Consider the following 144,179-nt stretch of genomic DNA (forward strand, 5'->3'; position numbering starts at 1 on the left):
TTCCAACGCGCAGTATAAACAAGCTCAAACACACTATAAATATTTCACATTGATATTAAATGCTGTCTCTATTTCATTGAATTAGAGCCCAAACGGGGACTATAAAATACTGCTTCATCAAATAATCATGATATCATCAAAGTAGCATAATAAATACTGTTTGAAGCAAACAAAAGCATGGAAACAAGGACGTTCTTGAAGCTAGCCAGTACCACCTAAAATGCTTTTTGTTGGCATCCTTTGACTTTTGGAAAAAGCGTTTTCCCTTCTGAAGTGGTAAACGGCCAGATAAACAAGTTGAATATTTCAGTAATGGAGGGAGGAAGCTCCTTTCTTTCTACCCCGCAAGTTTGATCAAAGTGCTCCACAGGGAGAACAAGCGCATACAGCTTTTGCACGGGTGGCACGCTCAGTCGAACGCTTTCACAACACAAACAAAATAAACGCCGTTCAGAAGGAAAAACAGCTCGGACAGGGTTCTGCCACAGCGGATTGATGAAACGCTGTCGGAGCGGTGACAAAGTGATGTTAATCTTCTGTTCAGGAAAGACGGGGAACCATGCGGGATGCTGCAAGAGGACCTCCGGGAACAAACTGAAGTTCCAAAGTGTTTGTCTTCAAAGTTTTGGCAAGCTTTGTGGTGTTTTCCCACCCACATGTGTTCGGTATGGCTTGGCAGAAAAAAGAATGGCTCGAACACCAGCTTTGACTGGCACTCTGCTTGCACTCGCATCACTAGCCAGGGTTCGAACTTTTTTCTTGAGAGTTTCGGGGTAGAATAATAATAAGTGTTCTACTTGTGATCTCAACAGTAAAACCCAACTGGGGGTTTCACATCTCGGGGGATATGATGCTGGGATGAGCAACAACTAAAATCCAGTGTCGATAAAAGTGCAAATGAACAACTTATAACTGCACTCGACAAAAGAAAAGACAACTTTGTAATCTATCTCCATGTTTTAAGAGCTCTGAGCTGTCAGGTGACTCAACAAAAAGCTTTACACAACTACAAGGGTGTATGAACAACTGTCTAGTTTGAAATGTAATGGGTTGCTGAACCAGGAAATGGGTGATAGAACGGGAATAAGAGAAATAAAAGTCGCAACCGCAATCTGCTGTGCGCTGTATGTACGGACTGTCGACTGTAAAATGTTCAGTATCTGTCGCATTGAGCTGATTAATATTAACATGTTGGTATGAACATAATCAGAAAATGTGTTTACAGTTGTAAGTCGTTGCACACACTGATTGCACACATGATCTTGATTTATGTGGGGAACGAAGTTGGATCACGTAAAGGTCACAGCAGGCTGGAACCCATTTGACTCAAACGCTTTCCCGTCTTGATCAGCGTCCTTTGGGAGGAATGAGCTGAGATGTGAAGAAGAATAGTTCATGGTATGAACCGGCGTCCATTCAGCAAAGCAGTCGTGCCACGTGTGCACGGACATTGTAACTTTTGGCACAGTTCTGCCGTGCGTACGCTCCTGACTTCCAATGGCACAACAGCGAAAAATGACGACAAGCTCCCAGAGATTTGCTGCTGACGGGCTGCTCAGCGAAGCTTTTGATTCAAGCCAGTGATGCTGAAAATGAAACGTTTTCTACTTGACAGCAGTCATACGATTAACATAAGTTTAGTTTGAGGTCAGAGCAGTGCTTGAATTTATGGGTGGTTAGCAGCGCTACACAAAATTTTCAGCTGTTGACCCCTGTCATCGCCGACTTTCAACGCTTCCCACCCCTGTGGGGCCAAAACTGGTTTTCTAACATACGCGTGCGCGCACAAGTACACATGTTTTCTGTGCTCTGCTGGTGCTGTCTGGATCATTCCTTGAGGTCTTCATTAGGCAGCTTGTATGGCGGCTTTCCCTCCCCTTTCTGTGTATTTCTCCTTTTTTTTGCCCTCTTTGCTCTCTCACTTGCCCTCTTGATAATCACCATTTTGAACTCGGCTGCTTTCAGGATGGTCTCATCACACCATTCAGCCGATCTTGTAATTTACCCAAACTACCCTCCAACTATTGTGGCGAGACACTCTTCACTCATCTGATTTGGGAGCAACCAGTGTATAAAAATCCATCTCTTCAGCACTGCAACCAGTGTATAGAAAAATGTTGAAAGTGTGTGTGTGTGTGGGTTTTTTTTTTTTTCCCCTTATACCCTTTGGCTTGGAAGAAGCTGCTTTTGATCAGATTTTCCAAGTAGACAGCAGTCAAGCGAAAAACAACGAAAACAGCAGTCACCCTGTTCGTTCTTGGGCAAGTTAAAAGTCCATGGTTGAACTACAAATGTGAAAGGAGAGATCACTGTAGTTTTGGCCGTCACAGTATCACAGTTACAGTAGAAAGATGAGATGAGCTTCACAAATTGGATGGAAAATTCAAGAACGTACAGTATAATCCTATAGGCAAAAAGACTGAACGTGATTTATCAGCTTTCGTTGCTCCGTCTTTCACCTTTCTGCCGGGTCTCCAGACTAAATCTTTCCATATTTTTTTCCCCTCCGTGTGTGTTTCTGCTTTGCCTCATTCTACAAGGTCATTCACAAAACCAGACATCTTGACATTTAACTGAGTGTATTTGTTCGGTGTGTTTGCTTATTTCAGAAACCCTTAGCAGAGTATTGCTTGTCCTCAGATCTTTACCCTTGGGAAACAGAAAAATAATAGAAGTTTGTATTCCTCCAGTGAATCTGACACCGCAGTGCTTGGAAGTGAGTTCGAGTCCCAAGTTGAAGCATTTTCATTTGACGAGCCAGGACAGCACAACACGTGCAAGTCCGCTGCTTTGGGGGACGGTCACGTGTCCGGTGCTCGCCGACAACTACCGTAAAATTCACATTCCCGGAGCGCAGTCTCTATCTACAGAATAGAAATGGACTGGATTGGATAAAGAGAAGGTGATTGAGAGTAGGTTGGGTTTGCTTGGCTCGTTTTGGTCCACCTCCTTATCGCTACAGTCTACAACAGATGGCACGCTATTTGAAAAGAGTTTAGGGACAGGGGCGGGGGGCAGCTTGGTTGCGTTCACGCCCACCCCCTTGTGTGGGACAGTGGAACCTGGGGTTGGATGTCAGGGTTGTTGGAGGCAAGAGTCAGAGTGAGGAACGTTTGTTAAGTGGAGCCATCTAGACCACAGTGTTCCGCTGTCGGTAAGGTGGAGGCGGCAAGGCAGTGCCAGATTTCAGGGAGAACTCCGACATGTATTCGGGGTTTTCAGCCACTGCTGGCCGTATGTGTCCGTTCTGCTTATAGAAGAATTTGGCGTTGGTGGAACCACCTTGGGCGCCATCAGGGACCATCTGGTTCGATGATTTTGGGGGCAAGCTGTGCTGCCAGTATTCTGGATTGTCAAAGGTCACCTTGAGCTTCTTCCCACTGGCTTTCCCTGACATCTGTCCTCCATGCTTCAGCATGCTGGCGGGGTGCACGGTCCCGTGGATCTGGTAGGCTGGCAGGCTGCCGTGCCCGATCGTGGCTGAAGGGGGAAGGCCGCCTCCTGACTGGCACACCTGGGATTGGGTTTTAGCTCCTGTTTGGCTCTGCGTGGCGGAGCCGCCACCTGGATGGCCAGGTTGTCCTGGAGCTTTGATCGTATGCTGGCCATGGAGGATGTGGGTGGGTGGGCCATGGTGGCAAGGCATGCCAGATGGAGAGGGCTGGGCAGTGGGGAGTGGGTAGTGGGGCAGGCTGGTCTGGATTATAAGAGGGAGGTGGGAGCCTGAGGTTGTGGCTGAGATGGATGAAGGAGGCTGGGTGGGAAGGGGCAGACCATTTCTCCTCAGGGCTTCCAGGCCCAGCTCAGCAGGGCTGTGGAAGGTGTTGAGGTAGAGGGGCTCGTTGATGTACTCGTCCTCTCCTTTGGGTTGACTGTTGGGTGTGCTGTGGTAGCCCGGGTTGTCCAAGGCATGGATCTCGCCGTTTTTACGCCGCGAGACGAATGGGTTCTCCTCAATCGGATTCAGGTATTCTGTAGCACACATCACAACAAGGAAGGAAGAGAGGGAAGGACAGAAGAGAAAATAAGATGAGGAGTTAAAGACAACAGGCTGGAACAACAACAAGTTTACAGAAACGAGCGGAGAAAACAAAAGAAATTGAAGGAAGAAAGAACAGAAACCGCTGTCTAATGAGGAAAAAGATGGAAATGATAATGGTAATAATGGCAGCCACTCAGGACCACAAAGGCAGCTTGCCAGCAGTTCTTTGGCACTGGAAGCTCCATCTGCCGGGGGTGAAAATGCCAGCAAATGACCCCTCTTCACTGCTTCCAAGTGCTATAATAGTGGGGTGCTAAACCTATTGATTTTGCCCACTCTTTCGCTCCTTGACATTGCATCAGATGCATTTTGCTGCAGGCTTTGTTATATTTTGAGCTTCTCAAAAAAAAAAAAAAAAAAAAAAATCAAAGACGGTGGTGTGAAAGACGAGTGGACGGACTGAATTATGATCAAAGGCAACACACAACTGTAGTAGGAGCAGACGTGCACCGCTGTAGACGAAAACCCAGCAGGAATTTCAATCAATGAAATTGATGTGAAATAAGATGACAGGAGAAGTAAAGCACAATGAAACATATTTATTCTGTGAATGAGCGGAGGAAAAGTACGCTTGGCGGGTATTCACGGCACGTTGTTTTACATTTAAATTGTGTTTCTGTTTGTGCACCAGCAGGAGAGATTATGGTGCAGATTATCGCCAACTCTTTTTTCTGCTGCACCCTGCGACTTGCTGTTTTTTAGTTTTTATTAGCGAAAAATGAATATAATGGGGTGAGGTTAAAATTTAATACTGCGGTGAAGCCAACATTATCTCGAAAATGTAGGTGTGTATCTTCATCACACAACATCCTGCAAAGCTGCAGAATTTCTAACTGGGGTTATTTTAGCCTCTCGAAAGCAATTTTGCTTGTTCAAAAGGCTCTTGAAAATTACTTGACTTGACTCTCACGCCCACTAAGTGATTTCATTGGCTACAGCTTTCAGTTCTCAGTGTGTTTTGTTTTAGTGTGTTACCTGAGGAGCTCTTGTCCTTCATTGGGGTCATGTATCCATCCTCATCTGTGTCCCCTCTCGATGTTCTGTCCCCGAGGAAGATGGTTGGGTCAGCGCTGTACCTCTGGCCCCCGCCGTCCTCGCCGCCGGTCTGGCTCAGGTTCTTTTTATGCAGGCTCCCGTTACAGCGCTGGTCCTCCAGGGCTGGTCCCGAGCCGCCTGCCGCTTCCTGGTTCATGCAGGCTTGGGCGCCAGCCATGGAGGCCTCCGCAGGGTTGGGACCACCATCTCGATAGCCGAACTGGTTCTGAGGAAAAGGGTGAGTCAGGTGGTGCAGATATGGATATATGATATAGACATATGGAGACTGAAACGCATTTTCTATGACACTGTGTGTCTGTAGTTCAATTGCAGTTCAACAAACAATCGCATTGAGGTGCGTCAATCCCTAAAATAATAAAAGGTTGAGTCAGTTTGTGCCACCTGCAGCAAAGAAAAAGCTGCTTGTTGAAGGTTAAAAGTTCTGCTGGTGTAGTCATCAGCCTTGAGGGACTGTGAGGAGCAGACAGGCAACGCTACAATTCAAAAACCTGAAAATAAAAAGAAATAATAAAAATCCCCGAAAGAAAATACAAAACATGACATGTGAAGCAAAGGGCTTCTTGCGGTGCTGCTTTCAGTTGCCGTGGGCTATTTAACCCAGGCCTGCTCCTCAGCAACGCTGCCAACTGCTCACACTGCAGCGGCAATTACAGGAAGCGGAGCAACAAAACACAGAAAAAAGACATGTCCTGGAGTTATATCTGTCCACCTACTCCCACTGTCTTCCTCCAATCAGCTCCTCACTACTCCTTTTCTGTTTATCCCTTCTTCAAAGCCATTAATTATCTGTTGTCTGTATTGGACTGTGTCTGCAATGTTGAGAGCAGAATAACCAACTTTCCTTTGCAGAGTCAGCCTTCAGAAGGATCTGAGTGAATTCCTCTTCTTGATTTTGGACATGTGGTGTTTTATTAGTTGTTTTGGCTGCTTAAGTTCCAATTTTTTGACAAAGGGCACAAGCACTGAGGACCACCCGGGCGAATGGCTGCGTTTCTTCGAGTGCACGTATTTGTTGGTTCGCAAAGAGCCGTCAGCAAATGGTTAGGTCACGAGGGTAAAGGTGTGTGAGATGCAGAGCCTTGGATTGGAGGCACGTGGTGCATACTGCAGAGCAAACACAGCCAAGCCGGCACTCATCTTCTATTAGTAAACGGCTCCGGCATTTTAAGAGAGCGTCTGTTGTTTGCTTCTGGAGCTCTGAGTAATGAAACCTGGGGCCTGGGGACTAAGAGCATAAAGAGTCCAGGTTTAAGCCACACATGCCAGGAAGCAAATGATGGAGGTGGGCCATTAGCGGAGGCAAATCATCAGTGTATTGTGTATAAGTTCTTATCCACCTTGAGAACTTGTAGAGGACAGTGAGTTGGACAGTTATTGCCTTAAGAGATGAGTAAATATTATTTTTAGAGGTTAAAGAGAAAATAGTTAAAAAGAAAGTTTTTTACAAGGAGCTGTAGCGTGTTGTTATGGCAGAACATTCACTTCCAAATATGTATGATGGCATTTTAATGTATTTTAGAGAAACACTCCAAACACTAAACACACTAAAAATGTAATTGTATACGTTACTCAGTGAAAGCCCTGTTTGCTGTCATTGTGGTTCACAAAAAACATGGATTTCGAAATGTTCCTTATTTCTGAGCTAAAACCTTTGCAAACCATAATAACCTAAGAGAAGTACATATGTTTGGGTTTTTGGAGAGCTGATTTGAAGTTTCTATCTTTATCTGATCAAGAGTTCTGCTCAATCTTTTGAGCGATAATAAAGCCTCTAATGCTCTAAATATTTTATCGTCCATGTCTCTCTGTCACTACAATAAACTCAGACTAACTTTTCCTCATGCTGAGATTTTGAAAAATAAAGGATGGACACAGCAATGCTCCGGTGAAGGGGGTCAGACTGATAGAACGATTGTATAGACAGAGGTTGGAAAGTGTCGTGTGCCTGCACCTCCGGCTTGATGAGGTTCAAAGACATCAACAATCTCAAGGCTGCGGCGTACACAGACAGCGTCCTTACCCTGTTGGAGTCGACCCGAGGCCTGGTGGGGTGTGACTGAGCGGTCATGTTGAAACCTTGAGGCACCAGATACTCCTCAGCGTCCATCAAGTCATCAAGGTCCTCTTCGTCCAGAAGGCTTTGGAAGAACTTGCTGTCGTTGGGGCTGGGAAGCTTCATGCGGTCGTCCCCCTGAGGAGCACAACCATCATCAATATCAGCGCAAAAAAAGTGCTAAACAATATTTTCTTCTGCAGCAACATTAAGTCATCCACTGGCGAACGCACCTGGATGACCAGGTATCGCTGGGGGTCACGGGCCATTCGGCAAAACTCAGCGGCCAGCTCCTTGAACTTCGGCCTGCTGTCTGCGTCGATCATCCAGCCTGGGAAAAGAAAGAAAGAAAAAGAAGTTAGAGATGGAAATATATGGATGGTTTATGGATGGAAGGAAGCCTCAGGACCAAAATGGCCGAGTGTGTCCCATGTTTTCAACTCCCACAGCAAACAAGGACACTTAAGTAAAGTAAGTAGCTGCTTAATGAAAGACCTCATGAATCAATCAGTAACAGCACCACACCAGTGACACAGTAAATGACCTTTATTTCTCTTTTATAGATGAATAAAATCCCCTGAAAAGTAAAATTGGGACTTTAATAAGATCTAATCTTAATTTACCTAAAGAGCGCAAAATAAGCAAGAGTTATTTTCACTTTTATTACCTCCTATTCATCCAAGGGCGAAGTGCCTCGCTCCAGGAGTTTTAAGGGAAGAGAAAAGCGTTTTTCATTTTGGTCTAACATTTCTCTCCCCGAGGCCATGGCTGTTGTGAACACACAAAGCCCCGGTAGGTGAAGTCAAACGCCAGGTGGTGTCTTGGCTTGGATTATACAGGAAGCAACGTGTGCCGCCGAACTCAGAGTCTGCATCCTGATTACATATTCTCCAACTGTGGTAACTAAAGTGGGGTCTCTAACAGCCCTGAAGGGGAGGAGGAGGTGGAGGGGGGGCAGCAGAGACGATCTGTAGATGTCCAGTCAGCGGTAATTGATCCATTTTACTTTATTCAAGATTTAGCACTTCAATTCAAAACTAACACATTGCACTGAAAGTGCTTCTAAGCCGTCTTTGTTGTGTTCGCTCACTTCGTCTAATATCTTCTCCTGCCACCCCACGCAGGCACATTACCAAAATGAGCTGCAATTAACCCAGCAATCAAACTCCATTTCAAATTTATTGGGGTGGCGGCGAGGCGAGGAGGAGGGGTTGGTGCGGCGTGAAAGCACGGCGCATTGCAAACAGCGGCTCTCAGTCAACGTGTAATTAGAATGATTGTGGACGATTGCTGAGCCTCCTCCCAGGCAGCTGATGGGGTGACGTACCGTGACCCGTTTCGGCCATCTCTCATCACCACCGTTCTGAAATCTACCTGACATCACCTGAGCCTGATTGCAGCGCACTGTGGGTAAAAACGAGCAGCATTAAGAAGCTTTGATGTAAATTGAGAGTGCATAGTATTTCAGCTGCTTCCGAAGATACGGGAATCCCTTTGAACTCACCATTTCTAATTTTTTTTTTTTTTTACATAGCACACAGAAGTTATCTGCTTCAATGCAACAAAAAGAATGAGCCGGCATTGTTATTACGCTAAATGGCTGCGGGGCTTTCACCAACTGCTTATGCGCTGTCAAAAGCCATTGGCAATAGTTTTTCATTTGGAAAAAAACAAAAACAAAAACAACAAAAAACAAAAAACAGTTAGATATGACATTTTGCTTGGATTAAATTTTTTGTCACGGGAATATGTTTTGATATCGGGCTCCAAGTTGGATCCCATCAGTCTCTTTGAGCACATTTGCCATTTTGAGCCCTCTGCTGTTATCCTCGTACAGAGCGAATCACAATCAGTGCACAAGCGGTAAAAGTTTTAAATTGACAGATATACAGCCTGCCAATTATAGGGAGTATATTGATGGTGCTGATTCGTGTAAAGAAAGAAAGAAAGAAAAAAAAGAAGAAGAATACTGAAAGTGATAACTGAAAAAAAAAACCAAAGAACTGAAATGGGGAAAAGTCGTTGGGGAGAAGTTGATGTGGGGCTATTTTGACGAGGTGCTCAGCCAACGGCAGAAGACGGGGAGTGGCACAAAGTCACTCTGTCACAGTTCAGTTCAGATGGGGAGGAGCGCTGACCAGACCGGCGTGGGCAAACGGACAGCCAAGCAGCCGTTAGCTGGCAGGCCTCGGAGCATGGACTGGCGCATGTACCTGGACCGTGTCCTGGAAATCTGGGAGGGTGGTTCCCTCAGCAGCCGTGTAGCCGACACCAGAACCAGGACTGGGATCCATGGGAGGATGAAGAGAAGGGGAGTTTTTTGGACCAGCTGTACGGAGCTGGAGGGAGAGTTGGGGGGGTTGTGGCTGTCCAGATGGAAGACGGCATGAACGAGGAAGTGGGTAAAGTGAGGACGTGTCCGCATGTTGCAGAACAAGAACCAGCACAGAGCCACGGTTTTTGTGTAATCGCCGATTCATTTATTTGTCTCTTTTTTTTTTTTTTCCCCTATTCTTTCCTCTCTCTGCTCCAGCCTGGAATCAAAGCCCCACCACTCAAATAACACCTCACCGGATGAATATTAAAAACATGAACTGCTTTATTAAACTGCAACTCATCTGTGACAGTTGCAGCACTGCACAAGCAGGATTTCGAAATGAAAAATAATAAAAATAAATAAGATTATGCTTGTGTGTATTACGTATGCTGATCTCCAACATTGTATTTAACATAGGTACAACTCTAAACTAAGTAGTCCAACATCTTTATATATAGCTATTGCTATTATTTTTCACTAATTGGATATAACCATAGACTTTGACGCCACTGGAGCAGTTTTGAGACTCAAATTGAGCTGCTGTGCTGTTGTCATCATGGCAGAACTTGACTCCCAGTTTGTGGGAATTAAAGTGGACCGAGAAGGTGCACTTTAATTCTTCATCAAGCACAAAGCAAGCAAGTTATAAAGTCACCTGCTGTACAGCTGCCATAAAGGACAGACTAAGCCGATGATATCAAATATCCTTTTTTTGTACTGGGCTGACATTTTACGGCTCACGTTTTGACATTGGGAGACTCAGTTCTAAGTAAGAAAGGGAAAACATTTTTTCCCTGAAGGCATCAAACTACTTCTCTAATTTATTTTACTTGAATACAGTTTTTGTGTAAATCAGCAGATAAATTGTGATGTACGTTATCATTACGGATGAAGGAAGGGCTTGATTAATCCCTCGGGAATCTTCACAGCAGTAATGATTGTGAAATGGACCGTTTTGTACGGCGGCATTACAGCATTTATTAAAATCTTATTAAAACCTTCTTCAGCGCTTCTTGGCTCCTGTGAATCATATTTTCCCCCCACATTCCTCTTTGTGAGTGTATTTATATGGCTAACTGTTTTTGTGAGCACGTTGTTTTTTTTATTATTTTTGCTGTTGTTTGTTTTCTTACATTTGACCATGACCATGTAGACGTCGATGGTGCAAATGGGCGGCTGGGGCAGACGCTCCCCCTTCTCCAGGATGTCCGGGATTTCGCGCGTGGGGATGCCGTCGTATGGCTTGCCTCCGAATGTCATCAGCTCCCAGATGGTCACTCCTTTGAGTCGAGGATGTTGGAAGGGAAGAAAACCAGAGAAGAGGGAGAGAGAGAGAGAGGAAGAAAAAAAAAAAAAAAGCACAAGAGACTGACAGGTGAGCGCAACTCAAACAACTAGAAATGCAGGAAAACAGGATTTTGGGTCTCTTGCTTCCTCCCACGGGTATGAGCACCCACCGTAACTCCACACGTCACTCTGATGGGTGAACTTCCTGTAGTGAATGCACTCCAGGGCCATCCATTTAATGGGCATCTGCGGAGAGACAGATGAGGGATGATGAAGAAAAATGCAAAAGGCAAAAAAAATAAACAAAAAAACCTTCCTGTTTCGTCTTGTTATTTGAATCACAGACAATTTTATATGGCGCCTCTTTGAAGAACAGGTAGCCCCGTCTTTCAATCTTGTGTTTGTGAACTATTGAGATTGCTTTCAAGCACAGTTTCGCGCTGCTCATTATTACTCAAGTACTGTGATTGATTAGCTTCATTCTAACCAAGGCATCATCAATAGTGGGCACCAAACTCATTTTTAAGATACTAAATTAGATTGTGTTGGCTATTTGTCTCACATTATCTCAGTAGCTATAGCAGCTATAGGTGTAGGCGAGGCTGTTTGTGAAATAGCAATAAAAACAAGTCCTTAGATACCTCTGACAAGGACACTGGCACATATTGCCGTTTGATTTCCACATTGACGTCAGCAAGGAACGCTCAGCCGCTGAAGCCACTGAGCAAAGCAATTACTCGGCCTATTGCATGTGAACGCACATATGCACAAACGCATACATGTGCCGGTCATTTCAATTGCAGCCCGTCCCCTCAGTTGCAGGAGCCTCACACGTGTGTGTTCTCTTCAGGGAAATGAAAAAGGAAATGCTTCAGGTTGGAAATGTGATACGGTGCCTCTGTTTTCATCTTCTGTTGATTCATCTCCCGTGGCATAACTGTGTTAATGGCAACACATGAAGATGTGCTGACAACGGCTCTCATTTATCGAGGCATCAATGAACACCGACATGGAGTCAATCACTCAGATGGTTGCATCAGGCTTGCAAGGTTTATGGAAATCCTTCTTTTCCTGGATGCAGTGGCTACCTGCACGCAGCCAGCTAAGCGGATGCCGCAATGAAATTTAATAAAGAGAGCTGATCGGGACAATTTGCATAGTAAGTCTTCAGCGAGGGAAAAAGACGGGCTTCTGATAAATGCGGTTTGGATTCCCAAACAAAATAAACCAACTTGAAGTGTGGCTGCACTATTTTTTTTGGATGAAGCGCTTCCAAACTGCATATTGCTGAAACAAGGTTCACCAGAGGTTGCTTGATCAAAACAAGCTTGCGGATTTGAATGAATCACTCTGTGGCTCCCAAAAATAGAAGTATGTGTGGCTTTTCTCTGCTGAAATAATCGTGACAGATTAGATGATTCAAGAAAATAAAATGATGTGGTCATTTGTCACAGTGAACATGCGCACGCCTGCACTTACACCAACCTTGCCGCCGTCCGCGTTGTACTCCTTCTCATCGGCATCCAGCAGCCGCGCCAGGCCGAAGTCGGTGATCTTGATGTGATTGGGAGACTTCACCAGCACATTCCTGGCTGCCAGGTCCCTGTGAACCAGCCTCCTCTCCTCTAGGTACATCATCCCCTAAGAGCGAGAGAGCAATAAAAGAGAATTTAAAAAAAAAAAGGCAGGAAAGCGAGGACTGTGATTGTTGATGCGGTAAATGACAGCACGATCATAGAATGATTGTCATAACTCATCAACATTAACGGCACAGCCTTGCAGACGTGTGGATGGAATCTTTCATTGTTGTCGTACTTCATGTAGATGACTGTGAAAGACAAAAAGAATCGTCGGCAGTTTTAACGGCATTGAGATGTCAGGAACTTGGACTTGTCGATCAGGAACACAGCGGAGAGGCTTTTTGAAATCGAAATACCAAAACCTTTCTCGACCCCAAGGTTGTTTTTTTTTTTTTTTTTTTTTTTTGTTTATTTATTTTTGCAGCTCAGAGAATTCAGCAAACATGTCAGATATTTGTGTGTTATAACTGCTGCAAATATTTGAAGCGTGGCAGATAGCTCAGGCATTAGCTGTCTAACTCGTGTCATCTTTATCTCCATCTACTTCTTGGAAACTGTCCAACTCAAGGGTGATGTTGTTTGGTCCAAAACTGACATGTTACCTCCACATTCTCAACGACTGGGGCCATTTTCAAGATGGCGTGGCACTGAGAGGATTTGGTGTCCTACTTGTTCACAATGGCTGTGAAATGGGCAAATCAAAGTGAAGGAGGGGGGGGCAAAAAAAACAAAAACAAAACAGCAACAACAAAGCCTCGAATGGAGTGAATGGCAACTTCGCTTTGCAGCCTTGATTTTGTTGCTCAATGGCCTGGAAGGAGCGTGGACTTTTGACAGCTACACAACCCCCCCTCCCCCCCCGCCCGTCGCCACTGCGCTCATACATGAAGCCTTACTTCATCGCACAAGTAGGGGGGGAGAAAAAAAAAAAAAAAAAAAAAAAAAGCCTCACAAGATCACAGGCAGACAAATGGAAAACGCAAACACACACACTTGTCCTGTTTTCTTCACGATTTGACAGATGCACGAGGTGAGGACCCACCCACCCACATACGCGCACACGCATGCCTTCTGTGCTTGTCGTCAAAACAAAAGAGGCGAGTGGAAAGATGAGGCTGGGCCAATTGAAGTGCATTAGACTGGATATTAAACAAGTGGATGCCACTTTGCAGGTGGATCAATAAAAACACCTTCGCGAGGAGGGACGTGGTCATTGCACTCAGCAGACGATGAAAAACATCAAACTCAGCCCACGCCTCTGCTGAAGTGAGAGAATCATTGAAATACCTGAGGTAAAAACACTTCATATACGTGCATCCGTATGTGTGTGTGTGTGCGCAAGAAACATATCGAGTCACGATGTGTTGAGATGCCCCCCCCACCCCTCCACCGCCTTTCAGACAAATGTGAGGATAAATCGATAGCGCCGATGTCTGGCTCGCTTCTGGCTGAGCCCTCATCCATCATCCTCTGGCCGCGTGGAGACAGACGGGTTGTCGCACTCATAGACGCACAGCGTGGTGACAGAGATCACCTCCAGACCACCTATTCGGTAAAGCAAGATTATATTTCACCAAACACACTTGATCACTTTTGTGATATTTCTATCTGTCATCCTGCTTCCATGCATTAGAGGATCCTTCTCCTCCAGGACACTTCCCTCCTCCTTGTTCTGTGTCCCTCTATCTGTTAACACCTCAACAATATGAGACGAAATGCTGGGACAAGGCCGAAATTATCCCCCTCCTCCACCCTTTTCCTGAAGTGTATTTAAAATAGATTACTTCTCTGGGATTCGGGCAGGCGATCAATAACAATGCTGATTACAATAAGCCCAAAGACGACCGGACCACGCAATATTTATCCCCGATGTCGACGTTGTGAGGAATTAAGAATCAATGGCCCACACGGTCCATTAATACACTTCGACTTAAAGTGACGGGGCAATGAGGGGAGGCCATCGCAATGACAGGGGGGAATGTACAGCCGCTCAAGGAGCCAATTAATTTTCAGCCACTCCAGGCGGTAAACACCAGCATCCAACCGGATGATGTGGGGGCAGGCTCAGTTCCAGGTCGAGAAGGTTCCGCTGATTGTGCTGCCTTAATGCTGCTAAGGTGTTACAATCCCCAGAGACCTGACACCTTTAAGAATGGAAGTGGAACAGGATAATTTGTGATTAAATAACCTGTAGATCACACAACAATCTGTGGAGGAAGTAATTAGACCTGCCAGGTTTGGTAAACAACATTGTAATTCTGTTTGGACACGCTGACAGAGCACATAATTCTTCCTTTTATAGATCTGGATGCGTCAGCCACTTAACAGCCACATACAAAACGACAATATACATTTGACAGGTCGAGATGGTTCCTGTCACCTTTTACAGGGGCTTTGGCGTTGTGCTCTGTGCATGTCGGGCCATAGATAAAAGAATGGAAACTTAAAGTGGGAACAGCATGACATGGTGAAGTAATACCGCCTGCAATTTGCAGTTTTTAAACCAGAAGAAGCCACATTTAGAGGGGAAGGTGGAGCTGAAAGGGACCTGCTCTGTACACTATTCTGATTAGGACAGTCTGTCAATCAAACTGTAGCCACGCCCCTGACAAACACCCTACTTTATGGTCTATTTTCCTCTGAATGGGAGCACCATTTGAAGCAAGAAAAAAAAGTTTACTACTTACTAAAAATCAAGTGAGAAGGAGAAAACATTTCCCATAGATTTCAAAACAATTAAAAAAATGATCTTTGAACATTTGCATTGAATCAGCATTTGCATAGACTGTAAAATGAGAATCTGCATAATCGTCTCTCATTTTTGCGAGAAGAAATTGTAAAGGAGCCAAACAAAATAAAGCTGTAGCCCGTCTTCCTGCCACTTCCTGCTCTCTCTTTCTCTCAACCATGACTTTTATGCTCAAAAGCAAAGCTTCCTGCCTCAGAGGAGAGGCTATATTCAGCACAGTGTACCACTCAAAGACTTCAAAAGTACATTTTCTGACCTTCAGAGGGGAGGCTACATACGCGGCGTTGATGGACGAAATGCGCGAGCAAAATGCATCTTGTCTGTTTCATTTCCCAACAAACTACAATGAAAACCTAAACTTCTTGTGCCACATTTGCGTGTGAAAAGAAACCCGACCATGCTGAAGGTAAAGCGTCTCCTTTTGAAGAATAAGCAAGCTTCCAGACCAACAATCCACATGAAGGTCTCACAGGTTCATGTCAAAGGACTAAAGCACTGGCTGAATTTCCAGTCCCTGCGAAGTGCATCTGACAGCCTGTGACACCATGAGCTGGAACGATTAGATTGCAACACCGAACCTGAAAGTGACTTGGGGAAAAAAAAAAAAAAAAAAAGGGAAGGCAGTGAGCATGAAGAGCTTTCAAGGGCATCTGGACACATTCACTCACAACTTGTACCTTTTAAAAGTCCTAATTTTTTAAGTTACCGAAGCAAAACCTTTGCTTTTTGTTTGACAGGAAAATAAAACAGAGCTTGACAGGTTGTGGGAAAGGAGCTGAACTATGACATCGAGGCTTGGAGTGCAGGTTTCCCCTTCCACTGCCCCTTTGTTTAAGCTGCAAGATAAAAACCCGGAATGTTACTGTATTGTGAGTCTTTTTTTGCTTTGTGTGATAGTTAATGAGTGAATCCCATCAACAAGCAACAGTGACACATTTGTCCAGTTTTGTGAGGTCCTTGAACCCTTTGTGAGATGCCCCCCCCCCCCTCCCACCAGTCACAGCAAGTGGAGCTTTGCGAGACGGTGCATTTAAGGTTAAGGGCCCATCAGCACTGTTGGACATCCCAAATGACACTGTTTTCAGCCCTTAGAAGGTGAAGTGCTGTTGTAGTAGTTAGATTTATTAATTTATTTATTTTTGTGCCAAAAATAATGTACTTTGCTGAACCTTTCAAGAGCAGGTGAGAAAAGACCTTTTGTAAGAGTCAGCTTTAGGCGCCGAGTTAGCTCCTCTGATTTTTCTCTGAATATTCTTCTGACACATATCACACAAATCGCCACTCGCGTGTTTTTGTGCCATTCATGAAGTAGTTCATTCTCCTCTAATTCAAACTGCATGCATTTCAGGGTTGTGAAGTATCTACAGGTGCTAAAAGTTTTCTAAAGCGAACACACCAGACAAGGCCATGGCTGTGCCACAACCCATTAGCAGCTCTTCTAAGAAGACTAAAGATCTGAGTCTTCGGTAATGGATGAGAAGAAGAGCAGGAAAAGAGGAAGCAGGGTAGTGTAGAACTGCAGGGTGCGAAGACCTCAGTGGGGGTAGGAATAAAATGCTGAATATAAAGGAAAGCTGAGGGATGGTAAGTGGCGGAAGGAGAAGGACAGAGTACAGCAGGTAATGAAGATCACTCAGGTTTTCAGCAGGTATGGTGTCAGACAAACAATGACATGATGTGGTTTTACGTGATTTTTTTTCACGTTTGTTGCCAGGCAACATCCTCTTTTGAGGAAGTCCATCAGTGGGCAATGAGTCTTAATGATGAAAGTAGAAGTTGCTTCGGGAATTCATGTCAGGGAAAGCAAAAAACAAACAAACAAACAAAAAAAAAACAAAAAACAAAAAGAAAGAAAGAAAGAAACATGCTCAGTTTCTTACAGCAAGCAGAAGATGGCGGCGGCGGTGGTGGTGGGGGGTGATAACAGCCCCACCACCCATCTCCTTCTGAAGGCTCTGCTGCAAAGCACACAGAGCGAGTAAAGATGTGGCAACAATGTGAGCAATATGGGGCTGTCCGCTGGCTGGGAACCGGGAGCGGCGCGATAAGAAACGCGTACAATAGGCCCGCTCAGGTGGCGCAGGTGGTCATCTGTCATGTGCTAGGAGCTGCGAGGGAGATAGAATGGAAAGCATTCCCACAGAGCTGGCAGCCTCCAAATCATGAGTGTGGAAAAAAAAAACAAACAAACAAAACCCCTGTGTGTGTTCGCATTGTGTGCGTGGGAAAGAAAAAAAAAAAAAAAAACATTGAAGGGGAGTGAGATGGTCCAAGTGCATCCATTCACATGAATCCATAACACTCAGGAATTTTACTCTGAAATACTGTTATTAAAGCCAGGTAAAATTTATTATAACCATTCACAAGCTGGTTCAGGGCAATTTGGAAAGATGGGGGGCAAAGAGACGTTTTCGATGATGTTCGAATTGTCTCAACCTGAATTCAATGCAGCTTCAAACTGCACCAGCAGATGGTTAATGAACGATTCAGGTGCATGCGACATATAGAATGACAGCTCAGCGGTGGCGTGGAAATCAGCGTAAATGCCCATTTACTGTGCATTCAGCCGTCCTGGAACCACAGTGCGAGAACAAAACAAAAACAAATGGCACCTATCTATCATCCTCAGCCGACGTGAGCGCGTTTACGATGTGTATGTCGGATGAAGCGCGCGGGCGAAATTCTCTGAGGCGGGAGCGGATTTGAAAACTGGTGTCGGAACTTAGTGGCGCTTGATATGTTCCTGCTTCCACCTTTAGTTGTATCCACCTCGAGAGAGAGAACCAAATGTAAAACTATCTGAGCTCTGTCACCATGATCTCAGCTGCCCTGTGGGACGGAGAGATCCCTCCAAAATGTCACTGTGCAGGCAATAAAAGACCGCTGCTGGCAAATTTGCATGAGCAAATGTCAATAATTTTTTGGCTGCTGCAGTGGAATTAGAAAGGAGAGAAGCGTTGGGCAGGAACTTTTTTGATCAGTGAGATACATTCCCGCTTTTCTGCATCACATTGCAATTCAAAGAAGAAGAAGAAGGAGGTTAAATTGATGCAGCCTCCCAGCCAAATGTCCTTCGCCTGGCGACAATGGGAGCCATGCGTCAATTAGCATCGCTCAAGCGCCACCCTGTGAAGTTTGAAATCTCCTGTGGGCAACCACGGGGAGGGTAATGATGGGTTTCATCAACAGCTCAGCAGCGCCTGAGCGCGACAGGTGGACCAAACAGAGAGGAGAACGGAAAGCAAAAAGGAATGAGATCCTTCCTTGAATGGAGTCAGCACCGGGGCTGTACCCTACACGCAGCATTCAGCCTACACAGCGGTGCGTATAATTGGCCTCCTCGGCTGGCTGTGACATCGCGAAGTTGTAATTTTTAATCACGCCCGATAATTATCAAGCTGGGAAGCCGTTGGGCTTCTTTTGATTCCACCTGCTCACCGCCTGATCCCGCTCTGCCGGTGAGCGGGTCCTTGCTTTGAACATATATGTACGTGATAACAGAGAAAAGATAACTATTTAGACACAAACAAGCGACAAAAATCATCATTTCCCTGCCTTGCTGCCTCCTGTTTGTTTATAATAAGGCACGTAGGGCAGAGAAAATGAAAAATTGATTTCACTAAATTGATTTGTATCAGGACCTAGCAGGCTTATTTTGTGTTACTTTATTAAAATGGTATTTGTGGGACTTGGCAATCGAATATTTCTCTCCCTCAACATATATATATATATATATGTGTAGTTTAAAGCAGGGAGCCCATTTCCAGTGTTGCAGGTAGGAGAATCCCCGTGTCGTCGCTCATCTGCATGGCTGCATATGCCTGTGTCTAATGAGCCGATGCTCCAGGCGTCATGAGCAGTGAGTGTGTATGTAGAGAGGTGACCAATCCAATCAGGCCTTCCTACCTACTGGATCTGGGAAACCAAATCCCTCCTCTTATGCATCCTTGAGCGCTACTGATCCTTACAGATAATTAGAAAGACCCAGAGGGGCGGGTGGGGATGTGGTGGTGGTGGCGGTGGTGGTGGGGGCTTATCCCTCAGCCACCCGCTCCATTCCTCCACCCTGTTTCCTCATTTGGTTGCGTCAGCAGGGATAGGCAGGTACTGCTGGGGACCTTTCCTGTGTGTGTATGTGGTCAAAATGTTTAAATGTGCTCGTGCTGAAGGAAGCAGATAAATCTGCTCAAGGTGCACACCAGTTGGTTTTGTTTTTTTTTTTTTTAAATGATGTTGATAATTTTACAGGTGGCTCTGTTTGGTAATCACGGCGCGATGTGCTTCCTGACAAGCCTGGAGATGCAAAGATTTGTGGGGCTGCATTATTAATAAAGGCTTGTGTGAGCGAAGTGCTGAAGGCGGATCCAGGTAGCCTGCCAAGAGAATTTATTTCACTATAACTTACTTACAGTGTGCTTTAATAGAAAATACAGAGTGGAATAAAAGAAAAGCTTGTTTCAGACAGTTCATATGAAGCAGAAAAATATGAAAAATTGAAAGAACTTTTGGATTTTCTACCCACATAAACTAAAAAAGGTTTGTCATAAAGTTGCGCAATAAAAGTTCACTTACTGGCTTTTCCTCCAAGTTTTTCTTTGGATTTGTTGGTATCTCAGCTATAGCCACTTTAAAGGACCTAGCTGGAAATTTTGCCATCGCTATGTAGCCTCAAATTGGATGCTCAAGCTTCCAATTCGACCAAAAGCAGTATGAAGCTGTCACTGCCCCATCAGCTTTTATCAATCCAGTCATGGCTGCTATTATTGTGCTGTCCTCTGACGCACATCAGATGTTTCCATCTTCTCCACATGTGCGACATGTTGGTGACAAATATGCTGAGGTGAAAAAAAGCACGCTTCACCGCCAAGCTTCATTGTGTCTGCTTGTCAACTGCTAACTGGATTTTAAATGGATGTTGTTGATTGGAGTCATGTTACTCGCCAATTCCTAATCATAATTGCCTTTTAGCACATTAGCTGACTGTTTTTAATCATCCAGAAGTTAATTGCTGCCGTACTTTTTATTCAAAGCAACAGGAAAATTATTTATGTACTCGGCTTACCTACGAATTTCCTCTGTAAATGTTTTTCATTTGTCAAACTTGCACAAGTGGCGCCGCGCGGAGAGACAAATCAAATCCCAATACTCTCGTTTGAATTCATAAAAACGTGTTTTACTGATATGCATGACACAGAAACAGCATAAGAACATTAGAGACTGCAGAGTAGCGACTTGCAGCCTTAATGTTGCTTAAGCACCAAGTGGTCTTTTTATACCCTCTTGTGTTTGGCCTGGTTTCACTCAAAGAAGGCTCAGATTTTCGTTTGTGGTCACAGAGTCCATAATGCCGTGACGATTAAATTCACGTTCGTTGCAACAGTCACACATTTTGTGCAGAGAGTTGCAGCATGATGAAGACAAAGCCTTTTCTTCATTTGCCTCAGAGAGACACGATGGAAATATATCAGTTATTTTTTGTCGAGGGGAACTTTCTTCATCCTTGAATAAAAAAAAATAAAAAAAAATCCTGTCTTTGTCATTGGAGCTGAATACACATGTCCTGGGGGGTGGGTGGTAAGGCTATGTGCAGCGGAGGGGGTGGGTACGTGCAGGCAGTGTGGAGAAGGTGCTAAACTTTGGCTAATGAGTGCCGGTGAGATGTGTCTGCTCAGCAGAGAGCAGCATTTGCAGAGACGTGAATGACACAGAGGGCTCAACACTAAGCTCGACCAGATTGGATCTCCTGCCATCAGGTGGCATCCCCCGGGGGGAGCCGCTGCAGGATGTAAATCTAAACAAACACACACACACACTGAGGGAGGGAAAGTCCGCGTCCACTTAAGAATATTACCACAAACGTGAGCACACCAGGAACCAAGTCGAAAAAAGGCCCCAGAGTTAGCTTTCCCTTTACCTGACCAAGCAAACTTGTGTGTGTCTGTTTACACAAGCGTGTAAAGGCACTGGAGTAATTTTCCTTGACTTTGTACATGCTCAGTTTTCCACATTTATAGGGCCTGTGCTAGAAATCTAAATGATCATATCATTTCTTCTGCATGCCTGCGTCTGTGCATATTGGACCAGGATGTAGTCCAGCGTGGCGCTCACCTTGGAGGAATTATTTAAACTTAATGGTTTGCGCCATCATTAGCACTGTCAATCTGTAAAATGCTGCCTAGTGGCAGCCAAGCGCTGCTCCAGCCCTGCGGGGTTTTCCCCCGCCGGCCTTGCTGCACGCGCGTGTCCACCAGTTTGCCGTCGGGTATGTTTACATGGATCGCTCTAACCCTCACCAACCCAAGGCCTGAGTGTGACCTACATAAAAAAGGAAAAAACAAAACATAAAACCAAAACCATGCAACAGCGATCCCACTTCTTACAAACCTCCACAACCAATCCAGACCAGGCTTCAGTGCCAAACCCAATCATTTCACTGGCAGGACAGCTACTTGCTGAATCTATTCTACCTTCATTATACTGGGCCCGAGGAGGGAGACTGTGAAGGGGAAGACGGAGAGAGGGAAAGAGAGAGGAAAGGACAGGAAAGGAGAGCAGAGGGAGCCAAATTAAAAGACTCGCATAGCCCCACGTACACTTAGTTCCGATCCCATATTTAATTCAATGATTGATTTGTTCATTAAAATACATCCCAAACCTAATTATTCCATTAATAATCCAAAATCTAATGAAAAAAATACTCTTTATACATGTGATAGTGAGAGAAAGCAAGAGAGAGAGAGCGAGAGATTCAGTTCGGGAGCGATAAAGAGAAAGAGATGAGAGAGATGTAGAAAAAGCCTGAGACGGGGAAAGGAGGTCATTTATGCGCCTGTTTTCCATCCACTACACACACAACAACATGCACAAACTCACATACATGCAGGGTTGTCTGTGGATGTGTGACCTGGAGTGTGAGGAGGCGCAAGAGGAACAGAGCACAGAGCAGGAAGGAAAGGAAAGGAAAGGGAAAGGAAGGGAAGGGGAAATTAAGGAAAAAATAAAAACGATACCAAGAGAAGCAAAAAGAGGGAAAGCGGCAAGGAGCAGATAAAGAGCAGTGGTGGACAAAATACACAGCCCCAGTACTTGAGTTAAAGCACGGATCCTCCTGGTCAAACGTAAAAGTAGCTCAGTTAAACTATGACTTCAGGAAAAGTACAGGAGTACTTGCTTTTATAAATACTTCCATATTCAAAGTGCTTTTCATCGCAATGTCCAGAAACGGTATACTGAAAGAATCTGACTCTAAAGTGATGCGGTGAATGAACTGATCTGTACTGGACTGAAGTACTGTATGAGAAGCAAACCCTGAACTTTAACTGGCAAAAGGAGCAACGCCGTCTTTTTATCCAAAGAAGGCCACCCCTGCTCAAAATCACAACGCTAAATAAAATAAGTTACAATCAACTTCTTGGCTCAGTGAAAGCAAAAGACACAAAGTTTAATTTTGAGGGAACAGTCCAAAAAGTGCATTTTTTTTTTTCTCCTCTGCATTTCTCTCCTTGCTCTCCTCCCTGCTCCTTTTTCTTCTAGTCTACTGCTCAAACGGGAAGAGATTGTTGCTGTGCTTTAGCAGAAGCTGGTTTTCAAACATCTGTGAAGTAATTCCTCCCCTTTTTTGGAGTGAAGCGGCACCCAGCAGCACTAAACAGCCTTTCACAGGTGGGGCTGTGTTTAGCTTAGAGACAAGTTGGACACAGCTGGGAAAGAAGCCAACATGCCAAATCCAAATCCACCAGATAGCAAATATAAAACGACAAGAATCATTCTTGAGCTCCGTGAGTTCGAACACGGAGTTCAGCAACGGCCACAGTTGATCAGAGAGAGCAGGAGCAGCTCTGCCTCCGTTGCCTGCTGAAGCCATGTCTCGTAGTGCACGGCTGCAGCGGCTCACCTTTCCCCTCCTGCATAAATGTTACCTGCGAGCTCACCACCCAATGTGCAAGGGACAGCTACAGCAACTCCAGGTGATGGAGGTGAAAGTAGAATGAAATACAGGTAAGGAAATAAAGGAAAGGCAAAAGAATGGAACCGCATTCACACAAAAACTGTGTCCATGCATGTGTTGTTACGCAAGGTGCCAGTCTGTGTGTGTGTGTCAGTGGGTGTGCAGCTACCCTGAGTGTGGCTGTAGATTAATGGGGGCCATTAGCTCAATGCCCAAAACACTCAGTGATGAAGAGTCACTGCCTGGCGACAGGGCTCGGCCAATCAATTTGCAGCGCAGCGGTCAGCTGTCCGGGTCAGAGCCCACATACGGCTGGCGTTTGTGCGGTTGTTGTGACGCCGGTTGGGGGGGATTGGCAAATTGCCCCGGCATTGTGGTGGAATCGCAAACCAGAGCAGATATTTCTGTCTGGCTCAACAAGACGTATTGACCGACGTCTTTCATTTGTTTTAACAGCAAACCACCATGACGGATCACACATATCAAATTTCAGAAAAAAAAAAGCATGAGTCAGGTTTATCTGAAAAAAACAAAAAAAAACAAACAAAAAAAACGTCCTTTCAGTCCCTTTTTTCTTGCCCTGAGACAGTTTTGGGGCAAATTCACTGATGTATTTTGATTTTATTTCACTGGTAAATCTTTTATTTACCAGAGTTTGTGGTGGCAGCTTTAATTATATTTCCCTAAGTAATTGTGTTTACATTTAGTTTTGTGTCCCCCCCCTCACATATAAAGAGTGATGGGAAGGTTTCCTATATCTCGCTAATGAATAAGAAACTCAGTAATGATGTTTACATTCTGCGTTTCGCGTCGTGATGGAGAGCACAGAGTTTACTGTCTGCTGAGACTGCAAATGCTCACATCAGCGAGCTGTGCTTCCTTTTGCGTGATCGTGTCTTCATTTCCAACAATATGGGAACTTGTTGCAAGCAGACTGGGCTCCACCTGGTATCTAAGCAGCTGCACATCAGTAAGCGTAGCCATCCTTGCTATTTGCATGGACTCTCCAGCTTCACTCCATTACAGTTATGGCTGATAGATGAGCTAACGAGTCAAGATCATCCTGGCTGAGGGCAAAGAGCTTTCCTCAGCCGCTAGATCCCCGCCTGGGTGGCCTGGATGTTTCCCAAAACAAAAGGAAAAAAAAAAAATTAAAAATCTACAAGATTCTTATGATGCGACTATATGATATGAATATTGCTATCATTGCTATATAATGTTACATCATTATTGTTATTATCAGCTACAACATATGCCTAAATTATGTGTTATGGTCACAATGCATTCTTTTGTATTTTCTGTGATGTCTATTTCACCAATTTTAAAAATATACAGCATTTCTTATTAAATTCGACCTCAAACTGACAATAATTCACTTCATACTAATTCAACCAAATGTAATATAATGATCTAGTAAACTGATATCCTGACACGCTGCAGACTGAATACTTTTGACATATATATATATATATATATGTCCATTCAGTGTTCAATTAGCTGAGCTGAGCACAAAGACAAAGGAAGCAAACTTGGCTCTTTGTGTTCTCGCCTGATAGCACCCAGTCAGAACTTGGTTTTGTTTCATACGTCGTACGAACTGACCTTTTGTATTTCCTCTGCACTTTTTTTTTTTTTTTTTTTTTTTTTTTTTATAACTTATTACCTTCCTTTCTCCTTTTCAAAGCTAACTGGAGATGGAGGGAAAATTATTCTCCCCTTGGAGGGAAAATTGCATGTCCTTCTTGTAGGCGAAAGGTTCACTATCATTACCTTGGGAGAGGAAAGATCACTCAGAGGAGAGAGCTCTGTGCTATCTTCTGGCCTCATATGTCCAAACACACACCACGGCTATGGACATACCACTGAATTTGTCTAGTTTTTTTTTTCTTTCTTTCTTTTCTGGATAGACAAACAGGAAGAACACAAAACAATTTAGGAACCCTGACCTGATTTAAAGGCCGTTTATGCAGAGAAACATATAGGTAATATTGTTAGTATTATTATATTAGGAAAGGATTTTAAATAACTTTGACCCCAAATTGCATCAAATTTGATGATAATTATTAAATTTCACACAAGAGAAAGTTCAAACAAATAATTATGTGTTTCTGCGTTTTTCTAATAATTAGCCTCTCCTGGACTAAACAACTAAACAAAATATATTTTGTTGTTACTGACTTTAAAGATAAATTAGACTGGAGACATTAAAGATATGAACCCTTTTCTTTGAAGGTTAATAATGTTTTAATTTTTTTTAGGGAATTCAAGAAAAAGAAAAAAACAGAAGTCACAAATCTTTTTAGATTGGATTTTACCTTATGAAGGGAAAGAAGAACTTTACCAGTAAACTGAGATGTTGACATGGCATTTTTAATCCTAAATGAAGCGTCATTTGAATTTACAACGATTCAGCCCCAGGGGGTGAGAGCCCATCTAGTATGCAGCAAGATGTTACTTTTTAAAATGGTGAGATAAATGGAAATGACAGTTCTTTCTCATGCTCAGAGCAACATAGGGAACCCAATTGATTCAATTCACAAAATCACTCGATAAAAACAAATGAGCCATCAATCAATCAATCGGCTTCTGAAAAGAGATCACAAGAATGAATAGCTGTTCTTGATATCAATCACCATCCAGTTACTGACTTGAAAGAGTCGGTTAGAGGAGAGCGGTGAATAATAGTCTTCCCTGCTCTTCCTCACTTACACAACCACTAAGATCCTGACACTTTCCGTTCTGACGCTACAGGTGAAATCGAATCCAATTATGGCAATAAGTACCTGCCTGAGTATACTGTTCGTCAAGCTCTGGGAAACCATCCATCACAAGGGGTGGTGCGGGGTGTGGGTGAAGGGTTAAGCCCTCCCCGTGAAACCAACTCAGACAGACGAAATGAAAGAATATATCATCTTTAAGGAGGAAAGAAAATGATTTGGGTGACAGAAAAAGGAATGCGTCAGGAACCGGACATTATCTGAAAGTCCTCTGGATCCTTTCTGAGGTTTGGAGTCCCAGCTACATGTGCTGCCTGCTGACAGCTGTTGAGTCCCGATTTGGCCGCCAGTTGTGATGACTTGGAGCAGCCACTTCAAAGATGTTGTGTTTGTCACACAAGCGCAATTAAATGCAACAGCGGTCACATCATGACGTCACAATTACACCAAAACCTCTGATGACAAGTTGGATAAAATCTGGGCCAGAAGATGAATGCATGTCAAAGTCCCACAAACAAACGCAACTGATGAAAGCTGTCCCCTCTCACCCTCACCTTATAACAGACTGATCAATGCGCTCTCATCCATCATCTGGGATCAAATGACCACGAGAGCTGCTTTTAAGCTGAGTTTGGCAAATTTTTGTGTAATCATGTGTTCAATTATGTCATTTCTCCTCACTTCCACTGTCAGCCTCAAAGGAGAATCCCGCCTTTGTTGCTGTTAAACTTATACTGAATGGCTTTGTTCAAGATGCAGGAAAAGGCGAGGTGTGAATGGAATACGGGTGAAGCTACATCACTGCTGATAGCCAGAAATGGCTAAATACGTTTGAAGCTTTTGCGATAAAGCATTAAAGTTTTAATCGAAATACTTTATGTACTCATACTAATTGTGTTGACAACGGAGAACTCATTTGGCAATATCTGAGAGCGTCACGCTTTGCAGAAAAACTGTAAAACCTTAATCTATCAAACCAAACATACTAGCTAATTTTGTCAGCTTTTTTTGTCAGATCTTTTTTCTTTTTTGCATCACACTACGTCTGCCTGCACAGCATGCGAAATCCGCCTCACACCGTACTACTGCCATCCCGCAGTTAAATTCAAAGAAATTCATTTACCAGGCAGTTACACTATCAAGAAGTCTGGCTGCACTGCTTTAATTTGCAAACAAAACACAAATGTTCTTTGGGTAAGCAAAAGCACACACAATATTTCAATCCTTGCGGCTGTTCCAACGACTCAGGGCACAGATTTTGTTTGAGCAGCAAAGAATGGTCTTTAATTTTTTGATTTCTGGTGCCATCATCCATTTCCTGGAAGAATAATTTGCACGTTCAAGGCAAACTTGGCCCGTCTGCCGCTCAAGATCAATGTCAGCGGCCTATCATGCTGCTGTGGAGGGTTGTGAAAATGATCAGTGTGTCAAGCAGTGAGGATAATTAGGATCAACAGGGGCCAATGGGGAGTTATTTATTCTCCAGCGTCAACACCGAGAGCCGCAAGAACTCTATTTGTTCTCAAACTGACTAGGTTTCAAACATGCAGCTGCTGTTTGCTGATTTTTAATGATTGCGCAGAGTTTGCAGCAAATGTTTTGTAGACTTGAAATACTGGTTCCATACCACCAAACCTAGACAGCCACAATAGAATGAAGCTGAAAGGTCAGACGGACCACGGACACCGGTGAAGGAAGTTCAGATGTGTTTTGAGAGAAAAAAGGCAACCCAAACACACTGCCGCCACCAGCTGCCGTTCTCATTTGACACAGTTGTGCTGCGCAGTCCCTTACCTTGGCGATTTGGACACACCAGTTGAGCAGCAGCTGCGATCCGATGTTGTCCTGGTGCTCGTGCACGTAGTCGAGGAGGCAGCCATGCGGCATGAGCTGGGTGACCAGCTGGATGGTGGGGCTCAGGCACACGCCCAGCAGACGCACCAGGTGGGGGTGCTCCATGCTGGCCATGATCAGGGCCTCCTGGGTGAGGGGGTGGGGAGGGGGAACAAAAGAGAGACTACTGGGACTGTTGCAATCAATCATCATACACTTCCTCTACTACATTCAATCCTACTTAATTCATAAATCCATGAAAAAGAAACAGTTCATCACAATTTGTCCATTTTGCTATAATAAACTCATCCAATATGGAGAGAGGCTTTATTGGGAAAATAAATGTGACTCAACAAGGGTAAAATAAAAATGAGATTTGTCCGATGCAAACTCAAAGGCCGATTTAGGTGAATGAAAATTGGTTATTTCCAGTTGTTTTTCATGTAGAAAAGGTCAGAAAACATTAAGGCGTGTTCAAGTTTGTTTGCTTCCTCAAAGCAGTGTTCTGAAACTCAAGAAAATCGGTCTCAGTGGAGTTGGAAGCAGTGAATTCTGGGCATTTGTGCTTCAAAAACGGGCCCAACAAATGTCCATTAACTAAACTGCTGATCAATATCCAGTCAGTCAAGAAAAACTGTCAAAGCAGGAAAAGAGAGGGAACTTGGCGTTTAATGATGGGAACAAGAGTGAAAATACGGGGGAGTCGGAGGAAGATTTAAAAAGGTTAATGTCTGATTGATGTATTTCAATTCTTCCCTGTGTCATTGCTCAATCCACCCCATTAAAAAAATGAAGTCAGGAGATGAGTTGGTTGCTGATTTTGCTGCCATTAATGTGGCTAAAATTAATCAAACGAAGGGACATTAATCCTTAAAGACACAAATGTTTGGAGTCGTGTTTGCTAAGTGGACTCAGCGTGACAGTTTCCACCTACACAGTCCCATTTGGCTTTGGTAAGATCGACTGCTTTTGCCTGAGAAGCTGTCACAGGACTGGAAACTGAATTAAAGGCTTAAAAAAAAAAAAAAATCCTTTTCCTTTACATTTTGGCATTTGGGCTCATGACCGCTTGAAATAAATGAATGTCTCCTTGTCACCTCTCCTTCTCAGTTACAAGCACAAAGAGACTGCAGTGTGAAGCTATATCAGAGCAGATTTGACTATCTGTTATCCACGGATAATACTGCACTGTATTCCAAAGGCTTCCAGGTGGAGGTGGAGCCAGACGCACAAATTAAGACTTGTGGGTTGACGACTATATCTGCATGCACAGCATCTGGCTGCTGAGTATTCTCACTGTGAGAGCAAATCTGCACAACCGCTGCTTTTCTTTTTTTTTTTATCTGTATTTTAACACATCAAGGTTCTGAAATGTTGCACCAACACAATCAAAACAGTGAGTCATTCACACTTGTCATTTTTTTCTCATTTGGTCAGCCACTTTCTTCCAGTTTTCCGTCCTGATTGATCCGGTCTCTGGCGTTCATCTCGTCCTTCGCCGCAGCAGATGGACGTTGAGGTTCCAACTGTTGGGACTCGGCATTGGGTAATTGTTAGTGCGGAGCTATGTGAGCAGAAGGATTTGCGCTCGTGATGAAGTGTTGAGATGGCGAGTGCTGATACTCGTGTATTAGGGGCAGAGCAGAAGCTGCACTCGGAGCCGCTGCTGAAAAACACTCACCTCAGTCGTTGGCCTCGACTCCTATCGCCTCTCTAACGCGCTCTCTTATTCACACGCTCTCACATGCGACCCTACTCTCTTGGCAGCTCTCTAAAACACTCACGCTAAAGGACACACACACACACTCTCGCACTCACGCTCCCCTGCTGTCTCTGCATACGGCGAATGGTTGAAGAGGTGTATATCCAGGCCTGGCCCTGGGGCAGCTGATAGATAGATGAGGTGCCTTTTTAAATTTAGATGCTGAAGAATGAGCTCAGAGGGAGAGTGGAGTGGAAGTGGGGCGGGTGAGTAGATTAATTCTAAACAGGAGGGGGGACATAGGCCACGGAGGGGCTTTTGGCACCATCAGTGCCCTGATTTAAACAGAGCCTCACGCCCTAAAGTAGTGCCACTACTTGGCCACTTCATAAAGCCACCTGCTTCCCCCCTCCGATGGCTCTGTGTTGGACTGCTCCAGACACAACCCAGACGTACCTCGCACCATGGGATGAAGAGAAGAAGAAAGAAAGAAAAAAAAAAAGAAAGGGGGGTGGGGACATTTGTGAGTGTAACAAAAGGAAGGAGAGAGCGCTTTCATTCTCACTCTGTAAGTCCTCAAAGACCCCAGAGTCGGAAAGTATCTCAGGCTAAATTCTTGCTCTCGCTCTCCTGAGTGCTGACCTCCATTACTGCCAGCTGACCCTTTCCCCTCATCGAGCTCACTTGCTCTCTTTCCCTCACAAAAACACACACACACACACAGGATGATGGACTGGCAGAGTCCTGTATCACCTGTGTGTGTGTGTGTGTGGGCGCGCATGTATGAAAACATATTGAATTAGTGTATTATTAGCTCTTTGTATTTCGCATATCGCACAGTCTCATGTTTGCCCACACAAGCAAATCAGCCTGTGTCACTCACCATCGAGGGAGCCTTTCGTTGTCAAGTGTGTGCTCTGCTTGGTTGTGCGTGTGTGTGTGTTTGTGTGTGCGTGTGTGTCCATTTGAATGTGGATTTTCTGAGTCTGTTTAGAGCTGGCACTCTAGTGGCTAGTATCCTGGTTGCAAGGCGTGAGCCTGCCTTTAGATTGCTGTTTAACAAGCCGGCAGACAGAGCATATTGGCTCTGGATGGACATAGACCCCCGCTGGGAGAAACGATGGCGGAGGAGATGGGGGGGGGTGGAAGATGCAGGCATGGGAGAAAAGAGGAAAAATTGGGCAGAAAGGCAAAAAGAAGATGGAATCACAGCCGTGTTGCCACATTATCAAGTCCAGGACACAGAGAGTAGTAAATGCTGTCATGTTTGCAGCTTCACACATTTATGTCCTATAACGTCGACTCTTTATTGTGGAAAACCGAAGGAAGCTGGCAATTCTCGAAGCTTAGTGAACAAAAAAAAAAAAAAAAAAAAAAGAAAGAAAAAGAGGAAGGCTCATAAAATCTCAGAGTTTCATTACGAATTGACCAATCATTAACTTTAGCTTTCTACTCATCTTCAAAATATTCAAAAATATCCAGTCTCTAACTCCTACAGCGCTAAATATCGTTCCAGTTTGCTTGTTTCGTCCAACAAATATTGTAAAACCCAAGATAATCGGTCTCGGAGGAGTTGGAAGCTGTGAATTCTGGGCATTTCTGCACGGATAAATGACCCGAACAACTGTTCCATTAACAAAACCCTCGGTTCATCTCCAGTCAGTAAACTAATACTGTATGAGCCGGAGAAGAACCAATGGGAATAAAAGTGAAAACACGGGACGCGCCTTGGGAAGTTGCATGATGCCTTAAAACAGGAAAATGTGTGATGTGCAAAATAATAATAAAAAATAATAATAATAATAATTAAATAAATAAATAAATAAAATAAAATCAAGGATGGACGGGAGGAACACCTGAGTTTATTCCCTCGCTCTTCTTCTCACCTCTACCACTCCTGGATTCCAATAAAGCCATATCTCATAAACAAGTGCCGCTTTTTTTTTTTTTTTAATAGAGTCTTGTTCAATACGTGGCTGTCTGCACAGTGCAGCGGAGTTCACTTTCTTTCCGGCTCTGACTAAGATGGTATTCTCATAAGAATTTACCGCTGAACGTGCAATCCTACAAAGTGACAGAACCGGCTTTACGGCTCAGACACACAAACATGAACACGCGCGCGCAAACACACACACACACACACACACACGCGCGATTTTGTTGTGATATCAACACTCACGTCCATGAACTCCACGTTGGCTTTTGGACCGGTGGCCTCATTGAGGATTTTAATAGCCACGGGGATCTTCACCGTTTCACCTTCTGGGACCCAGATGCCCTGAAATGTACAAGCAATCACCATAAATGCGCTGCTCAATAAACGCGATGAATTTGATGGGTGCTGCCTGTGTTTAATGTCTCCCTGCTAACCTTCCTCCCCGGGTCTAGTTCACCTAAACTAGCATGAGGCTTTACACAGACTTGAATGTTTGCTGGTGGGAGGGAAATGAGGGAAGAGGGAAACATTAAAGTCGTATTTACTTTATGGGGCCTAAATTCAACCACCTGCTGCAAGCAAGAAGCCGCGGATCATAATGATGGTTAAAAATTGATGGTGGACAGATTATAGCAGAAAAAATAAAGGCCCCTCAGTGATGTAATGTAGAGCTACTCAGAGAAAATGCAACATTTATTCAATAGGTTTGCTGAGTTTCGGGGCAACATGAATAATTTTGCCAAGGGCAGTGAAACAAACAAACAAACAGTTTCAGTTCCAGGTCCTTGAGCCACCCCTGGCTCGTGTCTGTCAGGAAAAAAACTGTTACAAACAGAAATATTTATGCGTATCGTTAAGGTTGCCAAGCAGAGGTCGTTCTACTGGTTTCTATGGAAAGAAATTTGAGCGTCTCCTTTTCCATTTCGCCAATATGCTGATGTTGAATTGATGATCTGGATGCTTTACATTTGATTGAGGGGCATGAACCGGCACTCACATACGCACACACACACACACACACAGACGCACACACGCACACACAGACATACCCACCTTGTAAACAGTTCCAAAAGCTCCTGAACCCAGAATCTTGACCCTCTTCAGCTCCGTCTCTTTGAGAATCCGCAGCTGAGCCTGGTTCGGGGCTGTTCCACTGGGGGTCAGGGGCTCCACCAGCTGACAACACACACACACATATAAGCACACACATTTTAAGAGTTGTTTTTTTTATAGCTACTGGAGGGAAAACATGAGAAGTATTCCTCACAGCTACTGCTTTTATTGTGAAATCACTAAAAGCCTGAAGCTTGCCTTTCGTTTGCTCCGAGTCTAAATATTTCCAACCTCTTGCTCCTGGCATCCCAAATGATATAAACACTTAAAGGCCGTTAAGAGAGCGCAGCAAGGTGAGACTGCTCCATTTAAAATAATAAGTAAAAGGCTAGCAGTGGGAAGAAAACTGCAAGGTAACCCACAGCTTTTAATGTTGGGTTTTTTTTTCTTTTCTTTTTTTTTTTGGGGGGGGGGGCGGTGAATGAAAAGGCAGCCAAGAGCGGACGCAGACAAATAAATCAGGGGTGTGCACATACATGTGAAGCTTGCAGCCTGTCCACCGCTGAACAAATCACAGGCTGGCGTCAGCTGCTATCGCGGCCGACAAAGAGGAGCAGCTCACCAGCTGTGCACATACAAAACAATTCCGATCCAAGGTTATCCAAGACTTCCCCCGTGCTGCCTTGGCTGCCAGGAACAGCTGACGGCGAACAGTGTCCAGGCACCTGGCATGCCACCCGCCTCACCGCGAGCCGCTCAGCAAAGCATCGGCTACTAAATATAAAGAGCAGGAGCTGGCACCTGTAGCTGAGCCGTGCAAAGATCTTAGCCAGAGGGAAGCAAGAGCCACACAAACGCATGCGCGCGCACACACATATGTTTGTGTATATATATTTGTAGTACCTATACTCAACTTGAAAGCACATACTGTATATCTTATTACACAGATGAAGAACATAAACACACACAGAGCACATATCAGACCACAAAACACACATCCAAACACACCCAGAAGTCAATGCCTCTGATCAATACACGTCTTAATGAGCCTATCAGCCTATCGGGCCCCTCGTTTGCTGTGGTTTATCAGTGGCATAATCACCCGGCTCAACCACGGCCATCAAACAATATAATGAGACCATATATCAGTCGGTCAGCCATACAAGCACTTACTCAATGTAATATAAACCCATCAGCACAATAGGCCAGGCCAGCTCGCAGAATGAATGACATTGCCCGCAGCATGGCAATGACATGTCGTTTAATGGCTGTTGATATGGCCTGGCCGCGGCTCTGGGGGCTGCAGTGTAAGCCCGCTGAGATATCACTGCAGGAAGTGAGTTAGCAGACAGGGGGGTTGGGAGTAAATACCGGGAGGTGTTGGTAAAGTGACAGGAGGAGGAGCCGCCGAGGGGCCGTGCCACTGTCTCACGCGCTCGTTTCGTCCAATTCGCCCCCAAAACTTCGACATTTTGGCAAATTATCTGCTGAGGAGGACCGCGTGATGAGATCAGGAGTTACTAAATGGACCTCGACGTCTCCGATATTCAGAGAAATAAGTCATAAAGACAGAATATCAGACCCTTTTTTCCAAGTGCTAATGGCTTTAGCACACTGAACCATTTGCCAAGAAGAGCTGCGCAGCAAAGCGATTTTCAAGACATTAATTTGACAATAATTGAGCCAAAAATAACAGCGACTCAGCCTTGCCATCACCTCCAAAAAAAGGGTCTCGTCAGTAACTCCTGCTATCATTAATGGCTAATTGATAGAGGATTAGTATTTTGTTTTGCCATTAGCTGTTGGGCATTTTAATTCAGAGCACGATGATGATGTTTTTCCAGTCTCATTTGAACACAGAAGCAGTACACAACACTTACTATAATTACGATTATCCAGTGTCTTACTGCTGTATAGTTCACCAATTATTAAAAACTACCAACTGGCATGCACGGGATATTTTCATATATTGTTATTTATGATTTGTTTGTGCTTTTATTATTATAGTTTCTCCTCTTTTTTATGTTTGTGTGACTTGTTGGTGTTGCAGCCAGCCATTTTGCAGAATACCTCTTCATTTTGATCATCCTGCGACACAAAAAATCCCCAACTGTATCCAGTGAGGGGGAATGTACAGACTCTTTAGGGCAGAGAGGTATCCAGGCTCGGGTAGGAGGGAGAGGTGCAGCAAATGGACTATTAAATTACAACAGAAACGCTGGCTGACTTTGTCACCGTGGATAGGAAGGACAAGCTTCGGTCGCATCCATCATATCAGCCTGGTATTTGGGCAAAGAGCACTATTTGCGTGGGATAAAACTAAAACAAGCAACACTATAGCTAGAGATAAATGGAGCGAGTAGCAAGGACGAGGCGCAGGGAAGTGGCGACTGAGCAGTGATAAGAGCAGATGGTAACAGGTTGCAGTTGTTATTGTTTCATTAGGACAAAACTGGACTGGACTGATGAGGAAGGGGGGAAGGGGGAGGGAACAGGAGACGAGCGGTCTATTAAATGAGATGCAGACCCATGGCCTACCAAATTCACTTGAGCCGGTCCAGGCTCACACACACACACTCTCCACGACACTTTATTTACCAGCTAATAATGTGCTGTGCTTTTGCCAAATGAGCTTCACTGGTGGCACAGCGGAGAGGATTCAGATGCTTCATTGGACAAATAAGCAGTACGCTCAAGCCTTGGGCTAGAATACATTCAGAGAATTATTGTGTCTTGAATAAGTAAACAGTGTCCTCAAACATAAATGTGTTCTGTGGACCTGTGGGTATATACTTTAATGTTCACATTACCCATATAAAGCGCTGCATTTGTTGTGCTGTGTAATTGAAATCAGGTGGAGCAACAACTCCCTTCCCAAAAAGCATGTGGGGAACCAACTCTGGCATCTTTAAGTCGCTCCACTTTCATCCTACTCTGCACACTATCCACATCTGATTAGCTCTTAGTCAGGAGCAAGAAAAGGTGGAACCCATATTGTGCTAAGTATCGGCAGGACCTTCAGCGGTTTATACATTCAGGTAGAATTGCCAGCTGTTATATAAAGCACTTCATTTTGAGGCACAAACAATTTTTTAAGCAATGCTCTAAACCCACAAAAATAAGATCCAAATTGGAAAATATAAAATGCATGTACATTTCAAGATGATATATTCAAGATCAATAAGACAATTTCAACCACTTTGCTTCAGCGGTGAGCTCCTAAATATGAAATAACCAACTATCAGAGGATTATTTTCCTCTAATCATATTTACTTTCTTACCCCACTGGCCGATTCTGTAAAAGTTATACTTTTTTTACATCCTATCTAACATTAAAGTGAATCGAAGGGATGTTAGCTTGAATGTAACACAAGGTTCAGCTTGTTTAAACGATGTCTGGCCGGACTACTTTCATTTGTTCCCTCGGTCAGCCGGCCCTGGGGTAAACGTTTGGAGCTGTCCAGCTTCTCCCGGTTCTGAAATCCTCAGCGGAGAACAGAGGACGGCATGAGAGCAGAATGAGAGCTATCCACAGCCCACGGTGCTGAAACGCACACAAGGCACGTCTGTGCAAAAGGGCTTGAAGAGGACCTCGGGGGGGGGGGGGGGGGGGGGGGGGATAGAGGGCATTTCCAAGCGCATTAGTCCTGCTTCAGTGGAGCAGGGTCAAAGTTCAAGGCCCGGGGTCGCACTGCAACAGTGAGGGGACGATGCTGTTGACGCCTATGAAGGCCTCTTCAAAAGGTGTCACAGTATGAACCAAGCTTTTCTTATATTAGGGTCTCTATATTTTTCTCAAGGTGAAAGAAGGAGAGACCAAAGAAAAACAAGAAAGAGAGAGTTAACAAAAAAAAAAAAAAAATAGAGGAATAAATGGCCTGCCTGCAAGGGAGACAGATAAATAGAGATAGGGATCAAAAATGAGGAACAAAAGAGAGAGGAAAAAAGGTGAAGATAGAAGAAAAAGCACTGACGGAATGGTAAAACAAAGAAAACAAAAAAGAATTGAAACAGCGGTACGTTTTGCAAGTCAACATAGTGCAACAGTGATATGGAAATATCGGCTGAGTGCTCAGATCACGTTTTGACAGCGGGTACAGGAAGCATCTTTTCCCTGTCTGATACAAGAGGTGAGCTCTCTATTTAAAAAGCTGAGGCAGATGGAGGGGGAAGAGAGCGAGAGCGCGAGAGGGGAGTCCCTGCGCCTTTGCTGTCCCCAAATCCCTCACCCAGACAAGCCTGATCTCCATTCACAGACACACTCAGCTATGTTATTCGTTTGAATGGAGAATCCAAATATACCAGCCGCCCTAAGCCCATCTCACCATTTCATCAGCCAAGAAAGAGTCTCTGGAAGGTGTGATACAGACTGCAAGGGGTGCGTTTTTTTTTTTTTTTTTTGGTTTTTTTTCAGGCATGCTGGGTAGGTGAGAATAGAGAACAAGTTTCAGAGTGAAAGTGAACATTGATCCTGATATATGCATGTAGGATAACGGAGTGATTTAAATTCAAGTGTGCTACAGAAACTGGCTGTGGCAACAAGAATCTCATTCTTCACTGGACAGACATATGGAAGTATTTTGGTTTGAAACCTCTTTCATAAACTCAAATTACGCCACAGATTACATATTACTGATTCCCTGTGGGCACAAAGTCATAACAGACAGGTCAGGGCTGTAATCTTTAATCTGCAGTTGTCTTTCAGGTCATGCTGACCTACAGAGTCTGAGCAGGTTCAGTGTCATGATTAGGAGCGGCTCATGTGTGTGCATATGGGTTGCTGTGAACCTACGGGTCATAGGTTTGAACCTATGAACCGAACTTATTGAGTGGTTTGTCTAACCTTGTAGGCCAACCTGCCACAGGCGATAAAGATTTTATTTCGTCTAATTACTTTAAGACCCTATTAAGTATCCTTGGAGGATGGAAAAATTGACTCGGCTGGCTATATTTCACGTTTTTTCCCGCAGAGTATCGAGCCAAGCTTGGCGGGAGAAAAATCAGTCTCGGGACAACTATATAAAAAGGAGATGCAAAAGGGGGTGCAGAGGATCCCCTCCGGCCTCATCCTCTACAGCCCCCCTCCTCCTCGGCAGTGACAGTACATTAGCGTATCTGCTTGGACTGAACCCTCCCCTCCCGGTCAAGAGGCTGTCGGAACAGGGCTCCGCTGATTAAGATGGATGTGCGCGGCCGAGATGAGGCAGAAAGTGCCCGTGGCTGCCCTCCTCCAATTCCCGTCTCCGGCCTGACAGCTGTCTATAACAGTGCAGCCTCTACCTGTAAATTATACTAATGTAAACTGACAAGCAGCCCGGCCCATTCCTACAGGCAAGGCCACTCAGCGGACCTGCAGTGGTGACATAACCGCCGGGGCCACATACAGGAAGCAGGAGGGGAAGGATGTGTTGTGGCAAAGGTGAACAACCACAGCAGGAACGTACATACATCGACATCAACCCTTGACTCACGTACACCTCAGTATCTGACTTTCTCTCTTGAATATAAAGTCCGCTCCTCTTTCTGATGCTTCCCAGAAATGAACCCTTCCCAAGGCCAGATCAATGTGTGATGGCGGTCATGCATAATTTTAAAAACCTGCATGCAGCATGGTTTGGCTAAGTACCATATCCAAGGTTTTAATATTTCAAGGTTTACTTAGGAGTCTAGGTGGATTGGCAGCTATCTATAAAACTGTAGTGCACCTCCTGAGTAAATGATCTTGAACAAACTAAAAGAAAGTGGACTAAAAGTCCTTCAAAAGAGCAGAGAGCTGCATATGAACAACCAGCTGTCTTTGTCTATTTTAACACAGGTAACTTCTCAGTAAAATTTTTGTTTTTGCCACCGTAATAATAAAGCAGCCGTCTTTTCGAAAGCATTTCCCGATTTCCTGAAGCAAATCAATAAAATTCATTACACAATTTGTCCATGGTCATTGGACAAATCTACAACTGATTTATTGTATGCATCAATTAATTCTCGAATTTTAATCTCAGTAGCTCAACTCGGGCTCCTCTTTTCAGATTTCTCTTTTATTTATGACCGCTAAACTCTCACCTCGGTCTCCAGGAAACGCCTCAAGGCCCTCTTCTTTTTGATGCTTTTGCGTCGCACGTACACAGCCACGCTGAGCGCCAGGATGACGATGATGAACAGACCTCCGATAATGCCAGCTGCTATTAGGGGGGTCCTGGAGAAGACGACGGGAAGAGAAGGAACATTAGTGTTGCTGAGATATTAAGAAACTAAAAGGCACTTTGAAGGAAAGTGCAAACCTCAGCCACTGCTGCTACACTCTCCTGACTTGATGTTCCACTCAAAAATAGTCTCACCACTTGATATTGAACCTGTAAATCTTGAGTCAAGACTTTGGCTTGATTGGCTTGAGCTAAGAAATGCAATGCCAGACCCCAAAGCTCGAATCAATGTGCCCGTTCCTATTGATCCGAGAGATCCTTTGATTACCAACGCACCCACTAGAAAAGCAAACGGTGAGCAGCAGAATGAAAGGGGCTTGGTTTTGACTGTGCCATTAGAAGGCTGGTTCTTGAGACTATCAATAACTGCACTCCACTGGAAAACTGGAAGAGCTGTATGTCACCTCTTCCCCTTTCTCCTGTAATTTATTTATTTATTTATTTTTACAATCAAAGAGAAGCAAGCCCCCAAGCATACAGCTATTCTTGGTAAAAAAAAAAAAAAAAAGTATGGTTCCATTTCCACTGCAAGGATTATCAAATTAACAAATGTGCTTGTTCCTTTCACATATCCACAGTTCAGAAGAAAAAGACTTTGATGGCTTGAGTTGGTGGAGAAACCACAGCTTGAGCTAAACTGGACCAGATTACTAAAGTTATTGCATCCTGAACGTGGATGCAGCAAGTGAATCCTCCAATAAATGAAAAAGAAAAGAAAAGTGCCAATCCCTTGCAAATTGCCCGACCTTCTGGGGCTAAATCTGCTTAAGAAAAACGTAAAGGTTGGAAGACAAAAGCTCCTACACTTCACTAATGATTGCACTAATGCATTTGCCATTTACGCACCTCTTAAGACTATTCTCCACAGCTATGCTAGTACTCAATCTTAGCCTTCTATTGCTCTTTATCTTTCCTTATTCCCTTCAACTGTATTCATTTCATCAGCATCAACCTTTTTTTTTTTAAGCATAAAACAGCACCCACTTCTAGCAGATACTTCAAGTTCAAAACTATTTTAGCTGTAAAGGCCAAGGCCTGAAGCTAATGGGAGAGTCATGCACCATGGAGACATGCTAGGGCAAGGTGCCGCAGCATTTGCTCTATCGATTGTGATGAACTTAAAGAAGGGAGGGGGATCTTGAAATTTACAAAGAGGCTGTGGGCTTCAACATAATCAGATATACAGCCATGTGGTGAATAGCAATGCAGCAGTTTGGAATGATTAGGTCAGGAAAGAAGGTAGAGAGACAAGGAGAAACAACGACAAACTTATGGGGGTAGACATAAAAAGACATAGATGAAGGGAATCGAAAAAGTATTGGCAAAGGGAAAGAAGGGAGACAGTAGACCAGGACAAAGTCAAAGAAAAGAGAAAAACAAAAGAAAGAGGTGAAAAAATGGCGGTGAGATAAATAAGAGAGAGAGAAAGCACCCAAGGTGAGAGACGAGGGAAAGGACTCCTCTAATTAGGAGGAAATGGTTTACGGCAGAACCAGCAACACAGGGTCACCAGATGAGACGGGGGTATAATGCCAGTGTAAGAGCAGAAGAACAACTCTGGGAGTAGAGATAGAGCAGAAACCTCCCAGAGGAAAGATAAAAAGGTCTTCTCTCTTTTAAAAGCAGCTCAGGACCTCATCTTTATGGATTTGGCTGTTCGATTCAGTTTGAACTCTTTTGAAATTGCTCTATTTGCAAAGATCACATGTGTGCATGATATGCTCGTTGGTGTTGTTGCCCTTCTTCTATTTAGGGCTGAGAATTATCAGTATCAGTGGCCTCAGCTGTAGAAACAGGAGAGGAATGGGGTGTTTCAGCTTCTTCAGGACATTTTCTTTTCAAAGCTGCATTAAAAAAGACAAAGTTGACACAAATTAGGCCCCAAGAAGGCTAGCGGATACACAAAAACCCCTCAACTGCCTTGGTATTCAGTGTGAAGACGCAGTTTTAATAGATCTGACGGTCCTGGACTAAAAGTGGATCCTGAAATCCCTTACCTGTCCATCATTCCGACGCAATCTTGAAGTCGTGGCCCGAGACACCTGCAGGGCAGACAAACCACAGAGATCATCCATTAAATCAGCACCAGGCTATGAGTAAACCCCACGTTGTCTTCGTCCCGCGTGAATCAGCTGTCACCGGGCAGGGCACCGATGGAAAACTGAATCCTGAGCTCCAGCTCACCACTTGTCAATAACATAGGGAGAGGCAGTTTTGGTGGGAAATCGTTGCTCTTGTTTGTTTTGCGTGGCATTTAAATTGATTTGGATACTGAGAAAACATTGCTGACTCGTTTGGATCTCAGACCAGCGTTCTGTGTTTGACCTGTGGGAAGATGAACAGACAGGAGTCAAATTCCAGGCAACAAACCCAAGGAAACCTCTTGCAATCTATCGAAAATCAATATTTAGAGAGAAGGTATAGTCTCTTTTTTTGTGTGCTTCTCCTCGCTTTCAAAGCTGAAACACAGGAATGAGGTTGACAAATATTGAGTGTGAGGTAGTGAACTGGTGGGGGATGGATAAATTCTAGGATGACAGGGTTTGCCGGTGAGCCTTCGAGGGATGTTATTGACCTATTGCAGCCCATTACAGCAGCTTTACTACCATCCAGCCTTTTTACGTAAATACATCTACTTCTGCTTAAGTGTAATGGATTACCAACTGAAACCCGACTCTGCAATACCCCCTTCATTTTTTTTTCCTGAGTTGTAGCTTTATCACCTCACATCCGCAGTGAATAACCTAACCCGGCTAGTAACATACTGCACCGCCGAGCAATAGCTTCTCGCTGCCTTAAAATTGCAGCGCACTTTTCAACACAGCCGTGGCTGCAGGAATTGTTTGTGCTGTTTAAACAAAGTGAGTGGCGTCTGTCTGAAATTGGCAATCCGCACAGCAGTGCGACCGGTTCAGATTCAACACAGTGGTGATGTGTCCAGAGTTCATTTCAGCTGCCTGTGAGCGGCCAAAAATGGATTTTGTTGCATGTGAATAAAAAAATATATTAATTCAAATGACTCTTTATGCTATTAAACTGATGGAGAAGTCCCTCAGCGTCTTTAATAGAATCACATTCACCTCGTCTTTCGTCTTTCCCATCTCAATAATCAAAGCCTCTTGAACTCGTGTTGTTAAGTTGTTGTTTTTTTGTTTTTTTTTTTTATATTAGGTGAGCAGGAAGTGATTAGTGTAGACTCTTAGCTGCTCATTAATTCTTCCTCCTTGAGTAGAGTTCTTTGAACAGCAGGACAGGCACAGGAGAGTACTTTTTGAATGCCCCCCTTGTGTGTGTGTGTGTACCGTGTGTTTGCGGAAAAGTGCGGTGTGTGTGCCTGCGAACAAGACACAACAAATTATATAGCAAATTAGGAGAGCAGGCTAACTTTGTAATTACATCTGTGACAACTGTGGCTCCTCCAAAGTCGCTTTGTTGTCAATTAAATGGTGCACCAAATTGCTAATTAGCAAGCAATCAACGTCCGTATCGCACAATGTTGTGTGTGCCGACGTGTGTTTGAGAGTCTGTGAGCCGACAGCAGAACAAATAAGTGGACTGTCAATAAACAGCATTTTTATTTCTTTGAGCAGGATTCTGTCTCTTTTCAAGCTCTACAGGTGCTGTTTTCTTCCCAACGCTGACCTCTGACCTCTGAAGCAGAACTCACTTTGGCTTATACCCTTTCAAATACCTGGCCTCGGCTTCTATCTCAATGTTAATCCAGAGCAACCCGAAGCTACAGGGCAGGCCAAAATGACAGGGCTTGATTGGTTCTCATGCCAGCGACAGATCTGTCAGGTTCATGGCTTCAGAAACGTGTGTGTGCGTGTATCTGCGTGAGTGACAGCTGCCACGCCAATTGCAACCTCACGCGTAACCTTGTCTTTTTTTTCCCCCCGCCCCCTGCTACTTTTGCATCCAATGTCCTCACGTTCTCTTTACCCACATTATGCTTCATTGCTTCATCTACTTCACTTTGATCGACAGTAACGTAACGCTGACGAATGCAAGAGTGAGCGCACGCACTCCTTTCCCGCCTCATTTCATCTCTCCAGCCATCTCTCTGTTGCCAGGTTTTGCCGTTCCAACTTTGCCCACCACCCGTCACGTTCCCCTTCCGCCCCTTGACGCCACAGCTCAAACTCACAGCCACACTGACTTCATAAGATAAGCCAGGGTGTGAAGATGGAAACGTAAACCCAGCGTGCTGGCCCAAACAGAAGCAAAGCTATCTTTTATATCTGCGCTTGTGAAGACGTGGCGTTTTGGTCTCGGCAGTAAACAGCTGGGTCTTGGCTAAGGTTTCTTTGGTGGCCTGTGTGGCCCAGAATTTTGACATTTAGTACTCAGATATCTAGTGGTTAAACTCTGTAACTTTGTATAAAAGAATGTCTCTAAATCTATAACAGCCTTTAAAATATAAAAGCCAGGGAAACAGTGCTTTCTTGCCAGGATCTAGATGAGAAGACTGCTATCACTCTATTGAAACAACAGCTTGCGGATGACTATCTTAGCTTAGCATTGACAGTTCATCCAAATATGATTAAAATGCGCCTCTGGGCTGTCGGATAGAATGAGGCCAGCTGTTCCCCCTGTTTCCAGTCTTTGTGCTAAGCTAGGTGACTGCTAGTTAAAGATTCAGTTGGCATAGACAGATGAGTCTAACTGTGAGCAAAAAAGAACAGGAAGTGGATTTCCTTAGATTCTTAGAATTGATATTTAAAGCCCAGACTTTGAACTCAGTGATTTACTCAGCGCCGACAAGAGATTATTAAGTAATCTGATGATGATGAAGAAAAACTATTATTAGGTTTTGTCGAAGAATACAGCAAATACAGATTCTGAAAAAAATGACTAAGTGCCAGGAATTATGTCTCCTGATGGCTTGTTTTGTCAGATCACAGCTGAAAACCAAATCACATTATGAAACAGAATAAAAGAAATTAATCCTCACATTTGAGAGGCTGGAACTGAAGAATGGAAGTAAGAAATGTTTGGGCATTTTGCTCTAACAAATTAAATTAACATTGTTGTAGATTCATTGTCTGCTGAGGCTCATTCAGAGCTTCTAACAGCGACCTTTTTGCATCACTTTTGATTTCTGACTTCCTGCGATCATGTTTTTTTTTTTTCTTTTCTGTTCTTGTAGAAATCTTCCACCTACTCAAACGTTTGCGGCCTTTGCAATCTTACATTTTCCATCTGCCCCCCCGTCCACGCCACCGTCCCTGCACTGTACTGCACATGGCCTTAGGGTCAGTGTATTCAGCGGCCGGCTAGTTCGGCCCGAGGAGCAATCTACAGGTCAGGCAATCTCGGGGGCCGTGGTATTAAGTCATTATTTCACCCACTCCTTGGGAGGGAGCTGTTGCATATCTGCTAGGCCACCTGGATACAATGCAAGTCTGCCTTCATGATGCTTTTAACAGCATAAAAGCAACTAAACCAAAGGGCACTCAGGAAAGTATGAAGGCCAGCAAACGCTTTAAAGGAGTTCATGAATTTTTGTACACAGAGAGATCTTTATGTATCACTGTGTTCTTACCCCTGGGTGCAGTTGGCATGGCAAGGATGACACTCATTGTTGGCCTTGGCGTATTTGAAGATGAAACTGTTGGCTCCTTGCAGCCCGTCGGGGCACTTCTCCACGCAATTGGGTCCATCTTTGAAGTGGAGACATTTTACACATTGATCTGGGCCCTGAGAGAAGAGTACAAGAAGAAACAAGGAGGAGGGAGATAAGAGGGTGTGTTCGGAGGGTTGGTGGACAAGGGGAGAATAGAGAATGGAGGGTGGGAGGAGGGTGCAGTAAAGGGATTATGAAGCAGGAGAGGGGGAATGAACAAAATGATGGACGAGGTGAAGGAGATCAGCAGTAAAAAAATACAGTTCGGGGAAATGGACTAAGCAAGAGGGAGATTTAGAAAAACATGTGCAAAGAGAGAGAAGAAAAACGTCCTATTCAGACCTGGGTAATCATGTAAGTTTGCTCAATTCTTACCACAGCAAATGTAGCAAGAAGGACCCACATAGTGAAACTGCCTAGCTTGTATTATGCCGCAAACCTTGTGATGATGGGGAAAAGGCATGTGGAATCAGGTCATTTCAATGAATGACACATCTAATATGATGGAGGAGATGACAAGTGGTAACTGAGCATGAGCTGCAGCCGAATCATGAATAAGTAAGATGGATAGTGGTGTGTGTGTGTGTGTCTGAAAGAAGTACAAGAGAAACTGGCTATACTCAGTTTTTGTATTCATGCTCATGGAATGATAACAGCGCTGACTAAAGTGGAACTGCAGAGATTGGCCTGTTCATTTGCCTCTGAGTGTACGTGTGTGCGCGCGTGTGTGTGTGTGTGTGCACGCATCCTGAAGTGCCATTGTATTCTGGGAGCCCGGGTATTGTTGCTAATGATGACCACAGCTGACCTGATGGACAGCTTCTCATGCGGCTTGACACATTCAGACACACGCAATCAATAAAAATCATTCTCACTTTGCATCTTTGTGCATGTGCACGCGTGTGCATGTGCCAGTGCGGCTGCATACAGATATCCGAGGGCATTCAAGTATGGCGGTGTATGCAGTATGCATGTGTATTTGTGTGTGAGGGCGCCCGTGGATGATTGACTCTGGTGTTATTTACTACTCAGCTGTGACCAGCATCTCAAAGTCTGCAGCCTCCGTGTATCTTTGAGGAGACTCTCTCTCTCTTGGGGCAGACAGAAAAGGTTACACACACACACACAACTACTAAATTCCACTGAATAAGTTGTGCAACAAGCATCAGACACACTTCCTGTTGTGGAGCACAATAAATATAAAATTAACCTGTTTGCACTGTGTAAAGAAGCAATCTAAGACTTCCCCTGGCACTTAGAGGATAAAGGAAGGATTATCTTAACACAACCAACAATACGTTTATCTTAACATTGCTTTTCCAGCTGTGCTGCAGAATTATTAAAGATATAGATCGATGTAAAAGTTCGCTGATTTCCCAAGATGGCTGGGCACTGTAGTTTTTATCAAAGCCTCCACAAACATGAGTAAGTAAGGATTCTTTTACAGACTATTTTTAGGTGCGGATGAATACATGGATGGCGAAGAATTATCTGACTCCCTCTGGTGTTTTTTTTTTTTTTTGCTGCCGTATAATTTTCATTAACAATACACAAATTAAACATGATCGGTTGATCCTTTGTTTCCCGGGAAAAGGAGGACACATCTGTCGAGCACATGTGACGGAGTCATCGAAATGGGACACATTTGGTCTTCAAATGCAACCTTCAAAGGATGCAGCCCCCCGAATGGGGACGCAGCTATTGTACAATTCCAGTTTTCCAAGATCTAGTCTCTTTGTATTTTATTAATTGGCCTCACTTTTGTTTTTGTAAGTCACCCACTGTAGTTACTACGTCCTGGACAACTATGGTTTTGCTTATTTTATGGAATTAATTACTGATATTACAATGACGTCCGCAGCCTTGCATGGGCAGATTTGTTTGCATAAATGCTGCTCAAGGGTGCTTGTTTTCTTTTTGTGTGTGTGTGTGTGTGTGTGTGTGTGTCTTTTTTTTTTTTTTTTTACTGACATCCTAAACGGGAAATTCTAATATTTCTGAGAGTTGTAGCACAATAACACCCAAGATGAACAGTGATTCCTCAGGAAGGTCAAAAACTAATCTCATTTCGCTGTTTTGAAAGTGTGTACGTGAGCTTGCCAAAAGCTTGCCTCCTAAAGTACCCACAGTAGTTCATCATTCCTCCCATTAACCTACTATTCACCTCTGCATACACGGCACTTATATCTTCCAAAGTCCTGCAAAACAGATGGACTCCCACAGAAGAAGTTGGATATCCTCTTTTGCACGGAGAAAACGTGAGATTATCTTGCTCAGAAAAAATGAGAGGGGTGCTTTTAATCTGAGAGAAAGTGGAAAGCCTCCCCCCAGAGAAAGCTGGCTTTGAGGGTGCCTCAAATATTCAGGAGTGTCTTACCTGCCCGAGACATGTCATGGTGTTCCCATCCCTCTTCTCACATTGGCTATCACACTCCAGACACACAGATCCATTGGCAAATTCCCGCACTTCCCTAAGAGAAATAGGGAAATGGAGATAGAGATGCATGTATTATAGATTTGAGACTGTACCCACATTAAAATATTGATTAAGAGGCTAGCTTGGGGAAGATTTTGAAGTATGCTGTGTGCATAGTTGTACATGGGAGGCCTTTGATTTTGAACCAATACGAGAAAGAAAGGTTAAAGTTTCATTTACTCATGCCCGTTCTCCAAGATTCCTGCTTGCACTGACTGCGAGAACGCCCTCCGGTAACAGGGCACGCAGGGCACCAGGCTGCCTGGGACTATTTTGTCAAGTTAAAGGCTTAGGATGGTCGATATGCAAACAGAGAAGGTCCATGAATAATGAACAGCGTTTCAAGCCATGGGCAAACATGTGGAGGGAGTGGTGGTGGGAGGAAATCAGTGAAAAAGGAGGGTCGCATCGGGGGCATGGGACCAGGCAGGGACTGAGGCTTTTCCACCTGGGAAGGGTTGGATGAGTGGAAAAGGGTAAGGAAGGCAAACAAAAAGAGGAAAGTTTTTATTTTGTTCGTAAATCATTTCATCTTGTACAACAGATAGAAAACTTTATTTGACAGTGAAGGAGGTACATGTAGCTCATGATGGGTTACGAGACGAAAGGATAAACACTGCAGCTCACTATCGGCTTTCACACTCCAATTACATCAAAATAAGCTGGACAGAGCCCGCGGCCACACTGTTGAATCACGCCTGCAGCCGATCTATACATGCCCCACTTTGTTTGTGTCCAAATCAGCAATTATCTTGTGTTTTTTTTTTTTTTAATGTGTGGAGAGCAGATGCCGGCTGCCGTCAATAACAACCGCTGCCCATCACAAACACTTTCAACAACAGAAGGAATCGATCCGCTGATCCGGAGGACAGACGGCCTGGGAGGATGATTCAACCAGATACAACCAAGCCCACACTGGTGGGATAATGAATGTAACCCTGTGAATGTGTTTGTGTGTGAGTTTTTCTGCATTTGCATGTGATTCTACTGCGGTAAAATAAAGATCCAAAACCTTTTTTGCGAGCTGGAAAGTTTGGAGATTGGCAAAATGGAAATCAAACTGAAGATTTCATTTGTTTTTTTTTCTGAGCTTGAATGCAAGGGTTTTTTTGTTTGTTGTTGTTTTTTTTTTTTTTTTTTATTGCCATGATGGTTTGTGGTGTTCATATAAGCAATATGAAAAAATTAATAGTCCTATTAATAGTATTAATAGTCTTCAGTGGACTCTTTCTACATTTTTAAATTCTCTTTCTCTCCCTTGTTCCAAAATAAATTAGATTTCTCTCCTGGAAGCTCAGTCCGGGGGAATCCTTTATAAAAAAAGAGTGGAAAGTTATCTCTCTTGATGCAAGGGGGGAAAAAAAATGGATGAGAGACAAAGACCTCGGCAGCGGTGCTCTCTTGAGTCATTTCCATTCTGCCAAAGCGGTTACTCCTGATTGGCCCCCTTCACGGCTGGAAGTGTAAACCAGGGCCCCATCGAGGGAATAGCCTGACGGGGGATTAGCCCTTTTTTAGCAGGAATTTAAGCGCGACTAAGGCCACCATTCAGACCTCTAGGAAACCAGAGCGTGGCCGGTCCACCAGAGCAACTTTTTTAATTAAACACCTTCAACGCATCCCTAATCTGCTTCCTCTCCTGACCCCAGTAGACATCATCTCATACGTTTTTTACCCCCCTGCACTCCTTTGCTCATCCTTTGTTTTATTCAACAGCCGTCTAAACTGAAGGGAATTAGTGCATTTGCTCATTAAGGATGGAGACATAACGAGGAGCAAGCCGAGGAATCTTAAGGTTTAGAAGCACCAACCTGAAAATATTTAATGAGCTAAAGCCTTATTCTTCAGAGATATACAGTCCAACCCAAAAGAGCCACAACAAAGGCAGATATTAAATCAATGTCTGGCGGCTACAGGAGCAAATCATATACAGTACACTTAAGATAGTACCGATGAGGGTTGGTTGTTTTTTTTTTTAACTTTGCCATGTTACTCCTATCTTAAGGCTTTCATTCCCACGATGCCTCCAATCTCCCAATGCCTTTAAAGTCAATTAATTTGCATGGCATGAAAAAACAAACAAATATGCGGTAAACTCTACTCACAGCTCGGTTTAAATGCTAATACGAACATGCTAAATGCTAATACTCATCCCACTCAAAAGTGATGGGGAAATCAACCGAAACTAGGACTCTGAACTGCAAAGTAGAACTGCAGTGAAGAGAGAATTACAACAAAGTTTATGCCGACAAAAGAGCCCCCGTGAAACCTGGCTGTTTGAGTTGAAGCACAGTGTTATTTTGCTGTCTTAAATAAGAAACTGCTGAAACAGTCTCCCTTGCTCTTTATCTGCACTGGATTAGAGTGATGTTATATTTAGACAAACATGCAGCAGCCTCCACTTCTAAACCCTGAGATAAAGTTTACCATTTTATCACCGGTGACAGTTAATGCACCAAGCACTGTATCCTGGGTGAGAGAACAGATGTGTCCTCCAAAATGTATATTTTCAAAGTTATTATGCTACTAAATCTATGTGAATTTAGTAATTTGCATTGAGCACTTCAATAATTCTTTTTTGTGCATCTTTATGCTAAAGGTCCCATAATTTTCATTCATCTGTGTTTTATGTGAAGAGCTGATATCCATAAGAAAATATATTTGTGGACTTAAGAACCCAAACCCAGTTTTTAGATTTCCTCTCTCTCATCCAGCTCTGCGAACAACATCTTGATGAGCCGATCAAAAGAAAGGATCCGAGTCTCTCTTTACATTGGCTGAATGTTTTCAGAGCAGACAGAAAAAACATGGCAGATTTCAAGTGAAGACTCACACCAAAAATTCTGTAAGGTTGAGGTGGGTGGATTTGTGCTGGGGGCCTTGCTGAGGGTGCTAACTGCCTTGGTGTGACATCAAAAAGTAACAAAGGTCCTGATGGGCGGTTATATGAGCAATTAGATACTTTCACAGTACAAATATAAAACTGCTCTGCTTTACAACAGACTTCTACTTTTAGACTATATGGGCCTTTGTTCTCCTGTATAGTGTCAACAAAATGCTGTTTCAATTCGATTAATAACGACACCGTTTTGTGATCGTTTCAATGAGACAGACATTTCAATGAGAGAGAGCGCATATTGTGTTAGTTCCCAGGAGAGAGAAATACAGGTTTTCTGACGTTTCTGTTAAAAATAAGAAGGGGAAAAAAAAAAGAAGCAATTTTTCATCCGTCAGAGATACAGTTTTACAGCACTTGTGCTTGACAGGTGACAGGGAGACTTAAAGCACCACACAAACATTCCCATTATAGACGTTTTGACTCCATGGACAGGTCTGTAACCAAGAGCAGGAAGTGGGCCGGTCCAGCGTCACTTATAATGCCTCAGAGTGATTCTCTGTATTTACACAAGAGCGCTCCGGAAGTTTCCTGCCACAGCACCGTTCCCTCGCTTATCGCCTTCAAAGCTTTCGCTGTGAACTATTTTTCCCTGGCAACTTCAAAGCTGCTGTTCCACAAACAGCACTGGGAGAGGACCGGCAACAAGTCAACATGACCGAGGGGTTGCTCTCTCTCTCTCTCTCTCTCTCTCTCACACACACACACGCACGCACGCACACCTGGGGAAAACACTTGCTTGACATCAGTGCTCGCAGGAGAAGGCGCATTCATCTCGTTGGAAGATGCTGCCGATGCAGTCTTATTTTAGATGGATGCTTTCAAGTGTTGCGATTGACAACATCTCCTCATTCATTCAAGAGTAGCACAAAAGGCTGGAAACTGCATCTACAAAGAAGTGTTTCTCCCCAGGTGAGTGTGCAGTGAGCTTTTTGATTTGCCTCTTGGCAGCAGTAAGGAATGTCCTGAATGCAATTATTCACACTGAAAATGGTACATCAGAGGATTGTAAGGGCCTTTGTCATGCATGTCAGTCATTTCCCGGCTTGGAGCAGTAAACACTCATGTCTGTCAGAACAAAAAACGGGCAACTTGTAATTAAATATAATATTTCAACAATCTATTCAAATTGATTTTGGACAATGGATGTTAACACGCAGCCAAATCTTCCTTTAACTGTTCGCTGTTAAGTGTTCATAGTTTAAAATCCCCTCTTGGTTCATCTCATTATATTCACGCCAATTGGCAATTAGACTATCCTCCTCCACAGCCCTTGAGGATTTTTTGACTTCATTGTAATGCATCAAAGCTGTTTAAATTGATTTTATATCCTCTGCTTGTCATGTATGGCTGCTTGCAAGGGTATAAATGTGGCCTCCTGAAACTGTAATAATGTAATATAGAGCAAAATTTTTAGGTGTCAAAAAGGTACGACAACAAGACTTCTTCTTTGTCCAAAATGCAGGAAGTGACGGACTGCTCACCCATCATAGAGGTTGCAAGATTCGACGCAGGTGCGGCCGCGTCGGAAAAACCGACAGGAAAGACACTGGTCTGGCCCCGGGCCCCAGCAGCCATCGTCTGAACACATGCGGTCGCACACCATCCGGTGCTGAGCTGTGGCGAGAAAAGGGGGGAAATAAATCAAAAAAGGAGAATAAATGAGAAAATGCACTCACACGTGTGCATATATGCCAATACATTCAGACTCTGTGTGGGTGTGTGTAGCCTGCGGACACAAATTCACACACATGATTCAGTCCAATCACGAAACATTTCTAGCTGTGGCTTATTTTGAGCACAATGGATTATAGATTGGCAGGGAATGTGTCTGTCTTTAGTACATTTCTGCCAAAGAGACAAGTTAGTGTGTATGTTTATGTTTCTCAGCATGTTTCTGTACATGTGTGTGTGTGTGACCAGCTGTGTGAGCCAACATTGGTATGCATGCAGAACCCTAAGCCCCCTCTCCACCTGGTAAAACCAAAAATAATCGATGTTGGTCACTAGACTTGGCGTGTCCTCCATCCGGTAAGTCACACCTGCGTCCCTGGGAGTGTTACACGGTGGGTTACAAACGTTTTGTCGACAGCTAAACAATCAGTGGTAGACGGGGTGGGGCGGTGGCGCTAATGAAGAGACCTGTGTAAGACCCCGTTGATCGACCCATAACGCACAGTGTACTCCTTAACTTGCTAATGATATCAACCGCAGCCTGGCAGGGCAGAAAAACAACATTGGCCCATGCGTGCGTTCCCTGCTTGTCTCTGTCATATTACTGGTAAGCGCGAACGTGTAATTCCTCAAAGCGTAGCAAATTTATATAAATTACAAAAAACAAAAAAAACAAAACAAAACATGCAGACTGACAGATGAAACCACATGGAGACTACACTCAGTTCATCAGGTGGCTGCTTCCCTGTGAGTTTTATCCACCACTGTGTGTGACACATTAAGCACCTCTGGGGGAGCTGAATAAGGGCTTTCATGGCCAAGGCTGGGGAGATAGAGACGCCTGTGATACTGTCGCCTTGGAAACAGCCATGTGAGTGTGCAAGGATGTGGCGGAGCTGGATTTAGACAAACATGCAGGGAAACTATGCTCAGAATTAATTAGAGAGCTAAAGAGGGAAAATAAGAAGATATGAAGACTTAATGGCGGTGTTTCAATACAAGGTCACACACTAGTGAGTGTGGAAGTGTCCTTGGGTTTAAATTGCATGATTTCAATGTGCATTAACATGTAAATATGCATACCTTTCTCAGAAATGAACTTTATATCCTAAATCCGATTCTTAAACTGAAATGACTGTGTGAGTTCTTCCTGACTTTAATGCAAGAAATCTGCAACGCATGTCTTCTGATCAGTGTGTTTGAATTTAATACATTTTGGCGAATATGGCAAATATTTCTTATTTAAATTAGGGGGAGATTATTATTATTTTTTGTCTGCATTTGCCCTCATAGTTGAACACCACAGGGTGTCAACGTTATATGAGATTGATGCAGTTATAGTCTTGCAGCTAAATATTTTATTATTTCAGTGCGTGCGTGTGACCATCACCAGCCCTCCCTGGAAGCGAGTTCATTGAGTTGAGTGGAATGACCTTTGTGAAGCAGGGAGGGCAGTGCTACATCTCAGTGAATATGGGGGGAAATAAAAGCAAGAGAAGATGTGGAAGGATGGACAGTGGAAGGGGAGGTGGTGGTGCTGGTGGGAAATGGTGGGGTGAAGGATCCTGTGCTTTTCCTGTCACCTCGCTCAGGATTATGAGAGTCCAGAGGGGTTTCTGTGTAGATCTTTGGAGAGCTGGGAGTCCAGGTAGGTGAAGGTGTCCCAGAAGAGGAGCTGAGTCCAATATGCGGTACAGAGTGATGGAATAAAAGAACAGCTTAGCCCATTCTGAGCAGGATTCAACAATTCTTCCCTAAATATGAGTGAGACCATCATCAGGACCCAGAGTTGGGTCAGGGGCCCTGGCTCCCCATGCCTACCTCTCTGTGTGTGGGCGCACATGAGGTACCAAGCCCAGAGAGCCACCGCAGCCCCCAGTGCTCCAGGCGGGCGATGGCGAGCACCACCGGACCACCCAAGCAAGCGGTGAATGGGAATGGGAGATTATACTGTTGTACTGCAGATCTGCTTTTGTGGATTTTGTATTTTAATCTTTTCTCGTTTCACCTAAACAGCATGGTTGCCTGTAGGAAGTGCAGATTTCTCCAAATGATGGGAAATGTCAACCACTCACTGCATTCCTTTGGATCTCGGTTGTTGCGAATGAGGACTTTCTGGCTTGACATCCTGAAGAGTGACGTCCAGTTGACGGTGTTGTAGAAGCACAGGCGGGTGTTGTTCAAGATGTAGACATTGCCGGCGCTAATCTCGTCCAACGCCTGGAACTGGAGGGACGAGATCCAGCGCTGCTTCAGGATCAACAGGGAGATGCCGCTTCCACTGCGGTATGAGAGTGAGGTGGAAAGTTGAGACACAAAAAAATAAATAAATAAAAGCGGAGAGAAGGGAGGAATTAAGGATTTAGACGGTGCGGTTGGAAAGAAATTTTAGCAAGAGAGAAAAGAGAAGAAGGGAATAATTACAGCCAATAACACCATAGAAGAAGAACCTAATCCTGGAGAATTGCCAGTTTAAACTCACACCACTGATGACTGAATGATGCATCAGGAGCCGTTAAATTAAAAAACTCCTCTCTGTGTTTATTAGCACACATACCTGTAAAGAGATCGGCCTCCGATGGTTGCCAGGCTGGAAAAAACACCCAGATCTGTCATGTTTTCAGGCCAAGACTGGATGTTGAGGTAACCTATAGACACATTGGATAAATCAGTTGAAGAATGTGCTTCTTACCAAATCTTATTTTGAGTTATTGTATTTTTTTCTTTAAAAGGTGCATGGATAATTAGCAAAAGTGACGTCATGTTGAGCTTTCTTTTTCAGTCTGAAATGGTTCTAAAGAGCTAGAGGAAAGGGCCAAAGCTGAATCCAGGGAGTATTTCATGAAAGAAGAATCATGAGCCATGAAATAAAAAAAGCCTTTTCTTGCTGACATCAAAATGGGAGAGAAAGAAAAAAATTCTATGCACAAAAAAAAAAAAGAAAAAAAAGAAAGAACTGCAATTTTTGGTCATGGAGTTGCACTGCATGTGAGAAGTTCAAGCAAGAACAAATTCACATTGCTCGGAGAAAAGACATATCCACTTATTAAAAGCATTGGATTTAATATTCAGCACAGTTTGTCCATTCGCACTTGCTTTTAATGACAGATTATATAAAATCAGCCTCAGTGGAAATTACATTAAAGGGGTAGAGCAGGAAATGGTCGGGATTGGATGGCCATTGCTCTCTGTTATTGCTCGAGTTTTCATTATGAAAATGCAGTTTCACTCCATTAGATGTTTGGCTCAACTGCAACTTGCAGTTTAATATGACAAAAGGGTTTGTATATGAGGTACTGCTCATCCCTTAAGGCCTTTAATAGCTAATGAATAAATAGACACACATACAAGCATGCACGCACACCCGGACACACGAATCTGTGCATACTGTAAGCACTTATAGCTGTCACACGTGCTGACATTAAAAGTTTGAGCAAAATGTGCTTTCTTTGTTTTCAAACTTTCTTTACAGACCTCAGAGGCCGAGTTATTCACACACATTGCATGTTCATAATGCACAGTGATTGTTTGCTGAGTCCAGTGATGCAGACTCACCTGTGATTTCTCTCACGGTGCGGAACACATTGAGGCGTTCAGGGTCTAAAGGTCCAATACCATGATACATATCCCTGAAGTGCACACAAGGTAGACACAAAGAAGTGAAAACTGGTGTCAATGAATATGTGATTTAAATATTGTGACATTCAAATTCCATTGCATATATCTAAATGATTCTTTACGTTTGAAAAGAGCATGTTCAACTTGAAACTCTTTGCTCATGGTTGGCGTTGACCAACATGTATTAATCTCTATTAATCTGGAAGTGCCACACATTGTCATGAGTGTAAGCTGCCGAATGGCCGCCTACCCTTTAATGCCAGTGATGAGGAAGATGAGGTTGCCATTGATTTTGGTGCAGTTGACAAATTTATCGATATTGCTGGCATCCACCGTCTGAGCAGTCTGCAGGCTGCCTGTCCCGATGCCATCACACACTATCAAACACAAAAGAAAACACACATTCGCATGATACTGAAGCTCATGAACATTGTTGTGGCCTTTGATAGTGTCCTTGTACAGCTGAGATCTCATCTTGAGAAAGCGCAATTGGTGAATCGTCGCTTTAATTCTTTCCTGTCGTCTATGAAAACATGCCGCTGCGTTTGGTGCATCGACGAGGCTGTGGCCGCTCTCCATGCATCTGAATTCTTTTGATGAAAGCATGGACGAATCCACAGCCTATTCCTCCCTATAATGAATTCATTACATCTGCATTAATTACACACACGGTCTGGTGTGAGCCAAGTATTTCTGACAGAGGTGTAGGGGATGATGAATAAGGTTGGCATTAAGTGGTGTAACCAGTTTTTGATAGTGATTTATACTAGCCAATTCCATATCTGAAATGTTAATTTGTTATCATTTCCCATAGTTCCTCGGGCTATCCCTCATTAACCCCTCCCTGCCGCGTGACGATGTAATCAAAAGATTAACCAATCAACGGATACCACGGCCCATACATAGGGGCCTGAAGGAAAATGCGAATATGTTCACTCCAAAGAGAAAGGCCAGATGAGTTACCTTTGTGCTGTTTCATTTCACATAAGACGTCGTTGATGCTCTCGTGCAAAATTACTTGTAATTAATGAGGAGACCCTCATTGTGGGGATCAAACACATAACCTTGATAGACGCCGCATATAGTGTACTTATCCTCGAGGACATAATGAGCATCTGCATATGAATTGCTGTGGTGCAAAAAAAAAAAAGAAGAAAGCGGAGAGAAGATGATAACCAAGATGTGAGGATGAATTGTGGATATGAGCCAATGGTGACGTTTTTTTGGGGGGTGAGGGGGCTTACATTAGAATCTGTACGAGTATAGTTTGCGTAGTATAGAGAAAGCTAAGCTGGCTCTGTCAAAAAATAAATTACATTTCCTATAAAGCTTTTAGAGTCATTCCTGTGGGCTACTGTTGATCCAGCATCATCGCTGTTAGCATAAATCTATTAGATTAAAATGGTTTAACTGCATAAGCTCTTGTACATACAGTAAATGCAGTGTAGTGAGCCGGGAAGTGGAGGGAAGTGAGGGAATGGGTAAAGTATTTGTGTAAACGCTGATTTTTATCTACTGAATAAAACTTCCACCTTATACACTCCTTCCTCTACTGGCCGCAGTGTGTTATGCACTTACAGCTTGTGAAAAACAGAAATCGAGCATCTCAGAATATCTGAATATCTGCTAAGATCAGTCAAGTTGCAGGCGAGGCCTTTTTAGAGCTCAGGCTGATTTGATAGCAGCCTTCAGCTCATCTGTATTGTTGGGATGGGTGCTTCTCATGAAAATATCCCTCAGATAGTGGGGGTGGCGGGTTCGGATAATGCTTTGGTTTACCTTTAGGACAGATGTCTGTGCAGGGGATGCACATCTTGATGCGGTTCTCCTCCACTTCCATCTTGTTGCTGGGACACGCTCTGACACAGGAACTGTGGTCCACCACAAAGTTATCTGAGAAAAACCGGGCCAAGATATCAGAATTTGTTTGTGCAAGATCACTTTTTTTTTTTTAAAGGCATAAACATTCAATTATTTCAGAGAAGGAGCTGCTTTAATGGTGAGAAATTGATTGCATTTTAATCACGTCTGTATGATGATCAAAGCTAATTGTCTAATTGGGCTGCAGTGCTCAGGGAAAGTAATGAATCAAATTGGTACTTGGTCGCAGCGGTGGAAAAGCACGACTGGTGTATGCTCATTTGAGGATCAGTGGAACTTGAAAATGCAATCTGTTGATGTGGCTTGACTTTTAATGCGCGCTTTGCTGAGTTGCTGCTGCACTCTGCACCCTGTAAGCCGTGAAAGAAAGAATCACGATTTCTTTCTTCTCTGGCTGCCAGAAACTGAAACAGATGGTGCAGCAGCTAGTTGATTGAGATACGCAATTTATTTATGTTTGATTCATTTATCGTCACTTTAAATAATTGTCTGGGGTCTAATTTCGGGGGTAAATAGAGGTTAAATGCTCCTTTAGTGGAACCAATACACAGGCTCTAAAACTTAATTATCAACATCATTATAAGCATCAGTGTTATTAGAGTATAATATTGCCATTATTAATCTAAATGTATTCGTGGGTGTGCATGCGTGTTTCTGTGCAACTCACGTGGACACTTCTTGACGCAAAAGGCTCCGTACGTGTACTTGGCTCTGGGGTTGTGCTCGAGCTGAAAAGATGTGGGGTTGTACACAAAGGGCTGAGGGCACTGGGTCACGCACGCGCCGCTGTCATTGAAATTGGTACATGCCTGCAAATGAAGGAGGAGGACACCAGTCACAAGACTTCCCATGGGGCCGTGCGGGAGGAAAAGCTCAAGTCCTCATGACTGAATGTATATTACGGCAGCATTTAATTTTTACGTCGCATGGCGACACATGCATCACGCCGTGATGTCCCTTGTATCTCTCAACGCCAAATGGGAGAAAAAAAATTGGAGCCATTGATCCATGGCTGTGATGTAAATGGCGAAATGTTTTCCCATTATAGTTTTAAGTGTTTTGCCTTCTGTGGCTACAGGATGAAACAGCCTGAACTGAACTGGATGAACCTTCCTGTGACTTACAGCTACAATATCGCCCCTGTCAGTGCATGCACCCATGTCCTGCACAAGTTTCCGAAACAGGAAGAACTTGAGGTAATAAAACGGGTATTAATTGGAGCACTGAATCACCAATTTGTTGCTGGAAGAGCACCACTGTGGCAGCATTTTATGGCCCTGTAAAATGACAAACAATTCATCAGCTGGTAAACAAAGTGGATCATATTTGGGCTGGGAGGATGATAAACAGATGTGGACACAGAGCAGAGGATGCTGGGTGGGGCGAGCGGGAGGGGGGGGGTTAGGATTTGTGTGCAAGGAGGAAATGAGAGGGAAAGGAAAGAAGTGAGGAAATGTAAAAGATGTGTGGTGTGTGCGTCATGTAATCTGACTTACGAAGCAGTCCGTGTCCTTGGGGCCCGAGCAGCCGCCGGCGCACTCGCGGTGGCAGCAGTCGCTGACGTAAGGCCCGAAGCATCGACCGTCACACTGCTCTGCGCACACCGTCTTTGTCACTGCCCAGGCAGCGAAAAAGAGTGAATTTTAAAGGTCTAACACACATACCCACACATTCGCACTCATAAAAGTAGACAATACCACCACCCTCAACCTCCCCTTCCACTGCGAAGCTGCACACACATCGTCGGATGTGGAATTCTGGCAGAAACAAATTTGGGGTTTCTGCAGTCTAAAGGCCAGACAACTTGGCTGAGGACCGCAAGACTTCCCAGAGTGTCTTTAAAAACATGGAGTGCTGTCTGCTCTCTCTCAAACATCTCCACTGGTGCCCTTGAGCAAACCTTTAATTATCAGCAGCTCAGTGACTAGCTGACAGCTAAAAAACTGCAGGCCAGGGGGGTGAAGAGTGAGCTCACTTGTTTGATAAATAAAGTTTTAACGGAAAGAAAAAAAGTTCTCACAACACCATATCTTGGATTACAAAATCATTGTGGAGCGACAAGTGGAACGACTGGCCAAAGCCACCTTCCAACTGTGCTGATAATTCCCCAAAAGCCTGGCATCATTTGCTGCAATGCCAGCTCTTGTGGCAACACGGGGAACCGTTTACTTTGTGTTTTCCCTGTATTTAACCATTACATGACTCAAAATGAAGCCGTATTAGTGGGTAATATTAGCAGAGCGCCCATGCCTGGATGCAGCTCGCACCTATTGCATCAAAGTTGCTGGAATACTTGTGCTAAAGAAGAGCCTCCCACACATTACTGGGCCAGTCGGAGATATTTCAGCCAGCTAGTCAGCAGGAGCCTGAAGATGAGGCATTAAAAACTGCTGTGCTCACTATCTGCTGTGTTGGGAACATAATGATGCAGTAGGAGAAAAACAACAAGGCTCTGTCGTCTAGAAATCTGTGTTAGTTGGAGAAAAACAAGCCGGTCCTTCTCTCTCCGTCTTTACAACATGAGCAGAACATTCGGTAATTACACAGAGAACGAGCATTTCTCTCGTTCTGCTCTCTCCCATATTGCATCTCTGTAGTTTCTGATTGTATTAACAATTATGTGAGACTGCTTTTACTGTTAAATATATATTTGCCTCTGTTTTGTTGTGTTGTTTTATGAGTTCTCTTATCACAGCGGAATAAAACGCTGTTATTCATGAAATAAATAAACCTATCGGTCTCGGTCTTTTGATTAAATCTAACATAAAAAAAAAAAAAATCAAAACAAAGCAGATGTGCACCTCAGTGCTCGCACAGACAAAAAATAATAAATCTACGGCTAATCAGATTATAGCAGATTAGACTGCAGATTATTTTAACAAGGATTGTGCAGGATCCTCAATTTTCTTTCAGCACAGAATAACAGAATTTCATTAGCCTGAAATTCGCCGATGAGCTTCCGTTTAATCTAAATCCTGTTTCAGAGACACATTCGGTTCAATGGCAATTTTATCTTTGCTGGTTTTAGAAGTGGAGTTACATTTGGGGAAATACACATTTTCTCTTTTTAGGGACTTTTTTTTATGAGCGGATTTAGCTCAGCATTAGCCATAAAACCCGGGGTCAGAGGAAAACGGCTATCCTGGCTCCCTCCTAAACGTCACAAAATGTCTTGTAAAGTTAAAAAGCAACAGAATTAAACTCGCCAACAACAATGCAACAGCTATAAAGCGTGGTCATTGATGTGACGTAGTGTCAACGAAGCAGTGGCGTAGCCTAGACGCAATGTAAATGCGGCATTTACACGGAAGTGATGCAGCATCCATGACGTAGCAGTGAAGTTACATAGACACTAACATGATGTAGCATATGTAGTACAGATGACGATATGACGTAGCAGTCACATCACATCATAGCCTTGACGTCGATGTGTTGTGGTGTCGACGTGTGCACTAACTCCAGGTGTGCGTATGTACATGTGCGTACTCACAGGATTGGCATTGGTCTTCCTGATGACCCCAGCAGCGGCCATTACATGTGCGGTGACAGCGTCTGCCTGAAGGAACACACACACACACACACACACACACACACATTATGTGGGTCAGGCGACTCCTCTACAAACTTGAGATGTTTGGACGCATATCGAAAATACATCAAACGCATAATGGTCCACGCAGGCATGCCCTTACAAAATCGTCTGACTGGCAGCGCGGACAAATCTCTCGAAACCTCCTCTGCTCGTGCAACAATAGACCCAGAGTCACCATGACGACTTGCGGCCTTGCGGGGAAGATGAGCGTGAAGGACAGGTCTCTACCCCCCCTCTGTCAGAGCGCTCTCACAGGCAAAGTGGGACCTGACAGAGAACTCACAGCCTTCATGTGCCAGTGGCCCATCATCAAGACTTAATTGACTATGGGTTAATTACATAGCAAGTAGAATAGAGCAGCAGATTGTCACCCTGCCCATTCAGCCACTCCCACAGTGGGGCTGTTAATGTTAAATACCAACTACAGCTTGGCAAGGGGCTGCCGATTTGGCAACCTCGACTCCCACACAATCTCTTTGTCATTTTTTGGCCAACCTCTTCTGTTCATTGCTGCTTTTCATCCTCCTGCGCCTCCGTCAGTGCCATCTCATGAACAAAATAGCAATGTTTTGCCCATAATGCCTCCTTCAACGTTTTCAGCGTAACCAACTTCCGGCATGGAGTCAAAGCTCCCTGCCAGTGCTGCCAGTCAACGTGGCAGATTTAGGGGTTGCTTGGTTTCTAAAGAGAGACTTCGAACATGTCCGTCGTTGTTTATGTCATTGCCGGCTATTTAATGCATCTGCTGCTCCCATTGTTCACCCTGTGATGCTCGGACATAGAGCGCCTAAAGAAACTATGCTATGGCTGTCCCTGTCTCTCCTGAGCATGAACGAGCATGAAGCCCATCCAGAAACGTGCAGAAAAGTTTGAGTGTCTCTCCAACAGCCAGTTCATCTGACATCGAATGTCTGCTGGATAGTGATGCCTGTTATGTCCAAAGCAAAAGGGATCTGAGGGACTAGGGGAACCATGGTGGGGTGGGGGTGGGGGGGGGGGGTCATGAGAGGAAGTGAGCAGCTTCAAACCAGCTGTCATAGTCACTGAAATTTAAAACGAGCACAGTAGGCTGAAGCTCTATGGGCATGGACCTCGCTGCTACAATGGAAAAGCTCACACGCTGATTTAACAGCATGTGATTTTGCTCCCAAATGACCGCCAGGCAAAGAAAATGAATAATAAAGGAAAGGCCGTGACTGCTGACATTGCCTCTACAGTAAGTTTGCCTTTATATTTCAAAGGTGTTTTCAAAGGTTTTAGATTTTCATCCAAAGTAACTGGTCCAACTGTTTTTTCGCCCGCGTGCTGTACTCACATCCGAGGTTGCTGTTGTTGGACGGCAGCACCAGAAGCTCCGCCTGGGGGTTCTTGATAATGTCACGCCAATGGATGGTGTCCGCATGGCACAGGAATTTGTTCTGGTCAACATAAACACCTCCATTCAGTATCTCTGCAAAAAAAGGGAAAAAAGAGGGAGAGAAAGGGAGAAATGAGCACGTCGCTGTGGATATATAGTACACGCACATGAAGGCAGAAAATCAATACTTCAAGGTTAACTCCCATCGTTCCTATGTCTCAAAGTACTGTGATGCATTTCGTGTTCTCTGAAGTGCATCAGTGCATGACGATGAATGCAACAGACAAAGGCGCATTAATTCAATACCATGACTAAAGACAATGATGTTCCATATGGAGGTGCTCCGCAGAAAAAGAAGCAAATTGATTTTTACTATGTAAATAAAACGGCATTGCTTCTGCAAAGAACTCAAAAACTATAAGGCCGCATGATTTCTTAATTATGCATTGCGTATTAAATAATTTCCTTCAGAGAATTAGAGAGTTAACGAGTTTGGATGATGCTGGTAGAAGGCAGATACTTGTTGCATTAATTGAAAATGAAGTCGCAAGCTGGAGCAGTGATACTGCTTTTGACTCAAATCCTCATTGAGAGACACTGTTTCATACTAAATGTAGTTAAGAAAGGAGGTTTATAAGACTTTTAATCCTGCATTTCATTGGCTGCTGGTTGTTGGAATGTCTTCGATTTGTTATTGTTCCATTATCTTCAAAAGCGCTCGTTCAGCTCAAAAACAGACCCCAGTCATCAAACGGACTTAGAAAATATGAGATCAGGGCTCTCTTGACCTACTCCACTTCTTTAGAGCATATACGCCAAAGACAAAACCAAGCTCCTCATCCTTCGCATTTGCTTTAATCGCAAAAATATGGTTCTTTTCAAGGACCAGTGCCCTTAACAGACGCTTGTGCATGGAGCATGATAACAAAGTCTAATCTCTCTGCCTGTTATTAACCAGGTTTTGGATATGGACACAGAATGAAATGATGCTGCTGTAATCCCTCTCCTCCCAAGCCGTGACCCAAGGCAGGAGGAAAACAATAACCCCCATCGGTGTCTCTTTCACTCTGGGACACCAGCTGACTGTATTATTCGACCGAGTTGAGGGATTTAGATACAATTCACCTTGCATCCTCCTTCTCCTTGAATATGAAGCACTGCCTGATTCTGTTAAAGTACTTGTCATAATAAATGAAATTTGATCTAAAAAAAAAAAAAAAAAGAAAAGAAAAAACTAACAATGTGGTTCAGATTAGGGCTGGATTAGCTGGAGGTAAAGAAGGGTATTAACTCCCTAGGCAGATTATTAACAGTGGAAGAGAAATGCGGACGATCCAGCAGGCGAGGAGGAACACGGAGGAAGCTAATCATTACCTTCCGACACCCTGATTAAGGAAGTGGGCCTTGGGAGCGACGGGGGCATTTATTCAAAGCCCTCTTAGAGGTGACACGGCCCTCCGTCTGCCCGCTGAATGGCCTACAGCCGCGGCTTCATGTAATCATGTTTCCGTCACAATGTGCGATTTATCAGAGGGGTGTTTTACATTCATGGATGGCGGGTAAAAAGACAGCGGCAGGCTGCGCTTTATTAAAATAGGACATGGAACGCACTGTCAGCATGCTTTGATGCATTTTAAAATACTCGTAGAAGAAGCAGCCGCCATCAATTGATATCCCACTGAAGACAGATTTATGACATTATATATAACAATGCACAAAATAAGCACAAACATGACATGCCTCCCCATGTATGGATTTCCTTTAACCCACGAGAAATTACAACCTAGTTTCTTTCAAGTCACCTTGACTCATTTCAGGGCTTTGTTTTTGTGCCTCTTCATTCCTCTATACTGTGCAAAATGCATAGCATAAAGGTCGGCAATTGACACAACTCACTGTGGGCCGACAAAAGCTCACAGCAGGTATGCACTTGGGAGAAGAGGGGAAACACAAGAGCTCTTCCCAATAATAGACCTTCCATGGAGCTAAGAGCATGATGGCTTTTAGTATGTCATTTTAAAACTGTGAAAATGTGGCAGCTTCTCTAGAAAACAATGTAAAAACACCGGAGAAACATCAAAGTCTCCATTTCATGACGAAATACAGACACAGCAGAAGCTAACTGCAGCAGAGATGGAGGACAGTTATCTTCTTTGGCATTTGTTCATTCATGGGGAAAAAAAAAAAAAAAAAAAAAGTCATATTGGCTCAGCATTGTTGAATGTATGCGGGTTAACACGGGGACCTGGCTTTGTTTGCGTGACACACACAAGCCCAAAAAACAAATTGACTGGGACAAATTGAAACGGCGGCGCTGAAATGTGCAACCAGACATCAGACATGCAGCTACCCAGTGTCGGGGGGTATGCAGCAACAATTTTGGCCCCCCACAATCCTAACCCGAAAAAAACAATAGTAATAATAAATAAATAAGCCTGCCAGACATCATCAGGTGTGGGCTTTAAATGATTTGGGTTTATGTATAACCATCATTATAGTATTATTATTATTTATTTATTATTTATAAATATATCAGCCAGTGTCGGCCTACCATAATTAAACAATAAACTGTAGCAAATGTAAATGCCCCCTCATATCTTCCAGGTGTCAGCGCAGCAACATTGGTTTTGCATTAAGCTAGCCATAACCCCCATTTTCTGCTACATTCCCCGTGTTAGCAAACACTTGCTAGTCTGTTAACATGGATATTTACAAGCCTCCAATTCACGGGAGAAAAATTTATGCGCGATTCTACGGTAACCCAGATTCATTGCTTTAGTTATAATTTCCAGATTCTTGTTCCTGACTGTACACGCCATCTCATTTTCCAGTTTACAGCTCAGTAACCCCGGCTTTGTATATTCCAAGCTAGCCATAAATCCACCTTCGGCTGCTAGCACTACATGCACGGTGTTAGCATTCGCTAGCCAGTCTGTTAACATGAATATTTCACAAGCCTTTACATCATCCTACCTTTAAATCATCCTACCTGTTGCCTTTCACTATCCACTCATTCAACTGTTGTCGAATCCCTTGACATGCCATCTTCTTTTCCCTCTTTCTTTTTCTATTTGCTTTATCCATATTTTCCCATGGACTTCCACTCAATACTAGAGCCTGCCCCCTCTTCTACTTTTATTATTATTATTATTATTATATAGATATTTTTGCCCCCCTCCAGTGCAGACCCACTTTTTGCGCCACTGCCAGACACCACAAGCGGCCTTGTTTACAGCCACGCTCTGTGCTAACATGCATGCAATGACCAGCATCATTATTTATCATTGCATGTAGCTGATGTGAGGGGGTTAGCAGGTATTTCAGGCCTTACATGTCTTTAATAGGTGACAAATGAAACCTTATTTTGGTGATGTTAGTGATAACAAGGCTAAAAGCTCATAACAATAAATAACATGGAATAACCTTTCTCCATCTGAGGCCTTTGAAGGATCACATAAATAATCAATTTAGGCTTTATGGAGTCTTTCTATTCACTGTCCCAAATGCTCTTTTAAGTGCCAGTGTCCAGACGTCCCCCCCTCCATGTGCCCACCAGGAGACAAATTGCCGCCTCTGTTGTCCATCCAGGGAAGGGACACTAACTCTTCTAGAGGGATGACAGGTCTCTGTCATTGGGGGCATTCATTAAGGGGCGATCGTCCCATGCCACCACGCCACCACCCACCTATCCCTCCTTCGCCAACCTCTTGAGCACACCCCAAGCCCCCACTCAACGCTTCGATCTTTACATCAGGACGGGAGATCTACAGTCGCCCATTGCCTCTCCACCGCCACCCAATCCCTTCACTCCTCACACTCACACTCCAGTGATTCACGAGCTAGTCATAAAACCCATTGTCCTGCATCGGAGGAAAGGGGGGAGGAGCTGACCGGGCGAGAGATAGCGAGGGCAGTGGGAGAGGAGGGAGACATGGGGAAGCAAGGATTGAGGTTATAGCCAGCCTGACAAAATGAATTCCATTATTTGGAGCAATAAAGCGCAGACATTTTATACAAATACACTACACTAAATTTTACTGCCACTACTCTAAAACTCAAGCTGAATTTATTGGCAAAAATGCGAAGGACATGCAAAAGTGAATAAATTGAGTTCAAGTTCGAGTCAAAAAGAAAGTAACATGAACTGGTATATCAAGATTAATCTGCTTCAGATAATGTTATTTGAATGAAATCTAATAGGTATCAAGGGCATTTCCCCACAGATGTTTTCTTTGACAATTTCAACTCGCACACAAATAAACTGGAAATCCAGTAAGAATGTGATCTGTGTGGAATGACGAGGAGACATGCCATGTTCCACAGCTGTGCAAAAAGAAGCAAGGAAATGAGCAATTTTTCTTTTGAATTGATGCCAGATTCTTTTAATAGTCAAACAAGGGGTGCAATGATTTTTGGTTTTAAATTTATTGGTATTTAAATTTAAAGCCAGATCAATTGATACTCAATGACTGGTATTTACATCAATGGTAGTGACTAGACAGACTAGAGACTGCAGAGCACAATAAACGTGTGCGTAGTCATAATAAACAGATAAATAAACGCAAGTTACAAAAAAGCGGTGTGGGGGGGTTCAGTTCATGTATGGCAGTGGGATAAAAGCTGTTCTCAGTCTGGAGGCGCAGGCTTTCAGGGCCCTGTAGCGTCTTCCAGAGGGAAGCAGTGTGAACAGATGTTGAAGGGGGTGGGTCCAGTCTTTGATAATCCCTCTGACTCTGCTATGGCAGCGTGGTCTGTGAATGTCTTCCGGGGGGGGGGGGCCAAGGGAGACCGATGATCTTTTGTGCTGTGCTGACGACCCTCCGGGGAGCTGCCTTATCTGCAGCTCAACAGTTACCATACCAGGCTGTAATGCTGTCTAATCGTATGCTCTCCACTGAGCAGAGATAGAAAGGCTTCATTAGATGTCAGTCAGTGCGACTGGCCTGTCGTCTTTCGGGGAGTTGGTGCTGGTCTGCTTGGGGACTGGGATGATGGTAGGCTGGAACGGTAGCATGCACCAAAGAGAGAGGTCCGGATCGCTCTTGAGCCAGGCTGGATTGCTGGGTGCATCAATCCTCTCCTTCGTTGCCACTTTTGAGGTTGTCTCTCGCCACACTGTACTGCTCCCTGATCTGTTCCCTGCTCTGTAAGCTGCATCACGTTCTCTCAGGAGGATCTGCACTTCTTTTGCCATCCATGGCTTCCTGTTTGGGAACACACAAATGCACCTGCTGGCGGTGACAGTCTCAACACGTCTCTTAGTCATGGGGCGGTAGGCTGGGGTCAGAAACAGAGACAGAGGATCAGACTGTCCTAAGTGAGGAAGGGGTGCATCTCCACGGGCCTTGGGAAAGTTAGAAAAAACACAGTCCAGTGCGTTTTCCCCTCCAGTTGCACATTTAGCATGCAGTTGGATGCACTGTTTTAAAGTTGACTATAAAAACCCTGGATGGATATGCATCCTGCTGCTTATTTATGGCCGTTAGCATGTGGCTGAGTGCTGTGCTAGCATTAGCTTCAGGGGGAATGTATACAGCCGTGACAACAACAGCAGAAAGCTCCCGGGGCGAGCAGAGTGGCCTACACTTAACCGCCAGTAGCTCCAGATCAGCAGGTCAGCGTCTACCGATCACGGCAGTTTTTCTGCATAAAAACACACAGTCCACCCCTGCGGGCCTCACAGGAGTCTTTGCTCCTGTCGCTGCCGTGGCTAGTGCGTCCTGCGAGTTCAATAGCCACGTCCAGTAGCCAGGTCTCAGTGATAGCCACCACACAGCTTTCCTGAACCAGTGATCTGATGCTAACTGGATCTGGACTGATCAAAGGGGAATGATCTGAGCTGAAGTTGAGCCGTTTTGTAAACCTATTAAGCGCCACTGATCATATCATGTAGAGGACAGTGTCCTCCACTCTACATGGCCGCTTGTCTAAAAAAAAAAAAAAAATAGCTTTGATGGACTTTAAAATGGCCTGATAGCACACAAAAAGAAAGCTGTCATCCTCTCCCTTTTGATTGCCTGTAGGTTTGACCAAAAGCATGGACTTCCACCGGGCGCTTTGCTGGCTGACACAGTTCCCAGTGACGCCGTTTTATGTGTGCATGTGGCCACTGAGGGCTCAGCCGCCATATGTCGAGGTCGTGTTGGTTCAAAGCCGGGAAAGCGTTCGCTTCCATCTCTCTTGGCAGTACACTACACTGCCCTGATTTATCTCAGCTGGGGAAGCTTATTGCTACTCTTAAGAATAACTCAATTCAGCCTACTTAGTGGATTTAAAGGACCTTTTGTGTGTCTGACTATTGTGAAAAAAATATCACGATAAAGCTTTTATTGATCGTTATTTACTTAACTTTCTAGTTTATATGAGAATACATATATACATTAAATAGTATGGCATTATATTAAAGTGGGCCGTATCTCTACAGGACGGCTCTGAAACCGCAGTGACTCGCTATGGGAAAGAGCAATGCTGGTCACATGCTGGCCAGAGGGCTGTTTTCCAACAAAGGAGAGTACCCTTGGTGAGCAAGGAAAGACGTTTGATATTGAACTCACAATGTGTCTTCCCGACTGTAACTAAACAACCTATTAATAACTCCTTGAAATGAACAACTGCTAGGAACACCTTATTTTGAATTACGTTTGCTGTGCCTTTTCGTTCACAAGGATTTAGTTTGTCAGTAAAATACATCTCTGAAGTGTTTCCACCATTGACATCAGTGGAGAAAAGAGGACAAAAATCACACTTGGTGCATGCAACTACTGGAATCTAACAGTGAATCCCATGAAACATGTAATAACACGAAGCCTTGTCATCCTACTGATAGCCACAATGGAAATGGTGTGTTTTTATAATCATCTATTTAATTAAATCCGTCACTACTGGGTGATTGCAATCTGAAATCTTCCTCGTAAAATTAATTTGATGATTTACCAATAATAACTAACTGGGACACAAATAAAACCATACAACTGAAACAAGCTTGGGTAATTCCATTAAAGTTGATGAATGAAACTAATTAAAGGGCAAATCCTGCTCTGCAATTAATGCCTGAGCACTTGAGGAAACCTGATGATGGTGGGGAAGTAGATAAGGAAGTGACCATTTCACACTCTTAAACATCACGAAACGTATAGTCAACATTTTTCTTTTTACAGTCGGAAAGCAGCCGCCCGACAATTTTACTATGCCTGTGAATATAACAAGTAGACACATTCAAAGGTAATAAGAACTATAGCAGGGCAAAACTTCCAAAACCTAAAAAGTTGTCGAGGATTTTTTGGAGATATTTCGATGTACGGTGCATCAAATACACTTAAAAACCAAGAAAAGGCCAATCAGTGCAGAGATTCTTAAGGAAGTAAAAATGATCCTTGAGTTCAGTTGCCTTTGCAGGCCAATTAAATTCATTTTACTGCCGTTCAGCAGAGAGAAGAGCCTCTATTTTGAAGTCGTTTCCAGGCAATGATAGCCCCAGCACCAATCAGTGGCCATATCTCTATAGGGAGCCTGCTGATGAGCTTTCATCAGTGCTGCTAGCCACTTGTCCCACATCTCTTTCTCTCGCTAATTATGCTGATGAATAAGGCCGCAATAGCGATCCGTCCTCGAGTGATGAGTCCATGAGTTGTCTTGTCTCAGGGGCGGGAGTGTCATACATCACCCGGCTCAGGCGGAGTGCATTTGGGTGATCCACGACGCTGTTCTTTATTAGGATCATCCCTCCATCCTCTTTTGTTGTCCTCCTCCCACCTCAGACCCACCAATTCCCATCCTGCGTGAAATGCACTTTCTCACCGCCATGATGGGCCCCCGACTTGCTGAGCACGGGGAACAGAGAAATCATAATGATCAGTCTTGTCCTCTGCAGTCGGGTGCACCCCCCCCCCCCCCCCCCGCCGCCCTCCATGTCCACAGTAACAGACCAACACAGGGAAACCCACACACACACGGGTTCAAAAAAGGAGACGGCAGAAAAATTGCACACACTTCTAAACACGCAGACGTGTTTAAACGCTGCACACTGATATACAAAAGCCCTGTTATAAGTTCCTTCTGTCCCAACAGCAAAAAGCATCTTGGAGCCTGGTTGTATCACATCCACAAAGCCTCACATTTGTAGGCAAAGCTGTATAGTTAAGCTGCGGCTTTGCCTCCTAAATGCCAATTAATTACTTAGTGCTTGTTTGAGAAAGGAGAGAGAGCCCCAGGGGAAGCACCCTCTGATTTTTTTCCCCCATCAAAATAAGAAAAATTCAACTTTCTTCTGATTCAGCAAGGTTAAAATCTGTGCAACTGATCGGAAATCGGGAGAAAAGTATTTTCTTTTACTCATTCATTAAATTGTGACCTAGACACGTAGATACCTCAACTTGAAAGATATTCAAAACACAGTTTGAACCAAAGCAGACTTAAACATGTATCTTTACCTCAAATTAACTCTTTTACCTTATTTTGGTCAGAGGGTTCACTCCTTCTGACTTTCACTGATATTAATTTGATGTTAGGCCCTCCTTTACAGTATGTTACTGTTAAATTCTGGACTTATGCACTTTAAAATTATGTCTTCTCTCCCAGTGTGAGGCCGAAATCATTACATTTAATCACTTCCTGCTGATATTTCATATTAAAAGTCCCCCAATTACTCCAGTTGCGTACGTATCTTGCTAGGGCTCTTATTGTTAAATGTGTTTTGTCTGCCTGGCAACGGAGGTTCATCAGTTTGAGGCTTTTAATGTGAAACATCTGCAGGAAGTATTCCATTTGACCGAAAATGGTTGGCCACAATAGACAAGTTTGATCTAATTGCAATTAAAATGTACATCATGAATTTTATTGCATGTGCTAATTAATTTCTCCCCCTCAAATGACTTCAGTGGTAACACAGCACGCCGCAGCCTTATTTCAAATCTGGTTTTTATTTGGGAGTCTATGGGATCGAAGAGACCTGTAAACTCTTTGCATCCATTTAAATGGATCAGCTCCAGGTGCTCTGTGTGGCCTGTGACACAGTGCAGACAGCTGGCATGACAGAAGGTGCCGAAGTGGGGGGAACGAAACAAATTGCCTTCATTTTCTTAGAGTGCATCCTCTTCAGGGAACAGCGATGAACATTAGTGAAACGGCAACAAATCTGCGACTCCAGAAAAATAATGACTCGCATAAAAGCCGCTGAAGTAAAGTTCGAGAAGCAGAGAGGGAGAGGTTGTTTTTGAGCTTCCTTTCGCCATCCTGAGCAACATTTTTCAATTTCTCTCAGATAATAAGGACAATTACTTACTAAAATTACTGTTCCTGGACCCCGAATAAGAAAAGGAACAAAAATATAACACAATCCTGCAAAAAGGAGGCTGCAAAAACTGTCTTCCTCAAAGCCAAACAGCTTCCGTTTCAAGGTTTTTAGAGCCCCTTGAACTTCACACATATAATATGAGGCGAAGCGAGAACACAGCAAAGAGATCAGTAGAACTGGGGGAACAATAAAGCGTTGGGTTCCTTGCACTTGTGTAGAAATCTCTTTCATCTTCCGGCTACACAATGTACTGTTGTGAATGAACTACACTGCAGCAGATGGGGACGAAATAGAGAAGAAGCCCAAATATCCAAGTGTGTGTGTGTGTATGAACGGATGGTTAATTGGGTGTGTTGGTTGGGTTGAATGTGTGCAGTTGTGCGTGCGCGGGGTGCCAATACCAAACTCTCGCCATAATTAAAATAAAGCTGCGGATTTGCATCCTCACCTAATTTACAGTAAGACAAAGAAAACCCAACAATTTGAAGTAAACAAACGACTTGACTGGAAAACAAGCAGGGGATCCCAAAGGAAAACCTTGGTGTGTAATTGTGAAGCACTCCACTGTATAGTGCCTCCGAGCATGTTTACTCTACAGACCAAAAAAAAAAAAGGAGCTGTTGAGAAAGTAGCTGCTTAAGTGAAAACGACTTCTCAAATCCCATGAATAACTGTTAAGTCTCCAGACTGCAAACAAGCCGCTGGTAGATAAATGGCTGGAGATCACCAAGATAATAGAGACAGAAAAAAGCAACTAGTTTGCCTCGAGCTACAACAACAACCTCACAAAAAAAAAAAAAAGAGAGATATCAGCAGGAGGGGTTCGCTTGTATGAGTGACCAAAATTAAAGTGGGGAGTGTGTTCTCTCCGAGCAGGGAACATTTTGCTCCCGCAGTTTGCACATTTTTGAAAGAGCTGCATTATTCACACACCTAAAAAGCTGTCAAAGGGGATGTGTTGTGTTTTATAAATGATACAGTCCTCACAAGCAAATCCACAGTGACTCGGGGGCCTCCGACTTGAGGAGAACTTATCTGATCTTCACAGAGAGGCGGAGGTGGGTCTCCAGGGCCCCCCCAACCCCCCCCCAACCCCCACCTTCAGCCACACTTCTCCATTATTAGCTCTGCCAGCCAAAGAGATATTGTGCTCCGTGACAAATGGGAGAGGGATCGCTAGGGCGCAGACAGTGCGGGGGAGGTCCCCTCCATGCACCCCCCACCACCATCACCAGCACTACCACCTTCCATCCCCGCCTCACTCTTCCCACCTCCTCTCCCACGATCCAGTGCTGCTGTCTTGTCCTCCCCGATAACCATAATTGTATTTTGAAGCCCCTGATTAAATTTCGCAGTCTCGAATGATATTGTTTTGCGATGAATCCTTATGAAAAATGTTTCATGTTAGGAGATTATGGAAGCTGTGTAGGCACTGAAAGAAGCTGCTAAAAGGTGGAGGCGAAGATGAGGCATGTCTTTTTTTTTTTTTTATTATTATTTTTTAACTTAAAGCTTCAATGGATGCTAAATGAATCCCTGCCATCGCTCTTCCTCTCTTCCACCTCCCACTCTTCCTCCACCTGTCTGTCTAAACACACGCGGACATAAACACTTCCTTTTCTCCTTTGGAAAGTTTCCTCCCTCGACTCTTTTCCAAAACACACCCACGGGCGTAGCAGTCAAACACTGCCATCAAACTTTCAGACATTTGACTCAGATGTAATGAAGGAAGAAAGAAAAGTAGAGGAAAAAAATGTCTTTGAACTTTTGCCTGTCTCATTATATTGTTTTCATAATGTACATTTTCCATCAGGAGGCAGATTTTCTTTCTTTCTCTCCCCCACCCCTCTTTTTTTTTTTTTTTTTTTTTTTTTTTTAAAGGTGACACGAAATGCAATCAGGGCGAATGAGAAACCAGCAAATTCAATAATGGAGGCAAATGAAAATGGAACTGGAGACTCGGCACTTAAGGCGGGATGGGCTCACGGCCCTAATAAGGCCTATTCTGCCACCGCTTCCCTGCATCTAAATTAACCAGAGGCCCTCCAATCAGCACAGGCAAACAAAAGAGCCAGCCAAAGAGATGAGAGCGCCACTGAATGCTAATCAAGGTAACGAGCAACAGTCATCAACACTGATGTGTCCATACCCATGCACCTTTGCGCGTGCTGCTTGGGAGTATCAATGGAGGAGCGATGGAAATGCAACAGTTGAAAACTTCACAATGCTCTTATTTTGGCAAATTAGGAAAAGCTTTGAAAATCAATTTCAACCACAGGTTGTGTTCTCTTTTTTTTTTTTATGAGCACTTGAAGTTTTCAAGCTGGCGTTTAATGGCTTGCAGTGACCTCAGGTTGAAGTGACTCACTAATCAAATAAATTGCAAGGTATAGTCTGGGAGTGCGAGCAACCCCTCGAATTGCTGTCCCGTGTTGTTTTCCTGCAGCAGCAATGATGGGTAGTTTCACTGCGGAGTTGCCCCAGCAGTCAGTTCACTCCCTGCTCTGCTATTGTGCAGGATATAGTGTTTTGGTACAATTACCCGAGCTAAGAACATGAAACTAAAATTTAGGGGGCTCAATAGATGGACCGTAGGGGAGCCATCAAGACAGTGATACTGCTGAGCAGCTTAGCTCATAACTCCAAATAGGGCTTATTATTAAACGTCCACTCTTGAGTCAGGAAACACACACAAAAAAAAAAGACTTTGTGTAGAGCCTTAATATGTATGCTTGAACACCTGGAGTGCACAAGTAGGCGCACACAATCACACACTGCTCTCCTGACATGTATTTTGAAATTCAAATCAGACTCATTACATATTTTCACGGGGCCGAAATGCTTAAGAAGTGCCGGAAGCAGAGCTAACCCTCAGCATTAAAATTGACACTTACAATGGGCTAAATGGGCAATTTGTCATTTTCTGGCACAGAGCTGCAGCACTCATCCCTCCACTTGGGAAGCTTGGGACACACCGACATGGACATGCGCACACACACAACAGCAAATCAACTATGACCAGTAAATTGCCTCCATCTGGTTCTACATTATATTTAGCGTGAGGTTCTGTGAGTCAGTCCACCACGACTCTACCGTTATTTTGCGCCGCAGACTCCCGTGGCAGATGCTTTGCAGAGATCTCCATCAGCAATGATTGGCCGCGCTCAATACACTAATGGATTCGCAGTATAGAGGGTCAAGTCAACAATCTCAAGTGAGGCTTTGACTGCGGCCCAAAAAATCTCTTTTTTGATGAAGTCAAGGAAGACGGAATGCAAAAAAAATATCTAAATAAATAAATAAAAAAGAAACAAACAAAGCAACAAAAAATGTCGCATGGACGGAAGTCATTGTATTTATTTTTAGCACATATATACAGTACAGGCCAAAAGTTTGGACCAACTTTCTTATTCAATTGAATGAGAAGGTGTAAACCAAGTTTTAGTTTCATAAGTTTTTAATCAAGGTTTTTAAAAGAACTGCCAAATCCAGGGGCCAGCTGGTTTGGCCCTGGATTATAAAATCAGTTCTTTTCTTTTATTTACTCCCCTTAAGGCCCAACAGTTGCTTCCAGTCTGTATTAGTTCAGATCATTTCATCAAAAAAAAAAAAAAAAAAAAAAAAGGGGGAACTAAGGAGTCTGGTCCCAAATAATTTTTATCTCCTATGGGAAAAAAATGTATTCAGAGTGTGGGCTGGGAATGCTGACTCATCCACCTAAAGCTTTCACTCAGGACAGAGGTGGGGAGCGGGGGGGGGGGGGTACATTCATTTTTTATTAACTTTAGGTTAAAGTTAATAACCTAAGTGACCAAAACTCCGTTTTTTTCGACACAGAACATCCGCCATAACATCCGCTTCCTGACCACCTGGCGTGGCCCTCACAAATGCTTTCACCTCACAGTCACAGTCACCTGCAGTCTGCAGTGTGTTGGCGATCACAACAAGCTCTTCTGAGCCGATAAAAGGACAACAAGCACAGCGCTCGAAAATAAAACACGGCTTTCAATTGCATTCAAATTACAGGTGGATCTGTCTGGTTGGTAGATAAATTGTGGTTGCAATAGCAGCTGAGGGCTGGGAGAGGTTAAAGTGGAGGTGCTTTTTTTTTTTTTTACAGTAGGTGGTCGCATCAGCATTTACTGCTCAGTGGGGGTTCTGCTTTGTCAGACGTGTAGGTAAGTCAGAATCATCAGATACTGACTTACAGGTCACAGTGTCGGCCATTGTCGGAGAACTGGAACATCAAAAGGGCAGCATGGCAGGCTGCCGACACATACCGCCCCGGGAGACTATTACTATTCCATTAGAGATGATTTTTCCCTCCCTCCCAGATGTGCCGTAACTCCTAATGGAGACAAACCCAAGTCCCCCCGGGGCGCCTTCTCGAAGGATTTGAAAAAAAAAAAAAGAAGAATGTCGGTGTAGTAACACTGATAAAACTGCACAGGCATGCCTTTACAATGACTTCTGGGGGCAAAAATAAAACTAAACAAAAACGGGAGATTGAAATGAACAGATGAGATGATGTGGCATCCCGTTGTGCGTCTGCATGTCAATGAATGTCACCTTTCCCGCTGCGTTATCTAGTCTGCTCTTCTGAGGGCTCACAGAGCAACAACAGGTGGCGAGAGTTTGTTGTGGTAGATGATTTAATGCCAATTTGGCTTGGCATTAAATTTCTCATACCAGTCACGGCTGTTGCATTACATTACATAACAATGTTTTTGTTTTGTTGTTTTTTTTTTTTTTTTGGGGGGGGGGGGGGTCTTGTTTTCAAAAAGGAATGCCAGTGCTTTTGTGTTTCAACAACTGGTTAGAAAAAATTGGAATGGAAGAGGGGGGTTAAGATGAAAGAAAAGAAAGCAAAACTTTATTTCACACGCCGACTGAAGGGCTCTCTTGCTTTGCAGATCCACGACTGCAGCGTTTTTCTGGGGTAGCAAAGCAGCTTTTGAAGCTGGGAGATATGTTTTAATCATTTGGCGCCTTAATGATGACACTGGATTCATTATTAATGGGCCCTGTTCCTCTACGCTCCCTCTTCTCCATAACAGTCCAGAGTGAGAGTGGGTATTAACACTAGCCGCTTTTGCTCTATTTGATCTTTCTGTAATTACACCACATTTTGCAGATCACACCACAAGCTTTATGTTAAGTAAAGAGGCCTTGGAAGTAGCTTTTTTCTTCTCCCATACAAAGTCCAAACAGAATTATCATGGTTTCTTTTATTTTTCACAGATGAAATATGCAATTCATCTCAAACTTTGGCAGTGAAACGCACATATATATTGTCTAATCGTTGTGTACGGGGGCATCACTCCTCGCGTGCAGTGTCAGGGACGAAACTGAAGTGTAAAGACAAGAGACAAGCGTGGATGCATAAAAAGACAACTGTCTGCATTTGAGCAGCATTGCTGCAGGATTCTCCTTTCAGGTGTGTTCCCCTCTTTCGCTCTTTTCTTTTTTTTTTTTTCGTTTCTCAAATAAGCAGAGGATAAAATATCTTTGATGTGCTGGATCTTTATACTCTCGACTGAGGGGATTTACTGTATAGATCAAATTCAGCCTTTATGACACTTCTGAAAGTAACACTGAAGAAAAAGTTTGAATTTTTTCAGTAGCTGTGGAATATAAAACACTTTTTTCTTTTCTAAACGCGCATGACTCCCATGGAAATGAATATTTACCTGTGAGAACTGGTGAAGCTACATAAAAGTTACTTACTTTGTATCAAAGTAAGTAACTTTTAAATCTCCCGTGTGATGACTTCATGAATTCGCTTAAATGTGAAGAAAAATCTCAATTTGTTTGGCTGATTTCACTGATAAACCAGTAACACGCTTGAAAAATGAAGATCCACAGGGGGTTAATTATAATGAAGTCTATTAATCAATTCATCCCAGCAGTAACTAATGTTGGTAATTTGGCCTGAATGCATTCAATCACTCGCCCAAAAATGCTGCTTTTAGCGAGACAGCCGAGCTAAAATATTAGCTTTCAATTGGAAGGTATTTGGGCCGCTGCCACATTGTGAAGCTGTTGTGTCACCACAGTCCCAGCAAGACTTCAGGCACTAAATAGTAAATAGGTGAAAGGCAGGAAGGTTATAAGGAAAGAGGAAAAAAAAAAAAGGCATGAATGGCAAAAACTGGCAATTTGCTCTCTGCACACAGGCATGAGAATCGTTGGTGCCAGATGGGAAGTTGGAGTAGGAGCTCTCTTTGGGGCACAGTGAGCCATTCGGCTTGCATCCAAATGGGCAATATCGCAACAGTAGGGAGGGGGAAAAAAAAAAAAAACCCTAAACAAAAACAGTTAAGCTTAAAAACAAAAGCTTAAGTTGGGGAAGGAAAAGGAAGCAAACTGGATTTGAAAAAAAGTCTCGTGAATGCAACCTCCTCTACTCTGACAGCCTTTGAGCAGTTAATATTGCCACTGTTGTGCAGCATGGGGTAATTAGCACGGCGGTGTGTAGTGAGGCAGGAAGCTGCGGGAGCATCGCAAGCTAAGGCTGAACAAGTTGGTATCAGAGGAATTTCTTGAACACAGATTACTGTATATCCCCGTTAGCGCATAAAGACCGCACAGCCGTGTGCACACCGACTCCATCGCCAAATTGAATTCCACACTTTCTGTGGCCTCCCACTGTGTGCCGAACCCACAGAGGGATAAAGCAGCAGTAAGGCTGTTGTTTAATGTATTGTGGGGAGAATTTCTGAACAGGCCTTCACTTGGGCACATATATGTACATATATCCTCTCTGAATATGGCTGAAGTGCCAAAAGAAGTCAGCATGAAGACCGCGATATTAATCTGCTGGCCTAATTATGGGCTTAAAAGTGAGAATACAGTATTTCTCTCTTTCTTCTTTCTCAGGGAATTCAGAGGAACAGCACTGATCCATATGCATGGCTGGATCTGGCTTAATTGCAGCTTTGTGGTACTCTAGGATGGGATGATATGGACCAAAGGCTAGTGATGTGAGGCACGACCTGAGCACGTCCTGAAATCAGAGATGTGTGGAGGCCCAGCCTGATGGACAGTTGTGGGTGGGGGGAGGTGGATCTGAGCAGTGACTCAGAGGTAAAATTTTGCCTCTAACAATCAACATAGTCTGCAAAGGTTTCAGTGAAAGAAGAGGAATTTGGAGATGTAGATAGATACATAAATAATGCAAGGTACTGTGTATCTCCCTGTACCCTGAACAGATTCTTTGAATATACCACAGCTACAATATGCTACTCTTTAGTAAACTAAATCTATACTGATCTATAATAATTCAAATAATAATAAATACTTTATAGTATGTTGACTGGATTGGAAAGTAGTAAAGTACACAAAAAAGTAAAAAAACAAACAAACAAACAAAAAACAACCCACATATATGCAATCATTTGATATTGGGCATGTTCTTTGTGCTTGATCCTTTCAATCCATGTTATTTGGAGCATAGGAGCAGAAGTCTTTGTGCTGCTAACAAAAAAAAAAAAAAAAAACAACCTCATATGAATTAGCCCATTGTGAGGAATAAAAGGAAACTGAGTTGCTCATTATGAGTCATTTTTAGAGCATGATTCGGGCCATTGAGAGCTCCCTCTCCACATAGAGTTGGTCAAAATGGAGGGCACCCCTCATCTTCTCCAGCTAAGGGTGTCAGCAGGCTCTTAAAACTCCTTTATTGTCAATGTTAAGACTCTATAAAATGGTGCTTATGGCACTAAATCTGCCATGCGCTGTAATGCAGGCTCCCACCATCAATCACAAAAAAAAAACCCTCCTCTAAAGCCAACGGCTCAGGCCCCCAGGATCAATCTCCAACACCTGAGCTCCTCTGCAGTGAGAAACAAGCAGAGTCGTCTTGGTTTTTTTTGGCATTGCCACATGGACGGTCTGTGGTGGGACTGGGCCCAGGTTTTTTCTTTCATTCTCTGGCACTCTCCCTCCGCAAGACCATGCCATAAAACCAACCTTCAAGATCCTGCATGGAGCCGTTTTTTGTTTCTTACATGCTTAAATTATTAGATTCTTCTAATGAATCACACGTCAGCGTCAGGGCTTTGTTCCGAAGACTGGCAGCGTCCGCACGCTTGTGCTTTTTGTTCTTTGGCCACACTGCAAAGGACATACGTGTTGGACACGTCGATGCGATGCTCGAAAAAGATTTGGTGCTGGAAGAACAGTGCTTCTTTCCTGTTTTTCTGCCACAGAGAAATCGAGTTAATTTCACCTGAATGACTTTGGGGAAAAAAAAAAAAAAAAAAAAAGCAGAAAATGCCATGGAGGCGTGCCATTTTCACTGTCACAGTTCTTGATTTTTAAATTCGAGTGAAATAAAAAGGGACATAAAGCCAATTTCCTTTCCCTGTATGCCATTTTCTTTTTTTCACTTCATACTGAAGTATTTAGCACCCTCAAATGCTGACCTACGCTGTATGTCCTCACACAGGCTTGGACATCTTCATCTTTCTCCTGGAAGAGCAGAATTTCATTCCTGACCTTCATCACATGTGCAGTTCAGCTTCTCTCTGTCAGTTGAGACAGTTAAATAAAATACTGCACACATAATAATAAAAAAAAAAATCTGAAAGAAACAGAGTGACCCATCAGAATGCTTCTGCTCAAATGCTATCTGACAGTTTTCTCTCGGCCATGATGATGGATTGCGTTTCTTTCCCCGAGCGATGGCGAGATAGAAGAAGGCAACATCCGACTTCTGAAGTGCCGGAAAAAGTAAAACCTTTAATTGAGCTTAATGCTGTTGAAAGTGTGATTACTTATATGGTTTATATAGATAAACAGGAACTTTAGACTGAGGACAATGAAGGGAGCACTTTAAGAGCGAATAAAGTAAATCCTCTGACAGCAGTTTGTGTCCTTCTTTTCTTCTGACAGCAGAGTTGCAAGGTTACACCACAAAGGGGTAAAATAAAAATGGCCAAGATGAAATGACACCGAGGCCACGACTCAAAGGAGACAAAAGATACCCTTTACAGATTTAGTCAACATTAGGTTATGGCCTCCAACATGAGGGGGAGAAAAACCAGCTGATCAATAAAATATAACCACTTCTACAAAGAAGACTCAATTAAAGGAGCCTAATTTCAGGTTGCAAACAAAGAAAATAATTGAATTAACCGGGAAATAGGATTGTTTGCAGCCATTTCAGCTGCTATATCGGAGCATATTTGCCAGAGTAGCAGATGCTGCTTAATTAAAAATGCCCTATTTAATCTGTACACGTGGGTGTACGAACAATGTCGAGTCAGAAATGGGGACGTTGTTAAATATCCCAACACTTACCCGTCAGGTTGCGCAGCCCCAGCTGTCTCAGGCCGTAGTGCCCGTCACGCCTGTAATTCAGGAAGATGGCCAGAGCGTAGCGACCCTCGTACAGCTTGGTGCCCCGGATGATGCGTAGGTTCTCCAGCGGTAGGTACTCGAACTGGTTGAGAGCCACCAGTACGTAGCCAGTCACCTCTCTGATCGACTGCATGGGGGGGAAAAAGCAAGAGATTTGTATCGAATATAGATTTTCGTGAGCAACATATACAATTTGCTGGCGTCATGCTGATTCTCATGTGGAGCACATGGGTGAATATATGACACATCACCATGCATTTCGCTTCTAATTCTTATATTTATGCCCCATCTGAATATACTTAAACGCTCATTTTTTGTGCGTGGAGCATGTTATTTGCATTTGGAAATGTCAACCTCCGGAAAAAATTTGGCCATACAGACCAAAATGATTAAAATGTCAACTCAATTGTAGACTGATCACACATCTCCCCTGATTGGAGTCTCTCAGCTGTTATTTATAATCTGTGAAGCCATGACATCGGCAGACATGACATTCAAAGAGCAAAATATCAATCATAAATGTAGAAAAATTTATATATTTCAATCCAAACTGTGTTTTTCTGATTGTATTCGATGCCGTGCTGAAGGGAGCTTATGGGAACTCCCGCTCAGATGTCATTAAATGCCTCGGATGTTAAATTAGGTTAGGTTAGGTTAGGTTAATTAGGTTCTTATGTTAAATTAAACAGAGGCCTTGGCTGCCTGTCTGAGTGGAAAAAAGGCACGAGGACCTCATTGAAGCGCACGGCAGACCTCGGCTATCAGCCTCATCGCACTGACCTTCTCAAGAGTCACTAAAACTCAGAGTGATGACCTCTGAGTTATGCTTTTGATGAGGCAAATTAATTCATCTGCAAAGTTGGGCTGGAGGATGAGGTCACAGCTTGCACCGTGTTGTTATCACTCGTTACTTCTGAATAATTTCAGTTTCATCCTGCAGAAAGTGTGTTTGTCCGCATCTACGGGGTCATTACAAAACGGTTAAAGGTCACAACAACAGATTTATGAGTCTGGCAGCGAATCACACATTCACATGCAACGTCAGCACTGGATACCTGGACTTAGCCTGATGAGTGCACTTGCTTGTGTGTTTTGTTTTGTTTTTTTTAAAACACCATGCAATATTCATCTGAGTCAGAGCACAGGCTTACTCATGCAAACACACACACACACACACAGACGCAGAACTGTAAAAACACACATCCGGCAGCCTTTAAATGCCACACTAACACACTTTACCAACCGCCACTGACAAGCCTAATTAGAGCACTACATTTAAAAGTGGTGGGAAAAACAAATCTGCTGCCACACTGAGTTGTACAATGTCGGAATAATTTGCAGCGATTTGGCAGATACAACTTATTCTTATCCCCGTTTTGTTCTAACCATTTGTGTTTTTTTTTTTTCCCAGTGCAGTCGTGGTACGCACTATGTTAACAGCTGCTTCTTTTCACCAGCAGAAACCCCAAGAGAGCCCAGCACATACAGATAATTATATTCCGACTTTCTGTGGTGGGTGTGTGGGGGGGCATCACGGGATTCAGGCATCCCATGATACCGTGGAAAAAGGCTATGAGGCATCCTGAAACTCCAGAAACATCTTAATGACCACAGACACTTCACTAGTGATTGGGACAATTGGTCGGGAGGGAGGAAACGAATAACGCAAAGAAGCCTGACCGCCCTGACGCCTCCCCTCTCAGCGTCTGCATATGGCCAGAGTAGCAGGTAACTGAGATTAGCCTCTACACACAGCACTCAGGAAACAGTCCACACACACCTGCCAAATTGGCCTATTGTAACACTAACACAATGGGAAGGAAACAGACAGTGGAGGTGCTTATTAGCAAGATTACAATGTGCCAATCACCTGAAGAGAGAAAGAACAACATAATAAAAGAGCAGTAGAATCCGTTTCAGCGGAGGCTTTGATTAGCATACTTATTGCAAAAAGGATTTCTATTGTGAAGTGCTTCACTGCCTTTCAAAATCCCCCTCATTGAAATAAATTTCTGTCAACTGTCATGTGAACTTCTTTTTTATTTATTTTTTTTATTATTATTTAAAGTTTGTTCAAGTGGAGCAAGTTGTAACTTTATGCAACCCTGTAGAACCTATGACTCAGCCTTGAAAAAAAAAAAAACAAAAAACAAACAAAAAAAAAAAAACGAAATAAATGAAAGTGTAAAAAGAGGCTTTTCGACTACAGGGGGCTTGTTGTAGTCACGGAGTTTCATCATCCTTGACCTTACCGCAACCTCGTGCTTGCTGCTGGAAGGCCAAGGGGCGCCTCATGAGCTCCCCTCGCTATCATTAAATCTGCCGTAATGCCCAGGTGCCTGCCAGCGGCGCTATGACTTGGGAAGTGGGGGGGGGGGGGCACTCTGACACCCGACCCAGCTGCGGGCACGCACTCAGCTGCTGGCAGGCTTCACAGTGCCTCCACTGTGCCCCTTCTCCCTGCCAGCCTCCGGGACCCGCTGGCGAAACCAAAGAAAAACTGTTTCCCTGTTGCTAAGCAACCGAAGCAAAGCCTTCCAGCAGGCGTGCGCGCGCGCGAGAGAAAGCAACGATGGGGAGAGCACGGAGAAGAGACAAAAAAAAAAACTGACAAAGAAAGGATTTTTTATTTTTTTTTTTTTTGCTAATGTTATTAATTGAATGAAAGGATTACTCTGCCCTTTTCTCAGTCATTTCCCCTCGCTTTGACACTATTCCACCCTCCCACACCACTCCCCGCTGTAAGCTGTAAATCAATATTTATTTGCATTCCTTCATGTTTCGGGGGGGGGGGGGGGAGCAGGGAGACGAGGGGGGAAGGGAGGTCCGGAGGGAAGTAAACACAAGCACCTGCATTTCCCCCTCCCGCTGCATCAACTGCACTCTGTTTTTGGAAACAAACAGGAGAAGCCGAGGGCTGCAACTCGGAGGAGCTGCCCAGCGCTGCCTTGTGGCCGTTGTGCTCGGGCTTCACAAAGTGAAGGCGAGTGGGAGGGCTAATTTGTACTGAGGAAGTCCATCCTCGCCCTCAATCCATCCTTGGAGACAGTAACTCGGAGAAAAGATGTTTCAGATCACAGAAAAAAAGAGCAGAAAATCTTCCCTGTTTTTTCATTTCGCAACTACTTGGGCTGAATCTTTTGATTCCATCTGTTGGGAGTCTAAACACACACACACATATATACACACACACACACAGACACACACACACACACACATAAGAACAGAAAGAAAAACTGGGAGGCACAGACTAAGTCCACACAGGTCAACTACCCATCATACATTGCAAGCGTAATGTTTTCTCGAGCACTTTTCTCCATCAATTGCGAGCAATTAGTGGCCATAGTGTGGAACGCTCAGTCAAACACGATCCCGTGCAGTCCCGACAGGCTTGTTTTCTCTCTTCTTTCAGTTTACCTCCCGGCGAAAGGTGAAGTTCACAGATTGGTAAATTGCTCTTTGTGTCTCCAGGTTACATTGTAATGAGGACAACACGGGGGAGCCAAAAAGTTTTTCAATTTCTCCACACACCATCGTCACGATAGCAGGCGCGCATGCTGTCTTGTAAACAGACGGCACCTGTAACCCCTCCAGATACGTGGGAACGCTTTCAGGTTTGATTTGAGGGCGCCATCTCCATTCAAGCTGGTAGTGAAATTGTACATTTTATCAGTCAATGGAGCGCACCAGCAACTGTTGTGTCATAACTGAGCAACAGTTGGTAAAAAGAAAGTAGACGCAGAAGTGGAATAGCAGAATTACAGAATAAAGAGAGTATGAGCTCACCAGAATTCAGGAACCTCCAGTTTTAACTCAAACATGACTCAGCAGACACTAAGGAACGCTTATCTACCAAACCGCATGATGCTTTTGCCCTAACAGCCTGTATGCCTACAGTAATTTTTCATTCCGCTCACTTTGTGGATACTGGGGAAACCTTGCCAAGACCAGCCAATACATTTGCATACAAATTTCTTCAGTTTTTCGTTTTTTGGGCTTCACCCAGATTTAGAGAATCACATAGTATTCAAGAGTTTTGAAGAATATAAGGGGCTCGATCAGCCATATGTGCAGTACAGGTACAATTAAAAGGATCAAGGTCAACATACCAAAGAGAACTTAAAGTGAGTAAAAAGGAGAGTCACTAACGACAAATGTAGTCTTAAATATAACAAAAGTAAAAGTACTCGAACAAAAATAGCCCAACTAACTGATATTCCGATGTGAAAGCTGATGCATCAGTGTGTGCAAGTAGGATTTTGTTGGAAACTTTTTATACTGTAGTTGCATAGAGAGAGAGATCTGGACCTGTCAAAGGATCACATGATGGATCTGAGGCGTCCTGAGATGATAAATAAGAAGCTATCTTTCCTTTCCTCTCAGTTACTGCAGCTGCAGTATGTCTCCAGGTTACTGCCTATAGACTTATTTTCATTCAGATCTCACTTCCAACTAAGTTTATTTCCATCACGGGGTTAACCCTCTTTTATTTATCTTTAAAAATGTAATCTACCCGGGTCACTCCCTCTTGCGGCACGGTTTTCATCAGGCTAAGCGGATTTGGATAGAACTCCTAAGCAACATCAGTGGGCCAAAGCAGCTGGATCTTCCGAAAACCACAACTTTGTTATCTGAAAATAATGAGATATTTAAGCCCCATTCGTAAGAAAACACGGTTTGATACCTTGAGATAACAGCATAATTCAACCGTTATCCAAAGAAAGCAAACACCGGCGCCGCTAAAATCTGAATTTTCTCTGCGGAGATAAAGAGACAGACACGGTCACGTGAGAGTGGTCGGATATGTCGAGATAATGAGACAATTAAGTTGTAATCTCCACACAACGGGCCTAAAAATAGTAGCTGCAGAAGAAGGAGATGTAGAAAGTGAAAGTGTTAGAAGGGGCGGTGAACCACTGTGCAGGTTGCTCTCTTTGTACAATGATACAGGGAAGGAAGCACAGCACATAGGAGATATATTTTAAAGCATAATTAATAGTGCACCTGTTCTTGTCATCTGGATGAGTGGGAGTGTAAATGAGGTGGATGCCAAGGGAGGGAATGATAGGTGGAAGAAGGATGGAAGGAAGGAGGAAGCACAGGAGGAGGGGAGGGATATATGTATAGTGGGGAGCGGGGGGCACCGAAGTGTAAAAGGAGAGGAAGAAGAAGAAGAAAGGCATCCTCATGCGGGGGGGAGAAAAAAAAATGTAATGACACCATTATAAAATACAAGGGACGGGACACATATTATGGTGATTATGGCTCATTTCCATACATATAGAGCACTTTGCCAGCGAGTCAAGGAGAGTGCAGTGAGGCATGTCAGTGGCAAGACTGCCGGCTCTCAACAGTTTGATCCTGAGCGGAGCGTCGTCGCAATCCGACTCCTCAGCGCGGCGGCAAAGTCAATGGGCGGGCGGGGACCTGTTTACCAATTCGCTTCAATGAGCTCAGTAAGACAAGTGCGTACTCCTTCACCTCCTGCTACTGCTTGGCTGCTAAGTATGCCAAGAGCACTTGGGTGTGACATTCAAGATTTTTGAGAAATCCTGTATAAAGGGGGGGAAAAAAAAAAAAAAAAATCAAGGCCATTGAAAAGATGGCCATTGACTTGATGGAGAAAAAAAAAGAAAAAGAAAATCCACCAGAATGAAATGTCACTGTGAAAATGACTGAGTAATTCAGCGAGGTATTTGGGATATTTTCTTTTTAAAGGACTTGTGAGGGACATCTTGGGTTTGTTGATTGTACCCTGAGGTGCACCTTTGAGATGAATCAACAGGCTGAAAGGGGTGCAGGTGGGGGGGAGGCAGGTGGGGTTCTTGGTTACTTCAAATAGAAAACACATCAAACGGGGGGGTTGAGCGGTTCCAACCCACACGCTGCTTTTCAAGTCGGTGGCACAGAGCCGGCCTGAAATCCAACCCTCCTCTTTTAAGGTGTTTTAACTTCTCCACCAACACAATTAGAGGAGAAAAAAGGGAAAAGTCGATCTCTTGCTCGGCTCAATCAAAAAACTTCAATTGGAGGGGCAGAAGACGCATCCATCCTCACGCTGGCTCCTTAATGAAGCTATAGGCCCACAGTAATCGTGATCAAACACAGGGACCTCAGACATAGCCGTAGTAAGAGAAAAGGTTAATAATACAAGGTGTTCCTTTCACACAAGGTCATAACCTTGGGCAGTCGTCTTCAAGTAGTCCACTCCTGATATCCTTAATTCAGACAATGAGTGAGCAAAAGTGGTGCGAGAGGTAGGAAATTCTCCAAATAAGCAATTTCCTTAAGTGATTAAAAATGTAGACTTAAAATTAGGGAGTCATTAATCCAATGAAGGTGATGCCATTGTGGTTTTTTTTTTGTTTGTTTGTTTGTCTGTCTTTACCACACCACTTGATAAACTGGAAGGCAGGTTGTGTTGACAATGACTTTGGGATGACGGTACTGTGTGTGTTGTTGTTGTTGTTGATGATATCCAGGGGTGTGCCTCCAGCAGCTGTGCTACTGGCTTTCGCTGCTGATATTTATTGTCTCAGACAGCTCGACAATCTCGTATAAGCCTTTTTCATGAATGGCGTCCGTGAGGCGTTGGCGTTGTCAGGACGCATTTACAGAGAAAACCTGGTCTCGGAAATGAAAACCACCAAAGGGGGGAGAGGGGGGGGTTCAGCACATTGGCAGGCAAAAACTCAGAGAGTGGCAGTGCAGTACAGTATCTGATCCTTGAGCCAGAGTGAAAACACTAATACATAACTCATGAGGTGAAGCTGTTGCCATGAACCCAACAACAGTCGCGCTGTATCCCATTATGCCGTACCCTTTGGGGACCCTACATAATGTAGTTATGTGACAAAGCCAGTGCACGTCAGCCACAGGCCGACTTCTGTTTGCTTGACAGCGGCAACGGAGGGGAGAAAGCGAGAAGCGCGTTTCCTCCTCCAGCATCTCGCTCCCGCATCTCATAGTTAAATCCCTCATTATTCATGGTCGTCCCGGCTTCGGGAGCGGCGGAAATCTGTCGAGCGAAGGGCTGGACAGGGGCGAGGAGAGGGAGGGAGCTTTGGCGGCCTAATGTCAGTTTACTCCTGAGGGGAAGACAAGGTGCTCAGCAGCCTTTCCAAGTGATTGATGATTGGGGCTCATGTGGCAGTAAGGATGCGCCCACAGGCGGACAATGTGACACTTTGCTTAGATTATGAACTTGTGTCAATGGAAGAGAAGACAGAAACACACGAGTCTCTTAAAAACAGAAGCGGGAAGCCACAGCTATAGCCATTTTGGGTTTACTTTTGTAGCTTTTACGCTGCAAAGTCGCAAATAAACAAATAAATAAGTAAAAAAACTGAAACTAAAAAGGGGCCACTTCGGGACGTTTGCTGCCTTTCTCCTCAACCAATCCACCGTTCCAATTAAGAACACCGACATGCTGCTCTTCTGTCATTTTGAAACCAATATCATTCATGTTGCTGCAGGTTATCAACAGCTTCAGGCTCCCTTTCTTCAGCGCCCCAGACTTCCTCACGTATCACGAAAAATCTCTACATCCAGGGTTGTGTCGCAGAGTGCAAAGGTGCATCTAACGCCATTGAAATACAACTTGCGAAACAATGAATCACAACGGACTGACAGGTTTCAATTAGAACATTAAAGGTCTTTAAGATTCAGCTCCTTCTCTCCGCTATTGTCCTTGAAAGTCTAGAATTTGTAAACTAGAAATGTGTTCAAACCGGGTAAGCAGGCAGCTGTGGGACTGATTACAACCATGTCAGATTCTATCTGTCTTGTCTCTTTATATACTCGGGGTATAAGTGTGCGTTCGTCCGTGTGCGCTTCTGTGTGTGTATGTATGTGTGATAGGGTATTTGTGAGCAATGTTGCCTCAGTGGGAAATGATGGCAGTGACATTGTGAAGCGTGCCACGTTTCAGCGCTCAAGTACTTCATTACTCTGGAATCAAACTGCCCTAATCGTAGATGGATGTCCTGATTTGCAAGAACACAATGTGCATGTGGGCGCGCACGTGTGTGTGTGTGTGTGTGTGTGTGCGTGCATTGTTTGTGCTACAGGTACATCTGCCAACAGGTGTGTGTGTGTTTTGTTTTTTTTTTACAATTTGTGCGCTGGCAGGATATTTCAATTTGACTAGAAAATGGAATGTGAGATTACGGTGAAGATGACTGATGTCAGTTACAACATGAGAATGCTCAGTTACATATATCACAACAGCCTTTCTACCCCGGCCGAGCGAAAACTAACTCCACCTTCAGAAAAGTCCAAACACTGAACACTTAAGTTCCTGCTTCCCAGCGTGTTCTCATGTAATTTATCTTCATCCCTTCTCTGGTGGTGATAATGCCATGATCAGCTTTTGTGTTACACTTGACAGCCTGCAACGCTTCTGCGAAAAGTCTGCCCAAACTTTTAAGGCGTGTTTTTCCTTGTTTTGCTGCCCGCTCCAGCAGAGACGCAGGTCAGAGGTCACCTCTGTGTGCGCAGACGGCTGAACTCATCACTGCTCGGTTGTTCTGTCCTCCTGCTTCTGTACAGCGTTGCACCATCAGACTACAAACAGCACCCCTGCTCTGACACACTGTGTACAATGTGTGCTTGTTATGCTCGACATTTATTTACTAGGCACATCCACATGAATGAAGACCATATTCATTTATTATTCAGTTTTTGTTTTTTTTAAAAACTACATTTCAACTTCCGGGGCAAACTCTGGAACACCCACGGGGCAAAAGGGCTAAACTAAAATTACATAAATTAATTCCTGAGCAGTATTTCAGCCGGGATATAGGAGAAGATGCTTCTCTCAGGCTTTCTATCTTCATGCATATTTCAAGAGTATGTACTATGGATGGGATAATAATAAACAAGATGTCTTTGACAGCAGCTCTAATAGAATTAAAGTCAATTTCAGGGACAGTGGAACGACAGCAGAAAGCAACAACAATGTGATGGAGTAAACAAAGAAATTCACACTCCAACCAACTCAGCTGATGTTTTGCTCCAAGACTCGCTGTGGGTGGTGATGGAAGCTGATTTTCTGATGCAAGTTTTTTTTTTTTTTTTGTTTGTTTGTTTGTTTTTGTTTCACGCTTGCTCCACCTCATCTTTTTAACCCTCAAAATTGTCGAGCTGAAAATAAAGATTGACAACTACCGAACTACTGAAACCAAACATTGACTGGAAGGCATTTACTGCAGGAACCTCTTAAATGAAACACAAATTTAGGAACTCATTTGTTATTTACTGCCCAAAAGTGACATGTAAAAGCTGCAATAACGACAGTGCTCAGTTTACACAACCGCCCCAAAATTGTGATTTCAACTCCAACCACAAAAATCAGCACTATGGCAGTTTTAACCGATGGGGCAGTTTTAACAACATACGGGCTGGGAGTGAAGGGCCCCAAAACCAACAAGAAACAGACTCACACAAACTCAAAACTCACATAACAACAGCACTAGCCTCATAATATATACATATCATACATAGACAGACTCGCAAGCTTGTCGCTCACACTCGCACATACACAGTGTAAATGTCAGCGAGGAACGCAATCTGTTCCCTCCACTCAGCGTGGCAGGGGCACCATGATGCAGGGCCCACTTTCCCAAAGCCAGCTGCCAGAGGAAGATATTGAACAGGCAGCGGGAGGAAACAATTTCCATGCATGCGCACAAATTAATGTGTGGTGAAGATGGACTTTTAATATCTGAGAAAGTAGGGGGCTCTAAATGGCAGGATAGGTGTCAGGTTAAAGTTCACAAAGTTCCTGATGTGCTGAAAGCACAGCTAGTTTTAAAGCATTTCTCTGTGGACCGCACGTTGATACTTTCGCTGGAATAATAGCAGACCTTGAAGACGTGATCATCTCACAATGTATAGTATGGGAACTTTTAATGTCGATAATGCCACAATAAGAGAGAGGTTGTTTATTTCTCTTCTTCTTTTTTGCAAAAAGAGCATCCACATCTAATGAAAAAAAGAAGCTTATGGAGATGATGCTTAGTGAAACCTGAACTTCCACAATTGCGCGCTTAACAGCACTCAGTGAAGGAAGGCTTTCAGCTGCGTGGGAGTAGATAACCTCCATGAAGAAATAAAAATCTCGTGTACTCAACCTCTCAGCATTTAGTGTGATATAAAAGAAAGGAAAAGGAACTCTAAAAATATTCTTCGATGCATCTTTTCAATTGAACTGAATTATCTATCTATTATCAACTGAATTATTTCACAATTATTTACAGCAGTTCAAGATGCAAGAGGAGAGAAATGCCACACTTAGTCAGAGCCAGTGGGGAAAGGAGCTGGAATGGTTGTGGATTAAAGAGAGCCATCGCGAGAACTTTCCCTATTCCTCTCGGCCCCATGCATCTACCCCATAATTTGTGATAATGAAGGCAACCCAGCAGTGCCACTCTGCTCAGGATGATTCAGAATTGATTTAGTGCATTAATTATGCCCCTGTTACGCTGGTGTCAGGGACAATATTTTACAATTTGATAAGCAAAAGACGCACCATGGGATCGTTTTGATGAATTGCGAGGGTTCAGTCGTGGTGTGCTTTTATGGTCGTACCTTTTAATTTAATCACTTCACCCCCCCACTCCCTGCCCTACGCACAGTGGAGGCAGCAAGACTTTAATTTCACCTCCGAGACCTCTGCTCTGCACCGTGTCTGCTTTGATCAGGCCGACAAAATCATGGCGCGCAGGAGGCCACGCACACAGCCAAGCGCTGAGGCAGGGATGGATTGGTGGGCCGGACAATGGGCCTGGCAGGTAGTGTGCATGTTAACATAATATCCACCGTATGAGTGTGTGTGTGTTGGGTCTGGCACTTCCCTCTGCAATGAAACAACAGCTCTCAACAGCAGTGCTGCAGGCTAGACAGCCATTAATGCACAGTAATGAGCATGAGCAGAGTCTCACTTGCACCCCCCACTAAGCCCCCCTTTGGGCACAAGACACCCCAACATCCAATACGAGGTGCTGCAGCTCCCACAGGAGTTGGCTCCAACTGTGACCAAAACCTTCCTCTGGGCTGTTTATTTGTTTACAGTTAAAAAAAAAAAAAAAAGGTGACAGCGCTGTGAATAACATGCATGTCATATTATGTTGTGTGATTCAACCTCACGCTCATAAAGTGTAACAAGGAATTAAAATGTTTCTCCCACGACTGCGTCACGAAACATCAGTAAATTGTTTTGTTGTAAAAAAAAAAAAAAAAAAAAATTAAATATTTTAAAAAGCTGATCTGTCCATGTGCACTGTGGCTCTACACAGCACAGATGCAGAGAAGAAAACCAGTTTTCTCATATGAATTTAGAAAGTGTGAACAAATTTTTTGCCAAAACTTCAGCCCATAATATTAGATAAACAAAAATATGTTCCTCAAACAGTCATTTCATCTTTATAAGTTGCTATTTTTGATATCTGAGTAGCACCTCATTGATTCAATCATTAACAACAAATATAGCGGCATTTCCTTTGTCTTTGCTTCCCCCTTTTCCAGCCACTCAAGAAATTTTGTAAACATAAAAACTGGAGGAATATCTTTTCTAGTAGCTCCTGGACATCTGCAGAAAGCAGCTCTTCTCTGGTATGAGAGAGTAAAAAAAAAAAAAATAAATAAAAAAACATTTAAGAAACAATGAGTAAAATGTTATATTTTTCTCTTCTCATGCTTGGACGTCTCCATTAACCCCACAGTTAATGAAGTATTTGATGCATCAGGATAGTGGCACCGTGATCTGGCAGGGTGCTGGTTGGCGCGAGCAGGGTGCTAATTTTCTCAGCGTTAAGAGCTGTAATTATGCAGACACTGCTGGGCGCCCGCGAGGCGCTAACAGCCTCCCGTTCCAGGCGACAGTCCCAAACTTTCCTGAGCTCCTCAGCTGTTTCAGAGGCCAATAGAACCGTGCAATCCACCTGGGTTGGCACGCCCCCCCCCCCACCCTTTGAAGCGTCGCTTTTGATTGCGGTGTCGTGATCAAGAGGCATTGTGCATTGTGGAGCACAATAATGTAATACTGGGCTTAAGAGCGCGAGGGAGAGGGACACTTGATCTCCTCACTGGCTACAGTTTCACTCATCTAAAGCTTCAAAGTTTGATTCAAGCGCTCATAAACTGGGTTGAATATGGCAGATCTGGCATTTCAAGTCATCCCAAACACTGTGGAAAGGAGCTGAGGTCAGAAAACAACACGGAGGACGGACGTTGATTTGGATCTGGAATCCATTCGAATCTAAATTTGATCTATGAAGGGCTAAGCCCGAACCAATGCTACATCTCACAAACACACACACGAGGCTGTCTCGTGCATCATGGTTAAGCGGATGAGAGGCACACATCACTGAAGGACGGATATGTGAATTACTGCCTCACACTAAATTAATAGCAAAGGATCACATGCTCAGACAAGAGAAGAGTGATCAGATGAGTGTTGAATAATGACACGCAGAAGCAATAATCTCTCAAGCAGGAGGTTACATTGAGGACATGCTGGAGTTGGGGGGGGGGGGGGGGTTGTTGACAAAGTAACAACACCGAAGAACCAGCACAAAAGTCGTCATGATGTATGATGCGAGAGGAAGATCCCCCCCGCAACTGAACTTGCAACTTCATTTGGACACAGTTTTCCACTAATATAGTCGAGTGAATGAACAGAGAAGCAGCAGAGAACTCCACAGTACATTCCCAAGCATGTAGCGTCACTTTTGAGAACGGCTAAGCTGCAGAATCACTGAAGCGCTCTCACTTTTTGCAGCTGAAATACAGCCCAAGGAAAATGGGAAGCCTTTGGTATGAGGAGTCACTCCTCTCCTTTTTTTTTTATTTATTTTTTTTTTTTAATTCTTCTCTGCTCTGTTGCTTGGCTGGTCCTTGCAGAATACTCACAGAGCCACCCTCTTTTTTTCCCCTCTCTCTCTCTTTCAATAGGAGAGTTTGGACATGAGAAGTGGTAAAAAAAAATAAAAATCCTATCTCACTTTGCTCTCTGTCTCCACCGGCTGGTGTTTGCCAGAGATAAGCTTAGTAAAGAGTGTCTCTGTCTGCATGTCGACACAAAGTATACACCTCAGCGGCCGTGTCATTCATCTCTCTTTATTGCTGAAGCGCCTCGGTCTGTGTGCATGTGTGTGCGTGTTTGTGCCCTGAATGTCAGAGAGATTCAAACCTTTATGGAAAACTTTGAAACTTTACTGTACATCTCTTCCTGGCTTTATGTACAGAGACCCCCCCCCCCGCCCCGTCACCTGTTTCGCACCCAGAGTGATCCAGCTTTCATGAGGAGTGCTTCTGCCTAGGTGACATCATTAGCTGGTTGCGGGGCCACCCCGGGCCACTTGGCACCGAGTCCTGCTTGGCTTCTGAGGAAATGGGTCATTTCAAGAGGCGCTTCTCACCCTTTAACTGCTACAACTCAAATCTCTGAGCATCTTAAATCAGGTGATCCCGAGGAATTTAGAATGGAACTATGATAAAAATCCTGCTCTTTTATTCAAGTTTAAAACCGGAGAGCTGCGGCAATATCAGCAGGGGAATTACTTTGATAGCTGATTAATCTCTGTTGGGAAATTTTCCTCCTCTCTCTCTCTTGCCAGTTGGAAAAAACTATTCAGGGATGGACACGTCATTATGGCATATAATAGAATAATTACTTATTATCATTTATTACAGCTATAAAATGGACAAAATTTCTTATTAAAGATAATTTGCCAAAAAGGGATTGATGTATTGATTATCAAATCACCAAAGGAGGATTTTAATAAAAACACTTTACCATAAGATGAGGTCTGAGCAAATCGAACAGATTTTAAGATTTTAAGTGTTATGCCGACAATTTAAACGGGGAAACCTTCCTGTTGTAACTGCTTCAAACATTTTTTTGGCTGAAATGAAAATCTCGTTGTGTTTTGATGGAGAAAGCTCCCGCCAGCGGGTAAAAAGAAACCCAGAGCCTCAGCGTAAAAACAAAACAAAACAAAACAAAACAAAAAAAAAACTGATTTATTCACATTTCTGGGTGTCCTGGACTCACCGGGCATCGACTGGAGGGAGGGAGGGAATTACGGTCAGTCAGAGATGTGCTTTGCAGGAAGGCTGGACCTGAGGAGGCTGGAGAGCCGTCTCATCCATCTAGTTGTCAGAATCTCACCAGGTAAAAATCACCAACTCTTGTTGTCTGTCCCTGCCCTCCCTCCCTCTTTCTCCATCTCTCCCTCATACTGGCCTCTATACTGTCTGCACACATATACAGAGATGTATGCAGGCGCAAACACACACCCCCGCGGCACAGTAGCTGAACATTGTAATTTTAGCGCAGCAGCTGTTTTTGCCTACCATAAAAGTGACACCCCTCTAGCTCTTCTCTCACATCCCCCTCCTCCCTTCCCTCCATCTTGACTCCTTCCCTGCAAAAACACAGCGTCCTTCCATTTGTCCGAACATACTGTGCATACTGCCCAGGCTGCTGCTTTAAAGGGAACATACAGTCCAACTGCGTCAGCTCATCTGCTCCGAATACATTGTGTATCTGCCCGAGTGTAACGTGCGTCCACGTGGATGGTGAACTCGGCTTGAACCGGCCTGCGTCTGTTGCAAGTCGGCTGCGATGAAGTTAAAATGAATTTGAGACACCACCAGAATTTAGCAAGTTTGACACATGCGGGCATCCATTCGGGCCCCTTTCTTGTGACCAATAGGGTGGTGGCAACAGAGTTCCCATGGCAACCAGATGACTCCAAACTCCTGACCCCCCCCACCCCCGCCGCATCCACTTAACAATTCCCCAGATGCCTAATTGTTTCTGTAATGATGCTGGGTCTAATGGGACTGTTTATGGTGTTCATTTGATAGCGCAGGCCCAGTAATTAGACTACACCTCACTTCATTTAACAGCGGGGTGTGTAGTGGTGGTGGTGGGGGGGCAGTGGCACATACAGTGTGTTCACATCAAACAGCAAAAGGAAATTTAAAAAAAGGCAGAGGACACACACACGCACACACACGCAGAGAGAGACGGAAGAGACAGCTGCATTCTAGGCGAAAGGCGACTGACTTCACTTTCCGAGCGCTCCTCATTTTCCCGCAGTGTCTCTCAGACGTTTCGTCCATAGCAATGCTTGTCAGCGCCTCTTTCCATTACCTCCCTCCATTGTTCCCCCCATATAGTGCTGCCTCTCGCTTGGCAAAGGCCTTCGATCAATACCAATGAGTCCCTTCCAAGTAACAAAGATGCTGAACTCGCGCTGGTTGCTTAATCGTAACACCGTCCTGATAAGAGACTTAGCGAAATGCCTCAAGTGTAAACATACAAGGGGCTCCCTCTGTCTTATAAGCACAAAAAAGTCTTTGTCATAAAAAGTGAATAGGTTATAAGACAGATTTGCAAAGAGTCTCTTGACTAATTATTTAGCTGGATGTAGGTGAATGATGTGGCGATAAGGGGGGGGGCGGGGGGGTTCTCTGTTATTGAGCTTGCACTCATTAATATAAATGGAGAGGAAACAACAACAAGAATATCTGTCAGCATACGACAGGACTGTTGTGCTGGTGCATTTGTTTCAGTTAGTAAAGTGTACAAAACAATCTGGCATATCAGCAGAGGTATTTGCACCCTTATTTATTTTTGCTGTCTCGGTGAAAAGTGGAAAGTTATAAATCAATCACAAACAGATTAATCCAAACAATTCCAAATCTATCTAAATTGAGCTCTTCGTGCCTCATAAAAGAGCTAATTTCTATTCGAGCAACAGCGGGATCCTGCACGGAGCTCTGAAAATTGCAAAGTCAGTTGGATTCAGAAAGTATTTACACACGGTGGCAATTTTGAGTTCTGCCTCTGAATGCAGGGTGAAGAAATCTGAACTGCGCTCCACCAACTGTGCTGCAGAAATCCCTATTAACGTTCATCGGAAACTTCGCAAATCTGTTTCATCCTTGCCGCTGAATCTGGTTCTCTCTGTCCAAATCCGGGTCCTTTCACTTGGACTCACTCGCCCTTTGTATGTTTACTATACACTGGACTATATTTACTGTCAGCTAAGTCAGTGTGAAACTTTAGTCCAAGCCTCCTGCAAACAAATCCTACAAAACAATGTGTTGCATTTTCAAGATGTGAAAATTATAGTTGTGCAACAACACACTTAAAATGGACTTTGGACGATGCTTCAATTTACAGATGGTAGAGGTAAAATTTTGATGCTGCAGCACACATGAGGCCTCACTTAGGAGGAGTTGGAACCAACAACGCACCCATATAGTGTCTCTATGGGAGGTTTATTCTGAAGTTGTCTTTGTGTCGCTCTCTGCTGAAGCTCTCCAGTTCGCATCTTGAGCTGTGTCTGTTATCACCCCTTAATAAGACGAGCAGCCCTATATTTAGTATTTCGTTATTAGTGACCAAAATGGCTCTGAAGTGCATCAGTCCTGCTCACCGAAGCTGGAGTGAAATGGAGATTTTACAGTGTAGAAGACGGAGAATGAGTCATGAACAGCCACAGCCTTCGTCTCGATTGATTCTAATGCAACATCACAATCCTGCTTTGTTTTTTTCCCCAGAACTGTCTGTAACAGAAACATTTAAGGTCTGTCTGTCTGTCTCAGTGTGCCTGAAGGCCACTCTTCAAGTGTGTTTTCAACCCCAAAAAAATAAAATAAAATAAAAAAAATAAAAAAACACAACCCGCTGCCGCAAACAAGCCAAAAGGCAGCTCCACTTCATTTCATACCTTGAGAAAGTTGAGGTTGCGGTTTCGATCGATGCTGGTTATCTCCAAGTTGCCCATGACGACTTCACAGTTCTCGTAGAGCTTCTTCAGGGTGCGGTACTGCTGGTCCAGGTCAGACAGGGTGCTCAACTTGTTCTCTGTGCCGGGGCAAACTGGAGGCAGAGACGAGAGAGTCAGGCCGTAAAAACTATGAAGTCACGTTGGAAAATACACTCAGGGAAAATGCAACAAAAGGGGATTAAAACACAAGAGAAGTGCTTCGGTAAAATGCACACACAAAAAAAGGACTTTTTCAGTCACTTGTGGCCACAGTAGTCATTCCATTTAAATGCAAACAAGCAAGGTGTTTAGATTGCACTTAGAGGCAACCATATTGTAGCTACTCGAGACTTACAGGTCAGTCAACCAGCTAAAACCATTTAATCGAAGGAGGTTGAAAGCTGTTTTTGCCCGGAAAAACACTTCTACGATATGATACAGATTTCTCTGGGTATCGGACAAGAAGGGAAGGGAACTAAACTGCGGATCTGCAAATGGATGGTTCACTGTCTGCTGGAGAAGAAGAAGAAGAGAGAGCGGACAAAGAAGATGAAGGAGCTGTTAGGATTTGAGATCTTTGGACTGGAACTATGCTGTACGTTTGAAGGACAAAGAGAAACGTGGCTGTGAGTAAAAAAAAAAAAAAGAGAGGGAGAAAGGAAAGAATGGGCCGGGACAATACGTAAATTGCTGGAAAGAGTCCAGGGTGAGGCAGAGGAGACCCTCAACAATGAGGAAGCTGCAAGAGTCAAGCCTCGGGCGGGGATGAGTGGGGTGAGAGGGGCGGATATCATTTCTCTGAGGCAGTGACATACAGTCTGGGTCTGGCACCGGCACACTGTTTAATCACAGATATTCAAATTGCATTGGTTGACCTTTACAGAGGGTTTCAGTTGGAGACTTTACGCTGCTGACGAGATTACGAGACTTTGAAGATATTATAGCCAGAGGAAGCAGCTCAATTGGCGTGAGGGCATATTAGATTGGGAAGGGTTTTCCCATTGGTCTTTTCGCCACACAGGCGCTGCCTCACCTCTTTAACACCTTCCAACGTTTTTATATCAATCCATGCTAAAGCCAGAAAGGTTCACAGAAGGCGCTGATAACACATGGGCCTGGGGACTCTATCGTCTCAGTAGAATGAAAATTTTTTTTTAATTTTATTTATTTTTTTAATGCATAAAATCCAATGGGAGTTCTGAATGGCTGACAAACACAGGCAGGTGGATGACTGTTTGTGGCTTTGCTAAAAGCATGACAACCAATAGATACACTGGCTAGCACTGTAGCTAGTCACCCCCCCCCCATTGGGTCTCAGCTCTGCGACCATCTGCTCTGTACTACTGGCACGTTCACCGCATGACCACAGGCACCACTGGAGGTTTGTGTGGCGGGACCTGGAAGGGAGGTGCATGCAATTAAAATGCTCATCAAAGTTTGTCACTGGCTCCGCTTTCACTGATACAGCTGGACATCAGTGCTGTCAGCTGAAGGTGCTCTGATCCGTCAAATGTGGCTCATATCATTCAGTCTCCTCAAATGACAGAAAAAAAACATTTGCAGCTTCAGACGCCAAGGCCAACTTCCTCACCATCACATATCTACTCAGCATTTAGACATGCAGACGCGGTCGAGATGATCCGCAGAAGCAGCAGGAGGAGGAATAAAGGTGATTTTACACAGTCATCTCCAGTTTTCAGGGAAAAGTCTGAAAAAAAAGAGACATCCGCTGGGAGAAAATGCCTTGTTGATCCCAGAGGTGAAGCCAGAGGTGAAGGCTGAGCCTCGGAGCAGACGGTCTCCAGCAGCAGAGGAACTCCCGTCAGCTAAAAACCCGGAAACCGACTCTACACGTCAGATGGGCTCATTTCTGCTGGAGCATTTTGACGGCGGTGTCAGAATTTGCCTGAAAGAACACGAAAACCCGACATGCTTTGTCGAAAAACAGTTGAGGCCGCTGACTACCGGCTGAGCGTCAAAAAACGCCACAGCCGAGCTGAGAATTGCTGCTGAACATGTCCATCCCTTTATGACCACACTGCAACCTCCTCCTTCTGCTGCGCGATGCTTTTTCAACATGAAATCAACAAAATCTCTGAAGAAAAACCAACCTGCTGCTGACGCACTGCACCTACGAATAGGTGTAGTATGAGTTTATATTTTAGGTTCTTTGAAACCAGGGCATTAGCTGCCACTTATTCTTAAGAATTACACCAAAGACGAGCTCATAACAATAATTCCACGACGTCACTATGTTCTGGTCATTGTTAACAGTTCACAAATAAATGGTTCTATATAAACAACCAGGTCTCCTTGACCGATGTTCAAACACAAAGCCTTTTCTTTTCTTCTTCCATGTCCAAGACCTTAAACAAGAATGCTACACTGCTACACATATTTCATATTTGCCACTCTTGTTAGAAAGAACAAGACGAGAGGTAGAATTTAAAAAAAAAAAAAAGGAATAAAAAAAACAACGGTAGACTACTGCATAGTTGAACCTGCCCTTATATTGAACAACACTGAGAGCTCATAAACTCCCATATTGCTTTATGGATCGTTGGCTCGGCAAAGATGAGCGTCCTTCCCATCCTCTGTGATCCTCCATATTGCTGTGCGTACAGGCTGCGTGGGACACAATGGCAGTGAAGGGACCTGAGCCGTGGTGACAAATGAGATTTGCCGGCCGCGCGCACACACACACACACACACACACATGCACTCAAACACAGATAAGTTATTAGATGAAATGATTTAAGAGCAGCTACCAACTCAAAGGAAGTGCGCGCACAGATGTGAAACTGGTGAGATCGATACGCGTTGTCTGTGTGTGTGTGCAGAGACGAAAGGTTAGCGGGCATGTGTAATAATCTTTTATTGAAGCCTACTTTCAGGTGCGAGAGGTTACGTCTGTATGTGGTGATAATAGATCAGAGGGGAGAGGTGAAAAGTCAGGAGTAAACAACTCTCAAAAAAAGCCAATATCAGCCCACAGCACACACAGACACACAACACACGGAGGCAAAAGAAAAAAAAAGAAAAAGAAATGGCACTTATTCGGTGTGAGTAAACAAGGTAAGGCCAGGCAAAAAGAAAAACTGAATTGAATGTGAGAGTGGGCGAGATGGAGAGGAAGATAGACAACCTTGTGGTCATGAGAGTGGGAATGACATCCGGGTGCATTAGCATTCATAAGGAGCCGCTCTACTGTAAATGTGTTTTTTTTTTTTTTTCCGGGCTTACCGCTTCCTCTCTCTCTTTCTGCCTCTGGCCACCCATCTCTCTCCTCTTGGTCCATCCATGCTTCAACCTCAGCGGTGGACAACGTAAGTGCTGAGCTTTTGTTTCTGCCTGGTAATATGTTGGGCGACACTGCGTGTTCTGTGTGTGTCATCTTCACAGTTGTGACACGTGCAAACACGCACATTTGTACTTTGCTGAATAGAAATTCAGCACGGAAACAAAGCAACATCAACCGTCTGAAAAGTCAACACAACGCAACATGAATGCCGAGTGTGTTTGTGCCGAAAACTGGGCGGACTTACACAACTACAGTAAAATAAAGTCACTAATGGCATAAACATGAAGCGTATTTAATGCAAAGACAGGATGAAAAGACTGTGTGACTATCTTACCATTTTAATTCATTATGGTCTTTGTTTCTAGTTTCCAGTCTTCAATACAACTTGATTTTTTTCTTTGTTTCCCCAAGTGATGGTCCCATTTAGAGGAAAATTAGAGCGTGGTCAAACTGCACAAGAATCAGACCCCTCCCTCCTCCTCAGATTACAGTTCGTTCTGGTTTCCAGAACACCAAAATGGCAGCTCGGGTGGTGTCACCGCTTGAAAATATAACTTTTGGTTTTAAGCCGCTTGCTCAAACAACCTATGAGACTCTTTATTCTTTCCTTTCTTTTACTTTTGTTCTTTACTATTATGCTTTTTTTTTTTTTTTTTTACCTGAAGGGCATTTTGACTCCAGGTCGGCAATCAGTTAGCAGCACAAAGCTGATGTGTGCGTCCTCCAAACTAAAAGCTGCTGTAAATTGCAACAGCTTTTTTCAAAGAGACCAATATAATCACTTCCCGTCTCCTAACTGCAAGGCCGCAATGTTCAAGGAAAAGAGAGAGAGGGGAAAAAAAAAAAGTGTATCAAAAGACAAAACAACTTCCGAACTCAGTTCTGCTGCTGGTGTCTTTCTCCAAGATCTTTTCGAGCTGAAACCATTTAATCTCCCTAAATTGAATTACAACTTAATCCTGTCTCACACCATTCTCCCCGGAACAGACAAATGAGTTGAGCAACAATGACTGAGGCCTATCTTTTTTCTTTTTTTCTTTTTTAAAGGCGCTGTGGAGATTAACGGTTCAGGTATGAGCAGAGAATTGTCAGTGCGCTGCCGTTTTATGAACAAATGCTGCTTTTGGCTTATTTCTGCTCCATCTGGGAAGTGAGAGACGGTTAGCTTCTCTCTTATTCTCTGACATATTGGTGGATTCTCCCCGTCTCTCACATCACCTCTTCTCCTTCCCTTCACCTGCTTTTATTCCGGTCCCGTCCAACTCCTTATCATGCTTCTGCCCCCTCCGTCCTGCCTCTGTTTACACGAGCAAATAACTTAATGCTGCACAGGAAGCAGTGAAGCTGTTATCGATGAGTTAGTGGAATTTTTGGTATTTTTCTGGTGGATAAAAAGGAAATCCAAGTCATGAACAGGCTCCACAACCAAAAACATGTTGACATAAGGAGATAATAAAACCATTGAGTGATTAATCCAGAAAATTGGCTCAATTTGAACAGAAATCTTATATCTAAACTTAATTTGCAGACATAGCAAGACACAAGGCATGTCTTTGCTGAGAGAGTGGAGAGGACTCAAGGCCATCGAGGCTGAGTGGGTGGAGCGCCAGCAGCCCAGGTCAGCGAAGTCTAAGAAAACGGGTTCAAAGGTCACGCTCAAGGTCACGCTCAAGGTCACGACTCGCTAAATTGTGGTGCGTTTCCAGCACGGGAACATCACAAAAGATGCACAGTTCATCTGCTGTTTTTCTTTCCCTGCTCTCTCTTCAGGAACTTGGCTTCTTCTTTTATTTATTTATTTTTTTTATTTATTTTTTTTCCCATGCCCACTTTATAAGCAGCGTGCGTGATGTAAATGTTTTTTTCATGAGCGAGCCAAGCCAGCCATCTGCCCCTGCAGTGATGTATTATCTAGTAACCCGATGCTTCTTAACAGTTTGTCTGATATTGGGAAGCAATACTGAGTCTTGCGAGTGGAGGAAAATTTCAGCTAGTACGGCAGGGCAAATAGATTTTTATTTATTTATTTTTTTTGTGTGTGTGTGTGTGTGGGCTCGAGGCGGCGAAAGCGTTGTCACGACCCTTCAGTTGAAGTGCAGAGGTTTCAGGGACAGAGCGAAGGTATCAGGCTGACGCGGTCAGCCGATGGAGACGAGGACACGAATAAGTGCATCACCCTTTACGCATCTGAGATGGAACACAGTTCGACACTTAAGAATTTATTCTGCTGCACTCCTACTGCTCCAGCACAGCCTGATCAATACGGCTAAGTAAATAAACCATAAACCAACATTTTTTAGCCATATAGCTTTTTTCCGTCTTTTCTTTTCATACGACTGCTCTCTCAGTCTCATTTGCAATCATTGCGATCATTTGTAATAACTGATTAGACTGTCCAAGAGGAATAAGACATGAAATACATTTGGAGAAGACTGAACAATCGAGATAAACATGTATTTGTATCTGTTTGAATGCCTTTTTCTTTTCTTCTTTTCTAACTAATGGGGGAAGTTCGGGATTTTATCTGGGTTTATTCTGATTATTAAAAAAATTATATTTATATATAAAATTGGTGGGTGCTTTTGTGTATATTCGATAGCAGAGTCTGTGTTTCTGTTTTCAGGTCTTATTCAAGAGCTCGACCACAGAAACACACAAACTGGCGTCGGCCGACACACTCCCACGTGCCACGAAGGAACCAAAGAGCCACCTCGATGGTGGACAGTTATTACCTAGCCCACCAGCCTGACTTTCATCCTCCTCCTCATCATCACCTTCTTCAATGTGGAGCTGACGTGGCAGCCATGCAGCTTATAGGCTCAGCTCTCACATCGTGCTAACTGTGTTTCATAAAGAGTTTCTTTCCAAAGTGAGAAAGAGGGGGGGAAAAAAAAAAAAAAAAAATCACCTGCTCCACAAAAATGACTGATAGCACAAATTAAACTCCATTCTGGTACACTTTTAGTTGCCCTTGGTTAATAGAATGGCAAAATTTTTACGGGCAGTTAATAAAATTTGTCAAATTTATGATATTTCAGAGCTTTTATGTAGATTTTAATACTTTGCTCTTATATATAGAACTCCTCAAACGGATAAAAAAAAAAGGTCAAAGTGACCCCTTGGAAGATTTTTTTGTGCTGACGTGAAACGTTTATCATTCATATTTTCTGAAATGGTTTGTGCTCAGTTCGTCTGGAACACGAGCCCGACTCTGAAAAACAAACAAAAAAAAAAGTCTTCATCTGCTCTCCTCCCTGCGTCCTTATCTCTGAAGGTGCAGCTTGATGAGACGTAACGTTACTTTTCTTTCTTTCTTTATTTTAATGGGTGATGTTAACTGACAGTGCTCCTCCTTTTATTTACGGCAGGGCACAGGATGATCGGACCCCATCCGTACTTTCTCATGAATGGTTTTGCTAATTTAGGGTTAACTTTTGTTGCCATTTTGATGTAACAGCCTCGCCACAGAATTGTGATTGCTCTGATGAGTTTTGATTTATTTTTCACCTCAGGACTGTGAAATATCTTCTGTAAAGTGCATGCAGGCGCAGTCTGGCCTGACAGGCAAAACTGCAAAAGAATAGGGTCAACTTTTGCACATCGGTTCCAAAAATCAGCAATTTCAGATTGTGATGTTTTTATTTTCTTAAACTACATCAACAACGGCATCCTGCGAAATCTTTTTTTTTTTTTATTTGTTTTACATTAGTGTCTCAGCTCAGAACTCAGCCGAGAGTTTGACTTCAAATTATCAGACAGATTTAGGTGGCTGATTCAGGGCCAGCAGGGCTTCAGAGTGATCAATCTTCTCTCAGTGGGGTCCCTTCCCCTTCATGCTCACCGACAGCCCCCCACCCCCAATGTCGCTCCACTTCCTCTTTGTCACCTGAATTTTTTTCCTCACTGCTTTTCAATCTTGTCCTCCTCTCCACCTTTAACTTGTCCCCACTTGCCCTGTCTGCCCTCTTTACACTATCTTTTTCTTTTTCTGTCTCTCCCACGGGGGCATTCCTATAATCCCTTTAAATGCACAAATGTGTACATCACTCACACACACAAACACACACACACACACACACACACTGTCAGGACTCATGGATGCACATTGACTTCTGTTGAACACACACCTGAACAATGGACCTCTTCCATCAAAAGGGCAATCATTTCTCAGCGGGCCTGGGAGATCACCTGCTGCACTGACACAGGTGGGTGTTGGGGGTCATTTGCACAGCAGATGTGTGTGTGTGTGTGCGTGTGCGTGCGGGTGCGTGCGCATGAGTCAGAGGGTTTAATGACTCGTCCCAGCCAATTTTCAGCCGGTGGCTTCTCTTTATGGGGAAATGAGGTTTGTAGTTAATGTAGCACAGAAGGGCTGCCTGTGATCATGTTTATATATATGTGTGCACATTCGTGTGTGTGTGTTAGTTCCAGCGAGTTGGCTCCAAGCTGAATATTAGTAGTAACCATATGGGAGAAATCATTATGAAGGAAGGTCTGAGGACACTTACACCGTGAGGCCTGTGTGTTACTGTATTGTATCATAGCGAGGATAAATGTGCGCGTGTGTGTTCATGATTATTTATACTTGTTCACGAATGTTTACTGCCAATCTCCTTTTATAAATTGTATTATGCTGTGCGTGTGTGTGTTGTGAGGGATTCACCAACTTTAGTATCCCAAGCACAGCAGTTGCCTTCAAATTGTGTACAAAGTGAAATGGCGTGTCACAAATGCAACATGCCACAGAGATAATGAAACACACACAGACACAAAATGCACAACAGCTGCTGTCTGTACTGTCATTTTGCCCCCCGCCCCTCAAAGAAACATATAGACACACAAAAGCACCAACACACAATAAGAATAAAAAAAAAAAAAAAAAAAAAACATCCTGCAGATAAGCGCATGGCTGCACATGTAAACACACACACACATACAGACTCACACACTAACACACACAATAGAGGACTGGAGGGAGAGCCCAGCCTCCCGGAGGAGGAAATAAGTTTGGGTTGGATGTAATGAGCAACTGAAAGGCAAATGAGCCCTTCAGTGTGACGGCCTCTATCTAAACCCAGACAGCCTGTGTCTAGGGAGATGCTTTATTGCTGAGAGAATCCAAAATGTCATTCATCTATCTGTACTCGGTCACCCCCCCCCCCCCCCCCCCTTCATTCTCCCTCCCTCCCACAACCTCATGTCACTCCTGTCTTTTTTTTTTTTTTTTTTTTGCACTCAAAAGTCCAAACATTCCTTCCTCTTCCTCTTCCTCCTCCAACTGTCTTCCTCTCACGTCACTCTGTCCCTTTCCCCTTTTCACTCAAGGTCCGCCCCCTCCGCCACTTTCCAACCGCCCCCCTCTCCCTCTCAATTGTGAAAATTGGCTTGATTCAATCATTAAATTTACAACAGCACAATTAAAAACAGAGGGGCATAAACTTAGACTCCAGAAATGAGAACAAATATTTAATAAATTATTGAAAATATTCTGTTTCTAAAAGGTCATTTAACTCTCATTGCAACTACTTTCATTATAGATTAACTTGCAAATTTCTTTTTTTTTTGTAGAAGAAGAAGAATAAATCAGCTTCTGCTCACGCTTTGATACGGCTTACAGTTACAGTGCTGCTTTGCGCCCTTCATGTACAGTAAAAAGAATCCACTCCGAACAGAACAACCGGGCTTATCTGCTCAGTGAGACGTGAGGTGAAACAGCCACTAATGGAGCTGATGGCGAGCTTGTTTTTGCCAGGATACCTGAATAGCAGCCAAAAAACATGTTCTCCTTGGAAAACAAAAGGAGACCGGAGTCTGGATTCTGGCAATTTCAGCAAACTGGAACCTGATTGATAAAAACTCTTAAGAGGAAGCAGAAAAAAAAAAAAAAAAGAAAAAAAAAATACAAACTCACATCAGTGCATCATTTCACTGACCAATAACTTCCAAGAAGCTTTGAACATCAGAGATTGCCGCTGTGTAACAGAATGCGTGAGAAGGGGGATGTTGTTTTCTACACATGAAGCTTTGGAGCACTCTGAAGTCTGGGTCTTGACCACTTATTGTAGCCGTGGGCGCAAAAAAAAAAAAAAAAAAAAATTCAACAGAGATGATGGGCTGAAAACATGGACGCAGCTTCAAACAGTCTGCCATGTTTTGAACCCGAGCCCAGTCTGTTTGGAAAAAGAAAAAGCAAAATGGAAACACAGTTGCCAGGAGTAAATTAAGGAACTATTGTGTTTTAGATGGATACCTAAACCAAGGTGGTGAGAGCTCGAGTGGTTTGGGACACAGTTCGGTTTGTCATCACGCACATCTTTTCACTTTTTACGACATGCCTCTCCCAGATCTCTCCTCCGCTCCCCTTCCCCTTTTTCTTTTTTTTCTCCCGCTTTTCGCACGCAATTCATCTTTGGCAAAAATCAATAACCATTCGCTGGCGTGCCGCATTTGAGGGATGTAAATAGCAGAAATCTGACATTCGCAGGATATAAAACAACAGGCTTTCGATATAATCAACAGCAGTGCTGCTGCCATTCCTCAAACAATCCATAGCCTTATTAAAAAGGGGCCAATAATTTAGCCCCATGTGCCGCCGATGGAGGGTACATGACAATAGCGTCTGATGAGTCAGGAATTGTGGTGAGGACAGCGATGGTGTGGATGGACCACAGAGTCATTTATATTAGCGACTATTATGTGTGTCGCTTTTTTTTTTTCCTTTTTTTTTTAAACAGATTACTCGCCTCTTTGTGGATTTGTTTCTGCTGCTCCAGTTTTTATTTGGATTCTTGTTTCTGCTTGAGCTAGAAAAAAAAAGCCATCCACAGTAATGACCCTAATTAATTTACAATTTACATTCATTCAAAGACTCAAACATGTTTGATTTCACCTCGGTTGAGCACTCATGACACAAAAGCAGACGCAATCATCAAAACCTTGAGCTTAAAAGCTTTTCCGTTCTAATTTTCTACCTCCTCTGTGGACCTTGTGGAGAGCGAGGACAAGAAAAGAGAAGAAGAGAGAAAAGGATCAACTACTGAGAAAAAACAAGAGTAAAAAGACAGAAAAGGCCAGAGAGCTGTCAGAGAGGGAAACGTCACTGCTGCTGCTGAAATGAAAATACAGACAGAGGCTGCTGCAACAGACTGACTGTCTGGAAAAGAAAGGCTCAGAAGAGAAGAAAAAGCCTGTCTGGTGTTTTCAATGCGTTTGTGTGCATTATTTGTGCGCGAAGTGTTGGTGTTAAGGGTCTTTGTACACAAACGTGTGTCTGAAGGAAAGTGTTTTCTCACCCTGAAAAATCAGCGTTGGAAAAGTGAATATGTATGATTTTCTTGGCTGCTTTGGCGCGAGTGTGCTGCATTTTGTGTGTTTGTGTGTGTGTGTGCGCGCGAGTGTGGGCTTCCTCATCACCAATCAGACAACAACTTGTCAGATGCTCAGCAGGAGAGTCTGTTTGCTTGAGTCAGCCCCCCCCCCACACACACACACACTGATGCTTCTTCTTTCAAATCAACCTGCTTTCACAATCACCAAGGAAAGAAAAAGAAAAAAACTACTCTTGACCTTTCAGCGTGGCCTTCCAGAGCAGAAGCAATCGATAATTATGAAATTAAATGGGTTATTGCGCTCTGTACCGACTGAGGGATGGTTATTGCTCATTGGGGTAGTAATGAACTCAGGAACTTGTGAGTAATCACCACCAGCCCTCCTCCTTCCTCCACGGCGGCGGAGCTAATAGACGGCGGCATATCATCGAGCATCTGAGTGGTTCACACAAGAGCAGACAAGTAAACTTTCTTATTAACGCGCGCACACACACACACACACACCCACCCAATGATTGTATCCTGTCTGAAATGATTCTTGTAGAGTAACATGGGCCAGCATCACAAGGAACTGCAACTCATTTTTGTCAAACTGTGGTCATGGTTGTTAGCGCTGCCACCTCACAGCGGACTGAGGTACTCTGAGGTACACATGGCGACCTGTCGGGGGTGGACGCGGCAAAAGAACCATCTATTTTGGAAAACCACCTGTTGCGCTCACTTGACTACTCCCCTCCTGCTTCCTTTTGTCAGCTCAGCTTGAGTGTGTGCCCCTCCTTTAAAACTACCAAGCGATCCTCGTAACCTCGAGGTCGCAGGTGTTCAGTTGGTTTGGACATTTCCCGCTGACCCGGATCACCCGGGCACGCTGTGACCAGCGAGCCGGAATGAGTCGATGGACCTCGGGCCACACGGCTCAACTCACCTGTGGCCAGACCTTGATGAACGGCGGCCAGCGCACGTGTGTGTGTGTGTGTGTGCGTGCACACATCACGTGCAGCCTCCACGTTCTCATTTAGTAACACGGGCTTGCTAAAATGTTTTTTTTATAAGTTTCCCGACAAGAGGGCAAATTTTACATCTAGCTTGCTTACAAACAGTCTGAACTTTTCTCTATATCTAACTGTAAAAACATTGATGAGGATGCGTAACATCCCAAAACACAGAGTCTTTGCACCGCAGCCTGCCTGACCTCCTCCCTCCCTCATGTGTGACATGACCTCACGCAGTGAAGCTTAATTACTTCTGACACTTTAGCAGCAACGTTACAAAATGAGCTGCAACTTTCCTTTAGGCAAATGGCAAAGTAAAGACAATCAGTGTGAAAAGGGAACATCACTGCTTGATGAGCAGGGGTTCTGCTATCCTGAACCAACTCAACCATAGTCATCACTATTTTTACTTCCTCTGGGATGTTAAATGAGATGTTGCTTCGGAGCAGGAGTTGCTAGCGCTTTAATATTAATATCTATTCTACTTTAAGCAACCAATTCCAACAAGTGAACATTTCTGAATGCTGCACAGATTTGCTTTGTTGGAACTTTGCACAAAAGGCCACAGAGGATTCAAAGTTCTTCATTTTCCGCCTTCATTATGAAAAAGAAATACAAACCACAGTTTGAACATTTAGGAAAAAGAGACATCAACAATTAGCTAAAGGATCTGAGCAAACAGATTATGAACTCTAGATGAACCGGAGGGAAACCAAGAGCTCTTTCATGAGCGATGTTTTTCTCACCAAGTGTTTTCGTTTGCCACCGAGTCTTAAGTGTTGGTGCTCCTTTTATTCGCCGCCTTAACGCGGCCTGAAATTGGAACCGGACCACAGCAAACGCAATCCTTCATATGCCGACATCAAACAAAAGCTTCAAGATGTTCCAACATGCCAACAAAGAGGACGTTTTTAAGGATTAGTGGGACAGAGTGCCCAAAAATAAGCGGCTGTCATCTGAAGGCCTCAAAATCTGACTCTTTAAATTTATTTTTTATTTTTTGCTGAGTTTATGTATCCGTCGCGGCGATGACGGATCTATATTTAAGACAGGTTTCCAGACGGGTTTTTTTTTTTTTTTTTTTAAATCACACTATGACGTGACAATTTCCACTCATCTCTCCTCGATGTCGGAGGTGATTGAGGTGCTGCCATCGACGCTGTGGCGGGATTGACATAAAGAAGCGGGAGTGGGCGGTAGCCTGGGTAGGCAGGGACGGCAGGGAGTTTCTTTCCATTTGAGCTGACAGTGACGAATGACAGGGGAGTGTGTGTCTAAGGCAGGTGTGTCTTTTCTGTGAAACTTGGCACACAAGTGATCCACACAGTAGAAGTGACGGCAGAATGAGAGAGAGATGAGAAAGTGGGAAAAAGCTTAGTCTGCCTTCAGGGGAAATGCATAAGCAAGGGGGGATGAAAGATAGATTTTTTTTTTTTTAAACAGGTGGGCTGGAGAGAGGAATAGAAAGAAGGATGCTGCAGCTATCCAGATGATAAAAGTTACAAAAATGAAAGCCTTCATGGCTCACGACTGTTCAACTAATCCACGAAAATTGTGCTGAAGGACGGACGGAGAGCTGTGAGGACTAAACAATCTGGTTTAGATTCAAGGGAGTATTTAATCACGGTCATGGGACTGATCTGGACCGATTACAAAGCCAGAGGAGAAGTAGGGCCGGTGTCAGAGTTGGCCATTCCCTTCAAAAGGAAACTCACACATATACACGTTCTCTCATAATTTTTGTTGTGTGGTATATTAAGGGTTTCCTTTTTCCGATAGATTCCTGGGAACTTCAAAGTGACAACAAGACTCCATGAAGTGGCAACATCTGACAAACGATGCTGCGATGTTTCCAGTCTTCATGCTAAGCCAGACTAGCGACTATCTTCATGTTTCCCAAACACAATGAAAGAAAATGAGGCGAATTCACACTTCCTCCAATACCAGCTCTGCCCTGTTTCTGTCACTGGAAACGGTGCAGAGAGGCCTGAGAGATCTGGCTGCCAGTTGAGGTAGCTGGAAAATAAGCAAATAGCACGGTTGCCAGATTCCTGAAAATGCTGTCCCACAGACCTGCCATTTCAACCAGGCGACTCCATTTCAGAGCGTGAGCTTTAGATTTGCTTGCCAGGTAAGCTAAATGGCAAAACCTGCAATTTGTTTCCAGCCCATTCACCAGGGGAGAGAGTTTCACACTTGTGACCTGCAACTGTTTAAAAAGTTCATTTCAGACTTTAACATTGGCACAGTAGGTTTTTCATTTCCAGTTGGGTTTTTCCTTGAACAATTTATAAAATTAGATAAAGCACATATAATGAGATCCAAGTCTATTTCCTCATTACAGAGAATGACCCGCTGCTGGTTTCATTAAAAGGGAGACGGAATTCTGCAGATCCCCTGGTCTCAAGAAGCCAGCACTAGTTGCACCAATTGGAGCTTAATTAAATCCGTGATGATTAAAACTGACTCTGGAACCATTAATGCCGAACCCAAACGATGGACAACGCATGAATATTTGATGTTCTCCGTCAGACTGACTGCCATCTCAACAGAATTGTCTGTGGAGCTCCAAATCTTACAAATTCATCAGAGTATTCAATAGAAAAGCTATTGCGGGTGATCTTGATTCTCTCTGCCTCAAAGGCCTGACGCCATGTCCTTCAGTGGACGGATATTACGGCCAAGTCGCTGGCAGACAAACAAAGCAGGCCTCGACATGTGTGTCCGGGCACACCTGCCGTTTGAGGAGTAATAGCCCTGCGCTGCAGTTGTGCAGTTTAGCCAGGGTGCCTTTTTTCCTTTAACATCTTTACCTTAAGTGACAAAGCCCCAGTAGCCTTCTCAATTATGTTGTGCAGGTGCAGTCAGCAAGAAAGAGTAATTGCACTGGGTGTTTGGAGCTCCCTAAGACGGATTGGAAGCTCAGGGCAGAGCTGTCAGAGGCCCCCGAAGGACTCGCCAGGTTGTGTGTGCGTTTGTGTTTGTCGATGTGTATGTTTGATGGCCGTTTGTGTGCCTGCCCCCACCAAGCCGCAGCAGGAACAACGTTGTGTTTTCATTTTGCATGTGCATGTATAGCACACTCCAAGCGCCCATGCGTGTTGTCGCTGCATGTCTGCATACGCACAAGCACGGCTGTGGTGGATGCAGACCTGTCAGCAAACGGCCGGGTCGTCTATGTTTCCTCGCCTGGTGTTTGACAACTGCATCGGGCTAACCCGCTGGCTCCACGACGGTGACAGTCGAGTCCCCGGGACCTGTCAGCGCCATCACACACACCCTCGGGCCCCTGGAAGCTTCAAGATGCTTGGGCAATAACACTGCAATAAGCTCCCTGCTACAGGCATGTCATCAGGCCTCAGGGGACAGGATGAGAAGGTGGGGGGGGGGGGGTCAACACAAAAACAGCCAAATAAGAGGTAATTTGAATAGAAAATCCCATAACAATCTCATAAAGAGAGGAGATAATAAATTGTGATGCAGAGCATGCTACAGCATCATGGGTAGTGTGAATTTCGATTAAAGCTCAAAGACATTCAAAGTGAAGATGATAGGAAGTTTGACTGCACTGAAAATGACCTTAGTGGGTTAAATAAAGATTATTTCCATATTTTTTTTCAACAGAATCTAATCACGGGGGCAAGAAATTAAAGATGATTAAATCCCTTTTTTTTTTTTTTTACATGGTTTTTCTTCGACGCTTGCCCGAGAGAATGAAGACTCTGAAGTTCCTGATGGCATTGATTCAACACTCTGCGTTGTCAGTTCCAACCAACCCATCTCCCAGTTCTGACTTCATTCCGCTTGGATGCACCTTTCACCCATCCCCACCGGCCCTGATTGAGACTTTAAATCTGCTTCTAATGAGATTCCGGTTTGAGAGGTTCACTGTTGTTTCAGATTTCAGCAGAAAGGGAGCGGAAGCAAAAACAGAAAGACGGCGGTGCGGAAGATTTTAAATCAAAATTCTGTCGTGGGACTGATCTTGGTTGGATATTGAATTTCATAACTGTATAGACCAAGTCTGGGGAAGATAACTGCGGAGAAAATGAAATCTCGGATGAGTTAACATATTCCCCCCCTATTTTGGGGCTGAAAAAAAGAAACGGGCAATAGAGCTGATTGCTCCGTCCACTTTCACTCAGTCAAGTCTGAAAAAGATTTCACAAAACACAGACATGGAGGGTTGTGCGCGCCCTTGCAGTCGTCATTGTCTCGCACTGCTGTCACGCAGTGGCGGATGCAGTGGAGGTGGAGGTGGGGCGGGGCAGGGTGTGTTCTGCAGGCAATGCTGCCACCTGCTCCAGATGTGGAATAAACCACAGATGTGCTGGCTTAATTAGCCTTGCCAGAGGTGCTGCGGCATGATTACCCCGCTCCACCCCCCCAAGAGAACGCCTGTCGCATCGGGTTGTGTGTTTGTGTGTCAAAGCCCGCATAAGGGGAAGGGAGTTTTGACAGCAGAGAGTGAAACAATAATAGTGCATCCATGTGTGGCTGCTTATTTGGGAGTGATACTGAGAGCAGGGCAGAGACAAACATGGCGTGCATGTGACTCTTAACAGGAAGCGAAAAGTGCGGTTCCGTATCTGTGTACAAAAGAGTGTGTGTGCATCATTATGCGCCTTCTTGCTTTTTGTCTCAGTGCTGCTCAGGCTATTCCATCTGCCCAGCAAACCTGAATGACCTAGTTGGGAGTGAAATGTGCCATAAAGGAGCGCTGATGGACGAGGGAGAACATGGCGCTAATGACACGGCTACATCCACACGCCAGCACTCTCGTCTAATGAAGGCCCTCGCAACCGAAAAAGAGGCGTTTAAAAAAGGGGGACTTTTCTGGTGAAAGGCGATGCGGGACGCTCTTGCACCTCAACGTGGGAAAAAAAAAAAATAAAAAGCTTCAAATGACTTACACAGAGCACGGCTGGCAGTCGCACCTTGTCAGAGGAACATCAAGGCGTCGTGGAATGTACAACCGAGATGAGAGAAGAGTTCAAGAAGACGTCAACTCCTGGAGATTTGATTGGAGGGATGTCATATGGACTCGGATATTCAGACCGTTTTATTCATGCATCTGGGTATCTGGGTTAGCTCTGTAATCACAAAATCTCTTTGTGGGTGGGGGCCGGACTCACCAGGCTATTGTGCATGAGATTACACAAAGTTCACAGGCAACAAAAACGACACACAAACTGCCTCAAAGTACGAGTTTGCCGAGCCCTCCTGTCTGCGCTGTTTGAGAATGACGCTGAGAGAAAGTAAGACAGGAGATGTTTTAATAAGAGGTACCTAAGAGACATGCTACACACACGCGCACACGCACACACACACTGAATGCATTGAATGCAGTGGCGGAAACCTTCACCAGAGGAAATGCAGACACATGTTTGAGGGGAAGAGATATATTATTTATAGGTTGAGCAGGTATTATACAGTATTAGTGAAATAAAGTGAAAAGATGCAGAAAGAAGGAAAAAAGATCACAAATAGTTCATTTAGATGGATGGATGGATGGATTTGTGTGAGTATGCAAAGGCCCATCCAAGAGAATGTGGAGTAAAATCGTGAGAAACGCCAAAAACTGAAGTGGTTGTGCCAAGAATGAGTAAGTCGTGTGTCCACTGTGTGTCCACTGTGTGTCCAGTGTGTGTCCAGTGTGTGTGTAGAATTGTGTGTATTGAAGCTATTGATGCTTCTGTCCCATGGGTGTGCAGCAAATCTCAGCCTATTCCGTCCAATTACCCCAAAGATCAACCAGTCATGTCAGTATGTGCATGGACACACACACACACACACACACACACACACACACACACACACACACGCACGCACGCACCTAAAATCATGCATGCCTGAGCAGGTAAGAACACGCATACACACACAGCCTGAACTCGTCGCACTTCTATAAAAAGGAATAAAGGAAATAACAAGGTGGTTTCCTTGGTTTTGCGCAATGAAGCATGAAAGCAACATGAACCACTAACAACTCTGATGACACACATCAGAGCAGCCAGCGGAGTAGCGTCAGCAGCCAAATGCACGCGGTTCTCAAAGACAGGCAGAGATACAGCAGTTGAATAACACTCAAGTGCTTTGTTGATGTAAAAAAGGACAAGGAAAATGTATCTCGTTCATTCTGAGATCTTTGAGAAAAGACGGATCAATGCCATTCTATTAATTGGCAAAATAAAACTTCTTGGAACATGTTTCAATGATTTTAGAGGCTACTGGAAAACCCTGACATGACTCAAAAGATGAGCTGCTGCAACTGCCCCTCCGTCTTCCGACTTGCCCGAGCTGAAACTGCCTCTGTGGCTGCCGAGCTGACCCTGAACGCAAGGCCGCGGAGCTGAAAAGTGCAGTCTGCCGCACGCCACTGTGTCATAATTCTAAAATGAATGCGAAAGTTTGTCTATTCTCAAACAGAGACCCTGATTAAATGGCCCCATAAAGGATGAAAAATGGCTTCTCAAAACAGTTTGCGTGAGCACAATTGCCCCCTGTAGGTAAATTAATTTCCTCCTCTGCACAGAAAGGAACACAACACGTGTGATCCGAAACAAAGGCACTGAAACTGGTCCCGTACCTCAGCAAAGCTGGATTCAGCCTCGAGCATCACAGACAGAAAATAATAGGAGTGCCATTTAACACGTGTGTGAGAATTTAAGCTGCATTGATCTCTGCGAACGGCGCTGGAATACAGATGGCGACAGAAAATATGAAGCCTCTCCCTGACATAAATCAATATCACGGAGCGGCGAGCCCTCCGGGAGCTGAATTAAAGTTTATCTCAGAATACTGGCATTTGATTTTGATGCCAGCCTCCCCATTGTGACGCCGCCGAGCCTGGTGCTGAAAGCATCTTTAATTATATCCTCGTGCAATCTGACAATTAACAGCCATCGATATCGTTTCGATACATTTTCAATTGGAGGCTTGTAACCAAAACATCTTGTATTCAGACACAAGCCAGAGGCACGCACAGACAGAACCAGCAACAACTATTTATGTTAATGGTTCCATTAGTGAAGTAAATTAATGTATAATTAGCAAATACTTCTATGTCAACAAACCTGTCTTAACGTAACATATGGATGGTATTACTGTGGATTCTGTATCTTAGAACAAAGTGTGGGTGAAAGAGTTTGGTGGGGGGGGGGAAGGAAAAAAAAAATCAATTTTTCTTCATTAATATGCAAATCAGCGGTTGAAAAGCAAATCTATCTACAGGAAACGCAGGGGATGTGTCGAGTTTGCAGCACGATGACGTAATATCCTGCATGTGTGGCCAGCGAGATAACTGGAAGTTGTTTCTGCTCTTTTTGTGTATGCGTGTGTGTGTTTGGCTGCCGAGATGAACCCACACACACACACACACACACACACACACACACACACACTTACTTCACTTTTCGTCTTTGGCCCAGGAGTCGCCCGAAACAACCTCCCCTGCACGCGCGGCCGTCTCGCCCCGCACCCGGACGATTTACGACCCCCTGGCCGGCGCTCATTTAGTGGTCTGATCTTCTCATCATAAAGCATGTGTAAAGCCGGTGGTGGGCCGAAGGTGGCAAGGAGATGCCAATTTATGAGGGTGGGCAGTGTAGACAGAACCAGTTTTACAGCTCTGTGATTTATTCTGAGCTCAGACGACGCAGCATTCTTTGTTGTTGAGCTGGTGGGACTTCGCTGAGGCCCATTTCGACCTTCACCCCCCCCCTTTTTTTTTTTCTGAAAGGTAATTTGTGTTTGCATCCAGGCCTCGGGGATGTGCGGCTTGTATCATTTAGGCAAACAGCACCAGTCAGTCCGATGCCATTTAAAAGGTTCAGTGAAACACACGGGCCGGAAAGGGGGAGGTCACGTTAATTTGAATTCAGCAGAGGACAGATTAACTTTTGACGCCCTGTGAGTAGATGTCAAAAGGCTAAGAGTCTTCAATTTTATGTTTCACTGATCCAGCCTGCGGACATGACCTGTTGAAGGAGGTTTGAGAAAGTACAGAAGGAAACGAGTTGAGGAGGAACGTGACACAAATTAAGGGGAGGATGGTTCTTCGTTGAAAAACAAATATGAAATATTTACTGTCAATTAACTGCCTTAAAAGTGAAAGATACTGGTCTGAAGTGCCTTAAAACTCCATTTTATCTCATGAACATGACCGCTCAGATTGTTTTGAAATCTATGGGAAATTGCTCCTAGTTGTCACTTGATTCATTAGCTCAGTTACCGTTCTCCTGAGTTTTTGGTCTCAGTCGCTAATTTGTTCAATCATTTTTCTAAGTGATGGAGCAGCAGAGCATAAAGCAGGGCTTACAACAGAGGCACGCTACTGTGTGATCCACAGTACAGAGCAGGTCGGGTTCAGCGCAAACCCAAAACCCCAGCATTGCTTCCTATATTTTCATTTGTAGCCACACCACAATCCAGATTTTACTGTCACGGAACGGTTAATGACCTCGCCATCCTTCAAAACTGGAATAAAATTCATCCCTATCAAGGCAAACCCAAATTCTACAGGTACACAATCCATTGTCAAGCCAATTTGATATTACACATCAACTGTTTCATTTGAAATATCCCTGGTAAGCTTGAAGTATCGCAAGAGAGAAACTAATTAATATACATTTACTTAGGCAGACATTTTGATGGGTAACATGAGAGACAAAAGAGGAAACAAGGACCAGGATCACGCCTGGTTTATGAAGGGTCATTTTTCTGATCCCGCTTTATCAATTTTAGGAGGCTGACATTTTGGCTTGATAAGAGATCCAGGGAAAGCAGAGGGCAGCTACAACACACCAAAACTTGTATTTTCTGACACTTCCCCCCCTATAAACTTTCTGTTTGGGGAGAAGGCTCAGTAGCCACGTAATAAAAAACTGGCACCGAGACAAAGGCTACACCTGTAAGGCCTAACTTTCTGACTTTGTTCTGCACCACGCCTGAGAACATTTGGACTCGGTGCAGTTTCTGCTGCTTCCAAATGCAGCAACCGGTGTATTTCCACCTCCAGTTAAAAGACTTCTGGATCACACTTGGCAAAAGCAGCGAGTGAGACAGAGGTCACAAAAGGGAAAATCAATCCACTTCCTCCAAAAACAGAGAAAGTGGCTTACTGTTTCACCCCCCGTGGGACACATACATCTACTCCTTCTCTTTCTCTCCCATTCGTTCGCTTTCTCTTTCGTTTGCTATCTGTTCCTCCTTTACTCATCCTCCCGTCCCTCCCTCTTGCTATGAACTCCCTGCCCTTCCTCCCCACATCTAAGAAAAATCTGCAACTGGGAGCTTTTCGAAAGCACCTCACTCCTGTGAAGTTCAAAAGAGAAATATACACTCATCTCTTACGCTTGTTTTTCGCCTCCTCCCTGCCTGTCTTTAGGGAGGGGAAGTTGCGGGCACGGGGCCGCGAGGGCATCGCCAGACGCTCTTTACCTGCGATATCTTTTTCATCATCCCCTCCTCCAGAATATAAATCAACAAAAAGGTGTTGGGGGACAGCGAAGCAACAAATTCCCGAGATGAACAAACAAACACAAATCATTAAAAGCCGCTCGAAGCGGCTGCAGGCGATACTTCCTGCTGGTGGAAAAACGTCCCATCTGACGATAACAGCGATGGGGATGAAGTGATTAAACAAAGCAGCCATGCAGAAATGCAACATTATTAAAAGGAGTTAAATCGCGCAGTTGCTCTACTTATGCAGACCAACTTACTTACACTGGCATTTCACTAAACCCTCAACTCTTCATCACTATAACCCGAGGTATTTCATTTTTAAAGCAGAGGAGCGCATTGGTCTATTCATGTTACGGGTCCGGCCCGACTGCCTGGTGCTGTCTATCTCTCTGTCTTTCTCTCGCTCACGACGCCGCCTTCACGTCTTCCCATTGGTGCACGTCTCCCAGCCCTGCTCGTCATTGGTGTGACCTTGTCTACGACAAACCAGTCCTGGCGGACCAATCGGACCAATCCAGTGAAAAGCAGAGGCCTCCTGTCAACCGAGACGGCTGACCGTGTGTGTCTGTGAAGCTCGCTTCTTGTTCTGCGACACATGTATGCGATCTGGCAGCTGACTGTGTGTCTGCGTTTGTGTGAGCATTTTGTTGAGAGAGTTGTGGTTTTGAGATTTCTTTGTCTATTTTGGGACCTGTCAGTTTTGTAACACTGTTGGACTGTGTAAGGTTTTTCATTTCTATTTTTTCCTTTGGGGTTGGTTGTAATTTGCCAAATTTTGTGAGCTACAGTATTTGTTAGTTGTTTAAATGTATTTAAATCCCGGGGTTTTTAGCTCTTTTGTGTCCTCCCTGATTTGTTTCAATAATCATTGAGACATGAACATTGTATTCACTTACATCTTGTGAATAAATAACCTCAATTTTTCCATCTTCATTTGTGTTACTGCCATTTTCACCTTTTTAAGAACCTCAGCAGCTTCTTGGAAATTCCCACTCTCGCTCAAATTGATAGCTTTTGCAAAGATGATTTGGTAAACAACATACTGAGTCACTTCAGTATCCCGCACTCAAAACAAATGCTGAAATGGGAGCTTAACGCTCTCGTTGTTGATACAACTGGTGGAACTAAAAATAACCGTGTTGCCCGAGCTGGCAGCGTTAGTTTTGTCAGAGCATGGCGCAGTGAAGGAGGCGGCTTGTAGCTGACCTCTTGAGGGGGATCCTCCTCGATCCACCTGCTCTGTCTGTGGGCCGTAAGGGAGGTGCACGGCTTGAGACGCCGTTCACCTGGCCTCGTTTCGATCCTGTTTACTCTTGTAATGCTGGCTCCAAAGAGGAGGCTGGACTTTAAAGTCTGCCTCGCTCACATTCAGATGGAGGCACAAGAAAAAGAAGTTTGGCCCCTTTTGTTGCAGGATTCTCGGGGAACCCCAAGAGGCTGTGGCTGCACTCTCAGTAGAAGTGAGTCTCAATTATAAATCATCAAAGCCGCAATATCGCATGCGTGCGTAGTCCCTGAGGCACATAGACAAAAATTCAGAAACCACAAGAAAGCCCCAAATCAGGACTTATGTCAAGTTTGCCAGGGAAAAGGGAACTTTATTTGATAAATGGCTCGGTGCCTGTCAAGTGGATGATTTTGGTGCATTGCACGAGTTGGTTCTGTTAAAGGATTTCAAGAAGTGTTTGCCTGTCCGGGTTGTGGCTTACCGAAAAGAGCAAAAAGTGAATTCTCTCCCCTCGGTTTCTGTTTTGGCAGACAGGTTTGTGCTCACGCTGAAAAGCTCCACTCTGGTCCCTCTCATCACCGATTGCCTGTTTTGGGTTTGTTTGGTTATTTTCGGTTGTTCTCACACGCGCAAATACGCTCTACACGCAGCACTGCTTTCATCACTGACCTAACATATCACAGATTCTTTTACTAGCTTTGGGTGATTCATAATTTAAAAAATAAATTTGAGTTGAAGAGACTAAAACCTTTGCTGGTCTCCCTCTTTGTCTCGTGCACTGATCCTGGACTATGGCAAAATGGGGGCTCTGCCGGGAATAAAACCAGGATGTCTCACACAGATGCATTAAAAAGGTTTTTCTCAAACTTATCACAAAAAGCAGAATCACTGATGATGGCGTAGCTATTGTCCTTATTCATGTCCCTTTAGCTCATTGCTTGGCATTTCAAACTTTTCCACAGCACAAACCCTAAAACGGACACACTGTAGACACCAATTCTTTTCCCTTTTGTTCCCTAAAGTGTCTCAAACATGACACTTAAATATCCATTAATTATGTGATCTAACATGGAGTCATCATCCCCACTTTGAGAACTCCTAATATAGTTCTACTGATCATTATCAAACACATTGATTTGTGGTCAACCCACTCAGGAGTTCCCCCCTATAACCAGATTGAAGAGCTGATGCAGACAAAAGACTTTCTGTAGTTCTCCTGGTAAAAGAAATTTCATTCTAATAAAAGTTTATTGTCCAGTTGGGGGTCAAAGTTTTGATATGAACTGTAAATTTTAGTGCAAAAAAAAAAAAACTTCATCTTTTCAACCGGCTTTTAATTGAGAATAATGGCACAAAGGCCACTGTTACAGAAGAGCAAACTCCCTGGAAATATCCATTCAAGAGCTGTGACAAAGCGCTTTTATTCAGCTGAAATCACCTTCACACACACGGGAAAGACAAACCCACACTCACTTAAACACAGGCGATCATATAAGAAGTCACCCACCCAGTGAAGCATCACTGAGTCCAGGCTGGGTGCTCCGACTGCGATGTGCAGCGGGGTGAGCCGAGGACAGGCCACAACTGATACTGGAAACACATCTGAGGCAGATACATGACCTTTGGAGTGACAAAGAAGGAAGTCCCCCCCCCCCCCCCCCCCAAACTGTCAAATGGATATTTGATTTTGACAAGATCTTTGGGAGAGTTTGCTCCTGCGGCAGATCGTTCTGCACTTTCCAAAAGACTTCTGCGTTGGCCTTCTCTCTGATTTTCTGTTTTTGGGGAAGTCATATTCGCGGTATATGCTCTTCCAGTTCTTTTTCCTGTTTCTCCAAAAATGAATTGCATGTGAAATGTATCGGGCCCCGTTGGTACAAAACAAAAACAAACCAAAAAAAAAAAAAAAAAAAAGTTGCTCCATCAGATTTAGGACATGCAGATTGGCATGCACTCTGATGCAAATTCAGAGGCACATCAAAGCGTGATTTACCAAGGCAGCAGCTAATTGCACAATAAACAGCGTGACTGCCTTCGAGCTGCATCCTGCAGCTATTGCCGAAGAGGAGCTTATAAGACGCATTTTCAATGGCGGGATTTGCCCGAGTTCATTAAGTTCAAACCCACACATGATGATAATAAAAAACACTGCTAACATTGCTGTGACTACACTCTTATTCACCCCAACTGTATTTTAATTGGTCAAAACTGTCAAAAATGTGTCTCCACTTGAGCGGATAAACAATCAATGGTTGCTGATGTAGCGATGAAGTGATTTCTATCGTGACTGCGAGTGACATTTCTTTTGCCATTACCCTTCTCGGCTTTATTGAGTAGGGCTTGAAAATATAGGCAAGAGAAAGTTCAAAAGTGAAGTAAAAAAAAAAAAAAAGGAAAAACTCCAGCACATTAAAAAAAAAAAAAAAACACACATCTCTCACTTGCTTTCGCTGCATTTGTTAGTTTTGAAAGCTGTATTGGAGTGGAAAGGATGAACAAAAGAATGGAAGAAAAATAAGATAAAACGGAAAAGGAAACAAAAAACACACTTCTGCCCTCTTTTTGGCAGTCAGACCTCTCAGTCTCTTTTTGTTTTACCTCTTTCTTCCTCTCACATATAAAAACCACAGATGAAAAAAAAAAAAAAAAAAAAAAAAAAATTTCATCCAACCCTTCAGAGCATTTGGTCTGGTGGGAAAAAAAAGAAAAAAAAAATTTAAAATAAAAAAAACAGTAGTTTTTGATGGCGGCTTCAAAGACCATTACTGGCAGCTTTGAAAAGTTACCAGAGGATGGAAGTTCTTTTGAGTATCATAGAGCAGAGTGGAGGTGCGTTGGGGTGAGGTAGCCAACATCACCTTCCTCCTCACAATCCTCTTCTACTATATATATATATATATATATATTTTTTTTTTTTTTTTTTTTTTTTTTACACTTCCTTCTTCCTTTATCCTTGTTTGGGGGCTGAAATGGAATACGAAGTACGGAGGACAATGCTCGGGGACTCACAGACAATCCAGATGCTGTTTAGAGGAACACTGTCTGCGCTCACAGACAGACAAAATAGTTTTGTTTTTTTTACTTATTTGTAAACAATGGTTAAACAAACCTCAGAAGCAAAGTGAGTGACATCTTTATTCGTGGTGTGACATTTCTGGAAGTTGGGAAGGGAAACACGTCTCCATGGTGGGAATGTAATGCTCTGCAGGGGGTTTAGCAGTTAGCATGGCTGTTCTTTTCGGTTAGATTCCTTCGGTCCAATAAAGTAACTCCTAATGCCAGAAATTAGACAATAGATTCCCTAGTTTCCACAAACAGCTGGGGAGTACCCCTCTCAGTCAAAGCACAAAACTAGAAATGAACAATTATCCAGTTTGATGTGGAAGAAATTGGCTCCCCTGTACTGAGACCTGACCTCACGCTCATCCGACACCTTCGAGAAGTTTCAAAACGAAGATTGCAACCGAGACCTGGTGCAGCGACCTTCCATCCCAACTCCTCTCGTTAGCAGAAAATCCAACTACAATTCAAGCTGAACGCATGAAAATGAAACTTGTCCTGAATATTTGTGCAGAGCGTGGATGCAGCAATTTTACTACCATCTGTTTGGCAGATTTGGAAAGTCCCCTCAACTCATGTCCAAATTTTAACCTTGGTGACCAGCAGACATTGTTCTCTGCCCTATAAAGTGGTACACTGGGCAGGCTTGCCGGGCCCCACAGCCGAAGCCTGGCACGGCCGAGCCGAGGCCCTCACCTGGCAAAGCTACGCTGTAGGGATGACTGGATCCACCTGTCAACACTGTGGGGGATTAGTGGACATATCAATCCATGGCTGCACAGATCCCCTCACCTGCTTCACAGATCTTTCATTTTCCTACCATTATCTTCCAACCATCTGCTCTCTGTTGCGCCATCCCTTCGTCTGTGCCTGCCAACTTTGTCTGTCTCTGATCGGGCCAGCTTTGCTTTGCCCATTGTGTTCCCTGAATGAAAAATGCCCACTAGTGACTGGCACACACTTATTTCACTGGTGCATGCTTTCGGTAGAGCCTAACTGGAGAAATAAAGCCCATTTGTTTCCTTGCAATCAAAAATAACAGTCATGACACCTTCCTGGGTATTGATTAGGAACAGAATATGCTGTACTTGGCTGGTTATCTCTCCAGACAGAATATATCGGTATTAATTACTAATTCAAACAAAGCATGACTCTGTCTGCTAAAGAGGCTAATTGGACACTACTCCTTTCCTGAAACTGCTCTCACCAGGAATGACTAAATCTCTTCATAAACTCCCACATTAGCTGGCAGGAGGAGTGCGAACTTAGGATCTGTGGAAAAGTCAATGTGTAGTAGACGGATTAAATATTACTGAAGGAAAACAGCATGCACGCTTAATTTCAGATTCAGAGTACTTCATTAGTCCCAAAAAAGGGCAATGCGTTTCAACACTCAACCCATCCATAGTAAATAGAATGTGATACACGCAAACACACAACAGCAGCCAGTGACAGCATAGATGAATAGAAATTCAGGGTACAGTCAGCACTTCACAGTCTGTTATTCATTTGTGCATTTAGCAATCCAAAGGCAGAAGGAACACAAGGGTGTGCATAGCAGTTAGCTTTCTGAGGCTGCACATCATTAGGCCGACCAGAGGGCATGATTACAAATTCCTTGCCAAGTACACGCTCAAGAAGAGGTAGCCTTCTCTTAGCTTTCTGGACCACTCACCTCTTCCGAAGCGAGCGTTTTGATCAGCAATTCCCGAAACCCAGAATCAGTTCTTTTGTTTTCGACGTATATAAATCGAGGGAACTGTCATCAAAAATTCAGGGAGGGCACTATCGTAATCAAGTTGGTGGTCCTGAAGGAGAGGCAATAAAATTGTGCCATCTGAAAAACTTGACAAGGTAGCTGTTTTCCTGAGAGGACTTACAGCTGAGGAGAGCCTGTGTCTTATGAAATGCCCGCTCACAAAGACCTGCTAAATTCTATCTGTTTAAAAGTTTCAAAGTGGCAATAAAAACTGATCCAGGAACATAAAATAGGAAGCTTGCTGTTCGATCAAAATATGGGGCTGCAGCTTACTAAAAGCAGAGCTACAATCAGCAAACAAAGGTCTAGCAAACGTTCTCTACATATGTTTGTACACTTTGTCAAAGACGAAAACGCTTTGCATCCTGCCGCTTGACAGGCAAACCATAATGGGTCCAGTTTGTCCAAAGTTGGCGAGATAATTTCATCCTTCAAGATTTTTTCAAAGCTCTTCATCAACAGAGAAGTAAGACGTGATGGAAGGGAGTAGATGCGTTCTGCCAAGCAGGTAAAAACCACCCACCCTTTCTCTTGCTGCATGGTGCGGCTCCTGACCTTGAAAGGACAAGGAAGGTGGAGTGTGGGGTTGGCGTGGTTGACGGGATGGGTGGGGGATACAGTATGAATTCAGAGCATGTCATAATCCCCCTCCACATACGCAGGCACAGATCTTTTTTAGCACACTGTGCCAGAACGACACGACTCTTGCTTCCCCACAGGCCGTGTCTTTGCATCCTGAAAGACTCGGGCTGCACAGCGTGTCGCTTCTTCGTGATGTGATGTGAACATGTGCAAGAGTCGCATCGTGCTACCAGTCAGATAAATTAAGGCTGCAACTTTTTTTTTTTTGCCCCATCACCTCCATCTGATGATAAATCATCAGCTCAGACTGAAGAGTTTCTGGATATGAAGACTGATGTGCAGGTTTTAAACAAGGAAACACAATCACAGCTTTGTGTAAATTTCTTGAAAATATTGCAGTGTCACTCGTCCCCCCCGACTAAAAACCCAAAGAGCCAAATAGATAAATGGAATCATTATTGAACCTTATTGCCAGACAAGAATGTCACTAATAGATAATTGTTTCATAATGTGAAACTAAGCAGTTGGGTCTAAAAGCTATTTAAGTGCAATCGGGAAAGTTAATTAAAATGCAATGTAATGTCTGGGTACCGCGCTAACTTACACTTCACACGCAGCTCGGCAGATGAAGATTAGTCGGAGACTATGACAGACACCGAGTGACACAGATGTATTTTTTGGCAAAGAGGAGAGCACTGACAGCTAGATGAAGAGTCACAGAGCTCCTTCATCTCTCCGGACACTTCACCCACTTTCCACGCACTGTTTACACAAAAACCTGTCAGCTGGGGAGAGTGTGTATTAGCGCACGTCGGGAGGATTTATGAAATTAAACACAGCTTGTAAGCCTGTCATTGCATTTGTTTTACACGCGCAATAACTGAGGTGTTCTTCCATTCCAAACTAGGACTCTTAATCTGCGTCTAATAGAGACCAAATAAATAAATAAATAAAAACTAGATTGGCAAAATGACAGGACCCTGATATATGATTGACCTGTCAAAGTAAAATGCTGTTTAAAAAAAAGAGAAAGAAAAAGAAAGAGAAAAAGAAAAAGATGACTGCTTGGGAAGCCAAGTGCTTTTAAATCACAATTCCTTTTATGACGGTTTTGTCCTTACCTTGGGCGTAATGACTCCCCGTTTGGGGTTTTTCGAGAGACTCTTCGCTTTATTAGTGTCTGGCTTGTTACAATTTTTTATTTGAAATCCCGTGAAACCCCTTTCAGCACATGAAACAACTTCATAACCCAGAAAACTGCATTTTTACGGCAGCTCCGCTGGATGAATCTCAGACTTTATTCTGCTCCATCTTTTCACAGTAGTCTAATTAACTCAATGAGGGCTCAGTGTCCTCTGTATGATATCACCTGCAGGAAACATTTCATATCCGAAGGCTCGAGATGTCTCTTTAACAGCGCCAAGTTGAAAATATCTATCTATCCATCTATAGGAATAGGCATGCATATGTAAGTGCTCAAGCTCATGCTGCACACACGTGCCTGAAGGTGTGTGCATTAGCTTTTCATTATAATAAGTAATGGGAGTGGTTCCCCACCCTTAAAATGTCATTAGCTCCTGCTAACTCCCATCTTCCTCCTCCCTCTCTCCCCTCTTTGCCCTTCCCAATCCAAAGCCAGGCACTGTGATTAGCTTTATGGAGCGAGGGCTGAAGGCAGAGAGGAAAACGCTACAAATGATATTACTTTGGGCCTGAATAAGCATACGACACATGACATTATCATCACGCCTGACAGGGACACTGGGGACCCAATCAAACGCCAGGAGCCTCGTTGTAAAATCCCCCGTGCAGTCGGTTGAGTGCTCCCTAGGGTGCCTGGCTGTCTCAAGCCATGCTTGGAAATTTACTGAGAGGGGGAAGACAGTGAGAAGAGCTCCTTCTGCATCACGTCAGCAGTTCAGCTCCTGCAGGTTTCACACTGAAACGCGTGCAAAGTCGAACTAAGTGGCGACAGGGCTTTTACATCCTGCATGGCTGCCACTCTAAGTGTGAGGTCTTTACCGCTGCATTGACCGCATCAGCATTTACTGATGGCTTTACACTATTAAGTGACTTCACCTCACAAAGAAATAGATATTTAGATATTTCCCTGAGAGTTTCATTGGCTTTGTCGCCTGGAAATCGCTATCTTAGGAAATCGCCATACAAAGGCCACAGAATAAGTATCTTAAAATGTACTCTAAATCAGTGCTAAAATGAGACGTGTAAACGTGTCAAATCTTCTCCCCATAAACCAATCAAGTCCTCTCCTGCTCAGTCTCTTACAGCAAGTTGCAGTTTTCCATCAGTGTGTGTGTGCACGGCAGAGATCCCCTCCGTGTGTTTGCATGTTTAAGAAAATGCCTGTGTGTGTTTGAGCAATGCTTGTCACGAGTCTTGTATGGATATCCAGTGCTGCACTAGTGTGTTTTAGTTTGTGTGTGTGTGTGTGTGAGAGAGAGAGAGAGTGTGCGTTTAATCCCTTGCAGAGTGATATGGGCAGCATGTTTGTCCGTGCATGTAAACATCCTGGCGCGTAAACGCCCTAATCTGTTCCCCTTCCCCGGTAATTACATTGACTAACGAGCAAAGCACGGGGACACAAAACACAGGGAGAGAGAGAAGGAGAGAGGGAGGACGGGAGGGAGAGAGAGAGACGTAGAAAAGACGTGAAGACAAGAGACAGATGGTGAATGAAAAGTTTTAAATTGAGCATCCGTGTCTCTGTAGCGCATATATACACACAGGTAAGGAGTCCTGTGTGTTAGGATGTGCATATACGAAATCTCTCTCCATATTGTGTGTGTGTGTGTGTGTGTGTGTGTGTGCGCGAATGTCAGGGCCAGATGCCTACATCTAACAGCCCATCTGTGAAGAGAGCCCAGCCAGACCACTAATCAGGCAATCCATCACCTCTCTACCTGCCACTGGCCATTACTTGTGAGTCACTCACACAGACACACACACACACACACACACGTACATCTGTGCCAGCCAAAAGCAGAGGTCTGTCTATATGTACGCATCCTCCTCTGACCCAGAAGTGTGTATGTGCAGTTAGGATTAGGAGGTCCTGAAAGCTGATGATAAGCAACCTAATGAGCGAGAAATGACCAGTTTGTTCTTCAGCGTATTGAGGTCACGATCGCGAACATATGCTCATAAGCATCGTAGCGTAATTTTGCACATTCAAATCATGACCGCATAAACATGCGCATGCCTGCAGCACTCGCCGGCTCGCTTCTCGTATCATATCTGCAATTTCATTCGAGGGATCTTCCCATACCTCCCTACTGGTTTAGCAAAAACTCCAACTGACAGCAGCCGTCCTCCCCAGAGCAGCCAGCTACAAACACTTTCTAACCAGAAACAGGTGTTTCTTCTTTCTTCTTTCTTCCCAACCACTCCTGGCTTATAATGCAATGTGAGTGAGCACGTTTAAGTTGCAAGTTTTCATGTGAAAACGCTTCGACTCAGCTCCTTGGAACACCCCTCTCTGTGCACACACATCCACATGAAAGAAATCTCTGAATCTAAATATACACAAGATAAATGGAATTTTAGCTCCTGTATTGTTTCTTGAAAGATGCACACTCATTAGGGTATCTGTCTATTTCTGTATTTCTCTCTTCTGTGCCTTTGTGCATGCTTTTTCTATGAGAAGACAATGCTTATGAAAGCAAAGGGAATTGTGGATGTGTATTGGGCTCCTTTGCCATATTAGCGACTTCACACACACACACACAGACTAAAATCCACCTGTGTCCGTGTGTGTGTTTGTGTGTGTGGTAGCCCGCGGCGACAACCGCCCGATCTGGCGTCTGATTGCTGCTGTAGAGGCTGGAGGGATTTTATCTGGCTCTGAATGAAACACTACTCAAACTAAAGTCAGCGGTAGACTGCCAAAACACACAGAGACAAGCACACACACTCATAACTAACAGCACCAATGCACACAGACAAGTACATTTAAAAAAAAAAAAAAGGTACTTACAAGCGAATTTGTAAATGGTACTGGCACAAAACACATAGCAAGTTTATATAAAGCTGTAAAATTTTTCGAAATGCACACACATACTAACACAACTTTGACCAAAAAAACAAAAAACAAAAAAACAAAAAAACCTATACTCAAGCAAAGTCTATTAATCTGGTCAATATTTGACCCTCTGAGGTTAAATCTGCACTGCACTGTTTACTCCCACAAACAAAGTCACTCTCTCACTCAGTTAATTTCTGTTGTGTAAATAGCTAAATCAATTCTCCTTCTCATTTAGTGCACCTCCAAGTACAGCGAAGAACGACACCTGGCCCAAAAAAAAAAAAAAAAAAAACCCTTAAAGAACAATCACTGTCGGTCTGACCCACTGGAAACATCAGGCCGAGAGTTGAGTTCCAACTTTTGTCAGGGAAAATTACAGAGAAGCGACGAAGATGAGGAAGTCAATTTGGAGAGTGAAAAGGTGCCACAACGCACTAATGCTGCAGAAAAATGAACAGCCGCTCCGTAAGGTCATGTTTCAGATGTAGCAGTCGTTTACACGAGCATCAAACGCCTTAAATCTGCTGCGGATGTTGAGACAAAAATGCATTATTCAAATCTATTCATAGGACTTTGATATTTGGAAGAGGAAAATTCCTCCTTTACGCCGTGCATATAAATGACTTCATTTACTAGTTTGTTGTTTAAGAAATTAAAGGTAACAATTAATCTTAATCACCACTGTCTGCTCTAGCAGTGTGTATATCCGCTATATGTTTGTGCTTGTAGTGAATAATTCTAAGGTAGAAGATCTGCATGCTTTCTGACAACAATTGTTTATTTCTGTGTTTTCGTGCATGTGTGCGTCCGCGACAGAGAGTCAGAGTCAGTGTATGTGCCGGCCGACACGTTACACTGCCACCCCGCGGCGTTGCAGTGATGTGGAGGTGCAGAGAAGCACACCACCCACGGGTGCCACATCCCTCAACAGACCTTCACACACACACACATGCATGGTGAGTACACAGACTCACAAACCAACAACATCAGGACAATATATTGCGACAGTCTTTAATCCAAAAACAAGGGTCCAATGCAATAACTTTGCATAACATAAATCATTTCTAAGGGGGAACAGCAGAATTGTAATATACATCCAAAGTTTGTACCTGTGTGTGTTTGTGTTTGTGTGTGTGTGTGAGTGAGAGTCAGGGACAACCAGGGAACCAAGAGGAGACAGAGCATTCTTTGCCATCTGTTTTCCAGGTCGACAATTAGGACACAGTCTGAGTAGCAGAAAGCAAGTTTGCCCTAATGCAATATTCTGTCTGACACACACACACACACACACACACACAGAGATACACATCTCCTCCACTGTGTGGTGGCTGTCGATCGATGGCATGCCTTGTCTGCCACTCTCTTGCTCTCAGTGTCGGACTGTAAATCACATAGATAAGCCAAGACCTATAAAGCACAGGACCTGAGGGCCTCTTGAGCACTCACACACACACACACACACATAGGAAATGGATGGGTTGCCAAAAGGAGCTGGGGCAGTGAAGGAACAGGGGAGGGAAAATAAGACACCTGCGGCATTAATCTCAATGCTAGCAATCAACAGTACAAAAACTTCAGACACACACACACACACGGATCTACGCACAAACACACTGATGTGCAAATTCTTAACATGATTTAATGACCGTCAATTACCAATTACGGTTAAATATGCAGCACCACAGTAACGGGAACATAGAAACTGTCTCTAACATAATTAGACTTTTATTGTATCAGCTGCTGCAAGAGAGGTGCTGCAAACGAGTTCAGACGAAATATCCTGGCACACTCACCGCCCAGAGCAACCACACATACGCATCACACCTCTCCATACCGCTGTGGGTGGCGTTAAAACGCTCAATGTGTGTACTGGTGAACAAATCTGCTGCTGAAAGTGTAGCAGGGCATGAATATGAAGGGTCAGACCTTCTCCTTAATTAGAGGTAAAAGCGAAAGTTAGGTCCAAAGTCAAACGCAAAATTCTTACTCCACTTTCAGCGAGTTTTCAAATTATCCCCCCGGGTTTGATGTTGACCTGTTGAACTGAGGTCGTTCCCCTCGCACAGTGGTCTTGGATAGCTCCAGTTAAAAGGGACACATCAGCGTCCCGCCTCACTAATTTGGCTGAGTGGGATCAAATCCCTGTAACCCAACACAGGGTGGAAAGCGTTTCCCAAAGAGTAGAGGTCATTATAGCATCAGATTTGTTGCCATGGTTTCAGAGGGATGTTCAGTCATTACATGTCACTGTAGTGTTCAGGCGCCCACACGCTTTTTGGTCATGTGGTACTTCAGCCAAGATGGAAAAGGGAATCAAATTCAAGTGAAATGCTGGAATTACAATCCTTTCAAACCACAGAACATTGAAAATCCACAAGTATACATTTCTGATATAGTTTGAATTCAACAGCATGACAGCCGACTGATGTTCAGACAGTCTCAAAGTTGTTCAAAGTAAAAAAGAGTTGAAGTCAGCCTGAGTCGGTTGAATGTGTGTGTGAACAGGCGGTGAAGCTCATAAAACAGGTGTATTTAGCTGGAGCACTGCTATAACTTGCTATAAGGTGTCACAGATGAAAGGGGAGGATTTGGGGAATGACTGTCAATGAAGGAAGAAAAGATGCGTGATTAGAATAAATGTGAAAGAAGGGTTGCATGAAGAGGAAAGATTAAAGACACCAGCTCCAGGAGGAGATGGATGAGACAAGGCAGAGGAGATGGACGGATGGATGAATGGATGGATGGAAAGTGTAAAGGACGGGAGAGAGAAATCATCCTGGCCTTGCCCGTTTTAACCAGTAGGAGCAGCTTGTGCGGCAGCAGGGCGACTGTCACCGCTGCCTGCCAACCGCGGCCACGCTGGCGCAACAAAGCATCCACCTGTCACTCAAAGCCGTTTGTTTTAAGCTGCATCCAGGCGGATAGTTCCCGCCACATGAGAAACATGCGGGGGGGGGGGGGGGGGGGGGGGGATCTGCCCATATGACACTTGCAAATGAGAAATAACACAAGAGTTTTTAAGTTTGTGTTTGAGTCTTCTCTTGTGTCACAGTGAATTAGTTAAGGGTAAATTCTACACAGAGAGTTTTCATATTTGGGACCAACCATCCACTGGGGGTACTATGGCTGCAGGCGACGGGTGCTTGGTCATTTGCCATAGAAAATGTAAAAACATCTCTCTTTTCGACTCTCCATATTCAGTATTCTTTGCAATTAACTAACACAAGATGCTGTCCGTGACGACACGCACCCGGCGGAGGGAAAAAAAGAAGAGGGCCCTAATGAGACAACCTGACATCTGATGTTGTATCTACCTGCAGAACAGCTCAGTGAGCGGAGAACAACGTCCTCCAACAGCTACAACACAAGTCCCAATAATTAGCCTGTCAGAGAGCGGAGTGGGAGTTGAGCCTGTCTGGCTGATGCACACAAACAACAGTCACAGCTCTGTGAATGTGTGTGTGTGTGTGTGTGTGTGTGTGTGTGTGTGTGTGTGTTGGCGAACAGTAAGGGGTACCATTCTCACAGCCTGTTCTGACCGCCCCACCATCTGCGGGCATGCCGGGTGCCCGCCTGTTGGCCCTCCTATGCCAGGCCCTTTGACGTGGTTGCATGGTAACAGGTTTGAGAGGGCAGCTGGAAGTCTCAGTGTGTGTGTGTGTGTGTGCGCGCGCGTTTATTTCCCTGCCTTAATGTAACATTTGTTGATTTACTACTGTCCCTTTAGAATCAGTCTGAATTAACCACCACGGCAGGTAGCTCAGTTACTGACAGCGTGACACGTCCCTACTTCTATTTTAGCATCAGCTTTGTAACATTTGACTTACAAGATGTTAAATTAATTAACTTTGAAGAGCTATTTAGCGAAATTAGTTAGCCACCATCCCAAGTAACTTCGTCTAGGCCAGTACTTCAGAATAGCTGGCTATTTTGAATTTATCATTGACGGACCGGGGAGCTGGAAGCACTGTGGATTCGTACTAGTTTTGACCCGAGCTTCATTACTTGTCTGCTACTCGGCGATCGAGTGCACTAAATGTTTATCTGGAAAGGATGACACTCAAAAAAGGATGTGCCAAAGTACAGAGCTGAGCATTGAATGATCTACTAAATGCACGCCATAAAAGTGAACGAGGCTGATCTTTGACCACCCGTAGAAATGTATTGGCTTTTCTAAAGGGTGTAACCGACACTAGGAAGCCCACACGCCAAAGGTGTCCTTATTGGCTTCTTCGGCTTAAATTCTCCTTGGATCATAATAATTAGGTTTTATTCTATTCCATTCATTCACATCAATTCAATTTTGAGAACATCAGAATGAATCCGATTTTCACCGAGACGCCACGTCTCTCCAGTGCATATGAGTTTGTAATTCAGTTCGGGCTAAATCAGACGTGAATAGTATTAGCTTCGGAGAGATAAGGTGAAAACTAGCCTTGTGCAGTGAACAAGCAGGAACACAATTTCCCTTTGTGTTCACAAACAAAATCAGAGCACCCCCCCCGTTCCTGTGGAAAAAAAATATAAATAAATAAATTATTCTACTTCTCTATCTCTAACACACACACACACACACAAAAACATTCAGAAATGCATACAATATGCACGGAGGCAGTTGCCTAAAAATAAAATAAGATAGCGAACAGTGGCGCGATCATCCGTGCCTCAATTTTACTCAGCGGCGCCACAGGAAAATTAATTGCACTAATTGAGTAACAGAGGTCATCAAACTGGTATTCTCATTTTCCACATTCATTAGGCACTCTCTTTGTGAGAGCTTCCCTGAGGTGACGCTGTGTGCTCGGCAGATGAAGAGAGAGGAAAGTCGACAACACTGAACTCAGAGGCATCAGCAGCTCTACTTTTTTTTTTTTTTTTTCCTCCTGCCAGCCTTTTGAAAGCTGTATGCTGTCAAAAAGCAAAAAACTAAAACAACAACAAAAACCTATCAATGTAAACAAGTACCATATTTTTTTTCCCACACACAGCAAATACAACCTGCGATCACGACAACTGTTAACATACTGTATCATTATTCTAAGGAGCTGGGGTGAGTTTTGTCACCGAGGATGTCCTTTGCCAAAGATGTTGGATGTGTGAAAGACACAGCAGCAGCCAAATCTAAGACTGAACTGCAATGTGAGCAGACGTAACAACACTGACAAGGACTGGAGAAAAAGATAAACAAGGGCTTCCCCGCTGGTGTTTCAAAGTGTGTTTTTCAAGTTTGTTGCGCGCATGCACATGCGTGGCATCCGGGAAAAAAAAGTCCTATTCCGCCACAGCTGATCAGTGTCGGTCACAAATGCACGCTCGTGCGTGCGATGATGGCCTCATCCGCGGCAGCCATCTGCGTTGGAAAACAAAGCGGGGAGCGAGAGGCTGAGAGCGAGAAGGTCGAGATGGGAGCAGCAGTAGAGAGGAGCGGCTGCCACTGCCAAAACACAATTTTATTCAATAAACTGGGGAGGGTTGAACATTTCACATTTGCAGACAGCTTTATGCAACTAAATGGCACCAACAGCAGAGCGCAGACTCCTGTTGACTTTGCAGGGTGACGTTTGGATTCAACCTGTGTGGTAAACATTCAAAGTGAAGCGTTATTTTTAATGAATATTGGATTGTTTCTGTGTTTTGGGGCTTTTTTTTTCTCTCTCCCCGCCCCCACCCTTTTGGCCCCGTCTACAACAACACATCGTCTGTGCCAGTGGTCCCGGCTGCTTCTCTAAACTGGCACCATGTTGATCCAAGTCTACCACAGGTAATACACCTACTGCGCATGACCTCACACAGTCCCATGTCAAATAAGACAAACTGCAGCACACAACGGGAGTGGAGTGGCGCTTCACACGCGCACACTGACTATCCTGTACTATCCTGGGACATGCAGAATGGGCCAACTCCTCCTGACTGGATGGGCACTGGAGGGAAATGATTCTTTCCGTGTATGTGCGTTTGTGTATATGCATACATCAGGGGATTGTGGTTCAACTTTTTTGGACGGAAAAAATTCAGCAGAAAAAAATGCCTCAATTTATCATTTCATTAAACCCTGAGCAGCTCAGTAAGAAGCAAATTTCTCCTCGTAATTTCTTCTTCACTGCCACTATCTCGTCTGAATGGGTGCTCCACAGCGGCATGACGTCCTGCACACACTGGCTCACATGTCGATTTGTACTGCATTCAGTGAACCTGCTGAATTGCAGTCAGATTTAACATAACCGTAAATTAAAGCTGCAGCCTCGACTGGTTGTACTTCCTATCCTTGAACTTCTCTGCGGCCAACACACTCGACCAGTTCTGCTCACTCGCATTAGTCAAGCGGGGAGGGAAATCAATATGAACACCAGTCAAGCATATGGAGGAACCTCAATGCAAGCATACATTTATAGGGTATGGGAGGTGATACAATGATGTTTGAAATGCAGGGAAGAAGGAAAGGGAGTCTGAGAAGAGTAAAAGTGAGAGCAAGACAGTGGTGGAGAGAGACAGACAGTGTCCAGAGGGAGCAGGGAGAGTAACAACTCACTGCTGGTCTAGTCCGACCTTATGCGGAGGATCTGAACTGGAAGAAACAACTTTCCAACATAAAGTGCACACAAAGCTGCCTGACCCTGTCATTCATCCTCTGTCTGTGTGTGTCCCTAGCTGTATTAGATGTCCGAAATATCCAAGTGTGTGTGTGTGCGTGCATGCATACCAGCACTTTCAGTGCATGTGTAAATGCACCTATGAGTGTGTGTGTGTGGTTGTCAGCCTATCATGTGCTGCCAATTATAAGGAGATTCAGCCGCTTTTCCTTCCTTTAACATGCCTGCTCCCGATGGGAAGATGGACCGATGGCACAGTTGAGTCCACCACAAGACGCTGCGACTCACTGCACCCCCGTGTCACCTGTCACTCAAAAAGCCAGGCACTTGTACTGCCGTACACCACCTCCCTGTAATCTGTCAAGCCCGAGTCAGGTCAGGGAGGTTTTCCGATGGGCTAGTCGGACTTCTCTGGCTAATTGCTTTGAGGCCAGAGCTTGGCGCAGAAGTATTGAAGCAGTGACTGAATAGAAAGGTCAGGGGGGGTTAGAAGCATGGCGGGAAGACAGAAGCCTATAAAGGAAGTTAGGAGATTGAGCCAAAAAATAAATAAATAAAAAAAGCAAAACAGGTTGTTTCGTGTTGCTTTGCATGGTAATTGCATGGTTTCTCTTTCTCTCTTCAAGAAACAGTGCTAATTTCGGTTCAGTTAATTTCAACAAGCGGAAGCGAGTCATCGTTAATCAAACTTTCACATTTCAGAACTAAACTATTTGACAGAAGCATCACCGCCATAGTTTTAATAATGAATCAATGCTCAGTTACTCATTGATTAACTCAATTCTTCAGAAGGGAAACCATATCTGAGGTTTTGGTGCACAAGAAAGACTCACATGCGAGGGGGTCATGTTCCTCCATGTCTTTACGTGGCGCTCCTTTTCATACTGTAACCACCACCACCGCTGTCTACCTCCCACTCCCCTGTGTAAGTCGAGAGGATTAATCACCTGATATGCTCCCTGACAAAATACCAAAGCTGGTGTGAAGCCAACATGAAGAGTGAGCCACCAGAGTGTGAAATCTATCTATCAACCAATCTCATGCACTCGCTGAGAGCGCACTGCTTGACACAGTTTGCCACGCCATTTATTGAGGCCCCATAAACTTGTATCATGCCAGTGGAAAGTACACATACTCAAATACCCGCGAGCTTATGCGCACACGTAACACAAAATTCTTGCTGTTTGTCATCTGTAAGAAATAACACTAACTGTGCCATAACGCATCACATAATACAATTACAGCTGGAGGAAAGATTTAGGAGTTTTCACTGCCAAGTCTCATTATAAAAGTGTCTGATGATCATAATATAATAAATAAATCATTTAGTCTTTACTCAGTGAATTTGTTTAGCAGAACTAAGTGATATAAATCCAAATATATTCAATTTGGAATAATAGGACAGGAAAAAAAAAAGGCAAGCATTTTTCACAAATGAGAATGATGATCAGTTTTGGTTGATAAGCCAATAAATGGTAAATACTGAGGAGAAAATGTCAAAAAGATGCAAAATATCAGAGTTTGGAGGCTGAAAGGTGCAATATGTGGGATTTTGTGATTACCACACAGCTAGCATACAGCATTTACAGGTGTTTGTTTACCAAACTCGACAAAACACTTCTATTCACGTCTATTTCCCATCACTTCTTCTCCTCGACTGAAGTTTGCATGTTAGCTAGCTAAACAAGGCCGCCCATTCTGCTCATCCTACTGTGCTGCACTGTAGCATCCAGTTGTCTTAGAAGGAGAAGTGAGAGAGAAAACTCTCACTCTCACATTCCACCTTTATTTTTAACAAAATGATGTCATACCCTTTTAAAATTCCTAAATCCTGAAAGAACCTTTCGATGCATGGATTTTGACTGAAGTATTGGACATCCATGACCCTCCTTTGCCCCTCAAAATCAAGGGCGCAATCCAACTGCTGGGTAATCCTCCAGTGAATTATATAGCGAGCGAAAATCATGTCGTGCGTGGCGAATGCTTCCACTAAATATTTACAAAAGCTCCATAACTGATCTGAATGAGTCTTTTGAGAGTGACATGGGAGGGAACACAATGGAAGAGGAGTGACCTTGCATAGGGAGAGAAAGGCAGCGATTATGTGGTGCGTGAATGCCTCGGCTGTTGGAGAGCTGAAGGGGCTAAGACAGAGGGAGGGGAGAGCAGGGGGAAGGAAACGGTATATGGGGGGAGGGGGATCTTCATTCTGCAGCTTGCCTTTGGAGAGATGGGGGGGGGGGGTAGGTCAGGCATAGAAGGTGTGCTGGATTTTCTCATCCCCTCAACCAACAGTCTCTGTGGATCTGGAGATGTGAAGTTACTGCACAAACACGGGCGAGAGCCACTTGGTGGTCACTCATCGTCATTGGTCCACAGCCAAGCATTTTAACTAGCATTACACAGGCTCCCATATGGAGAGCACATTAGACAGTTTATTTTTGGTCCTCACTGAGTTTCATTCAGATATCCTCAAGTGGATTTAACTCCAGAGACAAGTGATATGATGTGCTTGGTTTTCCTGGAAGGAAAGGTGTCAGGTTGGTGGCTTAAATGTTTTGTTTTTTTATTTCCGTTTTTTTTTTTTTTTCATCTGTAACTTCTATCAAGGGATTTTATCAAGTGAGACTATTGTGACAAGTGTAATGCTGTGCTGCATGCACATCTTTGCGTGCCTTTGTCTTAGCGTGTGTGGCTGTCAAAGATACGGACAGGAGGGCTAGCTCTTTTATGAGTGGACACGGCGGAGCTCCACAGGGACACGGTGTCAAATCGCAAGAAGAGATGAGCAGAGAGGGCAGGGAGATAAACGGAGAGGAAAGGAGTCAGCAAACACTAAGACCTCACCAAGACTGACAATTTCTTTAACCCCACTCTGACTATTATGCATCTCTCGCCTTTACTTTTAAAATGTTGCATAAAAAGAAATGTGCTCTTTTTTTTAATCTCCAAATTCTTGAAAGACAAATTTGTTTTGAGCCAAAAAAGCAACAATGAGCCATTAGTTTAACAAATTAGCCACCACTGATGCACACAAACAGACTGTCAATGTGTCAAAGCGTCAATGAATATGAGCTTTGTAATTGCCCTTCAGTTTTTCTTCGGGTGGATTAGGATGTTACCTGGGGGGTGGGGGGTATTACCCGAAACATTTGCAGATATATTGTATTTTATTTCATGTACCTGCATTATATTGGTGCCTACAATGTGTCAGCGGAGCAGTTTTCTTGCAGTGTAATGGTATAAAAGCCAGGCAAAGACAAGCTAAATGCTATATACAGCAATAGAAATAATTAAAAGTAAATGATTGACTGTGTTATTAAGCCAGACCAGAAAGCAGTCATTTGAGATATTTAGGGTGACAGCAAACACTTTTTTTCCTCCTATACTTTGAGGACTTGTGCATGAGTGCTCTTTAAAGACATTAAAGTGTCACATAAGGACAGATCAATGTGGTAACATCCAGCCTGGTGCATTCATTCATACAAGCTGCACTGAAAAACACCTTTCAAGCGCAACTCTTCAGGATGACTATTATGCTACTGAAAGTGAGCCACTGATACGCGGGCGATGTTATCTAAATCAGTTATTCAGTTCTTATGATGATAATTCACTGAAATGCCAGGGAAACTTGAGTTGGGATTTAATCGTCTTCGGGCCCCCAATCCACTATTATCTTTGTGCACACACACTTGCTCTGCCACAGGCGCAATCATTACCTGTCTTTTACCGCAAGGAAGTTAATTAAAGGGGCCATCTCACCTCAGCGGGAACCGAACTGCAGCCAATTGGTCAAGCCGGGGCTAAAAGTTCACTGCAGTCAGCTCTGAACTGATGGCTAACATTTTTACAACCTTTTAGGGCAATATGGAGGCATCATCGTCTGTCTGCGTGACAGCGGCGGGGGGCTCATCGGCCTTTCAACACATGCCCTCTCCTTTTCCTTCCCTTTCTCTCTTCCCCTCATCTCTCTCTCTCTCTCTCTCTTACACTTCAATTCTTTATTGCCCATAGGGGGGCCATGATGTGGGTTTGGGGGTGCGCTGGGGCTTCACATCCACCATTCCGACCTCTTTGACTTTGAATTAATGTACACCACCCAAAAAAAAAAAAAAAAAAGACAGGAAGTATATATCCACTCCTCTGAAGGCGTCCTCTCCTGATTTTCAGGAGAGGTGGCAGAACATCTGAGCGGATGCCTCGACGTGTTTGATTCCTAGACATGGCTTGAAGCTGCAGAGTCACGGGGGACATCTCTTGTATTTTACATGGTAGCAGTGGGGGGCCACAACACCACTTGTGCGTTCAGTTTTTGAAACTTCATGAAGGGTCAGCTTGCGTTCAAAGAGAATCAGCAAAGAGCTGCTTAAAAAAAAAAAAAAAAAAAAAAAAAACTGTAGACATGCAGTTTCTTCATTTGATACAGTAATGTTTGAGATGTTTTTGCCAAAAGCTCTCTTTCCATAGCAAACAAGGTTTTTATTTTTACATTTTCTGTAATAAGAAATGCAGGCCCAAACACCAAAGGAGACATTTGACTGTGGGTAGGTTGATACTTTTCAGCTTCCATCATGGCAGCAGCCTCACATTCAGATTCTTGTCACAATGACTTCTAACTCCTGCTGATATCTATCACTGGTACATTGGAAAACACTTTCACCGCAATCCACAAATATTTTCATTTGGATTTGAAACACAAATAACTTCAACCGACACATTGTGAAAAGGAGAAGGGTGGAAAGCTGCAACTGATGCCCAGCAGGCATCACGACAAACGCTGTCGAATCAAGAGAGGCCACCAGAAGCGACCAAAGCTGGAACCAACTGGAATGAATGGGGTGTCAGAGTCCCCAAGTCTCAGGAAGCCCATCCTCACCACAAACCATTTAACTTTTTAACGTCCTTGCTGGTCTCCCCCCGGATTGAACGGGAAACTGAAGCGGTCCATGGCGTCAGCTGTGACAGCTGTAAAGATCACCACATCTGTGAAACAGCAAGACTCCTCAACAAAAGACAGCAGGGAATGACTGAGTAAAGTTAATCCTTAAATCCATCGTTATTTTCTTTTTTGCTTTGGTGGAAGATGGATTTTAGTGCTGCTCCTCTAATTCCGATTCTGAAAGGTGAATCAAATAAATGAGATCCTGCATCAGTTCACCCCAGGAAGTGGTGTTTCCCATCATTTGATCCAGCGTCTCAAGCCCACTCCAAAACCCCAACTTCCTGAATAAATCATTTACCAGGCATGCTTGGGCAAAATAACTAGCGTCTCTGCAGATGTCTTCACCCTACAGCAGAGCATAAAGAAGTAAGGTCCACCGTTAGCCTCACTGGCAACAGCTGCAGTGTTAAAAAAAAATAATAATAAAATACTTGCACACCATCCTGAGCTCCATTTGAAGGATGGGCTTGAGATCAATTTTATCCTTGCAGCCCTTCTTCGATATGCCTTCTCTTTGGCTCCATCCTCAGTCTGGTGCTCTGAACTGTGTGCGAAGCACTTAAGTTCACTTTGGGATTTGAAGTTTGGAGGGCTGCTGTCAGGAATACTTTCTAAGAACTTTTTATTTTATTTTTATTTTTTTTAAGTAAAAAAGAGGGTTTACCATCTGATTTCTGGTTCAAAATAAAATCCAAGGACATTTGCGGGTAAAGTCGCGACCACCAATGATGTCTTTCAAATTCTTCCCCACAGCCAAAGAGAATGAGGGGAAAAAATATGGACATAAACGGACGCATTGGATTTTTTTTTTTTCATTTTCACACAGCAACAGTTTAATTTCTAGTTTAGAAATAGTGCCAACGTTTGAGTTTCTCCAAGGGGATCATAAAATGATGATCTATATGCCAGATTACTGTCTTGCTCCGCATAGGAATCAAATATTTGAAATCTATTACGTTACCACTAACAAAATGCCCCCTCTTTATCTATTAGGAAGAGAGCTGGGGTGGAAAACTTGAGCAGATGAAACATCTGGTCAGCGCTAATGCGGGATATTGGAATAAGCCACTTGGAAAAGTGCACTTGCATCATATAAAATACTGATCTGGCTTTTTTTCCCCATTTTGGTTGAAGTAATAAAATGCAAAGAGTTACAGTCAAACAAGACCAAAAGCTTGTGCTAAACTAATGTGTGGCAACCCATCCTATTGCTGTTGTGATGTTTCACTTCAAGACCATAAATAGCAACCTAATGGCTTAAATTCTAAAGAGACTCAATAGCACGACTCAGGACACAGACACGCAAACAAAAAAATGAAGGAGGGGCAAGCAAGACAGCTGTAACACATGAGGGAAAATGAGGAGGTAGTAAAACATGCAGGGAACACATGATGGCTGACACAGGACAGGAAGTAGAAGAAAATAAAGCAGGAAGTAGGACGAGACATGACACAACCCTGCAAAATAAAAGGAAGCCACGCCAAGTGATCGCTGAACTCTGAGGGGTTCATCCTCTGGTGTCCATAAATGTCTGTACAATGGCTCAAGAGGTATTTCAACACAGCTGGTGGACACGCTGACACGGACATCCTCGTAAAATGGATGTCTAAAAAAAAAAAAAAAAAAACTATTTGTTAGCAAATCTGAGCATGTTGTGCAGTGTGTGCGGCTGGAGAGCGCTCAGGCCAAGGCACTTCAGGGGCCATGATAGCCCAGAGGCATGTCAATACAAAGGGCAACACAAAAGAGTTCAACCGTGAGGAATGCTCGTCCGCCACAAATTCCATTTTCCATCCATATACCAGACAGCAGCAAGATTTAAAATATTGGTTTTGAAGTCAACCCATAAATGAAATATTCTGTGTCGACATTCTCTCAGTTTTTACAGCGCAGCATGTTAGCAGATTCTTTTAAGTCAACATTTTAGGCCCAGTGTGAAATTTTTTGTGGGTTTGAAATTTGAAACAATAAAGGATCAGGTATATGATGCATCAGAGCGTTGGAGAAAAGGACACTGATGCTTTCTTACTTCCAAACAGCCCAAATTCAGGAAATTCACATCAAAATAATGACTTCAGGAGGGGCCAGCCAGAGCTGTCGCTTAACACCGCACAGCCAATCACTTGTCAGTGTGTGAGTTTATGCACGAGTGTGCGTAGGTGTGTGTACATCGAGTCGCACGGCTCCGCAATTAGCTGAAGAATAAAAAGCAGCAGCGAGGTTCAAATGTTTGACAGCCACTCATTAATTGCTGATGGAAGAACTCTGGGCCGGTGGGGGTCAGTTCATTTCCTCGTTCTTATCCACGCGACGCAGAAAAGGTGCCCAATTGTGACGTGCTGTGTGTGTTTTTGACTGGCACACTATTGGCGGCCTGCTACAGTGATTACTGTTTGAGCAGCCAAGAGCGCTCTCACAGGGAACAGATTCTTTCTGGACAATTAGCAAGTTCATCACAAACCTGTCACAGCTTTTGACAGCAAATGTTTTGTTATCCCATTTAAAAATAGAATGGTTTCATGGGCACCTCGAAAAATAATTAACTGAATATTGTAAGCTGATTGCAGCAGGATTTTACGACCAAACCTGCTCAGAGAGGAGCAACTGTTGCCTTCATTTCACACGCAGTCGTGTTGGTGTTGATTTGCAAAATCTGCACGAAATCATATTTAAGCATGCAAGAGGATTGCGTACTGTCAACACCCACTTTGTGTGTTTTTCCCCCGAAAATAATGACTGAATTTGCATTTCAATCTGCAGCACGATTCCATAAACATTATGAATAACCCGCAGTGTTTCAAGAATTATGGCATAAAGCAATGCTGCCACATGATGCCCAAATACAATTAGGATGAATCACGATAAACAAGCCATACATTACTCATGACTACTGCAGGAAGTCTTCTGCAGCCACATTTGTAAAGGATGCTTGGCTTACCTGTAGGACAGAGGGGAAAAAGAATGATCGTCACATTGGTATTCATAATGCAAAACCTTTCAAAGGTCAAAATCACAATTTTTTGTTGCAGAATGAAATGTAAATACAAAAAAAAAAAAAAATCAAACAAGATCTTTCTACTGCCTACGTTCTGGAGTGTGTTTGCACTGGCCGAGAGGAAACAAAGCTTGAAGTTGGCTGTAGTTTCTGAGCACCACACCGTCAGACCTAAACACAGGAGCATTTCATAAGGAGTGCCCCTTTGACAGTCCCCTCCTGTCATTCAGATGATTTGTTCCGGTAAAAGCAATATTCCACCAAAAAAAGAAAAGGAAAATAAAATCGCATCTGTTAGTTCACAGATACAGTGCAGGGTGCAGATAGCAGATGCTCAGATACTTGGAGCATTTATGAACGGCTCAAACACGACTTCTTGCACGCACGCACAGCTCCGCATTTTTGCAACCAAATAGATCAGTAAACTAAAAATGCCCCTCAATTGCAAAATTAGGCAATTGTATTTATCATAAATTCAGAGAAATACATCGGAACCATAACAAGTAAAACCGCAGGCAGGATAACATGAGCGAGGGGAGGGTGTGTGTGTGCGTGAGTGAGTGTGAGGAGGGAATAAAGGAATGAAACTGCAGGGGCAGAAGAGCCTCAGGGTTCTTCCCGTGTACTCATTGATTTCTCATTAGTAAATTCAGACCACGATTTAATCAACCCGGGCACAGAAAGAGCACTAACGAAGGCAATGGCAGGTACTTTGGTCTTATTCCCCACCACAGGGCAAATATCCACTCTCCTTTAGCTGGTGATTAGGTTGGCAAGACTATCTGGATTGAGTCATGCAGCCCTCCTGCCCATCTCTGGAACGAAAACACTGCTGGAAGACTTTGACAAGCTGGTCTCTGCCC

General features: G+C 43.9%; 1 protein-coding gene across 1 annotated transcript; it reads right to left on the bottom strand.

The window, feature by feature from the left end:
• Positions 1–2,286: 2,286 nt before the first annotated feature.
• On the bottom strand, positions 2,287–97,125 carry LOC115051213 (receptor tyrosine-protein kinase erbB-4). The gene is made up of 27 exons (XM_029514557.1): positions 96,997–97,125; positions 80,189–80,375; positions 61,548–61,686; positions 60,135–60,196; positions 58,141–58,259; positions 57,312–57,453; positions 56,543–56,656; positions 55,014–55,140; positions 54,701–54,774; positions 53,703–53,793; positions 53,221–53,420; positions 50,956–51,088; positions 46,477–46,570; positions 44,019–44,173; positions 40,471–40,515; positions 38,334–38,466; positions 32,274–32,396; positions 31,464–31,562; positions 27,544–27,729; positions 12,241–12,396; positions 10,926–11,001; positions 10,602–10,748; positions 7,385–7,482; positions 7,119–7,289; positions 5,018–5,303; positions 3,775–3,972; positions 2,287–3,390 (listed from the first exon to the last, which is right to left on the bottom strand). The coding sequence occupies exons 1-27, from the start codon at positions 97,051–97,053 to the stop codon at positions 3,131–3,133; spliced, it is 3,672 nt and encodes a 1,223-aa protein (XP_029370417.1). The 5' UTR covers positions 97,054–97,125; the 3' UTR covers positions 2,287–3,130.
• Positions 97,126–144,179: the final 47,054 nt, after the last annotated feature.

Source organism: Echeneis naucrates, chromosome 2, assembly GCF_900963305.1.
Source record: "Echeneis naucrates chromosome 2, fEcheNa1.1, whole genome shotgun sequence".
Lineage (NCBI taxonomy): Eukaryota > Metazoa > Chordata > Actinopteri > Carangiformes > Echeneidae > Echeneis > Echeneis naucrates.

What these genes read in the sequence shown, in the direction of transcription:
- LOC115051213 (XM_029514557.1), bottom strand. Translation starts at nt 97,053, where the DNA reads ATGGGCAACTTGGAGATAACCAGCATCGATCGAAACCGCAACCTCAAC. An exon ending in AACAGCAACCTCGGATGTGA is followed by an intron (nt 60,197 to 61,547) that starts GTACAGCACGCG and finishes TCCTTCAGGCAG; the next exon opens with ACGCTGTCACCGCACATGTA. An exon ending in CTCATCACTGGCATTAAAGG is followed by an intron (nt 54,775 to 55,013) that starts GTAGGCGGCCAT and finishes TGTGCACTTCAG; the next exon opens with GGATATGTATCATGGTATTG.